The sequence below is a fragment of the Lissotriton vulgaris genome, chromosome 6 (assembly GCF_964263255.1).
Source record: "Lissotriton vulgaris chromosome 6, aLisVul1.2, whole genome shotgun sequence".
Classification (NCBI taxonomy): Eukaryota; Metazoa; Chordata; class Amphibia; order Caudata; family Salamandridae; genus Lissotriton; species Lissotriton vulgaris.
The window spans coordinates 1,765,944,693-1,766,088,871 of NC_141694.1; the positions used below are offsets into that span (position 1 = coordinate 1,765,944,693).

General features: G+C 48.2%; 1 protein-coding gene across 1 annotated transcript; it reads left to right on the forward strand.

Annotated features, from left to right (window-relative positions):
• Positions 1-14,956: 14,956 nt before the first annotated feature.
• On the forward strand, positions 14,957-106,599 carry LOC147709437 (serine/threonine-protein kinase pdik1l-like). The gene is made up of 4 exons (XM_086925480.1): positions 14,957-15,854; positions 57,420-57,636; positions 103,339-103,569; positions 106,400-106,599. The coding sequence occupies exons 1-3, from the start codon at positions 15,243-15,245 to the stop codon at positions 103,560-103,562; spliced, it is 1,053 nt and encodes a 350-aa protein (XP_086781606.1). The 5' UTR covers positions 14,957-15,242; the 3' UTR covers positions 103,563-103,569; positions 106,400-106,599.
• Positions 106,600-144,179: the final 37,580 nt, after the last annotated feature.

Here is a 144,179-nt window from a genome sequence, read left to right on the forward strand (position 1 = left end):
AGGGTTATACCCAATGCAGTCAAAAGGGACCTGGGTAGCAAATGGAAAGAAGGGAAGGGGTCCCGAGACACAAAAGAAATTACAATTCTAAAGCATTTATATACATGAAATCAAAAAACAACGTTAGTATTGCAAAAAAATTTTACTTCAAGATTGCATATATCCTAATTTATAGGTACAGTGTTCATTATGCATTTGCTTTATATACAGTGTACGTGCCCACATTCACAGTGAGGGGTTTACTAACAAAGGAACAGTGTTCCTCATCAGGAAAAGCCTTCATCTCCTTCATCGGGTGATACTCCTCCATTGTTCTTTTCTAATTCTTGACCAGGGAATCAGGAGTATTCCCCGTCCAGCATCCACGGACGCAACTCCTTACTCTCTTTGTGTTCTAGATCATTTTATTGGATGCCATAAATATTGAGTACCTTTTCAGGGCACTGATCTATCAGGTCCATTGATTCAGGTAAGTTTAATTACAGTTCATTTAATTTTGAGGTATTTTAAGTAACTGTCTAGGGCTAATTTTATTTAAATTAAACAAGAGCTAGGCTAACTTATTATGGTAAACTATTTAAATTACTTTAATAGTATTTGAACCCTGTTCAGGGGGCCACGTGGCAAACAGAGGCTTAATGGGCTCAGCCGTAGAGGCTCAACACTTTTACACTTGATGTCGCAGGGCCCGGCCTACTATGGTTTCTGAGCAACTTGACTCTCTGTAGGAGCATGGGTCAAGCAGGCATAGGGCCCGATTAAGAGTTTGGCAGTGTGGGAGCGGGTTACCACACCACCGTCCCACTCCCACAACGCCAAATAGGACCGATGGGTGCCCACGAGATTACGAGTTTCCTCGTAGTCTGGCGAGCCTCCCCTTTAGCGTTCCCACGGCGGTGCCTTTCAAAAAGGCACTACAATCGGAATGTCAAAGTCCGCTCCTGCACATCATGGACTGTGAAATCGATGCCATGCAGGAGCAGGGGGTGCATGGACACAGGGGGCACAACATGTGCACCACTGCATGCATCCCCAGGCCTTGGGGCAACAGAGGGCCCTGTAGGGCCACCTTTATTTCCTCACTGCCAGAATTTTCATGGCAGGCTTACTGCCATGAAACTGCTAGTGGTGAGGAAACTCACAATATAAGCATATGGAGGCCTCAAGACCGCAGCGCAACCGCTGAGGATCGCAGCTTTTGACCGCAATACTCATAATACTGCGGTTGGACCACAGGTGTGGCGGTCCTCGTCTACCTCTGCACCGCCTGGTTCGGTGATCCCATTGGCCGCCTAACTCATAATTAGGCCCCAAGGCTTTTCCTGGGGAAGGTAGATACAAGGGGGTCAACACAGGCTCACAACTCAACTGAAGCAATAAATGACTGTCCAGTCAAGTACTTACTTTTATGGAAATAAATAAGTATTTATTTTACAGCTACTACCACAAAGGAAAATATAACATTCATAAATAATTTCCACAGGCCCCTGAGGTCAGGCTCTGATGTATTTATGCGGTTCACTGATCCCACTCCCTCCTAGTTCTAGCAGCAGTAGTTATTACCCATTCACACAGCCATATTCAGGTGAAGCCCCACTAGTCCGAGGCTCAGGAGTCCCATTCTGGCTCTGTATCAAAGTCAAATATGTTCCAGTGTCGAAGCGCAATCTGGCAAGCAAGTTCCCAATGTATCCGACCAGGTCACACTTCTCTCTTGGTCCCGGTGGCCCACTCTAGCATATGGGGCACCGTCTCTCCACAGCACACGGGCTCGGACCAGATCATCACAGCAGATTTATTCACAGCTGCACCTCCTGGCATACAGGGTTGGTGTCTCACCAACAAACATGTGCTACGGCCCACTCAGTACTGCAGTCACTTCACAGTGGCCGCTCCTGGCCTATGTGGTTGCCGGGTTTTCACTGCACACAGGCTACAGCCCACTCGTTACAGCAACCTCCTGGCATACAGGATAACCGATTCTTCATTGCAAATGGAGGATGACGCAATCAACACAGCAAAGCTTGAGGCTCACTTCACAGCATCCCTCCTCTGGCATATCAGGGATAACCCGATAGGTGCAGCAGCTGTCTCTTCGTACCTTGCTAGCGGAACCAACTCCCAGGATTCCCCACTGGTCCACGCTCCCTCCAAAGCTCTCTTCTTCCTCACAATTTACACTGTTCTTGGCAAGCAGGCATGCACTGGTGATCCAAACTCCGTGACAGGAGGGCTCAGATCACCCATCTGGGAGATTAGCAGACCTTGGTCCCCAGTCCTGGTCAGAGACAGAAGTCTTGCAGAGTTTCTCCTCCACACACAGCCCAACTGGATACTTGACAGTTGATCATTTTTGGGGTCTCAAACTCCCCTTCTTATTGTCCATTTCCAGACACCAAATGAGATTTAGAGTCTGAGTCTTTGAAGTTTATATTGGAGCTTTGCTTTCTTTTGAGATGCCCACTCCTCTGCCCTCACTTTCTCAAGAAAGCAGTCTGTCACTGCAAGAGCAACTTCATAGCTAGTATCCTCACATGGAGTCAAGGGAGTGACCAGGCATTCACACCTGGATCTCAGCCACAGTGATATGTGTATCAAAAGGTTAGCCCCATGCCTCAGCCCTACTTCTCAATATTATCTTACCAGCCCGGTCTCCTTCCTGAGATGTGCCCAGGTTCTCTCCTTGTGACCTCCCTCTGAATTAAAGAGCACCCTTTGAAGTGTACAGGGGGAGCCTAGCTCTCCCTGTGTCCCTCCCAGCTTACAGGAATGCATCATTCCAAAAATCTGTCTTGGGGATTCATCTACCTCCTCGCCTCATGTTTCACCATGCAGCCCTCGGCCTCCAAAAATGGAACCCCAAGTCAGCCCTGTATTATACCGTTCACAGGCACACATACATCCAGCACATGTACACCACATACACGCGCTGCGCGGCACTGCATCCGTCATATAATGTATGATTCACATTCAAACGTTCATTACATATGCACTGCGCAGCACTACACACACAAAAAATTGTAGGCCAAGCATGAGTTAAGCACAAAGCAGCAGAATTGTAAATGATTGAGGATGTAGGCCTTACTCCAGTGACACAGGTAACAAGCACTGGCAAAGCCAATAGGTCTTGCCTATGTGAGAGCTATTGTCTTTGACAATGTGTTTTACCCCTGTTGTACACCATGGCGGCTTCTGTTAAGCATGGTTAAACTTTAGCACTGTAGCATGGAGGGGAGTGGAGTGGCGTACAATTTTATAGAGTGGAGTGTTGTAGAGTGGAGCAGAGTGCTGTGGAAAGGACAGGCATAGAGTGGAGTAGCGTAGAGTGGAGTAAAGTGTCGTAGTGTAGAGTGTCGTGGAGTGGTGTGTTGTAGGAGTACGTAGAGTGGTATGGCATGGCGTTGCGTACAGTCGAGTGGCGTAGAGTGTATGCTCAGAGACAATTAAATTATGTAGTGTGCATAAATAAACTACAAAATTATGCAACCATCCTAATACAGAGATGCCCGACCACCAAAATGCATTATTCCAACGGGATCCAGAATTTGTTTTAAAGGGAAGGAAAATGGCAGTTCTGCTGAGAAGTTATAACTGGAATGATGATGAACCTTTGGGAATAAACTGCCAACTTTAACTATGCAAATGTCAAACCCGAAGAAAGCAACAATTCTGGTGATGCAGCATCATTAATTACAGCTTCTCTGTACCCAAGAAAGTATAGTTTTATGGATAACAGCAAAATACAAATATTTCACCATTTTGTGAAGAGTGTTTCAATTAAGGTATTTTAAAACTTGTTTTCTTTACAAGTTTCTGGATACTGTGCTGTTGTTACAGCCAGAGATACCAAGATGCCCTACGTCAGTTGTGAGTAGTTTATGTCCATTGTATTTGGAACTTCCACTTTTGCTTTTCCCATTATAGATGAAGGACTAGCTTCCCAGAGAGATGAAAATGGGAAGAGATGGGAATCTTGATCTACACATGGGACATCTTGAGTGACCAAAGTCAGAAGCAGGTTTTATTACAGTATTCAGGTTCAGCGTTTCCTATCCTAAAAATCAGGACTACAAGCAACAAAATGCAATGAAACTTGGCCTGGTCTGGTTGAGTTACTCATAAGTCTCACAGGCAACGCAGAAACTTTTGAAATGAATGTTATGTGACTGACACGAGACTGGTGGGTGGTAGTGAAAAAAAGAAACAAGAAGCAACCACTCTTAGTGGAAGTTTCATTTCACCAGTAGCAAATGAGGTCTCCTGCCTATAGCACGTAACAACAAGGCAGCAATGGATTAAACTGGGGCTTTCTCCTTAACAGTGGAGGTCATAAAATGTCCTTTTTTTTAAAGACAAGAACATATTGTAGCCAGAAAGGTGGCAAGGGGACCCACAAAAGAGCACATTGTATTGTATTGTATTGTAATTGCATTTATATAGTGCTTACTACCCCTGACGAGGCGTCAAAGCGCTTTTTCCGCGAGTAGCAAGCTACTCCGCGACCCATAGAGGATTAGTGTTGAATTAGTATAGTGAAACATGCAAGTACATTTTAAGTGGTGGATAGGTTAGTCAGTTATTTGGATTTGGAATGATAGCAGAAGGATAGAGGAGGACAAAGGTTTGTATTTATATAGTGTTTGTTGACGCACTCTATTCAGGAAGCCTACAAAGGATTAGTGGTGAATTAATATGGTGAAATATGAAGTAATTTCAGTGGTGGATATTAGTCAGTTATTTGGAGTGAGAAGGATAGCGGAGGGATAAAAGGGGAAGAAAGATTTGCATTCATATAGCACTTGTTACCCTGATGGGTGTTAAATCGCTTTTCTGGCAAGTAGCACGCGACTCCGGAACCACACCCACTGACAAGAGCAGTTAGTGCATTCACAATATTATAGACCAGGTACTCTGCAAGCAATATATGCCCTTCTGATCCTTGGCGCAGGACATGCACAACAGCATTGCAGGATTTGTGCGCTTCAATTGCAACAAAGTAACACCACAACAAAAAAAGATTGAAAGTTTTAGAAGTTGTTCCCGAAAGAAAATTGTACCCGCTGCGCAGGAAGTTTGATACAGAAGGCTGCTAGCTGCCAGGAACACACGGATGCACAAAGATTCAAAACGTCAGTCGTGCTGGGGTAGCATGTGCGATCACACGTGCAGTGAACTGGCAACACGTTTCAGGCAGGGAGTAGAGGAGTTCTGTACTTACAATGGGGTTCTGCACCTGACAGGCACGAGAGAGAGTGAGAGAGATTTAGAAAGTGTGACTTAGTGAATGAGAGAGGAAACATGTGTTCAAGTGAAGTGCTCTTTTACTTAAAGTGACCTCTAAACCTTACTGTGGGAGGGAAGTCCTAGACGTAAGAGCCAAGTTCGAGGGTGCTCACGGGGGAACAGCCTTTACGACGCGGCTGTTACACCGCCGTGCCGTTACAATGCGGTCTTTTCAACGCAAGTCGTTACCACGACTTGCGCTGGAGGGCGCTGCAGGACAAGGAATTTTTTTATTTACAATCCAACACCTTCCCTACTGTACGTAGGCTGTGTTGGAATAGTAAATTAAAAAATTCCTACGTCCGCACCCCCTCCAACGCAAGCCGTGGTAACGACTTGCTTTGAAAAAAACACGTTGTAACGGCACGCGTTGTAAAAGTACACGTCATAAAGCTGTACATCCGTGCTCACGAGGTATTTGGGCAGGTGGGTTAAGTCCTTCAACTTAAAGAAACCTGCAAGAAGGAGGGGGAAGGCACACAGGCCTGCCATTAAACATTTTGATACACTGGCGTGCCCCGTGTCTGCAGGATGTGGAGCATTTCTGTGCACACTTGGAGTCGAATTTTCAGTATACAACCATTCAGAACATAAAAATGCAAATGGCACACTTCGGGGAGGGGCACACTACTATGCCAAGATGAGACTGAAGTGTTACAGCAAACAAATGATGGACGGAATGCTGATAATGCAAATATTCTCCCCCAGTCAAAAGATCTGGGTTAAATCCATTGTTCTTTTGCTCACCATGCCACCCTAGTTTAGACCCAGCCATATACAAATCAGTCTCGACCCTGTGCCTCATGGGAAAAGTCCAGACCGAACTGCCAAGCCAGGTCCTTCCTGGACTGGAAAAAAGCATCCTGGGACCGGTTTCAGGGTATGTCACCCTTTTTAAGCCAGGCTAGCTTGAATCCAGTGGCACAGTGAGCAAGGGACCCATGTCCTGGCATACCCATCCCACTTAGGGCGAAAAAGTGTTACAGCAAACAAATGATGGACGCAATGCTGACAATGCATACATTCTCCCCCAGTCAAAAGATCAGGGTTATATCCATTGTTCTTTTGCTCACCATGCCACCCCAGTTTAGACCCAGCCATATGCAAATGAGTCTTGACCCTGTGCCTCATGGGAACAATCCAGACCGAACTGCCAAGCCAGGTCCTCCCTGGAACGTAAACAAGCATTCTGGAACCGGTGTCAGGGTATGTCACCCTTCTTCAGCCAGGCTAGCTTGAATCCAGTGGCACAGTGATCAAGGGACCCACGTCTGGGCATACCCATCCCACATAGGGCGAAAAGTGTTACAGCAATCAAATGACGGACGGAATGCTGACAATGCAAACATTCTGCCCCAGTCAAAAGATCTGGGTTAAATCCATTGTTCTTTTGCTCACCATGCCACCCCAGTTTAGACCCAGCCATATGCAAATCAGTCTTAACCCTCTGCCTCATGGGAACAGTCCAGACCGAACTGCCAAGACAGGTCCTAGGATGCTTGTTTATGGGCCAGGGTGGTCCTGGCTTAGCAGTGCGGGCTGGACTGTTCCCATGAGGCACAGGGTCAAGACTGATTTGGATATGGCCAGGTCTAATCTGGAGTGGCATGGTGAGCAAAAGAATGATGGATTTCACCCAGATCTCTTGACTGGGGTGAATGTTTTGATTTGTTCTGCATTCCGTCCATCCATTGTGTGTCTTTTGCTTCCTCGCTCTAAGTGCGCCGGGTATACCCAGACACGGGTCCCAGGCTCACTGTGCCACTGGATTCAAGCTATCCGGGCTGAAGAGGGGTGAAATCCCAAAACCAGTCCTAGCATGCTTTTTTCCGGTCAAGGGATGACCTGGCTTAGCAGTTCGGGCTGGACTGTTCCCATGAGGCACAGGGTCAAGACTAATTTGCATATGGCCAATCCTAAACTGGGGTGGCATGGTGAGCAAAAGAATGATGGATTTAACCCAGATCTCTTGACTGGGAGTGAATATTTTGATTTGTTCTGCATTCCGTCCATCAATTGTGTGTCCTTTGCTTCCCCGCCCTAAGTGTGCCGGGTATACCCAGATGTGGGTCCGGGCTCACTGTTCCACTGGATTCAAGCTATCCTGGCTGAAGAGGGGTGAAACCCCAAAACCGGTCCTAGGATGCTTGTTTCTGGTCCGTGGAAGACCTGGCTTAGCAGTTCGGGCTGGACTGGTCCCATGAGGCGCAAGGCTAAGACTGATTTGCATATGGCTGGGTCTAAACTGGGGTGGTATGGTGAGCAAAAGAATGATGGATTTAACCCAGATCTCTTGACTGGGGGTGAATGTTTTGATTTGCATTCTGTCCATCAATTGTGTGTCTTTTGCAGATGAGACTTGGGGGCATATTCACAAGGAGCCATCGCCGAATTAAAGGCACTTTATCGCAGCCAAAGTTGTGATAAATTGACCTCCCAATTTACAAGCTGGTACTAACAGCCCACAGCTCCAGATTTTTCGCGATAGCAGCTGCAAAAAACATCGCCACAGAGGACCCCCGCAACTATCGCTGAAGAGATGCAGAGTAGGCGTACCCGTGCAAAAAGCAGCGACAAAACGACACCTCAACATTCACAACAACCAGCCAGATCGGCGATAAGAACACAAAACATGCGATAAGGTGCGCTAGCAGCAGGAAATTAACACCTGCTCTGACCTGGTGTAAAGTCGGACAGCAGCCTGCACCACAAAAGGGAGCCCAGGGCAACATCAGAAGGGCAACAGATGCCATGGAGCCACTCATCATGCAGCCCAGATACCCAAGAGGGTCACAACACCCACCCAGCACCCCCTCCCAACCCCCGGACCACCACAGAGGCAGCGCAGACAAAGACAGCGGCCCCCCCAGGAAACTCACCTGCCTCACAGGCCCACCATCTGACAATGTAACTGTCCACTACAGGCTGAAAGGGACAACCATCCTACGCATCCTAGCTATCTTCGCCTAACAGGCCAACGGCACTAACACAGCAGACAACCAACATCCCACCCCACACCAAGCTGCTGGCTGTGCTGCACCTGTTGGCCCCAGGCACACCCCAACCAACACCCGCCTTAGTCAGTGGAGTCTCACAGCCAGCCAAATCCAAGTCCCCCACACCTTTCCTGGACATCACCATCAGCCTGGAACCCCAGTCCCCATACGTCCAACACAATGCGCAGGAACAGCTGGAGACCAAGCAAGGACCATACCCATAGCCGGATGCACGTACTTGTTGGGGTCAATCCACTGCACACATGTCCCACAGCTGGAGACCAAGCAAGGACCATACCCATAGCCGGATGCACGTACTTGTTGGGGTCAATCCACTGCACACATGTCCCACCTGTGCCCCCTGGTGACACAGCACACAATCAGCGCAACAGAAAGCACACGTCACACATCAATGTGCAGGCAACATCAGAACACCGAATATCAGCCAGTGTGCATGATCCCTTCATCCTCCGACAGTCCATCAGCAACCAGCGTTCCCAGGATTGCCCCAAAAATGCACAGCCCCTTGGCAAGTTCAAAATTAACACCTCACTTACCTCAACTCCACAACCATGCAATCCACGACTCTGGCAATGCACATGTCACAAATTCACAACTGACATGCACAACAACATGCCTACCCACCAGACACGATAGAACAACTTACAATGGTAACCTGGGCAAGCTGTGAACTAACCAATCAACGGCATGGCACCTCAGCCACACAATAGCCGAATGTGGGGAGAGGTGGCAACCAGGCAAGTGTGAAGGATGCAGTAGAACCATGATTGGGAAAGTACACAATGCCAAGAGTGACGGCGATGTGCTGGACAGACCGCAGTATGCAGAACACACCCAAATCCATGCAGACATACACCTCTGGTGTATGGAGTGTAGTGGACAGTGGACGCAACCATGTCACCCCAGCCAGTGGTGGTCCTCGTGGAAATGTTGCCTGTTATGCTCTTGTGAGTGTCAGCAGAGTGGGATGGCCCGGTGTACGCCAGGCCATCGTAGGGGTGTGAATAAAAAGCATGTAGCCCTGGGCGTGGTCCTCTTCCGGAAAGCCCGTCTATGCCATGGCGGCACCTCCCACCCTGCTACGAGGCCAACGCCATCCTCGTTAGCGGAGTTGCCTGCGATCCTGTGCACCTGCCGTACCCCGGCCCACTGGACCACGAATCTATCAGGCCCAACCCTGCACAGCCAGGCCACACTCATCACCAGCCGACACCGGCGTGTGTCAAGGAGGGCCCACCACGAGCCTGTGTAAGCTCCAAGCCCAAGGCCTGTGACCCTGCCAGCCTCTCAGACCATCGCTGGCCCCCGACGCTGGCCCACATTACTCTTTCCTCATTGACATATTCCACTGGCGTCCTTTGCCGCCCAGTGGGTCCCATATGTGAAACTGTGTCCTGGATACTGATTGGCAGTGACCCCAAATCCGGGTCAGTGGCCACAGCACCAGACCCATCCGATCAGCGAGGCAGGCATAGTTTCATATGGGCCTCTTGCGACACTTGGTGCCACTAACCCTGTTCAACGCCAGTCGGCGACATGTGCTGCCACAAACCCTGCTCAACGCCAGCCGGCGACACGTGCTGCCACAAACCCTGTTCAGCGCCAGCCCGCGACACGTGGATGAGGGGCCAGGACTACCCTGCGGACCAGTAGGTCTCACATCCAGCACCTAGTCGCAACTCACGAATGGCAGAGTCCACACTAGTGGTCACAGAGAGGAGTAAGAGGAAGATGTGGCTCAGTCCGGCTGAGCCGGGTCACAGTCACGGAGGTGACCAAACACGTGGTCTCACTGAACCTGAACTACGCAGGCAGCTGGGGCCACTAACCTATGCCGGCAATACTCAGTGAATGGCCCGTGCTGACCGCTGCCTCCGGCCTACACTGCTCTCGGCCTAGGCTGCACTCGAATAGGTCACAGATTTGGAACTGAAAATCGAGTATGCAAAGGCAGATTACTTATCTTTGCACACAAGGAGAGGCGTAAGAGGATGGCGCCTTGCATCTTGACAGAGAGAAAAGGATCATTGTTACGGAGGTGTTCGTACACTACCGACAACTGCGCTGGTGTCACTAGTGCTGCGCATCGCGAGCCAACGACACGTGGCTGTGGGTCACTGCTGACCGCGGTCCAGTAGGTCACAGAGTCTTGATTCAGCAAAGGCGGAGTTCATATCAGTGTACCGGCATCATGGCAGACTGCATCTCCTCTCACCCCCGGTGCCACTAAGTCTGTTTCCCGACATTCATGGACACTCACTGTTTGTACATTGGTGGCGTCTGAGTCGATGGACATGGGGCTAGTTTTCATCCTCATGTAGCTGACACCGAATTGGTGGTGAAAACGAGGCTTGCGCTTTCATCCCCACAATTTGATGCTTCCGGATAAAATCAAAACTTTCGGCATCATGCCCTGGAAGACACCTTCCACTGTCCCCCGCAAACCCTCTGCAACATACACCTCGCACATTGATGGTGTCCCGCTCAGGTCGCATGACCCATCTGACTGCACCGCAAGTCACTGTCCCATGGCTCGGTGCCTGTGCCGGCCGCAGTGCATCCGGGGCCACTAACTCTGTGCTGGTCTGGTCCAGGATCCCTTCTCCGGAGACATTGGATGGACCCTGAGGCGTAGGCCTTGGGGTCATCAACGCCATTTCTCTGCGGCCTTGTGCTGTATGCAGTCTCTGGGACCGAATGCGTCCCACCAGGGCTCACACACCAAAGCGAGTCCAGACCGGCCTGGACGTCGCATCACCACAGGAGCACCAGACATTCTGTGCGGAATGGCTTACACTCACCCCACACACATCCAGCACAGGCGTCACTGTACATGTGCCCTGCCAATAAAGGGGCTGGGCGCATGTGCCCGTAGCCAGTTCAACAGGATATCTGTGTGAGTCCCTGTGGTATAGTTGTATGCATGAGGGCCCTGGGCCCTATGACATTACATTGTGCTGCGTACATCGGATGCAGACGTGTCACCGCAGGCAGCGGGTCGGAGCTTGGTCATGTAGCTTTGTCGTCACCCACTCAATTCGTATGGGGAGTGGCCAGGACCGTCATACGCAGAACCAACATGGGTGTGTGACTGCTATTTGAGCGCCCTGGTTCTCTACTGTGAATGTGCATCTGCATGTGTCACTATGGCAGTGTGGGTCTCCTTAGTGGGGTGTTGGTGGGCACTGAAGGGTGATAGACACCTACATATGTGTCCTAGTTCGCATTCCAAGGGTTCGGCCCCCACCAACACCTGTTGGGCCACCTCCTTTTTGCGTGCTGACACATGGCATTGGTGTGCCATGTGTGGGTGGGTGAAGTGTTGTGAGCCAGCTGTGGTTGTGGGTGCTTCCTGCTGTGTGGTCTGTTGCAGGCTCTGTGTTCTCCTCTGAGTAGCTTGGCTGGCCGGATCCTGGTGGGGGGTTGCGTGGGATATCCATGTGCTGTTGCAGGGCCTCTGTGTCGATGGTGTGGTGGTCCTCTCTGGCATCACTGATGTGTTGTATTCTGTGCTCTGCTGAAGGTGTTGTGTGCCCCTCTGCGATGTGAAGAGTTGTTGCGTGTTTACTTTGTGTTGATATATATGTTGGCGCATCTTGCTGGTTTGCATGCAGACTGTATGGCAATGTACATTGTGACTTTTTGGGGGGTCCTGGATTCTTCTGCGGGACAGTGTACATTTGGACTACATGATGAATGTGAGGTTGTACGCGTACATTTCCATTTCACAGTTTCCGGCTCCGTCAGATGTAGTAGGCATGTTTATGTGCATAGCCAGTTGTGTCCTCTGTTCTGCAGTGTCGGCTATGCGCATTGTTCCATGTTGTGGTCAATGTGGGTGTGCTGTTCGCGCTATGTGTGGGTGCTTCAGTGTGCCAAGAGGATCTGGGACATGATCCTGGGTGCTTGTGGGTGTGCAGTGTGCTGCACCTCGTTGTACATGTATACCATTGTGCCCATCTCCCCCGTCACTCCATTCCCTGTTCATTGCACTCCCTGTTGATGTTGTGTCAGGTCCTCTCAAGCTGTGTCCGTACTCCCTACTACTTGCACTGTCTCCCCACTGATGACTGTGGCCTGGGTTTCCTCCAGCTCCTCTGGTGGCGCTGGACTGCCACCTCCTGTCGCCATTGCTGCCTTCCTGTTAGCAGGGGGTGGTGCCTGGTATAGATAGTCACGTCATGCTGGCGCCTATTGGCCTCCTGGATTGGCCTCCTTGGCACTCTGACTGCAATCCAGGTGGTCAGCTAGTGGGTCAGTTGCTGGTAGTGCTCTGTCACCTCTGTGATGCTGGTCTTGTTTTCCTGCGGTCTGCACCCCGTCTTCCTCTCACTCTTCTCCTTGGCCTTCCCCGACCCTGTTGTTCCTTGCTGGTAGTCTGTGGGTATTGTGGGGTTCGAGTTGGCCTCTGTGTTGGGTCAGAGTGCATCCATGTTGCTACGTGCTTTGGCTTGGTTCTAGTGTATTTTTTCTGTGAGTTTTATGGTGCATTGTCCTGCCAGTCGCATGGGATTTGCAGGCCTGTGGCTAGTTTTCGCCACTTTTTGTACCGCAGTTGGCCACATCGCATTGTTTTTGCGTTCGTGTATCGCATGTTTGTGGCGTGGCATTGATTTTCACGCGGACATTTTACGCGTTATCTGGTGTCCATCGCATGCTACCATCGCGTTGTGAATTCCTCGTTGACACAAGGTTATTTTCCCGCAATAGGCTGCGATGTTGAAAGTTGCGTTACGCTACTCTTGCGATAGTTATCACACGTTCTTGTGAATATACCCCTGAATGTGTGATGTTAGAGCAAATTGGATTGCATGCACAAGAAAAAAAAGTGCGGCAACGCAGCCATCATTGAAGGCATCATAGTGCATTTACTCTTAAATCATGTACCACAGTAGAATCAGGGGGCAAGGGGAGTATGGGGAAATGAGGGAAGACAGGGAGGGAGCACCAGTTAGGGGAAGCGGGAGTGGAAGACGGAACAAAGAAAAAGTGCCTCAATCACAGCTCGAGTAGCGGAAGGGCACTTAGTTGAATGAATCTCTGTTTGGTCCATGCTCCACAGAAAGGAACAGAAGTGACACTTGGCCTACACTAGCCAATTAGGAGGCAGCAAACAAGAGTGACCCTGAAGCCAACAAATGGAAAGCAGTGAGCTGGTTCCAAGGCCATTATTGAATAGAAAAGTCTCACTAGTGAGTGTGCATGCGCTAGCGCATGCTCACGCAGGCTCAACCTAAAAAGGACCTCTTCCCTCCTATTGAACACTACAAGGTATGCTCCTACAACCGTGCTGCTTAACTTCTGTTAAAGGCAGCAGCCTTTCACCACTATGAGGCACTTTGGGCGCCCTTCCTGGTCGAACAAAACCTCAATCCATGAGAAGGGCCTATGTCATGGCACTCAAGCATGATCCGTGTTTGCCTATGACAACAAAAATCAACATTAAGGATCCAGACATTAGTACAGTTGGAGCACTTGGGGAAGGGATAAACGACTATTACAATGCGGAGGACTTTTCCGTCCCAACAAATGCAAATTAAGGATTAGGAAAAGCATTATAAAATGCTTCCTAGCATTATCAACCTACATCAATATCTGCATAGATGCCAAAAGAGCAGATTCAGGCGTCAGACTCACAATTTTTAAAGCCAGAACCGGCTTACGTCTAGTTGTTTCTCCCCTAAGACTGACCCTTATTCAATGTTAGTCAATGGGGGAAATACATTCCCACAATTCGTTTATTCACGCTTCCCTCCTTACTGATTCAAATTGCTGACATGTATGTATCCGCAACAGTAGCAACTTGCTCAGGAACAAAGGTCGCCTCCACCAATTACTCCTGCTGGTTCCAAGGAGTGTATAACACAGCCTGACACAACCCGTTCCCCTTCCCCATTGTGAATGAAAGTAAAAACATTTTTTAAGAGCAGGACCACTGCCTGCTCTTAAAAAATTCAAAGAAAACTTTTCTTTCTTTTTTTTTAAACGCATTAAGGAAAACGGACTGCTTTAAAAAAAAAAAGCTATCACAGACATGGTGGTCTGCTGACCCCAGCAGGCCCTATCCCTGTGATGTTTGCGATTCTTAGGGGGTTGCGACCTACCTCATTAATTTTCATGAGGTAGGTCATTTGCAAATTCTTAGGAATCGCTGACTTTCATGCATTCCATTTTGGGATTTCCTAATTGCGAATTGCAGAGATTCGCAATTAGGAAATAGCAAAACAGGGCCTTGATACATCTAGCCCCTAGCCCACAAAACAAAAATAATTTTAAGAAACGAGTACTCCTCTCAAAGTGCGTACAAACACTGACAACTTTAAACAGTTTCAATTAACCTCGAATTTAGTAAACAAAATTACGAACTTAAAAGAAAAATACGAAAATATAATTAAGGTTAGAAAGTGGCTATATGTCATCAGTGACACTATTTATCTGTGCTTTCTTCAGACAAACAAATTCATCCTAGGAGCTGTAGTCGTATGTCATTTTAAAGATAGAAGTGGACAAAAGCATTTCAGGGGGTTTAGTCTTGCGCGGAAAACCAGCTGCGAGTCTCACAACTTAAATCGTCCTGCAATTATTAGCCAGTATCAATGTATCACAACTCACCCTTAATTAACCTTAAAAAGCCTCATGTGAGAAACAAACATGCCCCTGGCCGGTGGTCTAAATCTCTCTAACACCAACCGACGCGGACCTCGAACGATTTTGAGGAAACTTCAAAGAACTGTGTCCACTTTCGATTCTCCACGTCACGGCCACCTGCACTCCCCCGTGGCCAAGTTGAAATACAGAAAATTAACCTATTTGCCCTCCTGAAGAAAAAAAAAGATTAAAGGGAGGAAACAATCAAGGAGGCCTACCCTGAGAAGTGAACATAGAGGCCCTCTTCGCACCGTCAGGCTTCTTGGTAACTTGTGGTGCGTCACAGCGCGGATCATGGCGGGCCCCGAGGCCCGCTACCGGCTGCTGCGGGAGGTGGGGCGCGGCAGCTACGGGGTAGTGTTCGAGGCCCGGGTGAGCAGCACCGGAGCCCCGGTGGCCGTCAAGAGAATGCCCTGCGCCGCCCCAGAAACGGCCGAGCTGGCCCTGCACGAGTTCCGGGCGCTGTGCAGCGTGCGGGGCCAGCACTGCAATTTGGTGCGGATGGAGGAGGCCGTGTTGCAGCGCACCAAGCCCAACCAGCCCGCCGCTCCCAGCGACTTCCACCCGCTGGCCGCCCGCGACTTCCACCCGCTGGCCGCCCGCGACCAGCAGCGGGAGCAGGAGGAGCACCACCTGAAGCTGGTGGAGAGCTGCCTGAAGGGCCGGCCGAGCTGCCCCGAGCCCGGCTGGACGTGCGCCGTCTGGTTCGTCATGGAGTACTGCGACGGCGGCTGCATGAACGACTACCTGCTGGGCCGCTGCGGGCCCGACCCGCGCCTGAACCGCACCTTCATGGGTCAGCTGGCCAGCGCCGCCGCCTTCCTGCACCGTAACCAGATCGTGCACCGGGACCTGAAGCCGGACAACGTGCTGGTGTCCTGCGGCCTGCATGGCCCTCAACTCAAGGTGAGGAGGCGGCCTTGGACACTTGGGTGATCCTGGTGAATCTGCCAGGCCGTGGTACTCGGGGCGTATACCAGAGGTCCACAAATATACCTTTTAATGTAGTGAAAATCAGATTGTCTTACCGCTTACATTGAGTTCCTTGAGCGGTAGCATTTCCAAACTTGTAGGAGAGTGTGTGCAGAGATTCCATTTTGTTGTTGTTGTATTTCTGAGAACACTCTGGGTCTTTTCTTCCAATTAAGTTCTGGTCGATAGACCTTTGTAGCAGCCTGGGTGCTTGTATAGCGCTGCTTGTCACATGTGAGGGTGTCCATGTGTTTGCTCTCGTCTCAAAAGCCAGGTCTTGAGTCCCTTCCTGAAAACGGTGAGTCAAGTTGGTGGTTGGAGGTGTAGTGGGCGACTATTCTAGGCTTTGGCTGTGAGATGGGTGAATGATCTTCCTTGGCTGAGGCAAATGCAGGGGGGATGCTGCGAGGGTGAGGTGTGCGGAGCCTAGGTTTCTGGGCGGTTGATGAAAATGGGGGCGGTGGTTAAGTTAAGCAGGTCTTTGGTTGTGGAGGGCTTTGTATGCATGGGTCAGGAGTTTGATGAGGCATCTCTACTGGACTGAGAGCCAATGTAGGTCCTTCAGGTGTTGGGTGATGGGGGCTGTTTTGAGCAGGTTGAGAATCGGTTTAGCTGCAGTGTTCTGTATTGGAGACTTTGTATGGGGTTGGCAGAGGTACCTGCATAGAGTGCGTTACCATAGTTTCGCCGGCTGGTGATAAGGGCATGTGTTACTGACTTCCTGGTGTTGATGGGTAGTCATTTGAAGATCTTGCAGAGTGTGCAAGCTGAGGCGACTGTGTTGATTTGGCACTTCATAGATGCCTCACTGTCTAAGATGATGCTGAGGTTGCAGGCGTGGGGTTGGGTCTGAGATGGGAAGGCCACGTGTAGTCATTCCAGAGGTTGGCGTGTTTGCGGAAGATTAAGACTTCAGTCTTGTCAGTATTGAGCTTTAGTTAGTTTTCACCTCATCCAGGTTGAGACACTTTCCATGCAGTTAAGGATGTGCCTTTTAGTCACTATGGGGTCTGCTGAGAGTGAAAGGAGGAGCTGGGTTTCATCGATGTAGGCGATAATGCTGATATTATGCCATCTGACTGTCTGCTAGTAGTGATATGCATATGTCGAAGAGTGTTGGGATGAGCCTTGGGTAGCGCCGCAAATGTTCTTGGGATGCAATCTGAATTGAGGTAGTCAAAACTTTCTGGGTGCGTCCTGTAAGAAAGGATGTCATCCAGCTGAGTGCGTCATCTGTGATACCGATCGGATGTAATCGGTCAATGAGTGTTTTTTGTGGGAGACAGTGTTGAAAGCTGCGGAGTGGTCAAGTTGGATCAGGGTGGCTGATTCTCTTCTGTCGAAGGGTGCAGAAGTACGGAGTGGCAATCTGAGCTGCCTCAATGCTGTGGTCAGCTCTCAAACCTGATTGAGAGGGTTCCAGTAGGCTGTTCTTCTCCAGTTGTTTGGTAAGTTGGAGGTTGATGGCCTTCTCCAGCACTTTGATGGGAACAGGAAGTAGTGAGATGGAGTGGTAGTTCTGGGTCTGCTGAAGGTCTTTTGAAGAGTGACTTAACTTCGGTGTGTTTTCAGGCATCTGGGTACGTTGCTGTGGTTATCGTGGCATTGAGGTTGAGTTGGTGTCTGATTTAGGTTTTTCCAAGGTTAAAAAGTCCAAGGGGCCAGGGGTGTATTGGTGCTCCAGAGTGGAGGTGTTCGGCGAGGTGAGTACTTTTCAGGCTGTGAGTGGGAGTCCGGTGGTGGTGGTGGTAGTAGTTAATCAGTGGTTGAGGAGGTTTGCTGCCTGGGGTTCGAAGTTTTTGTAGATGGTTACTTTTTTGTCGTGAAAGTAGTCGCTGAGTGCGTTGCAGAGTTCCTGGGAGGCAGGGTGGCCTTCAAACTTAAGGAAGAGAGCATGATAGGCCAGTCTGTCCTTGGGACTGCATCCCATACGGATGAGTGCTCATGGAAAGGCAGTATATGTCTAAAGGCTATAAATAGGAGATATTCTGCTACAGTAAGGAGTATGGTGCTGTGTGGTAGCAGGCTCAATAATTCCCTGAGAACAGTAATTAGATTTTGTCTCAGCAGGTATATGTAGACAGCAGTGACACAGACACATGATGGGAATCTTTGCTGACTAAGAGGAAGGTTGCCTTTGGGTTTGCAACTACAGTGTTAAGGTTAGGACGGTGGAAGAGTTTGACCCAAATGGGTGAAGTTACCACCATCAGCAGGGTCTGACAGATGTGGTGATGGAACAAGAAATTCAAAAGATGATCTGAGAAGAATGTGTGTGTATAATGCTGCCAACTATAAACATCTAAATGGCGAGATGCACCAATATCCACAGACTAGCCAGCACGAATGGCTTGGATCTTACATAATGTTGTAGGCAGAAAAGGGAGCATCATTCACAATTGGCAAAAGGGGCAGGCACAAGTCAGTTGAAGGGTAATGTCAGGGAAGACAGTAGTGGGATGGAGCGGCATGAAGAAACGAAATGGGAAAAGTTCCTTGAATTTGACTGTGAGTGGCACAGTGCACTTCAGTTGTCTGGAAGGAGGATGCGATATTTTGTGTACGAGACTGTACGTTAGGTTGAAGTGTGTAGATAGAATATGGGGTTGGTAAGTCCTCTCCAGTTATGCCTCCTGGGTTTGGACAAAATGCACCACGGTGTATTGTCGTAGAAGCAGAATGGCGTTAACAAGGTCCAGGCATGGTGGGTGAAAGTATCAATTGGTGGATAGATTAGTGAGTTTGTGGACAAATAATCACTTCTGCAGTTTATCATGCAGAAGCTCTGTCACTTACGTTTACACTCATGCATCCATTTTTACACCTATTGACTCATTTTTGCATTCACCCACTTGTCTATCCACTATATCTCACACATAAATAGCCGTATCAACAAATCCATGACAAGCCAATCTGAATTATAATCTATAGCTGATGGTTTTCCAGTGCTTTTTGCTAAGGAGGTTGTTTACAGCATTGTTCTGTCTTTTTAACCCCTTCGCTGCTAGGCCTTTTCCCCTCCTGTGCTAAGCCCTTTTTTGGCGATTTGGGGTAGTGCGCGCTTAGGCCCTTGTAACTTTTTGACCACATAAGGTATCCACGCCAAATTTGCGTCCTTTTCTTCCAACATCATGTGGATTCTAAAGGTGCCCAGGGTTTGTGGATTACCTTGGAGGGGTCCCAGAAATTAACCAAAATATAGTGATTTTTTTGTTTTTTTCAGAAAAATGGGAAAAACGGGCTGCAAATGAAAGCCTCTGGGTTTTTCCCTGAAAATGTTATCAAAAAAGGGTTTGTGGGGCTGAAATCTCCATTTTCTCAGCTTTTAGGAAATGACAGTCTTTTGTCAGAGAACCGAAATTTTTCACACAGTTTTGGCATTTTTCTGGGACATTAGCCTATTTTTGCTATTTTTAGAGCTTTCCACCTCCTTCCAGTTAATGGTAGAAATGAGTTTGAAAGCAATAATGGATCCTAGAAAGCTGTACATTTTCAAAAAGTAGACAAAATTCTGAATTCAGAAAGGGGTCATTTGTCTAAATCCATGAAGGTTTCTTTATAGAAACTAACAGTTAAATATTGGAATAATTGAAAATTTGTTGAAAAAAACAGCCTTTTGTCTCAACGTTTTCACCTATAACTTTTTCTAGTTTTTACAGCTCTTAGAAAGCAATATACCGTTACATCCGTTAGACCTTCCTGGTTGTGGGGATATATAGGACTTGTAGTTTCACCAAGAACCCGACGAACCCAGATCCAAAAACTGAGCAGCAACTTGCAATGGTATTTTTTCATTTACTGGGTATAGAGCACTTTGTCTTGGAAAATGTATACATGGAAAAATCTGTATGAAAGACACCTATGTATTTCTGAATTGGGTACAAAATATAGAGTTCAGAAACAGTATATTATTGCTAATTTTCAAAATTGGGAATACTCATACTAGCATGAGAATTATTGGTCATTTTTCAAAATTATTTTTTTTTTACACAATGTCTTTCATTGAAAGGGAGAAATGCGCAAAAGCTCAATTGGTAATAACAGTTGATTTACAAATCTGAATTACCCCAAGTCTCCCGATAAAAACGGTACCTCACTTGTGTGGGTCGCCCTTGTGCCTACGACAGGAAACGGCGCAAAATGCAAAGTGGTGACACCTAAATTTTGCAGTTACAAATTGACCCTTTTTTAGCAAAGTGCCTACCTGTAGTTTTTGCACCCTAGCTCAGCCGGCACCTAGGGAAACCTAGCAAACCTATACATTTTTGAAAAGTAGACACCCAGGGAAATTCAGGATGGGGTGACTTGACTGCCTACCACCAGGTCTTGTTACCCAGAATCCCTTGCAAACCTACGAATTTGACAAAAAAAACACATTTTCCTCACATTTCTGTGGAGGAAAGTTCTGGAATCTGCTTGGATCAACCAATTTCCACCCACCCAGTGTTCCCCCAGGTCTCCCGAAAACAATGGTACCTCACTTGCGTGGGTAGGCATAGTGGCTGCGACACGAAACAGCGCAAAACGCAACGTGGTCGCACCTCAATTTCCCAGTGAAATCTTGCGCTCTTTGGACAAAGAGACTACCTTTTGTTTTTGAGCCCTAGCTCTGCCAGCATCTAGGGAAACCTAGCAAACCTATACATTTGTGAAAAGTAGACACCCAGGGGAATTCAGGATGGGGTCACTCGACTGCCTACCCCCAGGTTCTCTTACCCAGAATCCCTTGCAAAGCTAAGAAATTGGAAAAAAAAACGCATTTTCCTCACATTTCTGTGGTGGAAAGTTCCGGAATCTGCGTGGATCAACACATTTCCACCCACCCAGCGTTCCCCCAGGTCTCCCGAAAAAAATGGTATCTCATTTGCCTGGTTAGGCATAGTGGCTGCGACAGGAAACAGTGCAAAACGCAACGTGGTCACAACTCAATTTTTCAGTGAAATTGTGCACGTTTTGGGCAAAGAGACTACCTTTTGTTTTTGAACCCTAGCTCTGCCGGCACCTAGGGAAACCTAGCAAACCTATACATTTTTAAAAAGTAGACACCCAGGGGAATTCAGGATGGGGTCACTCGACTGCCTACCCCCAGGTTCTCTTACCCAGAATCCCTTGCAAAGCTAAGAAATTGGAAAAAAATCGCATTTTCCTCACATTTCTGTGGTGGAAAGTTCCGGAATCTGCGTGGATCAACAAATTTCCACCCACCCAGCGTTCCCCCAGGTCTCCCGAGAAAAATGGTACCTCACTTGCCTGGGTAGGCATAGTGGCTGCGACAGGAAACAGTGCAAAACGCAACGTGGTCACAACTCAATTTTTCAGTGAAATTGTGCACGTTTTGGGCAAAGAGACTACCTTTTGTTTTTGAACCCTAGCTCTGCCGGCACCTAGGGAAACCTAGCAAACCTATACATTTTTGAAAAGTAGACACCCAGGGGAATTCAGGATGGGGTCACTCAACTGCCTACCCCCAGGTTCTCTTACCCAGAATCCCTTGCAAAGCTAAGAAATTGGAAAAAAAAACGCATTTTCCTCACATTTCTGTGGTGGAAAGTTCCGGAATCTGCGTGGATCAACAAATTTCCACCCACCCAGCGTTCCCCCAGGTCTCCCGAGAAAAATGGTACCTCACTTGCGTGGGTAGGCATAGTGGCTGCGACAGGAAACAGTGCAAAACGCAACGTGGTCACAAATCAATTTTTCAGTGAAATTGTGCACGTTTTGGGCAAAGAGACTACCTTTTTGTTTTTGAACCCTAGCTCTGCCGGCACCTAGGGAAACCTAGCAAACCTATACATTTTTGAAAAGTAGACACCCAGGGGAATTCAGGATGGGGTCACTCGACTGCCTACCCCCAGGTTCTCTTACCCAGAATCCCTTGCAAAGCTAAGAAATTGGAAAGAAAAAACGCATTTTCCTCACATTTCTGTGGTGGAAAGTTCCGGAATCTGCGTGGATCAACAAATTTCCACCCACCCAGCGTTCCCCCAGGTCTCCCGAGAAAAATGGTACCTCACTTGCCTGGGTAGGCATAGTGGCTGCGAAAGGAAATGGTTCAAATTGTACGGTGGTGAATTTACAATACCAAATTGCAAAACAACCTTGATTTTGGGGGGGGGGGGGGGCACCTGAGTTTTTGGCCCGGGGCTCGGTGGTATTCTTTGGAAAGTACAAAACCCAAACAGTTCTGAAAAGTAGACCCCCGGGGGAGTCCAGGGAGGTATGGCATGCGTGGGTCCCCGAACGTTTTCCTACCCAGAACACCTTGCAAACCTTAAAATTAGGTAAAATAATCACTTTTTCAAACTTTTTTGCGTGGAATCACCGTGCCGGCAAAAATGTCCTACCACCCAGCGCTCCCCTTGTTCTCCCGAGTAAAAGGATACCTCACTTGTGTGGGTGCCCCAAAGCAGAACAGGCCAAAAACGAATGTTGAAAAAAGTAGTATTTCAGTGTAGCAAATTAAGCCCCCCTGCCTTAGTCACAGGCCTTTGGCCCACCCACACAAGTGAGGTATCATTTTACTCGGGAGAACAAGGGGAACGCAGGGTGGTAGGACATTTGTGCCGACACGGCGATCCCACGCAAAAATGTATGGAAAACTGTTTTTTTAACCTAAATTTGTGGTTTGCAGGGATTTCTGGGTAGGAAAACATTGGGGGACCCACGCATGCCATACCTCCCTGGACTCCCCCGGGTGTCTAGTTTTCAGAACTGTTTGAGTTTGGTAGTTTCCAAAGATGCCCGCCGTGCCCCGGTCCAAAAACTCAGTCCCCCCCCCCCCAAAAAAAAGAAGGTAATGTTGCTATTGGTTATTGTAATTTCTCCACCATACGATTTGGACCGTTTCCTGTTGCAGCCACTATGCCTACCCACGCAAGTGAGGTACCATTTTTATCGGGAGACCTGGGGGAACGCTGGGTGGGAGGAAATTTGTGTGAGCCCAGTGACGCCACGCTTTCCCACGCATAAAAAGTGTGAAAAAACTGATTTTTCCAGCAAAAATTGAGCTTTGCAAGGGATTCTGGGTAAAGGAACGTTGGAGGATCCACGCAAGCCATACCTCATTGGAAGCCCCCGGGTGTCTACTTTTCAGAAATGTATGGGTTTGGTAGGTTTCCCTAGATGGCCGTCTAGCACGGGGCCAAAAACCCAGGTAACCCCTCTTGCAAAAGCAGGCGGTATTGACATTCAATACAACCAGCTTTTGCAAGAGGGGTTACCTGGGTTTTTGGCCCCGTGCTAGACGGCCATCTAGGGAAACCTACCAAACCCATACATTTCTGAAAAGTAGACACCCGGGGGCTTCCAAGGAGGCTTGCGTGGATCCTCCAACGTTCCTTTACCCAGAATCCCTTGCAAACCTCAATTTTAGCTAAAAAAAAAATCTTTTTTTCACACTTTTTTGCATGGGAAAGCGTGGCATCACTGGGCTCACACAAATTTCCTCCCACCCAGCGTTCCCCCAGGTCTCCCGATAAAAATGGTACCTCACTTGCGTGGGTAGGCATAGTGGCAGCAACAGGAAGCGGTCCAAATCGTACAGTGGAAAAATAAGTTTTCAATTTGAGAGCGTGTGATTCAAGGAAATTGTGACAGACAATTTCAAGTTTGCAGGAGATTCTGGATAAAAATCCACAATAGAATTCACCAGAAAGATATGACCATATACTTCCATGGTTTAACAATAATAACTAAATTTAGTAAGTTACTTATAGCTATAATGTTCACCGTAACAGAGTTACTCAAAAGTCAAACATTCAAGGCACGGCTAACTATTCCTGAAAGACACACACATACAGGTTGGATTTGGCACGAGGGCGAGTGATGGTTCAGTACATAAAATTTTATTAACAAGATATTTCAAAAAATGAAATGCACTGTCAATAAAAAAATGCATAAAAACCGAACCAGTGACTCGCAACTCGTGAGCTGTAAAGCCACGACAAGGCACCAACCATTTTACAGGCCATTCACGCGCCTTTCATACCTGATACAAACCAGACCATTGACACCATCCAGAAAGAACAGCAACACACTACAACAATCACAATAAGAGACAAGGTACACCCTACTTCAGAAAGAGATAAAAGACAAACATTACTGCACAGCCATCTAATCCGCAAGCACACACACATTCTGGTTGGATTTGGCACGAGGGTGAGTGATGATTCAGTACATACAATTGTATTCGCAAGTAATTTCAAAAAAATGAAATACACTGCGTATAATTGAAAGTATGATAAACTGAACCACTGACTCACAGCTCGTGAGCTGTAAAGCCACGTCAAGGCACCAACCTCTTTACAGGCCATTCATACACCTTTCGTACGTGTGACACATACAAAACATTCACACCGCCAGCCGCGGACCCATCACATTTCAACACTCACACCAGCAGACAGCGCCATTCAAGGGCCCATCACTTTCACACGCCCACATTTCTGACACTGCAACTACACAAAATGATGGACTGCGTGGAGTGTCACTCAACTAGCAGTGTGTGTAGTGACCAACAGAAAGTAACTACTCACACACTGCCAGCCAAGCGCCAGTCCACCCACACCACCATCCAAGCACCAGACCATGCACACCGCCAGCCAAACCCCACTCAGCACACAACGACAGCCAAGCACAACTCCGTGCACAGACCGCCAAGAACCACTCCACACACACCACCAGCCAAGTACCACTCCACACACACCACCAGCCAAGCGCCACTCCACACACACCACCAGCCAAGCACCACTCCACACACACCGCCAGCCAAGCACCACTCCATGAAAACAGCTAAGCACCACTCCACGCACACCATCCAGCCAAGTACCACTCCACACACACCACCAGCCATACACCAAACCACACACTCCACCAGCCAAACCCAACTCCATGCACAGACAGCCAAGCACCACTCCACGCACACCACCAGCCAAGCACCACTCCACACACACCACCAGCCAAACACCACTCCATGCACAGACAGCCAAGTACCACTCCACGAACACCACCAACCAAGAGCCACTCCACACACACCGCCAGCCAAGCACCACTCCGTGCACCAACAGCCAAGTACCACTCCATGCACACCACCAGCAAAGCGCAACTCCACACACACCGCCAGCCAAGCACCAGCCGGCACACACCACAAACACATTGAGAATTCTTTTTTTGAAAAAAACACTAAACAAATGGAAATACCTACAAAACAGCTAACACAAATTCTTAAACTAAACACTTTGCACTAATGCCAATCCTTGAAACAAACTAAAAATTTCTTACAGAATGCAGACCAGGCAATTCAATTTAGAGCTCATTAAAACTCCCAAAACTTCTTTTGCGTGTGGTACAATTTAAAACAAGCTGACAGACACAATGCAGGCTTAGAAGGACAGTCAGGACAGTATAAACGAGACTCCTTCCGCACGCCTCTTCGCCAACAGACTCTGCATCTTCTAGTCGGAAAGTCTCTTGTGGGAGTGGAAGGAATAGATTCAGGAAAGTGGTGATCTTTCAATCTAGCCACTTCCTCCACCACTCCAAATCTAGGAACACTTGCCTGCTCCAAAAGTACAAGCCTGCCTATTATAGACTCCTGAAACTTAACAAAAGGCATCTTATTCTGAGGACAAGACTTCTGATACACAACAAAAGCATTAAAAATTGCCAAGTGGAACAGATGGATAGCCAACTTCTTGTACCAAACGTAAGCCTTTCGAAGAACAGCATAAAGTTCCAACCTCTGATCTACTCTGTCAACACCTCCCATAAACTTATTGTAATCTAAAATGCACACAGGTTTGCGCACTTCAGCACCCTGAGCCCAAACAGGCACAGGTTCTGTTCTTTCATTGTGGATAGTAGTCAGCATGTACACATCTCTCTTGTCTGAAAACTTCACAGCTAGAAGCTCCCCACATCGCAAAGCCGTAGACTGTCCCCGCACAAGCCTTTTGCAAACAAGTTCCTTTGGGAAACCTTTACGGTTACTGCGCATTGTGCCACAAGCAACAGTGCCCACTTTGCCCAACTCCTTGAACAACCGCACACCAGTGTAGAAGTTATCTACATATAAATGATGGCCTTTGTAAAATAATCCTCTACCTAGTTCCCACACAATTTTCTCAGTCACTCCAAAAGTAGAAGGACAACCAGGAGGGTTAATGCTGGACTCCTTACCAGTGTACACCCTGAAATTGTAGACATATCCAGTCTCACTGTCACACAGCATATACAGTTTGATTCCATAGCGTGCCCTCTTACTAGGAATGTATTGCCTAAAAACCAAGCGGCCCTTGAACAACAGCAAAGACTCATCCACTGCAATTTCTTTACCAGGGACAAAGATCTCAGAAAAACGATCAACAAAGTGATCCAGGACAGGTCGAATTTTAAACAAACGGTCACAATCAGGGTGATCGCGTGACAACGCTAAACTATTATCAACAAAATGCAACATCCGAAGAAGAAGCGTATACCGATCACGACTTATGATTGCTGGAAATATAGCTGTTGCCATCAAGGGACTAGTGGACCTATATGAAGTAATTGATGGCTTCCTTAGCAAGCCCATCAAAAAAGTTAATCCCAAAAACTTTTTCAACTCTTCAACATTTGTGGGAGTCCACCGGATTGCTCTAGAATGGGGCTTAAGGCTGGCACTGTTGGCCCTCAAATATTGTTCGGCATACAAATTGGTTTGATCAACAATCTCTTGCAAAAACACATTGTCAAAAAACAACTCAAAAAAATTTATTGGCAGAAAATTCTCAGTATTCACTCTACACCCAGGAACACCAGTGAACTCTGGCAATGCCGGCTGCACCATGCCAGGGGGAACCCAGAGGCCATCCATATCAACGGGGGGAGCAGCCGCCCCAGCCTGCAGCACCGAAACATCTTGCTGCTGTTCACCAACGGGAGGCCTAACAGCCACAGATACTTCTGGCTGCACAACATCAACAGAAGACATAGCATCCCCAGAGGGCTCTTCCTGCACTACAACAACGGGAAGCCCAGCAGCCTGAGATGCTTCTTGCTGCACTACACCACCGGGAAACCAAGCAGACCCAGATGCCTCTTGCCCCTCTACACCAATGGGAAGCCTAACTGCCACAGATACTTCAGGCTGCACAACACCAACAGAAGACATAGCATCCCCAGAGGGCGCATCATTCACTACACCAACGGGAAGCCCAGCAGCCTGAGATGCTACTTGCTGCACTACACCACCGGGAAGCCTAACAGCCACAGATGCCTTTTGCTGCACTACACCAGCAGGAAGACGAAAAGCACCAGATGCCTCTTTGCGCACCACAGCAATGTGAAGCCTTTTGGGCGCAGGCTCCAGCCCACTTACCTCTTGCCGACGTAAAAAGAAAGGAAACCTTGCGGCCCTAGGCAGCAGCACAGATGCCTCTTGGCCCACTACCGGCATCATAATGTCCTCCTCTAAAATAGGCCCTTCATCAGCACTAGAAGAAGATTCATCTTCCGATGATGATACCATGCGAAGAGAAAACTCACTGCCTGAATCTTCTGCCCCCACCTGGGAGTCCAAATCGGAGTCAGACTCTGAACCATGGTCAGAGGAAGACTCAAAAAGCAAACCAAGAACCTGCTGAGCAGTAATCCTGCGACTAGCCATTATCCTTCAAAAGCAAGAAGACTGCACACACAAGTGAACAACAACCTACACTTTGCAAAGTAAGAAGTAAACAAGGTAAGGCTTTCACAAACAGATAAATACAATCCAAAACTATTTCACTCTAACCAAATATAGCTACACTCACCAGCACCTACTCTGTTGAGACACAGCAAAAAGAAATGATATCCCACTAGAAAGAAAAAAAGAAATGACAGATTAGAAAACAAAGTGCACATCAAGCACTAATACTGAAAACAAAAAAAAACAGAGCCACACAAACTGGTAGAAGTACAACCTTTTTCAATAAGACAAACATCAAGGGAAAGTAGTACAAAATACATTCACTTACCAAGCACAAGCAACTACACAAGCTGCAAACAGACACGCAACCTACAACAATCCAAACAGCAAAAGCCTGAAACAAGACAAAAATAGAGAAGAAAAAAAAATAACTACCACATTTCACAAACAATATAACAATTCAAAAAACAACACACAAACTTGCCCCCCAAATTTAAATTCAGCAAGATGGGCCACCAAATAGGGCTTAGACCAATTGGGATTAGATGAGGTTTAACATCAAGACACTGGTTAATTTTTTGAATTTTTTTTACTGCCAGACCCCTTTGGTGCCAGTCAGTCTTTTGCTCCTAACAGTACCCCCATCACACAGGGGCAGTAAGGACATTCATATACCTTTTGTACGTGTGACACATACAAAACATTTACACCGCCAGCGCCATTCAAGGGCCCATCACTTTCACACGCCCACATATCTGACACAGCAACTACAGAAAAAGATGGACTGCGTAGAGTGTCACTCAACTAGCAATGTGTGTAGTGACCAACAGAAAGTAACTACTCACACACCACCAGCCAAGCGCCACTCCACGCATACCGCCAGCCAAGCACCACTCAGTGCACAGACAGCAAAGTAGCACTCCACGCACACCACCAGCCAAGCGCCACTCCACACACACCGCCAGCCAAGCAGCACTCCGTGCACAGACAGCAAATGACCACTCCACACACACCACCAGCCAAGCGCCACTCCACACACACCGCCAGCCAAGCACCACTGCGTGCATAGATAGCCAAGTACCCCTCCACGCACACTGCCAGCCAAACACCACTCAGCGCACACCGACAGCCAAGTACCACTCCACACACACCGCCAGCCAAGCACCACAACACCGCTCCACGCACACATCCAGCCAAGTACCACTCCACACACACCACCAGCCAAGCACCACTCCGTGCACAGACAGCAAAGTATCACTCCACGCACACCACCAGCCAAGCGCCACTCCACACACACCGCCAGCCAAGCAGCACTCCATGAACAGACAGCAAATGACCACTCCACACACACCACCAGCCAAGCGCCACTCCACACACACCGCCAGCCAAGCACCACTCCGTGCATAGATAGCCAAGTACCACTCCACGCACACCGCCAGCCAAACACCACTCAGCGCACACCGACAGCCAAGTACCACTCCACACACACCGCCAGCCAAGCACCACTCCACGCACACCGCAAGCCAAGCGCCACTCACCACCGCCAGCCAAACACCACTCCACACACACCACCAGCCAAACACCACTCCGTGCACAGACAACCAAGTACCACTCCACACACACCACCAGCCAAGCGCCACTCCACACACACCGCCAGCCAAGCAGCACTCCATGCACAGACAGCAAATGACCACTCCACACACACCACCAGCCAAGCGCCACTCCACACACACCGCCAGCCAAGCACCACTCACCACCAGCCAAACACCGCTCCACGCACACATCCAGCCAAGTACCACTCCACACACACCACCAGCCAAACACCACTCCGTGCACAGACAACCAAGTACCACTCCACACACACCACCAGCCAAGCGCCACTCCACACACACCGCCAGCCAAGCAGCACTCCATGCACAGACAGCAAATGACCACTCCACACACACCACCAGCCAAGCGCCACTCCACACACACCGCCAGCCAAGCACCACTCACCACCAGCCAAACACCGCTCCACGCACACATCCAGCCAAGTACCACTCCACACACACCGCCAGCCAAACACCACTCCACACACACCACCAGCCAAACACCACTCCGTGCACAGACAGCCAAGTACCACTGCACGCACACCGCCAGCCAAGCACCACTTCACGCACACCGCAAGCCAAGCGCCACACACCACCAGCCAAACACCACTCCGTGCACAGACAGCCAAGTACCACTCCACACACACTGCCAGCCAAGCACCACTCTGTGCATAGATAGCCAAGTACCCCTCCACGCACACCGCCAGCCAAAAACCACTCAGCGCACACCGACAGCCAAGTACCACTCCACACACACCGCCAGCCAAGCACCACTCCACGCACACGGCAAGCCAAGCGCCACTCACCACCAGCCAAACACCGCTCCACGCACACATCCAGCCAAGTACCACTCCACACACACCACCAGCCAAACACCACTCCGTGCACAGACAGCCAAGTACCACTGCACGCACATCCAGCCAAACGCCACTCCACACGCACCGCCAGCCAAACACCACTCCACGCACACTGCAAGCCAAGCGCCACTCCGCACACACCGCCAGCCAAGCACTACTCCTTGCCCAAGGGGTCGCTACCTAAAAACAAAATTTTAATTCCCTGGTGCTAGTGGGCATTTTCTCCCCCCCCCCCCGGGTGCAAAACTGCCCCCAGGGTGGACAGAAAAACAAAAAAACCATCATGGCCACCTGGAAGTGACCCTTACCCAAGGGGTCTCTTCCCAAAACAAACACATTGCCCCAACAAAAAACCCTGGTGCTAGTGGGAAATTTCTGCCCCCCCCTGGGGGCAAAACGGCCGAAAAACAGGCCGATTTGCCCCCAGGGGGGGCAGAAAAACAAAAAGTTAAATATGAGGCCACCTGGAAGTGACCCTTGCCCAAGGGGTCGCTTCCTAAAAGCTAAAAACAAAATCCCTGGTGCTAGTGGGCATTTTCTGTCCCCCCTGGGGGCAAAACGGCAAAAAAAACGGGCCGATTTGCCCCCAGGGGGGGACAGAAAAATGTAAACAAAAGCCATTGCCGCCATCTTGGCTTAACAAAACAACCCTGGTGCTAGTGGGAAATTTCTGCCCCCCCTGGGGGCAAAACGGCCGAAAAAATGGGCCGATTTGCCCCCAGGGGGGGCAGAAAATTGAAAATTAATTGGCTGCCCACCTGAAAGCGACCCTTGCCCAAGGGGTCGCTTCCGAAAAGCTAAATACACAATCCCTGGTGCTAGTGGGGGCATTTCCGCCGTACAATCGCGACGCTGTGCGCGATCGTGAGGCAGAAATGCCCTGCAAAGAGACATCAGGGGAAAGGAAAATCTCTTTCCTCTCCCCTGATGCCTCTTCGCTGCCCCAAACCCCCGCCGGAGTTCAAAAATCCTACCTTGCTGCACGGCGCTAAGGAAGCAAATGGCTTCCCGAGCGCAGGGAATCCCTGATGATGTCAGCGCACGCTGTGCGCGCTGACGTCATCAGGGATTCCCACGGGGGGGGGGGCAGCGGAAGCTCTTCCGCTGCCGCCCCCAGCAGCACAACCAAGATCGCAGACCCTCGGGGGGAGCGCCAGCGCTTCCCCCGAGGGTGGGGCTGATGACGAGCTGGCCTTGTCATCCGCGCACGACAGGTAAGCGCCATGACGAGCCCAGCTCGTCATTAGCCTCGAAGGGGTTAAAAAGTGATTACTTTGTGATAAGTATTCTCTTACTCTCTTTATTAGGACGTTGACGACTTTGAAGTTTAAATTGACTTGTAGAGTATTTTTAACTTGTATTCTGGACTAGTATTTAAGTTAAGACAGGGGTTTTTATTAGTATAGTAGTATGCAGGCTAAGCATAGTTGATATCAGTAATTAATTTTAGGATGTACATTTCAGAAATTACACTTGCATTGGATGCAGGACAAGGGTGTTTGAAAAAATATCATATCATAAATGCAGGTATCTTTGTAACAGTGATTCCGCAGGGATGTTTGAAGCGCATCTTTTTCATTCCTTTCCATTTTTATGATCTGACTTGACAGAGCAGCTATTGCCAAACAATTATGTATTATCACTAGAGAGGGGCTTTGATTCTGCCCACAAATTGTTTGCTAGGATTACATGCTTTGAATAGGCAGAACTGTGGTGCTTCATTAAAAAAAAGCTTGACCTCCACGAAGCTATGATAGTTATTTTTTATTCAGCTTCCTGAGCTTGCCCTTCAGGGGCACACACATTACATTATAAAACTGTAAAAGTGTCTTGGATAATCAGGTACATTTGGGTGTTTCTTTCTTTGACAGCAGCATAGATGGGCTTAGGCTCCATCCACTTTTCCCCCGGGTACAGGAATTGATTGGGTTGAATTTGAGTGTATTCACTAAAAAGACTAATTGTCTTAGACTTTTTGGCTTGGGGTACAGCTTCTACTGCAGGACTGATTTGGTTATGATGGCAGTCCATTAATCCTGGCTATAGGCCTGAACGGTTTATGAATTATTATGATCAAGGCACCAGGGATATGTTAAAGTCAGGAGATTTAAATGTAAATTATTATAAATCTATTTTAAATTCTACCAATAGGTATTTTGTTACATGGAATCACGCAGGTTACTGTAGTGGGGGTTTGGCGTTGGTTAACTGGTTTGGGTATACAAGGTTTGCGGTTTGAAAATCCTTGTTGGACTCTCCTAGGAGAGGTAGTATTTTTCTTAGCCAACTTTAATTTTGTATTCCTTTCTAATTTTATGACTCTGTCTGATGGTTGCATTGCGGACACGTTTACACTCCAATCTGTAGGCTTGAGTTAGTTATGGTGACAATCTACAAGCCTGATTGGTGCATTCGGAAATGTATCTGATGCCACAGGTTAAGTCTCCTGATTAGGAAACGTTATGCCAGAGGTAGTTGGTCTGTTTTAATAATTGTGAAAAACACTTGTTAAAGCAAGTAACCATTTTAGTAGTTGGTTGTTGTCACCTTTTATGTTACAAGCTAGGGATAGGTTTTCTTTTGTTCCATGTAATCTCACAGATTACCGTATTGTGCAAGGGTTTCGGTGTTGGCACACCACTCTGACTAACCCTAGAATTATTTGTGTATGGAGTCTTGTTGGGCCCTGTTGAGAGGGTTGGTACATTGTTTTGCAAGCTGTATTTTTCTACATATTTGTAAATGTAGAATGGTATGCATGATGGTTAGAAGTTTGTGTCCTTGAATAGAACAACTTTGGGTAAGGTGTAAAGCCAATGGTAAAGGGTAAAAGCATCATCAGTTCATTGGGAATTATGCAAGATTTCTTAAGTTTGGTCTCTTTATTATAAAGTGGTATAACCAAGCCAGTAGGCCTGACCCACATATTGTGAAAATCATGTGATAGGCAATGGGCTAATAAGGTTAGATTGTTATTACTTCATGCTAAGGGCAGTAGGAATGTATTTTGTTACATAATAGTTAACCGATTGCCATACTAGACAAGGGTTGGGTGTTGGTGATTCTATGTCAGGACCGGAGGCTTCAGATTATGCTAATATCTTCCTTCGCTTTATTAACATAAAACTCCACAGCAGCTCAGGAAAATACTCAAACAGTGAAAGAAAATGCTTTAAGTCCCAAAGCATTTGAAGAAACGTTTTAACAGTCCAAAACCACAACTCCCAAGAGTCTCTTGTGCATTACTAGTCCACAGTCCTTCCACCATGTCTACCATAGCTAGATAGCCAGTCCTCTCTTCCTCTTCCCCCCCTTTCTTCGCTGCTCCCGCAGCTAGATAAGTGCTTTTAACGTTTTTTCCTTTTCGTGTGAGATTTGATGTGTATATCGTGCATACGATTTGTTGGGGACTCGTCGCATTGTTTGTGTTCTCTTCATTGTTCGTTCCTACGTGGCTTTCTTTCCCCGATTGCGTGCGGTGACTGACAAAGCCGCCAGGGGGCGCCCGCGCATCTCGCCGACTCCTCAGCGCGTCTCTACGGTTACGGGAGCCGCGCTGAGGAGCCTGCCTGCGCCGGAGCCTGCCCTCGCTTGCCCCTCTGACGCCCGGTTAACCGGGTCAGTATTCCTGCCTCCGACGCCCCGCTGGGGTCTGTATTGCGGCGTAGACCGCGTAAACACCTTCGGGCGCCTCTTTGTGCACCTAAGCTATTCGTGTGGCATAGCGCGCTTGAGGGGTAGCAGGACTCGGTCCTGGTGAGGAGGGTCCGCGCTGAGGGGTTGGTGCAGCCCTATCTGCCACAACTGTTGGCCCACAAAGTAATTGCAGTCAGCTTGTCTGCCCAAAAACGAATTGCCTTAAATATAACGCCCTCTTGGGTGCCTGTAGTGCCAGATTGTTCCTGGGTTTGGTTTTTTTTTTCCCTTTGCCTCTGTCTTGTGGGTTATTTCTTTATATTTCTTTATATTTTGTTATGGCCCAAGACGGGGATTATGAGGAGGAGCCCTACTCCTACCTCCAGGATGATGAGTTTTACCAAGCAGTGGATAGCTCCATATACCGCTGTGTGACCGAGGTGGTGGGGCCCATGGAGGACCGCCTCTCCGCACGCATTGTTGAGGAATGTGCAAAATTAGCGTCCGCACATTTGGGGGTGCCTACTGACCCCCCGGGAACATCGGGCGAAAGGCCGCCGGCACCAAAGAAACCCTGCAGGGGGGGAACCCCTTCAGGGACGCAGGGAGTGGACAGAGGCGCCTTTGAGCGTCTCCGTGACGCTTTCTTGGCTAAGGCGACTGCTGCGCCCCCTGCACCTCTGTCGAATCCTGAGTCAGCAGGGGACATAGGAACGGCTCCCGCATCGCCAGTGTATGATTCCCCTGACACGGATGATGACTGGGAGTCGGTGCGCTCTTGGCGCCCCTCGGGCTCAGCTGCAGAGCTTCCTCGGGATGAATCAGGCATGCTGGACCCGGACGAGATTGTCCATCCGCGGTCCGCAGCCTGGACACCGGGAGAGACTGTGGCAAAGTTCGTTGCGGGTCGCCTTCGCAAACCGCTGGAGAAAGAAGCCAGAGGTTGCTTGCGAGGTGAATGCCCGAGGCCGACTTTGGACGGCAAGGTGGCTATGACCCCCGAGTTGGATGCAAAGATGGCCACCTTCCTGGCCAAATTCATGAAAGATCCCCGCAAGGGCATTGACCGATCCTGGCGGTCCTGTCAGGATAAGTTGCTGGATGCAGTAGGGCCTGCCACAAAAATCCTCGACATGGCGGAGGAGGCGAAAGCGAATGGCATGGTCATTTCCCCGGAGGTGCTGTCAAACTGGGCACAACGCGTTATCGTGTTTCTGGGGAATGCCAATTGCGCCCTGTCAACCGAGCGCAGACGATCGTTGCTGATTAAGCTAGATCCTAAGCTGGGGGACCTGGCCTCTTCGGAGGCGGGCGCGGTGGCCCAGGGGGGCCTCTTTGGCGAGCCTTTTATCAGGGAGCTGGGCAAATTTGTGTCCACCTTTACATCGCTGGACAAAGCACAGTCCAGCATCAAACGCGTTTTTCATCAGCGTTTCTCTGGAGGGGCCGGTCGCGGCAGGGGCCGCGCGACCGGCCGTGGTCAACCATCCAATAATAGAGGGCAAGGCTCCGGCAGAGGCCAGTACCAGACCTCCGCGAACTTCAATAATTTCTACCCCACCAGAGGGCAGCGTTTTGGCGGCAGAGGTTACCGAAAGAACTCCGGACCCAGCAATACCACCAGTGAGTGTACTTTGTTTGGATCAGGTTCCAATAGGAGGGAGGTTGGCAGCCTTTTACGAGGAGTGGGAGTTGCTCACTGCCGACGCTTGGGTCTTACAAACCATCCGTGGTTTTCAGATAGAGTTCTTCGACCATCCCACTCAGGAGGTTTTTCCACGACCGATTGTGTTTTCAGAGTCCGACGCGCTTTTGATAGACGGAGAGGTCGCGGAGTTGCTTCGCAAGGGAGCCATCCGTCAATCAACGCGCCACCCCAATGGGTTTGTCAGCAATGTCTTCCTAGTGGACAGGACAGATGGGGGCAAGAGACCTGTGATCAACCTCAAGGAGTTCAACGGGTGGTTGATATACCGGCACTTCAAGATGGAGGGTATCCACCTCCTTCGAGACGTGCTCCTCCCGCGGGACTGGATGGTGAGGCTGGACCTCAAGGATGCTTATCTGGTGATTCCTATCCACCCGCCGCATCGTCGTTTCCTTCAGTTCTTGTGGAACGACAGGGTGTTCGAGTTCACGGCCCTTCCGTTCGGCCTTTCATCGGCCCCCTGGTGCTTCACTAAGGTGTTGCATCCAGTGGTGGAGTACCTCAGGGGCCAGGGGGTGCGGATGTTGGTCTACTTGGACGACATCCTCCTCATGGGGCAGTGTCCGGTGGTTTTGGCCGGGCAGCTGCAACAGGCCGTGCACCTCCTTCAGAGACTGGGGTTCGTCATCAACGGCTCCAAGTCGGTTTTGGTTCCCACTCAGAGGCTTACCTTCCTGGGATTTGTCGTGGACTCGGTGGAGGCTGTTCTAAGTCTCCCACCCAGGAAGATCGCGAAGATCAGACATTTGCTACGGCAGACGGTCACGAAGGACAGTACGTCCTTGCGACACGTCGCCAGGGTGGTGGGACTTCTGTCGTCCTCCATCCAAGCGATCTTTCCGGGGCCCCTCCAATACAGGGCGCTTCCACGCCTCAAAGCTCAACACCTCCGGAGGGGAATGAGCTACGATCAGTTGATTCCTCTCACGGAGGAGGTGAAGGAGGAAATGTCATGGTGGCTTTCTCACATGGAGGCGTGGAATGGTCGGGCGATCTTCGGGTCGGTCCCAGATCTCGTCATAGAATCCGATGCCAGCAGATCGGGTTGGGGCGCTCGGTGCGGGGATTTCTCCACCGGCGGCGCCTGGTCTTCAGACGAACAACGGTTGCATATCAACTGTTTGGAGCTCCTGGCGGGCTCCTTCGCGGTGCGTTGCTGGACCAAGGATTCAGTCAAGGCCTGTGTTTTACTCAAAATGGACAATGTTTCAGCGGTTCGTTATGTGAACCATCTAGGGGGTCCTCGCTCTCGCGCTCTGGCGAATTTGGCGAAGGACTTCTGGGACTACTGCCTGTCGCGTCACATTGCTGTGACAGCGGAGTACCTGCCAGGCCAGGCCAATCAGGTAGCGGATTGGCACTCCAGGTACCTCCGAGATGCCAGTCAGTGGAAACTGGATCCAGAGGTCTTCCAGTGGCTACAGAGCCTTTGGGGTCCCTTTTCGGTGGACCTGTTTGCGTCCCGTCTGGATCACCAACTTCCGCGGTTTTTCAGTTGGAGGCCGGACCCTCTTGCGGAGGCCACGGACTCCTTTCTACAGGATTGGAGTCGGGAGAAGCCGTTTGCGTTTCCTCCGTTCTCCATGGTGGTGCGGACGGCGGCCCAGGTACGCCGCCAAGGAGTGGAACTGGTGCTGATTACACCGCTTTGGAGGTCTCAAGTGTGGTTTCCGGTTCTTCTGGAACTTTCTTGGGATTTTCCAATCCTACTCCCCCTGTTTCGTTTCCTCTCCTCCTGAGGAATCCGGATCAGGAACCGCATCCTCTCATCTTGCGGAGCTCGCTCTGTCTCATGGCGTGGAGGCTCTCAGAAGACGTTGGACGCTCCCGGGCCTTTCGAGATCGGCTGAGGGCCTTCTCTCCAAAGCATGGGCCGATAGTACGACGAAGCGCTATAGATCCGCTTGGCTTAAGTGGATGCGTTGGTGTCTTCGAAGGGATTTGGATCCCTTGGTCGCGGGCCTCGTTCCCATTTTGAATTTCCTGGCTGAACTAGCCGACAACGGCCTTGCCTACAGAACGATTAATGCGATTCGGTCAGCGATTTCTGCGGGTCATAACAGGATCGATAATTCTCCGGTCGGAGAACATCCCTTTGTTTGTCGACTTCTGCGAGGTATTAGTCTTGCGTTGCCTCCAGAGCCTAGGTATTCCGTCCTTTGGGACGTCAATTTGGTCTTGAATTTATTCCTTTCATGGCCGGCCAACGCCTACTTGTCTCTAAAGGAGCTCTCCGCAAAGTTGGCCATGCTGTTGTGTTTGGTTTCTTGTAGGCGTGTGTCTGATGTACGCGCATTGGACATATCGGCGTGAATCTTCTCCCCGGATGGGGTCACTTTTACTGTGGGGCGCCGCACAAAATCGGCGTCACGATCTATCTCATATCCAGCTTTTCTGGACACCCCTAAGTTGTGTGTTGTGCAATGCCTAAAAGCATATGAGGATATAACCTTGGAAATACGCCCCCCGGGCGAACGTCAATTGTTGATTGCCTTGCGGAAGCCACACAAAGCTGTCTCCTCCCCCACTATTGCAAGGTGGGTGCTTTGGGTCATGCAAGAAGCAGGCATCGATACAAAGCTTTTTGGGGCACACTCTGCCAGAGGGGCCATGGCCTCTAAGGCGTTTGCTGTGGGTGCTCGCTTGGAGGATTTAATGCGAGCTGCGGATTGGTCCTCGGACTCCACGTTTAAGAGGTTTTATTTCAAACCAGTGGTGGATTTGGCGCAGTTGGTGGTGAGTAAGCTTTGAACTAGCATAATCTGAAGCCTCCGGTCCTGACATAGAATCGAAATTTGCCTAGCTTATGTAACGGTAAGTTTCAATTCTATTAAGGACACGGAGGCGAGGATTATCCCACCCAGAATGCACAGTGTTTCCTGCCCGCCCGTATGGCAGTAAGTAAAGTGTTTTCCTTTATGCAGTTATGTTATGTTGCTAAAATTTGATATTCCTCTGTCATATTGTTCCACTCCTGTGACTCCTCGCTTACGCTGTCCTTTTTTCTGACAGGCAACGAGGGTGCTAAACCGGATCAGTGAGACGAATGCGTAATCTGCGCGAAGAAAGAGGAGGAAGAGGAAGAGAGAACTGGCTATCAAGCTATGGTAGACATGGTGGAAGGACTGTGGACTAGTAATGCACAAGAGACTCTTGGGAGTTGTGGTTTTGGACTGTTAAAACGTTTCTTCAAATGCTTTGGGACTTAAAACATTTTCTTTCACTGTTTGAGTATTTTCCTGAGCTGCTGTGGAGTTTTATGTTAATAAAGCGAAGGAAGATATTAGCATAATCCTCGCCTCCGTGTCCTTAACAGAATTGAAACTTACCGTTACATAAGCTAGGCAAATTTCGATTCACCCTAACAAACCTGCAGGATAGAAGATATGTACTGCAATAATCATGGTTAGGCTCCCTTTGGAGATATAATATTTAGCTTTGCCAATTGTAATTGTTTGTATTTGTACTTTTGTGACTCTATTCCCGATGATTGTATTAGAAAGCTTACACTCAGTACAATATACCTAGTTGGTTATGGTGACATGCCAATGATAAAGGCCTGACTTTTTTTTAATCACAAGTTGCAATAAAGGCAACCTGACTGGCATATTGATCGTGAAAAGGATATGTTAGTCAATAGGCATTTAGTGGTGGATTGTTACGCTGAATTAAAGCTTACAGATTTTTTTATGTTACCCTGACTCTCACAGATTACCTTACTAGGCAAGGGTTTTAGAAACTTGCCCAGTGTAACCGTGTGATTTCAGTAGTAGTACAAGTATCAAGAGTCCAGTTCTCCCTAAGATCCTCGCTTGTGAGGATTCTCCCTCCACAGATACCTCCATCAGTGTATCTGGGTATGCGGTTCCACATGTGGGAAACTGTTCTGCATGATGGGGGACATAGGGAAGGGAAATGTTATAGAGCCCTTTCTCTGTGTCTCCTACTGCCAATCAGTATCAAAATCAAAAAGCTTTATTCGATTTTAGATATTAAAATCATAAAAGCATACAGACGAATATTAAAATACATTTATGAACATTTAAATCAATCTCCTAATAGCTTTTGGTTACACAGTTAATGCATCAAACATACTTTACGCATCCTTTAGGCTACGTTGTAGGGCACAGTAATCTACAAGAATTAATAATTATTACATAAAAAGCCATTGTAGAACGGTTTGAGATAATTAAAAGCCACTGGAAAACTGCTGCAATTACTTGGATGTGTTCCTCTACCCCCCAGGATGCTATCAATGCCCCGAGTACTTGGGGGAAAGCGTGTAGGACCTATAGGGGTAAAAGTCATGTAGATTCCAGGTAGAAATGAGTCCATCTCCATTTTGGGGTAGCCACGACTGCATGAATGGCACAATAAGTCTACTCCTAAAACGTATCAAGATCAAATCCCCCGATATGTCTTTTTTAAGAGGTCCAAGCCATCCCACCCTCCGGACACTTATTATTCGGCCATCAAGATGGTAGGGCAGAGGTCTGTTTTTTGATAGCCAGTATTTGACCTTGTTCATAAGATCGTGGTGTCTCTCAGCTTTGCCTTCTGTTAGTTCAGGAACTCCCGAAAGAACAATGACAAAAGGCGCTGCTTCTGGAGGTAAGTGTATGTGGGTGGTGCGCACAAGTTGAGGTGGAGCATGGCGTGGGTTTTTTAATTTCAGGGGGGCTTTGGGGTTGATAGGCAGAGAGGAGGTGGGGGTTGGCAATTGGATAGGCGCCGCTTCATACGGAGTAGTCAAGTTGGCTAAATTTGGATGGGCGGTTGTGGGCGGACAAAGCGTTGTTGCGTTGTGGACAGGGGGTTTCAAGAGGGATTCAATGGAGTTCTCCAGCCCTGTAAGCTTATTCCCCAGCGCAGTGATTTTGTCCATCAAGGGGTGTATAAAAGATTTGAGCAAATGCTCAACTATAGATAGGAGGGCCTGATGGGAAGGTGGTGATAAATCCTCCAAATTGACGCCAGGCGGCATGGTAAAAAGAGAATTAGTTAAAGATGGAATTGGACTTGGAGAAGGTTTATCAGATGTTTGAAATTTAATAGGGCTCCCATTGACTTTGTTCCCAGCAATCTTCTTTTTGTCGAGCGTATCCCTCGGGGGTATACGTTTTGTATCAGTAAGAGAATTATGCTCCCTTGGATGTGATGATGAGCTGCGGCGTTTTAGCGTGGGGGAGGGTGCTGCTGGAACATATTTGGCCTTGCACAGACTGTTAAGGTCATCCAGCCATGAGAAACTGGATGGGGAATGTGCAAATATATCATCCGGGATGTAATTGGACATATCCCCTGATTTGGGCTTAGACATGGAGACAGTAATGCGGGTCGGAAAATTACCTCACAACTTGCAAAGGGGGCGGCCTGTCCCCGTCCTCCTCTGTCCGAAGAGGGCCGTAGAGGGCCCGCCCTTTGCCCGGGCTTAGCCCGGCGCTCCCGCGACGCGGGACTGATGAGAGCTTTTGTAGCGCCTCCTGGCGCGGAAGTGGAGTCCCGCGGTTTCCTACCGCAAAGGTGGCTGGGGATTGTGGTCTCCCCCGCACGGCTGCCGCAGCGCGATGGCAGGGGCTGTGGCGGCGGTGGGAGACAGCTGACAGGATCCCGCACGGGAGAGAGGTGAGTGCGCCAAGCCACACGGGGCTTCGCTGGTCCGGTTTCTGCTGGCCGCCCCTACTGCCAATATTCTAGTAGTACTGATGTGACAGAGAAGGGTGGGGGCTGGTCTCTCGCCTTCCGAGGAAGCCACTGCATGCTGCGAAGGGGGATTTTTAATGTCTGTTCTATATGAATCCATTCCTTTTGGGAGCTTACTCTATTCCAATGCAGGGTGTATCCGGGCCTCTTGGGCATAGGTTTTAATATTGCAGAGGCCCAATTCTCCCTGGGCGACAGGCTTTAATAATGTGGGATGGTGGGAGTTTGGGGGTCAACGGTAGGCGCTGTAAAATTTATGAGCTACTGGGTAAGAAATTTGTTTTTATGCACGTCATTTTCCCAAGCCAGGAGCTTCTGACTATAAAGGTCCTTGAATAACGTCTGCAAAGCTGGGAGGATGATGGCTCCACATAGGGGATTCTATTTATGCGTTCGATGTATGCCTAGGTATTGGAGAGCATCGCAAAGCCATTATGCTCGATTGCTGCTTGGGCTTCCTAATGGTTCCCTGCTAAGCTGATTCCATTGGACTTTGTTAGGTGTATCGTAAACCCTGAAACAGCCAGAAAAGTGGCTTGCTCCACTTTGAGTGCAGGTAAGGCGGATCAGTTAAAAAGCAGAGACTATCGTCCGCGTTCAGGACCGTTTAAACTCTTGAGTGCTCACCTTTATCCCCTGTATGAGATGGGTACAGAATATCATCTGTGTCAATTTTTCTATTGCAAGAGCTAAGATTGATTACCCTCAATGGGGTTAATCACAAAATGAGTCGCCCCAAAAGTTTGATATATGTGTCCGTGCTTCCTCGGATACATAGGAGAAACCTCGAGGGAGGTCAGAACTAGAATCCTAGAATGTAAGTCGGCAATAAGGACAAACAAAACACTGCATCCCTTGTAGAACATTGGAAAAAAGAGAAACATACTTTAGATGACCTGAAATGGTGTGGCATTGAAATTATGAAAACCAGTTTCAGAGGAGGTAACCAATTGATTAAAAGGAAGAAGAGGGAGCAATACTGCATTGTCCCGCTTCAATACCTTTAGGAAAGGTTTAAACAGCAAAGAAGATTGGGAAAGGCTGATTTGAACACATCTGTCCTTGCACAGTCCCCTTTCCTTATCACTAAGGTCGCTATAATAACAACAGCAGTATACACATCAGCAGGTCCAGTGTAATAACAAATATAGCAACATTACGTATAGAGTTACCTAGGGTGAGGTTCAAACTGGAACATTTACAAATACCATTTACAAACTCGGGGGGGGGGGGGGGGGGGTTATATATCCCCACAGTATAACTTAAATGTAGGTTTTCCTTAACATATAAATGGGAGTCCTATGCAGTCAAGAGAATTCAGGGATTAACACCATGTCACTGGTCACAGGGATGTGGAATTCCTTTAACCCGACGCCCAGGTCATTTTGTTTGGGGTCAGGGTCAACACATTTCCATGTGTATTTTGTCCTTGGGACAAGTAGGCCCAAACCCCTAAATCACAAACCCTTTGACTGTCAGTTTACCGTACCACATTATGGATCAGGCAAAAGCATTTCCTGCAGTTAAGGTAATATTTGTGTCCATATGTTAACGCTGTTCAAACTTGAATTTATGGTTCATTAATGCAAAACCTTTATGATAAGGGTGAGCGATCTAAGTGCATGTTGTACGCTCAGACTCTACTACTGACAGTGGTTCCAGTATAAAAATGTGTACACACGTTTTCAATGTTTAGCAATATGAGGCTATGCACACTGCTCCCAGAATGCTCTCTGATTAGATGTAAATATATGCCGAAGCTTGAAAGCAAGATTAATTGTTCTTTGCATTCAAAATTAAATGTTCACAAAAAAATGCAAAAACATTTTGCTAAACTACTGTAACATTTTAGGTACCGTTTTCGTGCAGTATTATTTAGTAAATGTGTTGATGTATGCTAGTATTTCCCAAAAATATTAATAATGGGAGACCTAAAAATAAAAAAGCAATGATAAAGTCAATAGGTCTGAAATTATTGTTCAGCCTTTTTGTTTGGTCAATGCGTGACTTGTTTCGGCATGTTTTTTGTAAAACCTTATTGCTGTGGGAGCTGCGGGGCCCTCATCATTATAACAAACATTGGCAAAAGCAAAAATTGTTTTGGTCTCAAAAAGCACACATTACTACAGTAGTTCCTGGCACTGAACAAAACGACTGTGTGTCGATTTATGCTCCTTGTGAATCAGAATGCTGTCCCTCACAGTGAAGCTAGCCGACAGACAGTGAGAGAGAGAGAGACTTTTAATACACACAAAATGTCATGGTTAATGCCAAACCTAATTAAAGGCCCAATTATTAAAGTCTCAAAAGTGCACCCCTGTCCTTGCATTAGGTGCAGATTTAATTCACAAGGCTTTACAGAAGTAGGCCAAGAAATATTACTCCTAGAAAATATTTGTGAACTACATTTTAGCATGAGCAAATATGCAAGTGTAGATTTGCTCATGCGAAAATCTGAGTGTTTGCAAGTTCACTTTCTCTCTAACCACTTTTTTCCAACCCTGGAAACAGTTTTATGTCTGCCATTGTCAGTAGTAAATTTCCAGCTTTTCTCAGTATGGAAAAAGATTAGAGAAGAGTTGGTAAAAACCCTTAAAACTTGCAAGTTAGTAGGTTTGCACACACACACAAGGGCATTCCAACCCTTGAACTGATGCTTACCTTCAGCACCAGTATGTAGATCTGTGGAACCATGGCAACATAAGGGAATTGCTGGTATTCAAACCTTACTATGAAAGGAGCCCTGGAATAATCGGAGAGGCTATTTTGGCGCTCTATTATACTGATACTGCTGCCATAATTTGTCACCACATTACATGGCACAAAAGGGACAAGTGGATTTTGTTACAGGACAAGTAGATTTATGAAGCCTCCTGCCCCATGGACAAGTAGATATTTTATTAAATTCCACACCCCTCGTCACTGGTCATATGGTTCTAGCTTTAATTAAGCGCAACGAAAAGCCATGTATAATATGTTTCCCGTGAATTAGGGTTGCTCTAAATATTTTAAATTTAATGATGTAATAATAGATGGAGACTGGTCAAAATATAAAATAAATATGGCCGCCAGCTCAAGTTAATACGTAGTGAGGGGGTAGCCGCCCCGTTCCAAGGTGGCCGCCATCGCTATAGAATATTGAATTTAATGATAGCAATAAATTTACTAGCTTGAACAGGTAGCCACATCAAGTTATTTTGGCCGCTATCATAATTTAACATGTCGCCCGCTAACATTGTATACGGATATTGGTGACTAGATGTCGGAAAAAAGAGCCTAATTGTTCAAAGATGGCCGCCACAGTAATTCAACAATTATATTCATATGCTTTCCGAAGAAACGAGAAAAAAAACAATAGACTATCCCTGAAAGTTGTGGGGGATATCCGAGTGCAATATATCGATAAGAAAAACGTTGTTTTAGAAATCGGAAGCTTTCTAAAAAAAAAATGCGGTGAGTTGCAAAATTCAAACGCGATCGTTGACCTTTGACCCGCGCGATGAGGTATTTAACCATAAGCCTTAGCACCAACTAGTCACACCGAAATCCGGAAGTGACATCGTTGGACGCAGGGAGGCTGTATTTTACTTCTAAGGTAAGCGCCAATCTATGCGAGACGCTATGCCTGGTCCCCCAAACTAGATGGAGTTATTTTCTGCTGCATTGTTAAGCGAATAGGTGCTTCGCTTCAGTTACAATGCAATACGTTCGGTATGCCCGCACCCTCTAGATCCAGAACTTCGCATAGCTTAACAACATATGTTGCGCTTTAGGCATTTTGTTTCACGACCACCATTGGGTGGGGACTACGAATCTGCATCATTGACACATACTTTGTTGATGAAATAATACAGTCTTATCGACATTGCCCTTTGTCAGTATAAGGGATGTAACAACGCCATATAGCCCTACTATTTAAATACTAATTCTCCGGGGCAACAGTAAGGATGTTGCAAGTGGTCCGATATAGCCTTAGAGATCTAACTATATTTAGTCAGCTGCAGATCGGTCAATTGATAATGGCTCACATTGCAGGATATATTTGAGCTAAGGACGACTAGTAAATCTAATGTGAGTAATTATGCTACCACTCTGGGGACAAGCGAGGAATTAAACACTGCATGTACTGAGTTACTGTAAAGTGGAGAATAACACTGGGCTATGTAACGGTAGTTGAGTTGTATGACCTATTATCAGTTCCAATAATGAACTGATAGAATGATTTTATCTTTCCACTCTATGATTACAGGTCTGTCAGAAGAGATTCTTAACAAAAATCTGCACAGTGATCCACACAGATATTAATCTCGGGTAATTTACACCTTGTCTCCTTATAATATTCTGGAACTAGTAAATGAAGTTGGAGAACATTGATCATTAATTATACCTTACATGCTAAATTATGCCCATACAGTGCATAAATCCCATGGATGGTTTCATTTCAAGTTGGTATCCAGTTGCGACGTAAGAGTTGACCTCCTTGACAGGGTCTCCTGCACATTGAGTTTCAGTCTATATAGGCAAGTACCGCTCTACCCATTATATAGATATATTGTCTCAAAATTGGAGAATACAGCAAAGGCATAATAATTAGGTTGTGCTTTATTTTAGCCCAAATAACATATGTTTTTACTTTGACAAGACAGTGGCTCCAACGAATGTCGTATGATTCTGGGCATTGACTCTGTGGTATGTAACACAAACTAGTTTACTGATCCATTTTCCCTAGTATAATGAATTAGAGCACTAACCCTTCATTGGTGAAAGTAGTGCAGAGTAAAATTTTCCATAATTTTATATATTTTTTGATGTGATATAGGTTTTAATGTTTGGGAGATCACCAAAATTCCGTCCCTTCATGTCATTGGCGTAACCCTGATAAAGAGGAAACTCAGCCTTACTTGGATTAGAGGTATGGGAACCACAATTTGTTTCTACTAGATTTATTGTAAGGGATATAGAAAAATAGTTCAAATATACTGTAGATTATACATTTGTTTAAAAATGTTTTAAGAAGTAGGTGACAATAAAAGAACACAAGATGAATGAAGTAGCTCTCCAAATGTATAGATAATATTATGTATTTTTTTCTATTGATTGTGATATTTTAGAATTTTAAATGCAAATAGTTATTGTGTAGGTTTCGTCAGCAACACAAGCATGTATAAATAATCAATTGTTTCCATTATCTAGAAAACTGTCATGAAGAAAGTGAAAATCAGCTAACTCACCGAAACGCCGCGTCAGCTTGGTTTTCTAAAAATGTCATTATGAAATGTTTTTTTGTATTATGTTTTTAAAACCTCTGATTGTAATAAATATATGGAACTCCTTTTGTATACCATTTTTTGCTGCTGTTTTTATTAATTGTGTTGTGTTTTGCTGACGTACCTTGGATTGTGTGGATCATTAGCTGTCAATAGGCTATACAACAAAACTGGATGAAAAAAAGCCTAAGTGATTTTTGTGCCTGCTAGTTGGGACACTTTTTTGACTTAGAGCTGGCGGGCCAGTCCTTTTTAGGTTTCAATTTTCTCCTTTTATAGTTCCCCTTTCATGTATTTGCTAAGCTTCCTTTTATTTTAATATTTGTTAATACAATACTACAGCTCTTCAGGCAGTGCTAATGGGTCTCTTGGATGCCGCTCATTTCATATGCTGTGCACTGCTGTGGCAACTTCCTCTAAATCACAAGATCACGAAGGAATGCTGTTGTCCATAGTGTATCATTGTTTTACCAAGATAGCAAACCTGTTGGTCCTAAATGTGACAGCCATGCTGGAACTTTAAAACAGCAATAATCTATTTACAATTCCTCTGCAAAACAGACAACTATTTTTATGCTTAGCTTAGTTATTGCAAGCATATGCCCGCCATGCTTGGATGGCAGCAGTTTTTTTTTCTGTGTGTGTTCTTTGAATTTATTGTGCATGTATTCCTGAATTTGTGTGTTTTTCATGCAGTTGTCAGAGGGTGAATGCAAGATTGAGTCAGTAGATTAATAATTGCAGAAGTGCAAAGATGAGTGCGGATGTGCGTAGGCTGAAGCGCTGTGATTTTTTTAAAAAAAAACCTCCTCGCATTACTGCTATAACTGAAGAATCTTTCTTTTGAATTGCGCCGCACTTCACTTTGTCGTACCTGCCTTCCTCGAACCGCACTGCTCTCCGGTCCACCACAGGTTGTCCTGATTGCGTGGAGGGAGTATCCGGCAACATTTCCCAACCACTTCCAGGCAGGAGATCAGAGGGGGTGAAACCTCCCAACTATTTAGCCCACATGCCACAAGCTTCCAGCAGCAGGCGCGCCACCAACGTGCCGAAGGCAAGCCCGTCTGCGCCTGGCCGTGGCCAAGGGCCAGAACCCCTGTCCGTTCCCGACCCACATCAGATCCTATAGTCCACACACCCTACGTAACCTAAGAGTAATGACATATGACATCTGACAACTGTCGTCACTTGTGGAATGTAGCAGTTTGAACACACTGACTGTCCACAATGTGGGTTTAACTTTCGGCCTGTCATTAAGGCACAGAACCCCCCTGTAAATCGCGGCAGTATAAAGATGTTCCTGCTAAATTGCAGATCGTTCCCTAAGCATGCCACTGAAATTGCCCTACAGTTGGAGGAACTTAAACCTGATGCTCTCTTCTTGACGGAAACGTGGCTTAATAATGAGTCCGAGCCGGTCCTCGCTCAAAATCTCCCTCACGGCTACCTCCTACAATGAGAGAACCGTAAGGAAGGCAGAGCGGGGGGGGCTTAGTGATTGTTTTTAAAGACCACTTTAATTGCTGCATCTCTCCAGATCAGGTATGGACTGTGAGAGTTTCCTCTTCTCCTTTGACTTCTCCCCCACTATCACCTTCTCTGGGTTATTAATGTATCGCCCACCCGGACCCCTAGGTCAATTCCTCAATACCCTTCCAATAACCACTGCTATTTTAGCCTGCCCATCATCCAACTTCACAGTATTGGGGGAATCTTAATATCACCCAGACAACACCTCTGATCACATCAGTAATGAACTGACCATGAGCCTCTCTGCACTTCAGCTAAAGCAGTTAGTATTCAAACCCACCCACATTAAAGGCCACTTACTTCACGCCGTCTTTAGCAACTGCTCTGATCTTACATCAGGAGTGCCATCTCCGCTTCCCAGGTCTGACCACTTCCTGATTCCCTTGACCTGGGAAATCCCAGACTACACCCTTCCTTCCAATTCAACCTCACACCGGGAATACAACTGGTCCAAGCTTTCCAGAGAACCTTGGATCTCAGCCCTCCAAACCTCCAGACCTAACGTGACCCCAACCCTATCTTAGCCAACGAGAAATTTAATTGCTGAATCCAGAGCTCCTTAGATGACGTGCTCCCCATGAGGCACACACACAAAAAATGCAGAGCAAAGACGTCCCCTTGGTACTCCCTAAATTACGGGAGCTCAAACAACACTGCGAAAGGTTAAAGAGGAAATGGAGACAGGCCTATGCAGTCTCTAGCACATCCAAATATAGGGAGGCAATAAAAACCTATAATTGTGAAATTTAACTTGCTCAAGCTGCCTTCTACGAGGAAGAAAATCAAGGCAGCTTCTAACTCTCTCAAGGAAATCTTTCGGATTGCCAAAACCCTTTCAAAACTGCCCCAGAAGCAACCAACCTCCTGATGATGCTCTATCCTGGTGTAACAACCTGGTGAAGTTCTTCCACCAGAATGTACAAAATATATACTCCACCTTTACTCCTATCCAGTCCCAACCCTCAAACTGTACAGGACGCGGAACCCAAGCCACATTGAAGCTATTCCCCACCCTGGACCTCGCATTCTTAGACTCCATCATGCACTGCGTAAAGAAGTGCTCCCCCTTAGACCCAGCGCCCTGTGCCCTGTTAACAGTCATAGCAAACATCCTCCCAACCGTTCTCGACCTGCTGAATGCCTCCATCTCCGCTGGAGTGCTCCCCCGAGCATGGAAATGTGCCATGGTAAAGGCCATCTTAAAAAGACCAATCTTGACCAGAACAACCTGAGCAACTATCGCCCAATCTCCCTACTTCCTTGGCTGAGTAAAATTTTGGAAAATCACATCAACTCAGTGTTGGTAGAGTTTCTAGAAACCAACAACCTACTCCATCCTTCACAGACTGGCTTCTGTCCCCAACTCAACCAAAACTTTCCTCCTTGCTGTAACGGAGGAGACATGGAGACATGGAGGATCTTGGATCATGGTTCTGCGGCAATCATTCTTCTCGATCTCAGTGCCACATTTTACGATGTAAACCACGACACGCTGATTCTGAGACTTGGGGATCTGGGTGTGTCAGGCAATGCCATCACCTGGTTACAATCCTTCCTGGGTGAACTATCCTTCCAGGTCTTTGAAGGCGATGTTGTCTCCAAACGGATGCCCCTCAGCTGTGGTGTCCCTCAGGGTTCATCCCTTAGCCCCACACTATTCAATATTTACATGAGTCCCTTGGCAGAGATCGCCCGTCCATTTGGCATAAAAATCATCACCTACGCCGATGTCACTATGCTTCTTGTGGCATTAAACTACCCTGAAAAATCACCAAGTAATCTTGAAAGCTGTCTTTAGGAGGTGACCAAATGGATGGAACTCTCTTGCCTAAAGCTCAATGGGGACAAAACGGAGCTTATGCTTCTCGGGAACTTGCCCCTCTCTCAGCTCGCATCAACTTTGGCCGAAATGCCTTGGCCCCGCTCCAGTACCCAAAGATCAGATCAAAAGCCTTGGCATATGGCTGGACCGCTCTATCGGCTTTAATCACCAAGCGGCGACACTTTCGGCTGCCTGCTACTGCCTGCTGAGGATGCGACGTAAGATACTCCCCCCCCCCCCCCCGCTCCCATTTCAAGCAACAAAAAAAATCATTTTTTTTTGTTTTTAAATATATTTTTATTGCAGGAATTTGTTCAAGTTATATGCCAGTACCGGGACGTTTTAACAGCAGCAATGAAGGTTGCGAGATCTCATAAGTGAATATTCCAGTTACACAGCCATTCAGCCCACATCCCGGAGGCTGGGCGGCGCATGCAGTGGTCTCATACAGGATAACCTGTCAATCTCTCGGATACGGCCAGGATGAATGTGAGGCCTACATCTGCTTTTCTAAACAACCATAAAAACTTTTAACCCCACCCAACTAATCCCACCCCCCCAAAAGACCCAGAGCGGGAGAGTAATATGTTAATAACTGCAACCGTGGTAAAGATTACCTCTCTTTCCCTGTCTCTATTCACCACCCACCCCCCACCCCGCCATTGGTGTGCTGGTGCGTATATCAAGAGCTTGCGGTAGGAAGCCCATCTCCTCAGCAAGGAGAGGCATGGTGAAACAAAGTTATTGGTTTGGAAGTTGAACATCCTCATCCCTATCTGAGTCACTGGAAGTGTTGTAATCGCGCAGGGCCTGCACTAACGTCTCCCATTCCTGCGCCGCTTCTAACGCCTTCTCATTCTGTTGACGCCTCGCCAATTGATACCTCGGGGTGCTCTCCCCAGTAGCCCATTTCAGAAGTTCAGTGCGCCATTTCGCGCCCGTAGGACCAACTCGTGCTTTCCAATGCCTGGTTATCTCCCTCTTTGCTAATAAAAGCCCCAGGTCTATAAATTTGCTGGAAAGTTTGTTTTTGGGAGTGCGGGGGAACCAATGTAGGATCCCGACCGCAGCATCGAATACTAGGTCCCTTCCAGCACCTCCTTGAGTGTGTCCCCTATCATCGACCAATAGGAGAAGAGAGCCGGGCAAGACCACAACATGTGTAGGAGATTAGCTGCAGGCGCCCGACATCTGGGGCAAGCCGCCGAGTCCGAGGCAAAGTATTTCTGTATTTTCTCCGGGGTCAAATAGGCCCGATGCAGTATGTAAAAATGTACCAGTTGGAACCGGGCATGGCGAGTGCCCTTCCAGGCGCGGCGCAACAACTGGACCCATGTAGTCTCCGGTATGTCCTTCCCTATGTCAACCTCCCATCTGGTTCTGAGTACCTCCAGTGGGGGTAGCCCTTTAGTAATCAGCCTGGAATATAAGCATGTCACCACCTTGATCTTCCCTGACGACATCATTACATATTGGCACACCGCTGACGTCGGAGGTTCCTCTAGGCCGTTCCGCCAATACGCCTGAATCGCCCGCACCACCGCCGCGTGTAGGAGGAAATCACCACAGGGAATATCAAAGCGGTCCAAGAGCGCTTGGAACGGTAGCAGCACTCCGTCTTCATAGAGGTCGCCCATCAGTTGTAGCCCTGCCTCTTCCCAATACCCCAACCGAGACCAGTCAGCTCCATGGGGCAAGGCGGTGAGCATCCCCAATGGGATCTCCGGAGCATATGGGCGCTTCAGCTCCGCACGGTTGTGTATTCGGTTCCAGCACAATCTTATGGTGCGTTCCTCGTGTGTTAGGTCCCGCAGGTGCAACCGTTGTCGTAATGCAATGTAGGATATGTCATGCCTGGGCATACCATGCCCCCTCCCCTCCTCCGGGCCTCGAAATTCCCGCGCCACCTCCTGGGTGTAAGTCTACAGTTGGGCAGCTAGATAGTATTTCTCAAAATCCGGCACCGCTAGCCCCCCGTCCGATTTCGGTCTCATCAGGGTCTTGAGAGCCACCCTCCGGCGGCCCGATCCCCAGAGGAACTCCACCAACATGGAATTCAAGGTCCGGAAGGTGGTCGGAGGGATCCAAACCGGGAGCGTCCGAAAGTAGTACAACAACCGCGGGAGTGCCACCATCTTCAGCAGCGCAATGCGGCCAGCCACCGAAAGTGGCAGGGTGGCCCAAAAGCCCATAGTCCCCCTCAATGCTCGGATGCAGCGGGCAATGTTGCCATCCAGGATATCCGCCTGACCATGATACACGTACACTACTAGATATTTGAGGCAGCTGGGCTCCCATCTGATCTCTCTAATGATAGTAGGCTGGGGCTCTCCCCGCCGGACCGGGAACAGGCAGGTTTTCGCCCAGTTCACCTTTAGGCCCGAGAGCTCCCCAAAGAACGTGAGCGCTGCGTCGGCCCCAGTCAAGGCCTCTCCGGCATCCTCCAGAAATAATAGGTCATCGGCATAGAGGGAGATAAATTCCTGCCCTAACGATGTCCGCAACCCCTGGAAGTAGGCCCTAGTCTGAATTGCTAACGCCAACGGTTCCACCGCGAGTGCAAAGAGCAGGGGGGACAGAGAGCACCCCTGTCTAGTGCCCCGTTCCACTGGGTATTGTCGGGAGATTAAAGGGCCCGACCGCACCCTGGCAGCTGCTGAGACGTACAACACCGCCGTCCACCGTAGAAACCCCTCCCCAGGCCAAAATGCGCCAGGACCCTGTGAAGGTACGTCCACTCCAGGCTATCAAAAGCCTTTTCCAGGTCTATCGATAGAATCATGGGACAAGGGGCTTCAGTGTGGATCTCCCCTAATAGCCGAAGTAAGCGACGGATGTTCATTGTCGTGTTACGTTTGGGTATGAATCCCGCCTGATCAACATGGACCAGGGAGCTCATGTGGCCCAGCAGTCTCGAGGCTAGTATGCTACTCAGTATTTTGTAATCAACCGTAAGCATCGAAAGCGGTCGATAAGACTCCGGGTCGTTGCCCTCCTTGTCCGGCTTGAGAAGGGGAACCACCAAGGCCTCGCACATCGACCCGGGAAGGCACCCCAAGCGTTTCGCCTCTCTATATACCACCAGCAACCTAGGGGCCAGAATGTCCGCGTAGGTGGAGTAGAATTCCACCGGGAGGCCATCCAAGCCTGGAGTTTTATTTCTCGCCATCCTTTTTATGGCGCTAATGATTTCTCCCAGCTCTATTTCCCTCCCTAGCTCTTTCGCCTGTGCAGGCTCCAGAGTGGGGATCGGCAGTGACTGTAAATCTTCGTCCACCGGGGCAGTGTCCCGTGCCACCCTGCTACGGTATAATTCCTCATAGTAGTGTAAAAAACAATCAAGAATTTCGGGCTGGGTGCATACCTCGTCACCCGCCGCAGTGCGCATGGACATCGTGGGGGTGGTGTGTCTTATGGGATGGCCTGCCAGGGTAGGAGCGCTCCCGACCTGTCCCCCTCTACTAATGATCTCGTTAAGTAAGCCTTGTGGTCGAAACAACGGAGTCGTTCCACCTCCACGGCTACCGCTTCCCTTGCTGCCAGGGTCTGCCCCTGCAGTTCTGGTTTGCCGGGTCGAGCAAGCTCCATCTCTCGAAGTTTCCGATCAGCCTTATCCAGGTCATCCAGAATAACCCTGCGCATTCCCACCTTCTTTGTGATACAGTACCCCCGAATCACCACCTTAAATGCATCCCACTCCGTAGCTCTCGACCCAGCCGTACCCTCGTTTTCTACAAAGTACTCAGTGATTTTGCTCTCTAGTTCTGTCTTAAACACCAGGTCTTCCAAAATCTCGGGACCTAGCTTCCAAGTGGGCACACAGGGGGTGCCGGGGAACCACCGGAAGTCTGCCAATAGAGGATTGTGGTCGGAAATGGTCCTGGTCAGGTATTCAGTTCTCATTGCCGCGACCACAAGTTCCGCCGAACCTAGCAGCCCATCCAGTCGCACGTGTAGCTCGTGCATGCCGGAGAAGTGAGAATAATCTCGGGTACTCTGGTGTTGTGCTCGCCAAATGTCTGTCAGTCCCCATTGGGCCTGCCATTCCCGCCTGCCTTTGGCTACTCTACGAACTGGAGAATCCGGGAGGGAAGGGTGGGATCGGGCGAGATCGACGTCCAGCACCGAGTTAAAGTCGCCCCCCCCCCTCCCTAGTAAGATGGGTCCTGATATACAGTGGGCCAAGGAGCCCGACAACGCAGAGGGGAAAGAGAGCTGGTCCACGTTAGGCGCGTAAATGCAGCATATGTTCAAGGTTCTGCCCCCCAGACTGCCGGTAACTGCTACGAATCGCCCCTCTGGATCTATCACAGTTTTAGCTACCTGCAAGGGCACTCCAGCTCTCACCCAGATCAGCGCACCTCTCGCATAAGCTGAATATGACGTGTAGTACACTTGCCCTCTCCAACTACGCTGTAGCGCAAACCCCTCTGACTTAGTGAGATGCGTCTCTTGCAGCAGCGCTATTTGTACCCCCCTGCGCACTAGGTATGCATGGACCTTGTGTCGTCTGGACATGGTGTGCAGGCCCCGCACATTCCAAGTGATGCATTTTAAGTTAGATATATCAGCCATTGTCCCATAATGTCTTGTTCCGTTTCCCCTGATAGTGCTCAAGCATGATCAAGTTTTCAATGAAATCAACACCAATGGCAGTTGTCCCCCACAACATGAACAGAACTCCCCCCCCCAAGAACAGGTCCCAAATAGTACCATCCAGTTCCCATCCAAACCTTACCCTTCAAAATCCCTTCCCTCCCAACTAACCTGACGGTAGCCACCGCAGGCATGCCTTAAGGGCTGAGTGGGGGCTGAGCGTCAATAGGGGGGACCCCACGCCTCTGTGCTACCGAGACATAATCGAGCCCACCCTCGTTTTAGACCTGGGAAAAGGTGCAACCCCAATTCACTCCCTTCATCAATAACCGATTTCTCCCTCGACGGACCCCCCCGCACCCACCATCCCCACTCGCAACTGGAATCAGCTCACCCATGATCATTCCCGAGCATCCAGCAGGCCCTCCGCCGATTCCGGGGTTATCACAGGCAGAGTCACACTGTCAGTTTCTGAGTCCTCCGTGTCCGATAAAGGCCCACCACCACCTGTTTCCGAGTCCTCTACAGTCGGCCCACCTTGGGGGCCAGATATGTTGGAGACCAGTTCCAGCACCCCTCGCCTCTCCGTCGCCGTCTCCACTGTTGAGGGCCTGCCCGACCTGCCGCGGCGATTCCGGATCCTCTTCGATCTTCGTTGACGACCTGCTTCCGATGTAGATTGGAAAGATGACCCAAAGCCATCCTTGCCTGCCCGATACAGTTCAAGCCAGCTGCAGACATTATCCGGATTGTCAAAGAATTTGGTAGTGTCGTCCAGGATGATACGGAGTTTCGCCGGGAACAACAGAGAATATTGGATGCCCTCACTCCGCAATTCCCGCTTGACCGCCAGGAAGGAAGTGCGCTTCCGTTGTGTTTCATAAGTGTAGTCCGGGAACATGTTTACTTGGCTATTCTCCACCTGATATGGTCCGTTTTGCCGGGCGGCGTTTAGGAGATGGTCCCTGTCCCGAAAGTGTAGCAGTCGCGCCACCACCGGACGCGGGGAACGGCCCTGCTGCGGTGGCCTGGCCGGCACCCTGTGGGCTCGCTCCAAGGTGTAAAAGGGGAGAGCCCTTCAGGCGCCACCACAGTCCGGAGCCAATCCTCTAGGTAGGCCACCATGTCGCCCTTATCGATTTTCTCTGGGAGGCCCACCACGCGGATGTTGTTTCTCCTATTGCGCCCTTCCGCGTCCTCCGCCCGTCTCTCCAGGTCACCAATGCGGGTCAAGGCGTCTTTCATAGTGGCGGCCAAGGTCTTTTGCGCTGGTTCTAAGGCTCCAATCGAGCATTCCACGTCCTTAACCCTGTCTGAAAGCTTTCCGTGATCTGCTCGAAGAAGGCCCAGACTTGTCGCCACCTGAGCGATGTCTTGCTGGAGGGCTGATCGCGTGTCCGCAATTGCTTCTAGGATTCTATCGAATTGCTGTTGCAGTTGGGGACCCCCCTTCTTCTCCGGATCCATCTTGTCCTCTTTATCGGTGGCCTCCGTGTCCGAGGCCTGGGCACTACCTTTAGGGCCTCTTGGTTTCCCCATAGTCGCCGTGTCTGCCAGCTGGGGCCCAGGAGATGCCGAGCCGGGGAAGGGGAAGAGAGCCCCCCCCCCCGAGCCTCAGATAACGAGCTCGCTGCCAGCCGGGTCCGGGTGGGGCCGCACGGGGGGCCCAGGGGTTGCGACCGTCCAGCGGATGCCTCCTATCACTCCCGGAACCAACCAGCAGGAGGGGGAAGGTGAAGAGCAGTTGCCGTCGATGGGCAGCGTTCCCCTCCCGGTTAGCTAATTTCCCTAGACGGCGTTGGTTCCTGACAGTTCCTCTGGACCCGGCCGCCACCCGGGGGGCCGTCCGGGTTTGAAGTTGCTGCTCCCGGTGTCCCTTAAAGCCTTGGGAGGGGGCCCGCACGTTTCCGCGCTCAAGGGCTCCGGGTATGTCCTATTGCGGGTGCGGGCACCACCCACTGCCGCGTAACCCTTCTCTTAACTTCCTCCACCTCCCAGGGCCCTCGTGGTGAAGGCAGTGCGAGATCCGTCCTGGCGGGCGTCTCTACGCCGGTCTCGCAGCGTTCTCGGCCGATCTGGCCCACGGCCGCAGCTCCGCTTTCCCAGCGGGCGGAGTAGGGGGTTGGATTGGTCCGGAGTCGGCTGCCTCTTCGGGTCGCGATCCGACCCGGGACTACGGAGACGGAGCGGGCGCCATCTTGTGCTCCGCTCCGCTCTCCTCACGGACCCCCGTAACTCTAGCACCAGCTGTTCTTGGGGTCCGCCGATATCCGCTCCGGGTCGGGTGTGCCGGCCCCGCTGGCGCCCTCCGATTCAGGGAGGCTGGGGCGCCCGGAACCCTCCTTAATTAGGATAAAATCAGGCTCTGTCTCGGAGCCGAGCGTTTAGGCGACCGCCGCCATCGACGCTCAAGCCACGCCCCAAGCAATAAAAAAAATCATGGTACAAGGTTTTATCCTCTCCCGTCTGGTTTATGGGAACACCCTGTACCTAGGGCCCCCGCAATACACCATATGTAAGCTTCAAATAATTCAAAACTGTGCAGCCTCCATCGACGGTCCGCAGCCCCTGCGCTGAGGAGCCTCCACTGGTTACCGGTCAGGGAGAGAATCCGATTCAAAGCCATGTGCATTGCGCACAAGGCTTTTTGGAAGACCAGCTCTTTAATCAGCCAGCCCTTGATAACCCCCCACCAGCCCTACTGCCCAGAATAAAGAGAGCCAAATGCAGTGGACGTTTTTTCTCCTACAACTCCGCCAAGCTTTGGAATGCTCTCCCCCTTCGCATGCGGTCGGAGCCCAATCTCCTACCCTTCTGCAAACTTTTAAAAACCTTCCTTTTTAACAAATACCTCTAGCCTCTGATTCCTTTCTTCTGTCTGCATCAATCTACAGTGCTGGGATGCCTCAAGGTAGCTATCTCGCTATATAAATGTTTTTTTCATTTCAGTGACAAAATATGATGTATGATGACTTGAGTGCGTAAACCCATCGGTGACATAAAAAGCTTTCATTCATAAGCCAGACCTATTGACATTGTCAGTACTTCTTGATCATTGCGATAGCACAGCTAACTTTTATAGGTTAAGCTAGCTGAACTGATGTGACCTCTTATATTCTTCCTCAGGTGGCAGATTTCGGCCTGAGCAAAGTATGCCAAGGGATAATGAATGTCAATCGGCTCTGCTTCTCTTCTGCGTGTGGTTCAGATTTCTTTATGGCACCTGAAGTGTGGGTTGGACGCTACACTGCCAAAGCTGATATCTTCGCTCTAGGGATAATCTTCTGGGCCATGATTGAGAGAATTACCTTCAGGGATGCAGATTCACAGAAAGAGCTGCTTGGTAAGAGAATCAACAACAAAAAACGTAAACTTTCTCCTTTTACATTTAGGTTAACTACTTCTGTAAATTATGAGCTACATAAGCCTCAATTCCAAGTTTGGAGAAATGCCCTGTTCGGTTGGAGACTGTTACTTGTAAAAGGGAGGCACGTCTACTGCACCTATGACGTTTTCCCTACCCCTAAAAATTTTACTATCTAAAAAGCAGGTGAAATGTTCAATTGAGAAACTGCTGATACATGAATAATCACCATACAAATTTGGATGTAAAAACACAAAGGGTAGCAGTATTTCTTCACTTCTACGAGTAGCACTAAGAATACCCATAGTCCTCTTGACTGTGTTGCATTGGGACTCATAGGCTGTTGTCCCTTCTAATTCAGTAAAATCTATTGGTTCAACTTCTCAAGTGTATAGAACATTTATACTCTCTGTTAGATTATTTAAAGGTTCAGATACAATGCACTTACTATTGCAGGGAGAGTTTTAGATCTAAGCAGGTCTGTTCTATCTCTTGTGTCTAAATGTTGTCGGAATTTATCCACACTTTCTTGCCAAATGCTGATCTTTGTGTTTGTTGATTGAGTGAATTGATCTTGTGTGTTGTTGTTGTTCTTGATCATTTTAAGTAAATTGCGAACTACGAGAGAGTAAGCATGGACTAATAAATTTGAACAGAGTTGTATTAATATAGAAATTTGATTATTGGAAGTTTATATGCTCTTTTGTTTATTAGAAAGCAGTACCTCTTAAACTCCTTTTACTTTCATGCTGACTTGGCAAGCTCAAAAGCGTAATAAGAATATAATTTAGCTGTAGGCAGGGGTCTGTACATTTCTGATGACTGGGCAAGGGTTAAATGCCTGGAATGTAATCTAGTCCAAGCTGAGGTATTGCTACATGGCTTGCTATCTGCTGAGATCTTGCACTTTCTCATTTACCTACTTATTTCTTGTGGCAAATTTATCAGTGTCTTCTCTGGCAATGCCTTGCACATAAATATGCTTCATCACCAAGTTGTTGACCTTTGAGCTTAGGGAGCTTTTTTAGAAGTGTTTCCTAAGCAGCACACGTGTGCATGACCCTACCTCAGCATACCATAATAAACTCTAAAATGGATTACCCCAAATGGCATTTGCACTAGATCCATTCTTTACCTCTTGTGGCTTCTTGGTCTTCCCATGCCACAGGCGTCCTTTATTCTCCAAAGAAACTGGGTTTCTCTTTTGCTATATCTATGCTCCTCAACTCTGGTGTTGTGTTTCTGTGCAACAGACATGTCCCTAAGGTAATCCCCTGGTGCCCTGCTCGCCCATTTGCTGCCCCGCTCCCGCCTCCCAGCTGCTCCTCCCTCCCATTTCATCTTATATGGCGGCCGCTGCGCGATGGGAAGAGCGACCCTTGACCCTGTTTTCAGGTAGGCCGCTCCCCACACTGCACAGCGCCATCTGTGTCTGTGTCCTCTAGCCTGCTGCTGCTGCTGCTGCCGCTGCTGGCGCTGTAGGAAGTTCGAGGTCTGCCTCCACCCACAGGCTACCACCTGTGCCTCATCCCTGGTGGCCAGTGGTAGGCCGTAAGTTTGTTCTGACCCTTTTTCTTCTGTCAGCCTTATTGTAATTGTGCCTTTGATCCTGTATTGTGTTAGTCGTTTTTTGCCTTTATTTCTGTTTTTGCACTGTTATTTTGTTTTGTTCCCCTTTTGCCTTCTGTATCCCGCTCTACCGCCTTCCCGCCTCTGCGTCCCCGCCCCCCTGCTCGCCCATTCGCCGCCCCGCCCGCCAGCTGCTTCTCCCTCCCACAAGCCCGCCTGCGCCCATCCGCGCCGGGACCGCGCCCATCCCCAGAACCCCTGGTCCCCACAAACGCCACAACGCCCGTCTCTGCTACGATGCCAGCACCCTCTACGCACTCCACAATGGAGGATCACACACCTGCTTCCTGGCCGCCCCGAAGCGAACCCAAGGACCCTTCTCCTGCTGGAGCTGCAGCTTCACCAGCCTCTGAGCCACCAAACTACCCACCAAGAAAAGACGCAACCACTTCAGATGCATTCTACTCCACACCCGCTCCGCCAAGAAACACTCCATCGAACTCTGGGACCTACTCGACTCCACCTCCCCAGACGTCGCCTACCCGACGGAGACCTGTTTGAACACCGCCTCTGCACCCGACATCGCCATAGCCATCCCTGACGGCTACAAGATCACCCGCAGTGACCGCACCAAAAGATCAGGAGGAGGAATCGCCATCGTCCACAGGAACACCATCAAAGTCTTGACCAGCACCGACGACACCCTCAGCGCCACCGAACACCTGCACTTCCAGATCCACACTGATCCCAACACCACCGACAGAGACTGACTGACTGAAATATTTATAAAGTTCTCGAATGCCGCGGCGTCTTGGCGCTATGGTACAGAAAAAGCGGTGAGAGCAGGTTTAGGGCAGGGAGAAAAGCCAGGTTTTCAATGCCTTTCTAAAGCACATTTTAGATTTTTGCGAGCGCAACGCGGGGGGCAACGAGTTCCATGATCTGGAGGCTTGGTAAGAAAAAGATTTTCCACCCCATCGGGGTCTCCTTATTTTGCGCTGGCGGTGGAGCCACTCGCGCTGCACCTCCGATCGGGAGCCCATTATAATGGCTTGTGGACCCCTTCGGGCCCACACTACATTTCGCTGTATGCCGATGACCTGCTGCTCTTCCTTGAGGACCCGGTGGCTGCCCTGCATGGAGCTGCGACGGCGCTCACGACGTTTGGGGAGGTCTCGGGCCTCCGGGTGAACTGGGCTAAGACCTGTCTTTTCCCGGTTCGCAAAGGCACCCCTAGCCCTGCTCTCAGTAGAGAGATTAGATGGGAACCTGACTGCTTTAAGTACCTGGGGGTGTACGTCTACCATGAACCGTCTGACCTCCTGGATGGGAACATCGCACGCGGCACTCTAGCACTACGGGGCAGTATGGACTTCTGGGCTACACTACCGCTCTCGGTGGCAGGGCGGATCGCTTTGCTCAAAATGGTGGCGCTTCCCCGGTTGCTATATTATTTCCGGGCGTTACCGATCTGGGTCCCACCGGCCACGTTTAGACTGTTACGATCAATGATAGTCGGATTCCTCTGGGGCTCGGGCCGCCGAAGGGTGGCCCTCAGGACCCTGATGAGGCCGAAAGCCGAGGGTGGGCTTGCGGTGCCGGACTTTGAAAAGTACTACTTAGCGGCGCAGCTCCAGACCCTCACCCAGGAGATCGCCCGGGAATTCCGGGGCCCAGAAGACAGGAGAGGTACGGGTATGGCCAGGCATGTTCTCTCCTTCATAGCGCTGCGACAACGTTTGGCCTTACAGGACTTGTCGCTAGAGGAGAAGACCATTCGGCTGTGTTGGAACCGAGCTCACGCCCGGGGCCACCTGCGTATACCGTATGCGCCCGAGATGCCTTTGGGGATGCTGACGGCCTTGCCCCATGGCGGTGATTGGTCACGGTTGGCTAACTGGGAGGACGCAGGCTTACAATTGGTAGGAGACCTCTACGAGGACGGGGCGCTCTTGCCCTTTCAGGAGATCATTGATCGTTTCGAGGTTCCTCGAGGCGACTTTCTATTGCACTCGGCCCTGGTCCGAGCGATCCAGGCACACTGGAAATGCGGGCAGGAGGAACCCCCTATATCTCCGGTGTGCCAATACGTCATGATGTCTGCGGGTACGGTGAAGGCGGTCACTTGCCTCTACGGTAGACTGATCAATGAGGGGCTGGCCCCCCTCACTACTCTGAGAACCCGTTGGGAGGAGGACATAGGCAAGGAGATCCCGGAGACGACCTGGTCCCAACTGGTGCGGCGAGCCTGGAAGGGCACGCGCCACGCCCGCTTTCAATTGGTCCACTACTACGTACTCCATAGGGCATATCTGACCCCGGCGAAAATCCAACGGTATTTTGCTACGGGCTCGGCGGACTGCCCCAGATGCCCGGCGCCGGAGGCAGACCTTCTCCACATGTTGTGGTCCTGCCCGGGATTGTCCTCCTACTGGATGGAAGTGGGGAAGACCCTGGAGGAGGTGACAGGGAGATCCTTATCGATTGATGCGGCAGTGGGACTCCTACACTGGTTTCCGCATACCCCCAAAAACAAAATTACCAGTAAATTCATCGATTTGGGGCTTCTCCTTGCTAAACGAGAGGTGACCAGGAACTGGAAGGCACGGGCTGGTCCGACGGGGGGCCGGTGGCACAGCAAACTCTTGAAGTGGGCAGCGGGGGAAAGTACACTGAGATACCAGCTAGCCAGGAGACAGCATAACGAGAAGGCACAGGAGGCAGCGCTAGAATGGGAGACATTAGTGCAGGCCCTCGGGGATTATTGCGCCCCCAGCGACTCCGAAAGTGAGGTAGCAGCTCGCCCCGAGTCCTGATAGACGATTGCACTTAACAGCTTTGTTACTTTCCTCATGGGTCCTCTCACAGATACTACTGCGGTTGTTACTGTGCACTGATGGCGGGGTTGGGTAGGGATTAATTTGGTTCATAGTGTTTTGAGGGAGGGGTTTTCTTTTGGGTTTTGTAGGCTTGTTTGGAAAAGCAGATGACGGACTATGGATCATCCGGACCAGCTTCGCCTTCCTGCTGAGCCCCCATTGAATTTCGCCGCCCGACCATAGAGTTGTGGGCTGAATGACTGTGTAAGGGTACATACTGCTGGAGGACGGAGGGTTGCATTTCATTTGATTGTGTTTGATCTATAATGCTGGTCGAATATGTAACGATTTACTGATTCCTGCAATAAAAATATATTTAAAAAAAAAAAAAAAAAATCGGGGTCTCCTTATTCTTGGCTGACATACTAAGTCCTGGTTGGCTGATCTCAAAGTGCGTGATGGTGTATATTCAGGAAGGAGTTTGGTGAGGTCGTCGGGTCCCTTGCCATACAAGGACTTGTGGACAAGGCAAAAGGCTATAAACTGAATTCTGCGCCTAATTGGAAGCCAGTGAAGTTCACGTATGACTTTAGAGGTTGGGTGACGCTTTGGTAGATTTACCCTGGCTGTGGCATTTTGAATTGCCTGGAGCTTGGTCAGTTGTTTTTCTCCCGTGCCCAAGTAGAGTGAATTGCAATAGTCCACTCGGGACATTACCAGGGCACCCATCACCGTCTTTTTTTAATGTTGGCGGGATGTATGGTAAAACTTTTCTAAGGACCTTGATGGTATAGAAGCAAGCGGAGGTCACCTGGTTGATTTGCGCCTTACATGAGAGGTCTTTATCTAACATGAAACCAAGATTCCTAACCTTATCTGCTGGACTAGGGCAGGAACCCGAACCAGGAGGCCACCAAAAGTCGCTCCAAACGGAAGGTTTCTAGCTGAACTCAATTATTTTGGTCTTATCTGTGTTTAACTTAAAAGAATTACGACTCATCCAGCTTTTTACACCAAGGAGGCAGTTCCTGAAACGCTCTGCTGTGGCTTCAATTGACTGGGATACCGACACTACAATTTGTGTGTAGTCGGCGTACGACACTAATTGTAGGCCATGAGATTGAATTAGGGCGGCTAAAGGAGTGACATACAGGTTAAACAACGTAGGCGATAGTGCCGAGCCCTGGGGAACCCCACCCGGGAGGGAGAATTCGTCAAATTGAAGACCTTCCCAGTGCACTTGTTGAATTCGGGAATCCAGAAAACATGTTAAAAGGGTCAGAGCAGTGCTACCAAAGCCTAAGGTTCTTAGTCTGTTTAACAGGACCGAATGGTTAACGGTGTCGAATGCCGCTGTTAGATCTAATAAAATCAGGGCCGTTCTACCACCCTCATCCATTGTCCTTCGTATGTTTTCCGTTACCATGATCAAGGCAGACTCTCTTGAGTGAAAGGGTCGAAATCCATGTTGTGAAGGATCTAGTAGCTTATTATGGTCTACATATCTCATTATTTCTTGATTCATGGCTTTCACCAGAATCTTGGCTAGTAGGGGCAGGCAGGATATAGTCTGGTAGTGCTTGGGTTCAGTAGGATCCAGCGTATCCTTCTTAAGGAATGGCCGGATACAGGCTCTCTTCCAGCTACTGGGGAATTCACCTAAGAGGATAACCTTGTTTAACAGGGGTGTCAGGACAGCTGTCGCAGTCTCTGCAATCATATGCAGCACATGAGGTGGACAGGGGTCTAGCGGGGATCCTGATTTCATCTGTGTGAGTAAGTCCACCACCTGCGTCTCCTCTAGTAGAGGGAAGCAGGAGTAGCTGGGAGCAGTCAGAGTGATAGTCTCACTGTAGTCAGTAAGTGAATCTGGTGCTAAGGTCATCATAGACTGCCTGGACCTTCTGTTGAAAGAAGGTAGCAATGCTTGTCACAAAGTTCTGGTTGGGACTGAAGACTGTATCACGGGGGCTTTTTGTCAGATGGGTGACTGTTTTAAATAATTCTCTGGCAGTGTTGGAGGCTGCTTGAATTCTATTTGTGAAATGGGCTGATTTAGCCTGAACTATTGCTGACTTATATTCATGTAAGACTTTGGTGTATTCTAATTTGTTTTGATGACTGTAGTCTGAACGCCACAACCGCTCCAGTCGCCGGCATTTCAGTTTTATAAGTTTCACCTCTGCAGAATACCATTGTGCAGTGGCGGACCGTCTTATGTTTTTTTTTTATTTCCACTGGGGCCAACTCATCGACTGCATGGCTAATCCAGTTATAGAATTTAATCGCTCCATTTTCAGTGTTACCAAGCTCAAATACAGGGGGATCCTTAGCAAGTATGTTAGCTAAAAGAGTGGGTTCGAGCTTCCAAGAGCGTATTTTTTCAGGGAGTGTAAGACCTCTTCGATGATTTACAAGGTTATTTAATAGCAAATTGAAGTAAATAGTATTATGGTCGGACCAAGGAACCGGTTGGCTCGAAATAACTTTAATATGATCGTTGTTTGTGAAAATAACGTCAAGGTTATGTCCTGCAGTGTGAGTGGGATTCAAGATTAATTGATTCATGCCAAAGCTAAGAAAAGTATCAATTAATGTAGTCTAATCAGAATTATTTGCTTCTAAATAGAAGTTAAAATCACCCAAAATAGTGTAGGTGGTAGAGTCAGAGGTAGTTTCTAGGTAAGTATGTAATGCTCTAATAAAAGGGGCTCTTAGACCGGGGGTGGGGGGGCGATACACAAGCAGGCCCAAGAATATCAAGCAGTTATTGTCTTTTATTTTAAAGCTCATGGCTTCGGCCTCCAGGTCCTGTTTGGGGAGAGCGAATACTTTTAGGTAGGATTTGTAGATTATCCCAATTCCACCATCCACTGCTCCTAATCTATTTACATATTCTACAGAGTAGCCTTCAGGAACTGCAACATTCCAGTCCGGGCCTGAGGCATCAGATGTCCACGTTTCTGTTAGGAAAATTAGGTCAGCAGCGTGGTCCATAATCAGTGCTTCAATTTCATGTTTGTTTAGAAATTGATCTCTTGTTCAGCAAAATACATTTCAAGATTCTTTTCCCACTGGCCGGGCGCTCTGACCCAAACTTATAGTTGTTATCAGTCCGCTGATGATTATTTAAAGTAAGACACTCAGTCGTGGCCAGGTGCGGGTTAAGCAGTTTGTGTGATAAAGAGGGAAAATTAGTAAGCGTCTGAAAACCACAGGAGACGCAGCTAAAGGTAGTGGAGATATCTACAAGGTTTGCTCTTTCCAAATGTTTACAGGGATATTGGTCCATCCTGAGCAGCTCAGCTCTTGAGTAGTGTATTTTTTGAAAATGGGCATAGTTTCCCGCTCTAAGCGCGGGTCTGGCACGGACAAGCGCAGACGGGCTTGCCTTAGGCACGCCTTCGGCACGCTCCCGGGCACCCGCTGCGCCCGTCCGCTGCGCTCCCTAGATGAAGTAGCCATTTTATACCCCCAAGGGCATGAGGGGCCGAGCACTAGACCGCTCGCCTGCTCCTCGCCCAAGGTGGCAGCGTCTGAGGCAGTAACCCGGCAGCACCTAATCGGCTGCAGTGTGGCTGACTATAGAGCAAAGAGCTCAAGAAGGGCACACAGCGCTCATACAATCGAGCACAAAATAGTGGTACCGAAAATGAAAACGGTGAGGAATTTGAATTTGAATTTAAAAACATTTGTAGAGCGCGCTTTTACCTAGCGGTTTCTTGGCGCTAAGGACTTATTGAATCCAAATAACAGCTGTGGAAGAACTAGGCTGGCAATGCTTGCATGAAGAGGTAGCTTTTTAAGGCCTTACGGAAGTCAGAATAAAGTGGGATAGATCGGACATTGGGAGGGAGGGAGTTCCAAAAAGTAGGGCCAAGGACCGCAAACTTCACCCCCCCATCCTCCTCTTCCTGAAGCGAGGGACGGAGAGAAGGAACTGGGAAGAGGAGCGGAGCTCTCTAGCAGGTGTGTAGCTGGAGATTGCCGAATTTAAGAAGACTGGGGCAGTTCCAGCTCGGGCCTGGAACGCAGTGCAGCCCTGTTTGAAAAGAGCCCTCTCCCTAATGGGCAACCAGTGCAAGTTCTTTAGTACAGAGGTGGCATGGTGTAATTTAGGGAGGCCATAAATAAGGCATGCCGCCTGGTTCTGTACCAGCTGTAGGCGACGAAGAGCATAAGCTGGGACGCCGTTGTACAGGATGTTTCCGTAGTCCAGCCGTGATAAGACCATTGCCATCACAATGAGTTTAAGAGCGGGAAGAGAGAAGAATCTAGAGATTTTCCTGATAGTGCGAAGAGTGAAAAAGCAAGAGGACACCACCATACTGATCTGAGTGTGCAAAGTTAGATTCTGATTTAACGTGATCCCAAGTGTTTTAACAGAATAAGGTGAAGGGGAGGAAGCAAGTGAAGGGGGCCATAACGTAGAAGTCCAGGGACTGGATGCACCACCTGTCAAAACCAACTCGGTTTTGTCTGGATTGAGTTTAAGGTGGTTGAAGTTCATCCAGTCCCTGATGAAAATCATGATTGATTGGAAATTAGAGATAGATTCAGGAGGGTGTGAAAGGTTAAATATCAGCTGGAGGTCATCCGCATAGTTAAAGACGGTGACCTCCAGTTGTTGTAGAGCAACGAAAAGAGGGAAAATGTAGAGATTAAATTAGAGAGGAGAGAGGGAAGAACCTTGGGGAACACCACACTGCACCTTATGTGGGGGAGAAGAAAACCCTTCAAGATGGACGGCCTGGGTACGGTCCCTCAGGAAGCAGGTGAGCCAAGCCAGGGGAGGCCCCCTGATGCCCGCCGCCTTGACATGGGTGAGAAGGATGGAGTGGTCAACCGTGTCAAAGGCAGCGGACAAATCCAGGAGGACCAAGGCCTGAGGATGGCCCCCGTCCATTCCCTCCCTGAGGCTGTCCAGGACCGAAACCACGACCTTCTCGGTAGAATGGCGAGGGCGGAATCCAGCCTGACAGGATGCCAGGTAGCCGCTGTCCTCCACAAATGAGCTGAGGACAGCAGCGACGTGGCACTCCAAAGTTTTTCCCAGGTAAGGGAGGAGGGAGATGGGACGGTAATTGGTCAAGGATGCAGGGTCAGCTCCGGGTTTTTTCAGAAGGGGAATGATTCTGGCTGTTTTGTGAGACTTTGGGACTATACTGATCTCCAGAGAATCGTTCAGAAAAGTCAAGGGAGGAGAAGGGCAAGCCCGAAAGATTTCTCTCAAGATGGGCGCTGGACAAACATCTGAAGGGGAGCCATATTTGACTTTCACCGCTAGAGAAGATAGAGAGACTCCAGTCAGCTGAGGGATGTGGTCTAGATAGAACCTATTGGGAGGAGGTTCAGGGGCCGGAGGGATTGGGGAGGTGGGGCTATGTTGGCTTTAATGACTGCGATTTTCTCCACAAAGTAGTTGTTTAGGGAGTCACAGAGGGCTCGAGAGGGGGAAGGTTTAAGGGAGGTTCTGTCTGACAGGGCCAGCTCATGTACGGTGGAGAAAATTTCTCTGGACTAGTTTCCTGATGAAAGTATTTTGTCGGAAAAGTAGTCGGTCTTGGCTGAGAGAATTGCCTTTTTGTATGCATTGAGCAGGAGTGAATAGTGAGCTTTTAAAATTGGGCAGTAAGAGCGCCTCCATGCGCGTCCGCCTGGCGGGCAGCTAGCTTCTTTCCCTTGAGTTCATCAGTGAACCATTTGTTCACATTGTGGGCGCGTTTCACAGTAACGCGTTTCAGGGGAGCTACCTGATTACAGGACCTGGAAAGCCAGTCGTTAATAGTGGTGACCTGAGATGACTGGGAGAGTTCCTCCAAGGCCGGGTAAGAATTCTGAAGAGTGAGACAGAGGGCAGGAATATCGGCCTTGTTCCAGTTGCGGGCCCAGATGTTCCTGGGAAGGGCTGGGCGTTTGGGTCGGTGAAGGTCTAAGGTAAACGAGATCAAGAAGTGATCGGACCACAAACAAGGTGTAATGATGGGGGGGGAAACCGGAATATTCAAGGACCTGATTTGATCAAGAGCGTGGCCCTTTGAATGAGTGGGGGCGGATAGGTGAGAGATAAAATTTAGACTAAGGAGGGAGTCTGTAAAATTCCTAGATGCTGCATCTTCTGCGGGATCAGAGGCCAAAAGTTAAAGTCTCCAAGGACCAAAACAGAGGAGTTGTTAACTGTTAACGTGGCCAGTAGCTCCTCAAACTCAGTTAGAAAGTGAGGGGCGGGGCCAGGAGGACGGTAAACAAGGACGCAGGTAATGGGGGTTTGAAAAGACACTGAGCGCATCACCAAGTACTCAGTTCCCTTGATAACCGGACAGGAGAGGATTTGAAAATGAAAGTCCGACCGAACGATCAAAGCAACTCCTCCACCTGCTCTGCCCGGTGGTCGGTCGGCCCGTAAGGCATAGTAAGTGGAGGGAAGTGATGCCAGGATGTTAGGAAGGCAATCGGGACAGAACCAGGTTTCCGTTAAAAATAACAGATCCGGTTTGTGGCAATCCAGAAAGTCGAAGAGTTCTAGTTGATGTTTCACGGCAGATCTAGTGTTTAAGAGATAAGCCGAAATAGCGACTCCTGGACTTAAGGGCTGGTCAGGTTCTGATAAGGGATGGGGCAAGGGTAGGGTGGGAGGGCAGGTGGGGGCGGAGAGGGGGACAGACTGGGGCCGGGTGAGGCCGAGGTTGAAGATGGTGGACACTGCGGCAGCACTAAGAGAACCATAGTTTTGGTAAGCGTGGAGTTCGTCAGAGGAATAGGATAAAAATTGGGCATAGTAAGGTGCCCCTTACCCCGGCTGGCCGCAGACGGGCGCAGACGGGCTTGCCTTTGGCGCGCCGCCGGCGTGCCCGCTGTGCGCGTCCGCTGCGCATGGGGTGTCGCTTATGAGGCCTGGGAGCGTAGAAACTAGAGCGCTGCCCTAGGAACTGGTCTGCCACTCCAAGATGGCGGCTGCAACCCCGTCAGCCCTCCGGATCAAGCGGCACTCAGCCGTGCCGGACCGGGGCTAGGGGAGCGGTGATGGTGGTTAGGAAGCAGCAGCCAGGTAAGAGAATACCAAAAAGTAAGTTTTTAAAATTCGGCAAAAGTAAAATAATCAGCGAGCCCACGAGCACAGCAGCATCCGTGAACCAGCTGCCACCAGGTTCAATGCGTCCGCTGCGCGTGCGCATGGGGCGTCGCTTATGAGGCCTGGGAGCGTAGAAACTAGAGCGCTGCCCTAGGAACTGGTCTGCCCCTCCAAGATAGCGGCCGCAACCCCTTCAGCCCTCCGGATCAATCGTCACTCAGCAGGACCGGGGCTAGGGGAGCGGTGATGGTGGTTAGGAAGCAGCAGCCAGGTAAGAGAATACCAAAAAGTAACCGTTTTTAAAATTCGGCAAAAGTAAAATAATCAGCGAGCCCACGAGCACCGCAGCATCCGCGAATTAGCTGCCACCAGGTTCAATGCGTCCTACCTAATCTACAGTCGTCCCCCCCCCCCCCCCCCCCCCCCCCCCCCCCGTCCCCTCGGTCGACAGCCACAGTTCAGTGCCGTCATCGACGACTTCGTCAGTACGCACGCCCTCGCCTCCACAGACTACATCCTCCTCGGGGACCTTAACTTCTACCTCAAACAACGGCACCAACTCCACCACCTTGATTGACAACCTTGCCAACCTCCGACTCAGACAGCCCGTCACAACACCCATCCACTCAGCCGGCCACAAGCTTGACACCATCTTACCCGCAAGCTCCCACATCTCCTTCAGCCACACCACTGAACTCCACTCGACCCACCATCGCTGCATCCACTTCACCTTCCGGAAACCCACAATGCACCTCCGCACTTAAAAGATCCCTCGCCGATGCTGGAGCAAAGTCACCGAAGACCAGCTAAACGCCACCCTCGCCCGAAGTCGACCGCCGCCCGCAACCTTAGACAGTGGATCGACGACTGCGCCAACACCGTCGCCCAGCTCAAGAAACCCTTCAACAGACACACTAACAAGAAAGCCAGTTGGTTCACCACGGACCTCCAGGCATCCAAGTGAACCTGCTGAAAACTAGAGAAGACATGGCACTGCAAACAGACACCGGACAGCTACGCAGCCCACAAGAACACCATCCGCAGACACCATCAGCTCATCAGAGCCCCCAAATCGGCATCCTTCAAAGACCGCCTAGACAACAACGCACACAACAGCAAAGAGCCCCTAAACATCGTGAAGGAGCTCTCAAACACCAACTACATCTCACCTTCGCAAGACTTGTGCAATGCCCTTGCCACCTTCTTCCATCGCAAGATCAGACATCCACGACAGCTTCAACACCCTGACCGCCCAACAGTCACCGAGACCTCCGACCTCACAGCCACCATCCTCACCAATCCCCTGCTCACCTGGACCAGCATAAACGACGACACCATCAAAATCATGAAGCCCATCCACTCTGGCTCTCCGTCAGAGCCACGCCCACACAACATCTTCAACAAAGCCAGCTCCGCCATCGCACCCCGTCTCGGCAAGGCCATCAACCTCTTTCAAGACCGCAACCTTCCCAGAAAGCTGGAAGCACGCCGAGATCAATGCCTTACTAAAAAAAACCCAAGGCGGATCCAAAGGACCTCAAGAACTTCCGACCCATCTCCCTGCTCCTGTTCACAGCGAAGGTCATCGAGAAGACCTTCAACAGACAACTGACCCACTACCTCGAGGAGAACAACATCCTAGATCCTTCCCAGTCTGGGTTCCGCAGCAACCATTGCACCGATACTGCCAACATCGCTGCCACTGACATCCGGATCCTACTGGAAAACGGCGAAACCGCGGCCCTCCTCCTCCTGTACCTGGCAGCAGTCTTCAACACGGCCTGCCACCGCACCCTACGCACACACCTCCACAACGCTGGGATCTGAGACCAAGCACTGGACTGGACCACCTCCTTCCTCTCTGGCAGAACCCAGAGCGTTCCCCCCCCTCCCACCCCCCTTTCTGATTCGAAGCCACCAAGATCTGCGACATACCCCAAGGATCATCCCTCAGCCCGACATTGTTCAACATCTACATGGCACCACTCACTCACGTCGCCCGACTTCACAACCTCAACATCATCTCCTACGCCGACGACACCCAGCTAATCCTCTTCCTCACCAAGGACCCCCTCACTGCCAAAACCAACCTCCATGAAGGAATGAAAGTGGTCGCCGAGTGGATGAAGATAAGCAGCCTGAAGCTGAACTCGGACAAGACGGAAGTCCTCATCCTCTGCTCCATTCCCTCGACGTGGGACGACTCCTGGTTGCCAACCGCACTGGGAGCAGCACCAACACCCACCGACCACACACGCAACCTAGGGTTCATCCCCGACTCAACACTCTCCATGACCAAGCAAGTCAACGCCGTCTCGTCATCCTGCTTCAACACCCTCCGCATCCTCTGCAAGACCTACAGGTGGATCCCCAACGAAACAAGAACAGTCACCCAGGCCCTCGTCAGCAGCAGACTAGACTACAGTAACGGCCTCTACGCAGGAGCCTCGGCCACACTCCTGAAACGACTACAACGCATACAGAACACCTCCGCACGCTTGATCCTAAACATCCCTCGCCACAGCCACATCACACCCCTCCTAAAAGACCTGCACTGTGGATCACCTTCAAGCTCCTCACCCACGCACACCAAGCACTCAACACCGGACCGACATACCTCAACAGACGACACAACTTCTACAATCCGACACGCCAGCACCGCTGACCTCGCCCTCGTTCCCCACATCCGAAGAGCGACCACCGGCGGCAGATCGTTCTCCCACCTCGGCGCCAAAACCTGGAACACCCTTCCCATCGTCCTACGGCAGACCCCTTACCTACTTACCTTCAGGAAGCTCCTCAAGACCTGGCCATTCGAGCAGTATGCACCCCTCCCCCCAGCGCCTGAGACCCTCACAGGGGAGTAGTGCGCTATACAAATGTTGTTGTTATTGATTGATTGATCCCTTTTATTCTTTGATACCTACTTTCGGGCTCAAATTGTACTGCTGTTGTACATTAGGTTCAAGTTCCCAATGTGTCAGTACCCATTTGGCTCTGTTGCACATTCAAACATTTCATGCATGCTCACGGACAGGCCAAAGTATATACCCCCTCCCCTACATTTGCTGAAGATAGAACAAATTTCACAAACAAACACTTTCTCCAGTTTTTAGGGGACCACAGTTAGAATAGTAAATCCTCCTTTCCTCAATTGTTTGAAGGTTTTCTAATGCCATTCCTCAGACTAAAAATATAGGCACTCCAATAGACATGGACAGACAGTGCATGTATAGTTTTCTATGTTCTCTGCTCGATTTTTATTTAGTAAGGCGGATTTTATTTTTTGTATAAGGGTAAGCAGAATCAGAGAATGTTTGTTTTATAAAGTAGATACTTGAATGTGAATACAATCTTTGGTTCATATTATTCCAAAATCTTAGAATAGCAACACAGATCAAAAGAGAACCCAAAGTACAGTATATTTGGAATTAAGTTAATTGTCTAATTCTGAATACATTAATGCACAGGAACATGCCTCAAATAGAATGTAATAGCAGCTGAAAATATGTATGCCAGTATGGTTAAGCATATTTCTCCAGTATTAGGGGTGTCTTTCATAGATTCACATGCTTGAATAATTCCCTGTCGTCGAAGTGGGAGTCCCACGGTACATAACATAGTAGTAAGAATCATATATACATAAATATATATATATATATATATATATATATATATATATATATATATATATATATATATATATATATATATATATATATATATATATATATATATATATATATATATATATATATATATATATATATATGTCAGCTCTGTCTCTCTCTTTGTCTTTCAGAAAGAAAGAGAAGCGGCACTCGCAGGGAAAGTGTTCAATAAGTTTTAATCAGCACACTCGGCAGACAAACGCGTTTCGGTTTCTCGTCGTTTTATTCTAATAACATGCAAAGGTATTTTCATTATGCATCGGGCAAAAGGATTTAAACACGACATGGGAAAAATATTTTTTCCATGGTGTAGAGTTCCAGTTTTGAGGAGATATATATAAAAACAACAATGTATTGTCTAAGTGTAATTGACATACTATGTGGCATTTATGAAATTGCTGAAATAACGAGCATTTGAGTAAACACTGTATATAGCATTGCCCGCGCATATCAGGGAAATGTGCCACAATGCCCTCCTCTGTCATGTACATATGTTAATATTCTTTCATTAATTTTTATGACATGATTTACTTTACTCGATGTAACTACAACAATGTTGAATACCAATGCACTTGATGGTCTAAGCATGCATGTATAGCCCTACCAGATACCGTTACAAAATGGCGCCCACCATTTAGGGCTTGGTATATGACTTTATTTTTTAGTCCACCAACTATGTTTTGCTTTCTGGTTTTGGCGCGAATTACATTTGCACTTACTTTGTATATATTGTGGACCTCCATTTCACTCGCTCATCAGTGAGCAAGGACGTAAGTCCGAAACGCGTCTGATGACTGGCGCCACCTTTTACCATTTGATCGGTAAATAAATATCTTTTGAAATCGAAGCCTGGCTTGCGGAGATTATTGGAGTAGTCTGTGTACTTGTGTGTGCTGGCTGACGGCTGCCGCCGGCAACAGGTTGGATTCGATTTATTCGGGACGAGTTCGGTTCTCCGAAAACACAGACCCCTCCACCATTAAGTGAGCTGACTTGACACCGACTGTCTTGGAGTATTTGTTCCAGTGAGGAGCAACTTTGGTCAGCCCTCTGCACGAGACGATAACAACGATTGAAATCACTCGGCTGCCGCTGAGGGAGACGTCGGAGGACATCAACCGGAAGAGGTAACCGCAGTGAGTTAACATCGTGGAAAGTATTGTTGCAGATTGGGGAGGTACCGCGATAAGCCAGCATTTCAGGTGCTGAGATATAATAGCACTTGAATCTTCAAGAATAATCACAATTGGGTGGCGCCATGTCAGAGGAGCGGGAGAGAGAGAAGGCTTTCGAGGAGCTCTTTTTGAATTTGCCCAATGTTAAACAAAACATTAAGGGAGGACAGAATAAAACATCTGACAGTGACACTGAAGTAAAGAAACTAATGCGAGAACTTGAGAAGAATCGGAGGGGGGAGCTCACAAAGTGGTGGGAGATTCGCTCCCTAGAGAAATATCGTGAAGTTGGAAGGGTACCCCGTGGCCTTAGGATAATGCTGGTTCCCAGCTTTGAAAATCCGAATCCTGATTTATTAAAGGACTGGGCTGAGAGCAATCTGGAGGCATCGATGCGCTTGCTATGCTTACTTGTTAAATATGCCAAGGTGGATCGGCAGAAGAATCTAGATGAAATAACCAGAATAAATGAAGAACTGAAAAAAGACATTTTTGATACAGATAGAGCTTTCATCGAAAAAACCACCAATGAAATAACAGAACGTCTGAAAAAACAGGAAGCAACCATCAAAACACGGAAAGCGTACAAATTTGCCAGGGACGAGCAGGATTACGCCCTAGGGCAAATATACACCTTTGCAAGGAAATATGACCAGCTAAGAAAACAACAGAAAAAGAACACAGCAAACAAAGGGGCACTCCAGACCCAACATACGACAACAGCAACAATGAGTACCACCCTGTCAGGATCAGAATTGAGTCTAGTCCCTAGTAGTGATGGCTCTGATGATGGTGCATTAAATGCCCGAGACGACGAAGACATGGGCCAATTAACATTAGGGGAGGAGATGGAATATGTGAGGATTCAGAGAAAATTGACCCTACGAGCACGTACACCAAAGTTAACTCTACCCAAAGGCGCAACAGGAGACGCAAACAACGTCGCAGACGCGCCAAAGCAAAGAGGGAGGCCATCAAAAAAGAAACAGTGGCAGAACAAAAAACAATAAACGATAATACCATTGTCAACCTATCCGGAATTCAGTTGGATGAAGCCGAGAAACAATTGCTTTCGTTGGGCCTTTCATTTTGTCCCGAAAGCAATTTTAACTATGTTAACACCAGGGTGGATATCTTTAAATATATAAGAAAAATCAAGCTTAAAAAATACTATGCCATAAAGAACAGCACTAGCTCCAAACCAGGCCAGGAGAAAAAGAGAGGACCTATGCCTAGTGGGTTGGCAGCAAAAGATATCAATCTTATGAAAACCGTGCACCAACTGCAACTGGATACTGATGATCTTGTAAATACACAAGAAATGGCGGAAGATGAAGAAATGGATGTGACACAGTCAACTGGCACTCCCTTTAAACCCCCTTCCACTTTTGTTCCCAATATGCCCAGAGACGCTATTGACATTTATGCGGACAGACTGGTGGCGGAACTTAAAAAATTGCAAGTTAAAACAATGAAACAGCGCAAACAACAAGACCACAGGATGAGAGCATATCACACCCTTATGAACAAACTGCAAAAAGAAAACAAAGTTGTAATCAACCAATCGGATAAGGGGGGAAATATAGTCCTCTGGGCAAAAAAGGACTACATCCAGGAGGCATATCATCAACTTAACGACTCTGCTTGCTACAGCAGAATAGATATGAAAACGGTAAAAACCATAGAAGATGTTTATGCTAAAAAACTACAACAATGGAAGAGAGAGGGTCTAATTTCTAAAGATGAACTTAAATTTTTGCACAAAGTACACCCAGTGATCCCAAATATTTATTTCATCCCGAAAGTGCACAAGCAGACAACCCCAGTGCCTGGGAGGCCAATTGTTTCCGCCATAAATGGTATTTTTGAAAATTCCTCAAAATACATTGATTTTTATCTCCAAGACTTTGTTCTGAAATTACCAGCATATCTCAAGGACTCAACTGATTTTTTACATAAACTTAACCAGTGCACTTGGGCTGCGGACCATCTTCTAATCACCATGGACATTGCCTCGCTTTACACGAGTATTGAACACAAGGACGGCATCAGGGCGGCAAAATATTTTCTTGACCAAAGACCCATAGAATTCTATTGCCATAATATGATGCTTCTATCCATGATAGAAATATGTTTGAATAATAATGTATTTTTATTTAATAATGAAGTGTTCAAACAGCAGAGAGGGGTGGCGATGGGGGCATGTTTTTCCCCCACCTACGCGGGGCTCCACGTGGGGTGGTGGGAGGAACATGTCCTCAAAGTAACCCACAAACCATGGTGGGATTCGAATATCGTCAATTATTGGCGATATATAGATGACATATTCATCATATGGCGGGGCAACATGATGGAAGCTGAAACATTTGTCAAGGACATTAACGACAATCATTTGAATCTAAAGTTTTCAGCCGATATAAGTAGGGATGTGGCCACATTCCTAGATGTGCGTGTTAAGATCATTGAGGGTAAAATTACCACTGAGTTGTTCAGAAAAACCACCTCAGGGAACACCATCCTCCACGCACACAGTTTCCATCCAGGACACACTATAGCAGCCATCCCATATGGTGAATTTCTGAGAATTCATCGATCCTGCAGTACCATAGAAGCAAGAGATTACCATCAGGAGGAATGTAGACGGCGTCTATTAATGAGGGGTTATGATGATAAAAAACTGCTATCCAGCATGGTAAAAGCCAATAGAATGGATAGGCAGGTACTGTTAGACCCCCTTAGACCGAAAATCAATGTGACCCATTCTGAAACACAAAACAGCAATACCATACGTTTAATTACGGGGTACATCCGTCAAGCTAAAGCAATCACCAAACTCATTAAGCGTGAATGGCCTATTGTTTTGACCGACAATGTCCTTAGAGACATTTTACCAGAATCCCCCACTGTCACCTTTAAGAGGGCTTTTTCTATGCGCAACAACCTAGTCAAGAGCAGCCCGGAAACACCATCTGATAATTGGCTATCCCCGCGTAAAGGTTTCTTTCGCTGCATAAGCTGCAGGGCATGTAAATTTGGAGTGAATATGAAATCCTTTCCAACTCCATTCGACATTCAACCTATCATGCTCAAGTCCCATTACACCTGTCGTACTGAATTAGCAGTATATGTATTACAATGCAGCTGCAACCTGATATATGTGGGGAGCACCAAAGGGGCAGTATATCTACGCATCTTACAACATTTGCGGGCCATAGTTAATGCAGATCCCACCTATCCGGTGGCTAGGCATTTTCAACTGGTCCACAAACAGAATCTAAATCACCTAAAATATTTCGTGATAGATGCGATAATCCCCAATAAGAGAGGAGGTGATAGTGAAAAACGCCTACGCCAACTGGAGTCAAAATATATAGTTTTACTCAACAGTAAACACCCTGGGGGTTTGAATACAGGGGAAGATCTGCGCAATTTCTTGTAGGCCATTACTTATCTAAGGCACCTATATGACAATCAATTTAAGCAAAGTAGACATAGACTTTGAGCCACAATGGGTGGTGATTATATGCATGGCTGCATTAGAGTTTCGATCTGTGTGTTTATTGCGCATTGAATTTGTCTACGGACATTTGGATTTCTCCTAAAGGTCACATGTATCAGAAATGTCCAGTACTACCTTTTTGTATTTAATATGAAATTTTGAGCTAATGTACAGTAATAGTACCTAGGGGCATTCAGATCTTATTTGTTTTGCAAAGTTTGTTTCATACATTTACACTTCAGCACTTTATTAGTTCACATGCACATTTATACGGCTCTCATGATATTTATATGAGTAGTATCGTTTTTAAGCCTTCACTTTTTTGGAGTGTCCAACATTTAATGCAATGACCATCTCTGCATAATACAAGACGAGGTAAACTTATTTAGTTATGACCAACTCATTACAATGGTTAGCTATTGTTTGGACCATTGGCCACATATGTGGGATCTTCCAATGTAAGATACTCCAGTTTGGGATATTGGTGTATACATCTTTACATAGCGAGTACCAAGGGGTACGGTTTATATATGTAATTATATTGCAACTTGTATCTTTTTGTCTGAATTAGTTTTTAGACACTCATTGCCAAAGAAATTCATAGGCATATGAATATGCGGTCACACATTAGGTTTTTGAGTTTGTCATACGTATTTGTACGGACATTGTTTCTCGTCGTTTTATTCTAATAACATGCAAAGGTATTTTCATTATGCATCGGGCAAAAGGATTTAAACACGACATGGGAAAAATATTTTTTCCATGGTGTAGAGTTCCAGTTTTGAGGAGATATATATAAAAACAACAATGTATTGTCTAAGTGTAATTGACATACTATGTGGCATTTATGAAATTGCTGAAATAACGAGCATTTGAGTAAACACTGTATATAGCATTGCCCGCGCATATCAGGGAAATGTGCCACAATGCCCTCCTCTGTCATGTACATATGTTAATATTCTTTCATTAATTTTTATGACATGATTTACTTTACTCGATGTAACTACAACAATGTTGAATACCAATGCACTTGATGGTCTAAGCATGCATGTATAGCCCTACCAGATACCGTTACAAAATGGCGCCCACCATTTAGGGCTTGGTATATGACTTTATTTTTTAGTCCACCAACTATGTTTTGCTTTCTGGTTTTGGCGCGAATTACATTTGCACTTACTTTGTATATATTGTGGACCTCCATTTCACTCGCTCATCAGTGAGCAAGGACGTAAGTCCGAAACGCGTCTGATGACTGGCGCCACCTTTTACCATTTGATCGGTAAATAAATATCTTTTGAAATCGAAGCCTGGCTTGCGGAGATTATTGGAGTAGTCTGTGTACTTGTGTGTGCTGGCTGACGGCTGCCGCCGGCAACAGGTTGGATTCGATATATATATATATATATATATATATATATATATATGTCAGCTCTGTCTCTCTCTTTGTCTTTCAGAAAGAAAGAGAAGCGGCACTCGCAGGGAAAGTGTTCAATAAGTTTTAATCAGCACACTCGGCAGACAAACGCGTTTCGGTTCTCCTTCGTCAGTGTCTACCATTGACACGGAAGGAAGCAAGTTTTAAAGCTCTACAGCGTCTTATTGTATCTACATAGAAAGAGGACTGACGTTTACCACCGTGATAAACAGTTTCACTTAGTGCATTACTCTTAATTTTTACATTTCAAAGAAAAACACATTCACGAAAGGCATTGTAAAATACATTTCAACCTATCATTCCAAATGTTTGTCAATTTACATTTATGAAAATAATCACATTTAATGTGAACTAAATTCCTCTTTCGTGTGTGGTGTAAGTTATTCAGCCGTGGATCGGCATAGCTCACGGGGTGAACTCGTTACAGAATTTAGGCTTTTCCTAAATGGGAAGCTAATTCTTCATTCCTGTTCAATCCCAGGGGGGCCTTAGTCTGGAGGTCAATTATGTAGCGGGACTCAAGTCTTCTTAATTTCCGCAACCTGTCTCCACCCCTGGGGTCCACTGGTACATGATCAAGCGCAAAAAATTGCAGCAGTTCCCTGTTGCTATTGTGTCTTGATGCAAATGTTTTGCTACAGGATAGTTGAAATCCTTGTTCATAATGGCACGTTGGTGCTCTAATACGCGTAGCTTGACATTTTTTACTGTGCTGCCTATGTATTTCAAGCCACACGGGCACATTAGGCAGTAGACAACATGGGTGGTATTACAAGTGAGAAACTTTGATATTTTCTTACTCTGTCCTGACCCTGGTATTTCATATGTAGTTCTTTTCTTGCTTCTCTCACAGGCCTTGCATTTGCCGCAGGGGTAGAATCCTGGCATGTCTTTAATTCTGCCTGTTATTGTAATTCTGTCTGGCAGATGGCTATGTACGATTTTATCCCTGATGGACCTGCCTTTTCTAAAGGTGATTAATGGAAAAGCTGGAATCTCTTTTCCAATGACCTGGTCCGTTTTTAGGATATGCCAACTTCTCTTTAGAATATTTCTCAGATGATTAGAATCCTCTGAGAAAGTAGTTATCAATCTGAATTTCCCTTCATTCAAATTCAATTTTATGTTCTTCGTTTGTTCTTTTAGAAGTTGTTCCCTAGGGATTCTCTCTACTCTTTTTAGAGTTTTTTCCAGGAGTAGTTGATTGTATCCCCTGGCCTGAAATCTCGTTATGCTTTCTCTTGCGGCTTTTGCAAAGTCTGCCTCTCTTGAGCAGTTTCTCTTTATTCTAAGAAGTTCTCCATAAGGGATACTTCTGATTAGGGTCGGGGGATGACTGCTTCCGGCATGTAAAACTGAATTGCCGGCTGTTGTCTTTCTAAACAGTTCTGTCTCAATTCTTCCACCCATCAAGCTCACTTTCAGATCTAGATAATTCACAGTTGATAAGCTGATATCTGCGGTGAATTTCAGATTTAATTCATTCAAATTTAGGTATGCCACAAACTCTTCTGCTGAAGTCATTGACCCCTCCCATACTAGAAAAAGGTCATCAATGTACCTATACCAGACTTTAAGATTATCTCTCCATTTCTGGAATTCTGGGCTTAGGGCCACCTGCTCCTCCCACCAGCCTACGAATAAATTCGCGTAGCTGGGGGCGAAGCAGGTTCCCATCGCCGTCCCAGTGACCTGCCTGTACAGCTGTCCTTGAAATAAAAAAATGTTGTTAAACAAACAAAATTCAATGAATTCAAGCAACATTTGGCTATGTTTGGCGAATTTCATTGGTCTCTTGTCAAGGTAATATTTCATTGCCAATAGCCCCTGTTTGTGATCAATGCTTGTATACAAGCTGGTAATGTCCATAGTTATCAATATGCATGAAGTATTGCACTGTACCGTTTCAATTTTGTTCACAAAGTCTTTAGTGTCCCTAATATACGATTTTAATTGTGAGACACTCTGAAAAAGAAAGTGGTCAATGTAAATAGACATATTCTCAGAGACACTTCCTATTGAGGGGACTATTGGTCTGCCAGGTGGGTTACTGCTGTCTTTATGTATTTTAGGCAACTGGTAGAAGGTGGGCACAGTTGGATTATTATTTTTCAAAAAGAAATACTCGTCAGTGTCCAGCATGTCGTTATTGTGCCATTTATTCACAAGTGTTTGAAATTTTATGACACTTTCATCATACATCTTTTTGGTTGTCTTCTCGTATGACATTGGATCCTCTAATTGTCTCAGTGCTTCTTGGCAGTATTGTGTTCTTGACATTACAACGATATTGCCACCTTTATCTGATGGCTTACAGATAATATCCGGATCGTTGTCTAAAGTTTTGAGGATTTCTCTTTGCTCAATTGACATGTTGGGTCTCTTTCTGGTCAAAGTTCTTTGTTGTGATCTGAATTTCACCAAATCCTTTATCACTGCCTCCGAGAAGGCATCAATCGCATCATATGGCATTATTGGTACGAATGTTGAGGGAGGTTTGAAGCTTGTTGTCGGTGCTTCCTGTTCCACACCAATTCTTCTAGTTCTTTGGGTGATGGAGTCTGTGTTTTCTCCATCGCCACTTTCTTCAGTTCTTAATTCTTCTAGAAGCTCCCAGGTTGCAATATCGTTTGTTGTTAAGATATCGGTTTCCAATGTTCTTAGTTGTCTTGTTTTTTTCATTGTTGGTTTTAATTTGAAATATTTATGGAGTTTCATTTTTCGCACAAAGGTAAACAAATCGATTCTTGTTTGAGTGAATTCGAGTCTCTCATTAGGGCAGAATGATAGTCCCAATTTCAACGTTTTTTCTTCCAATGGTGACAGGACTTTATCCGTCAAATTTACAATTGTCAGACTGTCTACCATTTCGCTCCCCTCTTGCTTCTGGTAATTCTCGGAGTGAAGTTGCCTGGGTTTCTGCCTCTGCCTCTGCCTCGGCCCCTTCCAGCCCCCTCTTCGGGTTCGTCTGTGGCCTCCGGGGGTCTGCTTTTGCCTCCCCTTAGCCATGTTGACCGGTATAGGTCGTACTCCATGTGAAAAGGGGTCTTCTCTTGTGAGGTACTCGCCAGTTCGTCTCCGGACTGCTCATTTTCCGTTACTTCTGATTCGGAAGTTTCTACTCTTGGCAGGGCTGCACGGGCGGCTCTTTTCTTCATCTCTCTTCGCGGAGCATCGAATTTCTTGGCAAACGTCAATATTCTGCCTAGGGAATAATCCCTTTCATCTCGCTCGAATTTTTCTTGTTTTCTTTGGCGTATCTTTAATTCGTATTTCTCTAGTCTTTTTCTCATTTCCGATCTTAACTCGTCTTTCCTTTGAGTATTCGAGTCCTTATTTATTTCGTCCTCCAATGCTTTAATTTCCTCGATGGCTTTTTCTCTGTCACTCCATGCAAAACGTATCAGCAATTTCAACATCCCTTGACTGGATAGGGCTGTATGTTCTGCCCATAATTCCAACAGTCGGGGATCTGGGTTCTCGTATGCCGGGACAGTATATATCCTAAGTCCTCTCGGCACTCTATCCACATCTACATAGCTTTGTAGGGAGGTGGCTTCCCACCATTTTCTAGTTTCCCTTTCGCGCAATCTCTCAAGTTTGGTAAAGAGATTAACCAGTGTGTCTTTACCATTTTGGTTTTTCTTCCCATCAGGTTTAGCACTTTCTGTCTCTTTTGGCCGTTTTTGAAATATGCCCGTGGCTGCTTCCTGCCGAGCCTTGTCACCAAACATTTCGTCTTCCATAGTTTGGTATTACAATTAACACTTCCCTTCGCCTTGCGTTCACGGATACAGTCAGCACACCTGCACGCATTCAATCTTACCCGGTTGCGAAGCCTCGCTGTGTCGGGTTTCTTGCGTGGTCTTCGGTGTTTCTTTTGTTCCTCCGTGAACGCGGTGCCCCGTATTAAATTCCAGCTCCGTTGCACCGAAGATCTGGGTCACTCGCAGGCGGGTGCCTCTCGTGGTGGTGCCCCACGTCAAAATGTCAGCTCTGTCTCTCTCTTTGTCTTTCAGAAAGAAAGAGAAGCGGCACTCGCAGGGAAAGTGTTCAATAAGTTTTAATCAGCACACTCGGCAGACAAACGCGTTTCGGTTCTCCTTCGTCAGTGTCTACCATTGACACGGAAGGAAGCAAGTTTTAAAGCTCTACAGCGTCTTATTGTATCTACATAGAAAGAGGACTGACGTTTACCACCGTGATAAACAGTTTCACTTAGTGCATTACTCTTAATTTTTACATTTCAAAGAAAAACACATTCACGAAAGGCATTGTAAAATACATTTCAACCTATCATTCCAAATGTTTGTCAATTTACATTTATGAAAATAATCACATTTAATGTGAACTAAATTCCTCTTTCGTGAGGAATTTAGTTCACATTAAATGTGATTATTTTCATAAATGTAAATTGACAAACATTTGGAATGATAGGTTGAAATGTATTTTACAATGCCTTTCGTGAATGTGTTTTTCTTTGAAATGTAAAAATTAAGAGTAATGCACTAAGTGAAACTGTTTATCACGGTGGTAAACGTCAGTCCTCTTTCTATGTAGATACAATAAGACGCTGTAGAGCTTTAAAACTTGCTTCCTTCCGTGTCAATGGTAGACACTGACGAAGGAGAACCGAAACGCGTTTGTCTGCCGAGTGTGCTGATTAAAACTTATTGAACACTTTCCCTGCGAGTGCCGCTTCTCTTTCTTTCTGAAAGACAAAGAGAGAGACAGAGCTGCCATTTTGACGTGGGGCACCACCACGAGAGGCACCCGCCTGCGAGTGACCCAGATCTTCGGTGCAACGGAGCTGGAATTTAATACGGGGCACCGCGTTCACGGAGGAACAAAAGAAACACCGAAGACCACGCAAGAAACCCGACACAGCGAGGCTTCGCAACCGGGTAAGATTGAATGCGTGCAGGTGTGCTGACTGTATCCGTGAACGCAAGGCGAAGGGAAGTGTTAATTGTAATACCAAACTATGGAAGACGAAATGTTTGGTGACAAGGCTCGGCAGGAAGCAGCCACGGGCATATTTCAAAAACGGCCAAAAGAGACAGAAAGTGCTAAACCTGATGGGAAGAAAAACCAAAATGGTAAAGACACACTGGTTAATCTCTTTACCAAACTTGAGAGATTGCGCGAAAGGGAAACTAGAAAATGGTGGGAAGCCACCTCCCTACAAAGCTATGTAGATGTGGATAGAGTGCCGAGAGGACTTAGGATATATACTGTCCCGGCATACGAGAACCCAGATCCCCGACTGTTGGAATTATGGGCAGAACATACAGCCCTATCCAGTCAAGGGATGTTGAAATTGCTGATACGTTTTGCATGGAGTGACAGAGAAAAAGCCATCGAGGAAATTAAAGCATTGGAGGACGAAATAAATAAGGACTCGAATACTCAAAGGAAAGACGAGTTAAGATCGGAAATGAGAAAAAAACTAGAGAAATACGAATTAAAGATACGCCAAAGAAAACAAGAAAAATTCGAGCGAGATGAAAGGGATTATTCCCTAGGCAGAATATTGACGTTTGCCAAGAAATTCGATGCTCCGCGAAGAGAGATGAAGAAAAGAGCCGCCCGTGCAGCCCTGCCAAGAGTAGAAACTTCCGAATCAGAAGTAACGGAAAATGAGCAGTCCGGAGACGAACTGGCGAGTACCTCACAAGAGAAGACCCCTTTTCACATGGAGTACGACCTATACCGGTCAACATGGCTAAGGGGAGGCAAAAGCAGACCCCCGGAGGCCACAGACGAACCCGAAGAGGGGGCTGGAAGGGGCCGAGGCAGAGGCAGAGGCAGAAACCCAGGCAACTTCACTCCGAGAATTACCAGAAGCAAGAGGGGAGCGAAATGGTAGACAGTCTGACAATTGTAAATTTGACGGATAAAGTCCTGTCACCATTGGAAGAAAAAACGTTGAAATTGGGACTATCATTCTGCCCTAATGAGAGACTCGAATTCACTCAAACAAGAATCGATTTGTTTACCTTTGTGCGAAAAATGAAACTCCATAAATATTTCAAATTAAAACCAACAATGAAAAAAACAAGACAACTAAGAACATTGGAAACCGATATCTTAACAACAAACGATATTGCAACCTGGGAGCTTCTAGAAGAATTAAGAACTGAAGAAAGTGGCGATGGAGAAAACACAGACTCCATCACCCAAAGAACTAGAAGAATTGGTGTGGAACAGGAAGCACCGACAACAAGCTTCAAACCTCCCTCAACATTCGTACCAATAATGCCATATGATGCGATTGATGCCTTCTCGGAGGCAGTGATAAAGGATTTGGTGAAATTCAGATCACAACAAAGAACTTTGACCAGAAAGAGACCCAACATGTCAATTGAGCAAAGAGAAATCCTCAAAACTTTAGACAACGATCCGGATATTATCTGTAAGCCATCAGATAAAGGTGGCAATATCGTTGTAATGTCAAGAACACAATACTGCCAAGAAGCACTGAGACAATTAGAGGATCCAATGTCATACGAGAAGACAACCAAAAAGATGTATGATGAAAGTGTCATAAAATTTCAAACACTTGTGAATAAATGGCACAATAACGACATGCTGGACACTGACGAGTATTTCTTTTTGAAAAATAATAATCCAACTGTGCCCACCTTCTACCAGTTGCCTAAAATACATAAAGACAGCAGTAACCCACCTGGCAGACCAATAGTCTCCTCAATAGGAAGTGTCTCTGAGAATATGTCTATTTACATTGACCACTTTCTTTTTCAGAGTGTCTCACAATTAAAATCGTATATTAGGGACACTAAAGACTTTGTGAACAAAATTGAAACGGTACAGTGCAATACTTCATGCATATTGATAACTATGGACATTACCAGCTTGTATACAAGCATTGATCACAAACAGGGGCTATTGGCAATGAAATATTACCTTGACAAGAGACCAATGAAATTCGCCAAACATAGCCAAATGTTGCTTGAATTCATTGAATTTTGTTTGTTTAACAACATTTTTTTATTTCAAGGACAGCTGTACAGGCAGGTCACTGGGACGGCGATGGGAACCTGCTTCGCCCCCAGCTACGCGAATTTATTCGTAGGCTGGTGGGAGGAGCAGGTGGCCCTAAGCCCAGAATTCCAGAAATGGAGAGATAATCTTAAAGTCTGGTATAGGTACATTGATGACCTTTTTCTAGTATGGGAGGGGTCAATGACTTCAGCAGAAGAGTTTGTGGCATACCTAAATTTGAATGAATTAAATCTGAAATTCACCGCAGATATCAGCTTATCAACTGTGAATTATCTAGATCTGAAAGTGAGCTTGATGGGTGGAAGAATTGAGACAGAACTGTTTAGAAAGACAACAGCCGGCAATTCAGTTTTACATGCCGGAAGCAGTCATCCCCCGACCCTAATCAGAAGTATCCCTTATGGAGAACTTCTTAGAATAAAGAGAAACTGCTCAAGAGAGGCAGACTTTGCAAAAGCCGCAAGAGAAAGCATAACGAGATTTCAGGCCAGGGGATACAATCAACTACTCCTGGAAAAAACTCTAAAAAGAGTAGAGAGAATCCCTAGGGAACAACTTCTAAAAGAACAAACGAAGAACATAAAATTGAATTTGAATGAAGGGAAATTCAGATTGATAACTACTTTCTCAGAGGATTCTAATCATCTGAGAAATATTCTAAAGAGAAGTTGGCATATCCTAAAAACGGACCAGGTCATTGGAAAAGAGATTCCAGCTTTTCCATTAATCACCTTTAGAAAAGGCAGGTCCATCAGGGATAAAATCGTACATAGCCATCTGCCAGACAGAATTACAATAACAGGCAGAATTAAAGACATGCCAGGATTCTACCCCTGCGGCAAATGCAAGGCCTGTGAGAGAAGCAAGAAAAGAACTACATATGAAATACCAGGGTCAGGACAGAGTAAGAAAATATCAAAGTTTCTCACTTGTAATACCACCCATGTTGTCTACTGCCTAATGTGCCCGTGTGGCTTGAAATACATAGGCAGCACAGTAAAAAATGTCAAGCTACGCGTATTAGAGCACCAACGTGCCATTATGAACAAGGATTTCAACTATCCTGTAGCAAAACATTTTGCATCAAGACACAATAGCAACAGGGAACTGCTGCAATTTTTTGCGCTTGATCATGTACCAGTGGACCCCAGGGGTGGAGACAGGTTGCGGAAATTAAGAAGACTTGAGTCCCGCTACATAATTGACCTCCAGACTAAGGCCCCCCTGGGATTGAACAGGAATGAAGAATTAGCTTCCCATTTAGGAAAAGCCTAAATTCTGTAACGAGTTCACCCCGTGAGCTATGCCGATCCACGGCTGAATAACTTACACCACACACGAAAGAGGAATTTAGTTCACATTAAATGTGATTATTTTCATAAATGTAAATTGACAAACATTTGGAATGATAGGTTGAAATGTATTTTACAATGCCTTTCGTGAATGTGTTTTTCTTTGAAATGTAAAAATTAAGAGTAATGCACTAAGTGAAACTGTTTATCACGGTGGTAAACGTCAGTCCTCTTTCTATGTAGATACAATAAGACGCTGTAGAGCTTTAAAACTTGCTTCCTTCCGTGTCAATGGTAGACACTGACGAAGGAGAACCGAAACGCGTTTGTCTGCCGAGTGTGCTGATTAAAACTTATTGAACACTTTCCCTGCGAGTGCCGCTTCTCTTTCTTTCTGAAAGACAAAGAGAGAGACAGAGCTGACATTTTGACGTGGGGCACCACCACGAGAGGCACCCGCCTGCGAGTGACCCAGATCTTCGGTGCAACGGAGCTGGAATATATATATATATATATATATATATATATATATATATATATATATATATATATATATATAAATTCCATAATATGTGTATTCCTTTCAAAAAATAAAGTCTTGAAGTACCATAGAACAAAATAGGCCCATAGAAAGCATAGAGGGAGAGCTCACTTTAGTAACATGTCCAAGTCATTATAATAGTCCACTTTCCAGCCAATCAGGCTGTAGCACCCTCTAGAACCTTCTCCTCAGCAGCTCAAGCCCTCAGATTTTCTACTGTTGTGTCGTCGTGTGAAGGGAGTCTACCTGAGCTCTGCTCAGTTTTTTTTTCTTTATCTTCAAACTTCAAGCTTTCAAATATGTCTACAACAAAGCAGTCTTTATTCAGACCCTGGTCATTATGTGGAAAACGTCGTCTTTTTCTCTGAGGATCCTCATAAAAAGTGCATTTATTGCTTGTACCCGGACCATGAGGTGACAAGTTGTAAATTTTGCAGGACCTTTTCAAATAAGACTTTAAAGGATAGAGAGGCCTGTCTCCTTCTGTGGCTACAGAAGTTGAAGACTTCCGACAACACTTTGTCTGATATAGAGAGGGTTTCGTCTCGCCAAACTGCAACCTCTCTGAAGCGTGGGCCTGAGTCTGACATTCCTTCGCCATTTCTTAAGAAAAAGAAGCTTGTGAACGCCTCTAAGTTGGTCTCCCCACAGGATCTGCCAGCCTCTAGGACTGCGGGACCTAGTTCTCTGGCATTACATATCCCCTCTTTGCCCTCGTCCTCTAAAATGAGAGCCAGCTCATCGACTAGCTCGTCGATGACGACGGGATCAGTCGATGTCATGACGACGACTACCTCGCTGTCGACGACAGGAGGTCAGGCCTATTTCTTTTATTATCAAGATCACGTCGCTGACAAAAAAAACAGTCTCGTCGACGGCCCAGTCCAAACGTCATTCGTCGACGAAGGCTTCGTCAAGGTGTCACTCGTCAGCGCCTGCCTCTTTGTCAATGACGGCCTCGTTGACGGCCACTACCCCGTCGACTACCTGCTCCTCGTTGACGGCAACTTCGTCGACGTTACAAACTTCGTCGACGACAGCAAAGTCAACGTCGACGAAAAAGTGCCCATCAACGGCAACAGTTCCTTCGTTGTGGGTAACCTTGCCGTCATCGTCGACGCCAAAAATGTCTTCAGCAAAACACTCGACGATGACGTTGTCGACGCCCTCGTCGACTGGACCGTCGACGGCTCAATTTTCACTGGCCACTGCAACCAGTTTCACAGTGGTTACGGCTACTATTGTCAAACGGCCGGCTCCTTTGGTTTTGAGCCCTTTGCGCCATCGCTCAAGTCCTCCGCCTCAACAGTTTGCCTCTAAGGAAGAGGGGGATTCAGATGGCTCCTATGTGGACGATAACTTTTGGGCTGCCAGTAGCCCGTCGGAGTTACACATTAAATATCAGGACTATGATGATGATGAAGAGCAAGAATTGCATGGCTCTGCTCCGAAACCTCGAATGCTGGTGAACATGATGTTCCTATGGATCAGTTGCCTGTGTCCTTGATCTCCAACCTGCAATACATGCTCGATGACTACAATCGTCATTTCCCACCATCCACGCCGGCTTCTCCGCTGCCTCCATCTACACAGCCATCTGTTTCACTTCCACAAGCTGGCTGACTTACTCCACAACATCCTGTTCATGTGGATACTGGCAATAATACGAATACTGACCCAGATGAGGACGCTGCAATGGCAGATTGGGACGCTTACAGGCACAAACTCCGTCTCCTCCTCCAACTTCTCCTTTGGCATCGCCTCCAGTTGACATTGGAGGTTTTCATCTCTTTTGATGTCGAGAGCTGCCAAACGCTTTCACTTGCCTATGGTTGTCAGGCAAGAAGACTGCTTTCTATATGATTTTAAAGATCAGCCTTTGAGGCAGGTGCATTCTATTCCGATTTATAGACTTCATATGGAAAGAAGGACTTCAACTTATCGAACGACCTAATTCTGTTCCTGCTGTGCTTCCAGGTATTGACAAGAAGTATAGGGCACCTGAGGATTCGCCTGCCTGCTTAGTCTCTCAGCCAAAACCAGACTCTTGTCATTACATAGGCTGCACAAAAGAGGTCACGTAATCAGTCTTCTGCTTTGACATGACCGCCGGATCAGGATGGCCGCCGACTGGACACCGGCAAAAAATGTTCCACGATGGCTGCAACCACTGTACGGGCTGCAAATTATTTAGCCATCCTCTGCCGTTATGACCGACAGATGTGGTCCGAAATCGCTGTCTTGGTCGACCTCATACCTGAATCGTCTAGAGCTGAAGCACAAAAGATCGTGCAAGAGGGGGACTGTTCTGTTGATATTTCCTCAACTGGATTCCGACAGATAGCTGGTGCTGCAGTTTTACGGAGACGAGGCTGGCTCAAGTCTACGTCCTTTCGGCCGGAGGTACAAGCTAAAATACTTGGTTTGCCCTTTAATGGTGAGTCCCTCTTCGGTAAACATGTGGACGACGCCTTGGAATCCATTAAAAAGGACACAGATACTGCTCGCGCCCTCGGTTCTCTGCAATACCGCAAGAGGCCTTTTCGTGGAGCACGTGGTCGAGGCCCATCCTCTAATTTTCGTGGCTCCTCCCAATACCGCTCCTACGGTGACAACAGGCAGCGTTATTCCAACCAATTGCAGTCTCGACAGACCGCCTCCAGGCCATACAGGCGAAAAGCCACTTGCAGAGGTGGTAACTCCTCTAATAAAAAAAATGACTTTCGCAACATCCAGTCTTTTCCCACTCTGCAAATTGGAGGTTGAATCTCCCAAAGATTTTTCAATTGGTCACAAATAACTTCGGATCGTTGGGTTTTGGAGGTCATCCAAAAAGGTCATGCTCTGGAATTCATCAAGTTCCCACCCAACCGCCCGCCATCTGGTCGTCCTCCAAAACATCTAAAGGAACTGTTTGCACAAGTTGCAGTTATGATTCAAAAAGGTGCAGTCGAAGTGGTTCCTTGAAAACAACAAGGGACGGGCTTTTATTCTCGCTTTTTTCTTATCAGGAGGAAGTCGGGAGAGTGGCGCCCGATTTTAGACCTCGGAGCCCTCAACAAGTTTGTCAAGTCCAAAACATTTCGAATGCTGACCTTGCTGGAAATCTTACAGTTCCTGAATCCAGAAGAGTTCCTCTCCACAATCGACCTCCAGGATGCATACTTTCATGTGCCAATCCATCAAAGACAAAGAAAGTACCTCAGTTTCAAAGTGGGATCAAAGCACTACCAATTCATGGTTCTCCCTTTTTGGCCTTCGTTCCGTGCTGAGGGTCTTCACAAAGATCATAGCTCCGGTTGCAAGGCATACAAATCTATCCTTATTTGGACGACTGCTTAATAAAGGCACCAACCTTTCTCAGAGCAAATCACCACCCTCCGACTTGCCTTTCCCTCTTCCGCAAACTGGGTCTTTCCATCAACCACGAAAAGTCACATGTCCGTCCCTCACAACAGAGAGTCTTTCTGGGAGCGTTAATAGATACACGTCTCGCAAAGGTGTTTGTTTCGCAAGAGCGCCTAGATTGTATCATCAAACTGGTAGCTCTTCTACGCTCAAAGAGGTCCGTTTCTGTCCGGATGTTAAAATCCTTTCTGGGCATGACCTTGTCCTGCATACCTCTGATCCCCAATAGCAGGTTGCATATGCGAGTCCTTCAAGAAGAATTGGACAAGCAATGGAGGCAAGTCTCGGGGTCGTTCAACAACAAGGTCTTTCTGACTCCTCGCATTCAGGGCGCATTGGAATGGTGGGTTCACCTTCTAAACATCACAACAGGGCGTCTGTTTCAAGAGCCGGACACCACGCTTACCCTTACGACGGACGCTTCCTTAGAGGGTTGGGGTGCACACCTTGAGGAGATGTCAATAAAGGGCAAATGGACAGTCGACCAGCGCAAGTGGCACATCAATCGGCTGGAGCTTCTAGCTATCTTTCTCGCCCTGAAATTGTTTCGACTACAGGTGGACGGGGAGTCTCTGTTGGTGCGTACAGACAACACCACCAGTATGCACTACCTCAACAAGCAAGGGGGTACGAAATCTCTCCCACTCTCCCGACAGGCACAGCAGATCTGGAAGTGGGCAATAGAACATTGTGTTCAGTTGACTGCAGTTCATGTCCCGGGCATTTCCAACTCCCTTGCAGACTCTCAACAGATCGTCCACAGACAACCACAAGTGGGAACTCCATCAGTCAACTCTGGAGTATGTTTTTTGAACGTGGGGCCAACCGGATCTGGATCTGTTTGCGACTCCACTAAATCGCAAATGCCTACGCTACGCAAGTTGGCATCCCCACAAAGGATCGAGCGGGAATGCATTTTCCATCTCAACTGGTCGAACAAATTCATGTACGCTTTTCCGCCGATCCCTCTTGTACCTCCCCTTCTGTGCAGAATGAGGTTTCAACCGTGTCACATCCTGTTGATTGCGCCCAGGTGGCCACGTCGGCTGTGGTTCACGGATCTACTTCTTCTTTCTCAGTGCGATCCAATACTTCTTCATCCACTGCCTCACCACCTTACCATGACTCTGGGTCAGATATGCCATCCAGACCTGGCGTCTCACCAGCTTCATGCTTGGAACCTGAACACCATGAGTTTGTACATCTGAATCTTGATCCGGACTGCAGAGAGGTCCTTGCTCATGCACGTGCTCCTTCAACCATTAAAACCTATAAATTAAAATGGAAACGGTTTTGTGTTTGATGCTATTCGGAAAACGTTGATCCTATGCTCGCTACCCCATAGCAGATCTTGCCTTTCTTCCTCCTGATGGCAAAATCGGGACTTTCACATTCCTCCCTCAAAGTTTTCCTGGGGGTACTTTCCTGTTTTCGACATGATGGTTCCATGTCTCTGTACTCATCTCAGTTCATTCGACAGTTCTTTAGGGGTCTGTTCCGGATGTTTCCACCTATCCGGCGTCCTCCACCGGCTTGGCGTCTGAATCTGGTCTCCCCCCAACTTCTCAAACAACCTTTTTGAACCTATTCACTCAGCAGAATTGAAATTCCTTACTTGGAAGGTTTCCCTCCTCCTCGCACTTACGTTATCTAGGAGGGTGAGTGATTTCCACGCTTTTACCATACAGCCGCCTTTTCTCCAATTCTCAAAGGACGCTGTTGCACTTCGTACAAACCCTAAGTTTATTCCTAAGGTTCCATCGGACTTCCACCTTAATGAACCGATCATTCTCAGGACTTTCTTCCCTAATCCTCAGTCTCCCGCTGAGCGCACTCTTTATTCCCTTGACCTGAAACAATGCCGCAAATTCTACATCCAGCGCACTGCTGCATTTCGAAAGTCTGACCAACTCTTCGTGGCCTATGGACTGTGGCATAAGGGTCATCCGGTCACTAAGCAGACAATCACTCATTTGATTTCTTCTGCCATCAACGAGCTGGCAAGCCTCTTTCTGCTCCGGTGCAGGCACACTCTACGAGAGCAGTTGCTTCTTCTACTGCCCTGTTTGCAGGAGTGCCTCTGCATCAGATCTGCAGAGCTGCAACGTGGTCCAGCAGGCACACATTTACGAGGCACTACTGTCTGGAGACAGTCAATGCTTCGGACACTGCTGTGGGTCAGCGGTGCTTCGAAACCTCTTCAAATAAAGTGAGCCTCTTTTGCTTCCCGCCTCCTATCATAAAGGTTTCTTGTGTATATGCAATGTTGCCTGTATATATCTATGCAATGCAACTTTTTTCATTGCCTTTTATGATTATTATTGTGGTATACTGCTTTCTACTCTTATTCAAGCATGTGAATCTATGAAAGACACCCCTAATACTGGAGAAGAACAGAAGTTACTTACCTGGAAACTGTGGTTCTCCAGCATTGGTGTCTTTCATAGATTCACATGCGACCCACCCTTTCCTCCCCTCAGAGGCTCTCTTCTCCTCATGCACTTTTTTTAAAAAACATTTTTTATTGCAGAACCAAATGCACAGTACATCATTCAATTTGGGATCTGTTTGCGCAGATTCCTCGCCCCCTGATCTCTGCCCACCGGCATATACACAGCCTTCCAGCCCACATCCCGAAGGCCGGGCGGCGTCATTTGTTTCCGTGGTGCATCTTTACATTGTCTATCAGTTATGGTCACTGTATGAGGCAATCCGCTGTCTGCTTTTCAAGTTTTCCTCCCCTTCCCCCTCTACCACTGATCAATTTTCGTCTAGTTATATCAGGTAAACATTCCCTCCCTCTTCCCCCCCCCCCCCCCCCCAAGTGTCATCGCCTGCGCCTATCGCTGAGACATAATACCATGTGGTGGTGGTCTGAAGCATCTTACTATTTATTGGGTGTGTGTGTCTGGTGAGGGTACCAGCACCGTGGCAGCCCCAGTTAGGCCCTCTGGTTCCCCTGGCTCCTCCTCTTCCTCCCCCTCCACTGAGCTATCCCTTAGTGCCTGCACTAACATCTCCCAAGCCATCGCTGCCTCCTGGGCCCGCTCATCTGATCTGCGACGGGCCAGTTGATATCTGACCGTGCTCTCACCCGCCGCCCATTTTAGAAATTCGTTCAGCCATCTCCGATGTGTCGGGCCCGTTTTTGATTTCCATCCCATGGTCAGTTCCCTCTTAGCTAAGAGTAGGCCCATGTCAATAAATTTGCTCGATAGTTTAGTTTATTTTTGGGCGTGTGTGGGAACCAGTGTAGTATACTGACCGCCTTGTCGTACTGCAAGTCCCTATCCGCCACTTCATTTAATGTGTTGCCTATTTCTATCCAATAAGTCTGTAGGTGAGGGCAGTCCAGCAGCATATGCACTAGGTCCGCCCCTATCTTATTACATCTGGGGCACGCCGCGTCCTCAACTCCAAAGTATTTTGCAATTTTGATTGGGGTGAGGTAGGCCCTGTGAATAATGTAGAAGTGAATCAATTGGAAACGCGCATTTCAGGTACTCCTTCTTGCCCTCCGCACTAGTTGGGACCACGTGGTGTCTGGGATTTCCATCTGAAGGTCTGTTTCCCACTTGGCCTTCAGTGTCGTCAGAGGCTGTAGAGTCCCACTCAGCATCCTTGAGTAGAGGCACGTTACTGCCTTAAAGGTGCCCGCCGCCATCATAGTATACTGGCAAGCCAGTGTTGTCGTCGGTTCGATCAGTCCCTCTCCCCAATGTGCCTCAATGGCCCTCACCACCGGCGCGTGCAGTAAGTAATCCCCCCTCGGGAGGTCGTAGCGCTCCTGCAGGGTCTGATACGGGGTCATTGCGCCGTCATCGTATAGATCCCCCCACCAACTGCAATCCTGCGTCCTCCCATAACTGTAGTCTCGACCAATCTCCGCCATATGGGAGTGCTGTCACCATGCCCAGTGGGATTTCGGGCGCATACGGGTGCCTGACTCCCGCTCCTATTTTGCGAGCGGTTTCGGCATAATCGGAACGTCCGTTCCTCTTGGGACAGATCCCGGAGCACTAATTTTTGCTGCAGGGCAATGTAAGCCAGCACATGACGAGGGGTGCCGTTGTTCCTCTCCTGATCTCCTCATGCACTCTTGGTCACTCCTGTGCTACGAAAATCTGAGGGCTTGAGCTTCTGAGGAGAAGGTTCTAGTGGGTGCTACAGCCTGATAGGCTGGAAAGTGGACTATTATAATGACTTGGATATGTTACTAAAGTGAGCTCTCCCTCTATGCTTTCTATGGGCCTATTTTGTTCTATGGTACTTCAAGACTTTATTTTTTTAAAGGAATATACGTATTATGGAATCTTATTTTATGTGTATATATATATGTATATATTATGTATATATTTATGTATATATGATTCTCACTACTATGTTATGTACCGTGGGACTCCCACTTCGACGACGGGGAATTATTCAAGCATGTGAATCTATGAAAGACACCAATACTGGAGAACCACAGTTTACAGGTAAGTAACTTCTGTTCTTATTTGGCAACCTTTAATCAAATCACTGCATTTGTTTTGCAGATTTGTTTCATGCAACTAAATAACTGCCTGACAAATGCTTTGCTACTGATCTGCTGGCGAGCCTTCATATTTAAATATTGCACTTTTTTGCCCCTTTGTATGAAAAGGATAACCTCCGACAGTCAAGTACACTGGCCAACACATGGGATATGGACAGCATATCAAAGTGTTGCATGAGTATACATCTACATCTAGATCATTTTATAATATAACATTTCCTAGCTGTTGCAAAGGAAAGTTTCAATTCTATTAAGGACATGGAGGCAAAGCTTATGCTCATCTTTTTTCCAATAGTCAGCTCAGTAGCCTAACATAGATTTAGAAAAAAACGCATTGAAGCAAAGTACAACATCCATGAGTCCAACTTTAAAGCAAAGGTCCACTAATCGGATGGTTATGACGCCATCTAAGAACATTCCAAATGAACAGCACTTCTCTTTCTCTGTGCGTAAAACACAGATCTGATATCCACATCACTCGTAGTCTTGCTTCTGTTCAGCCCTTACAAAAACACAACCCATTCAGAAACCACTTGTTAAAATATCTGAGACAATACAAAGCAGCTGGATATAACAACTGGAATATAACACTTCATTAAATATATATTTAGCATAAGACAAACTCACAACTTAACAAAAAATAACCTTTTTTTAAGCATATGAGAAAACATACTGTTCGAGGCATGTGTGCTGTAGATAAATGCTTTGCATAAACCTGCCATCTAGTATAGTGTCTGGATGTTTGCGAGTTGTTTTTTTTTCGAAGAAGTCTTTCCCAGTCACAAGGTAGGTGGACTCCTTCTTTCAGTGGTAGTGTACATAGGCATCAACTCCATTGTTAGACTTTCTTTCCGCCTACGGGTTCAGACCTGTATTGCTGCGCTGCGGTTCGAAACAGTCCTTCGTGTACCTCTCGGTGCGCAATCCACTCTACCCTTGATGGTATTGTTATTGTAAGCGTTTGCTCTCCCTCCCGATATCCATTCCTTCGGAAAGTCTCATCTTTGGTCAAATACATCGTGGGCAGCCTACGGGCCTAGCCGCGTCGATCCTCCCCTCTGCCGATGGAACGAACTCCATTTCAATTCTGTCCTCCGTGCCGTTTGAAGTAACCGCGCTCCGATCTATATCAGGTCTGCAACTTATGCTGATCACCGGAGCACCAGGAAAAAGACTGCGAGGCCTGACACCCCTTCAAGTCGAAAAAGACTCTTCGAGATAGTCTGGCTCGACGACGAGAAATGCAGCACCAAAGCACTCAACAGACTCAAGACCTCTTCGGAGAAGAGTCTTAACAAGAAGAAGAATCAGCATCCGCAGAAGAAGAGGAGGCGTTCTTGGTGGAAGAATCCGATTCTGACCTCGAGATAGAGTTGGAGTCAGAAGACATTCCAGTGGTACAGGGTGTCGTGAGTACCAAAGGCCCCCCCTCCTCCATCCCCCCCCCCCCCCCCCCCCCCCAATGTACCCCAGAAGCTATCTTTAACCAAACATAAGGCTTCAGCACCACCTCTTCATTCAGGCCTTGGTCGGCACTGAGACACGTTTCTGATGCCCCGCCTTTGGGCCCGGCACCGAAATAAGTAGTCAAGCCTTCCGGCCTCGCATTAGGTTGAGACAAATTGTCCTCGGGCCTGAAACATTCCGCTCCGAAAGACCAATCTGGTTCGGAGCCGAACTCCTCTGTCGCAAAAAAAGTCCTCTTCGTAGCCAAAACTTTCCGCTTCGAAACAAAAAGCAGCTTTGGAGTTAAAACATCCGCTTCCAAGGACAACCAGTTCAATGGTGACTCTGCGAACAAGTATACAACACTAATATGACCTGTTGTTCAGCACAGAGGTAATCACCACCATGAAGCACCGTTATTTTGGTGGTGATTATATAGTCACCATTTCAGCCGTTCCCTTACTTCTTTTATCTTTTGTTTTAGATTTATATCCCCTGATAAAGGGCCACATCAGCCCGAAATGCATTAGGATGAAAAATAAGATTTGATGCACTTCATTATTGCAATTGTGGATGTTATTCACATGAGACTTCCTATAATTTCTTTCTTGAATGATGAAATTCTGGAGTGAATAAACTTCAAGAAATAAATGACCCAACTAATTAACTTTACGTACGGGTTGTTGTCATACAATTTGAATAAACGGAAAAACATCTGGTATCCAGCTGTGCATCTAAGGGACGCTCCCCCTGGGGCAGGAGGAGCGCTTTTTTCTTTCATTTGGACATATAGATCACCCACCTCCACTCTGTGAACTCCACAGGGTTCCATAAGGTCTTGTCTGTCGCAGGGCGGCGAGCCCCCGGCCTCAAAAGGTGGTGTGCCTAGTGTGTGTGGTGGCCTGTTATCTTCACCATGCTCACTGAAGGGCCCCTCTCACGACAATTTACTTAGGCCCGGCTCACAATTCTCAGGCTGTTCTGTCATTTGCAGCGGATAGATGTGGTAAACAGCAGTCTGCACGGCTCGCCGTAGCAATGGCAAGAAGCATCTTACAGCTCTGCCATCTTAGCCACACCCTTACCATTCATATTTATTAGGTGAAATCCAGTCTAGAAAGCCTCAAGCAACTAATTAGACTTGGTGAACTCTTGGACTTGTCCATAACAACTCAGTCCAAATGTGTGTCAAGTAGTAGAGATGTCAGTGCAGATTTTATCCCGGACACTGATATATTTTTTTGAAAGTCGGTTTCACTGTTGTGACTTTCTGTTCCTCGGGGGTGCATCTCCCTTTCACTCAAAACTTGAATACTGTCAACAAATCATTCAACAGTGCTACCGCTGGCCAAGAGTTTGAAACCTCTAGCTGTGCTAACTTCCCTGGAAGTTATTTATAGGCTTGTTAGTTTGCATAAAGTCAGACAGAACTGACTCCAAAAGTAACTCCAACTCTGATGGAGTTTGCAGAATAGAACTATCTGCACTCTGGCAGAGGTCATTGGGTTTGATATCAGACTCCAGAGAAATGTGACCTATTTTATGTACTTTGGATATGAAGTATATTGTTTGACAATTCATTTGCTAATTTCCTCAAGTGGAAAATAGGCTTTCTAAGTGGCCTGGGTGCATTTTAGCCCAGGAACAAGCGGTTCTTTAGCAGTATAAGACACACAACTGATCTGATTGGAGTATTGCAGACCCAATTCAACCTTTGTAACTATTAGTTTTGAAGATTAGCTTTAGCACTTGGATGATGGGCTTATCGCCACAACCACTCAGCTAGATAAAGCTCTTTACTTTGATGGAGCACTAAGGCATTTTCACTGTGGTACTCCCTGTGACTTGTACAAAGCAAACTTGAGAAAAGCTAGTAAAAGATTATCAAATCGGGCATATTGCACACACTGTCACATGTAGGTTATTCCTCGAGTGCCAGTGAGACTTCAGTAGGATCAGTGTTTGGTGAAGAGATCTATCTGAATGACACCTGGAGGTTGCAAATGCCAGTGTTGCTAAGATAACTTTATCGACTAATGGCCTTGTGTATTTTTGTATGCATGTGTAACCCCTTAAAATTATACCTATTTTTATGTTAATTATTCAAAATAGTGTGAAACCAACTCAGAAGAGCTGCAAAGCCATAGAAAAGTACCATTTTTGTAGCAGTAGTTTCTGAAACTTTAGGTGCGGTACATTGGGCAGAATTCTGCAGGTGGTGTGTTTGAAACCAGATTATTAAAACAGATTCAGATTAGGAGAGATTTGTAGAGCGCGTAGCTGCCCAAAAGCTTCCCAGCGCTAGGATAAGACCAATACCGGACATAAAATAGAGGGGGATTAGTAATACTGATTAAACAGACTGTTTTTATCGCTTGCTGGAAGGTTGCTTCTGTTTCCAGAAGTCTAGATTCACGCGGTAGAGAATTCCACAGTTTAGGAGCCATAAGAGGCAAGCAAATGAGTGACAATAAAGCCAATCAAAGGTGAGCACGAGATGGCCTAGAGCAAGATGACAATTTGTCTTGCAGTAGACTGCACTCTAGCAGGTGAGACCGAAAACAGAATAGCTGCCAAACAAATGATTGCTGTTAATTTCCTTTGTTTATTACTGACCTGGACTGTGTGAGATGGAGGAGGAGGAGATAAAATTGTATCGGACGTTTCATGGAGATCTAGGTCCGTGATGTGAGAGCTGCAAATCCCCGTGGGAACCCAAATATTTATAGTGGTATGCCCGCCCTCACAGGGATTGTGGTCTGGTCTCCCTTGCAGGGCACCATGCCTGCATTTGCATGCAGTCGCAAAATTCCTCCTGCTTAATACATTTTATTGAGCTAGGAGGCTTTGCAACCTTATGAGAATGTACATGGGGGGAGGAGCTACGAAACCAACCAAGATGGCCGCATAGTCTCCCGCCTCCGCTGACCTCCGTCCTTTGCTCTGTCATCCTGTTGCTTATCCTGATTACCTGCACCGGATCTGTGTGTGTGATCCGACCCGCACTCCAGTGGTGCAATCCCGGAGTTTCTCCGCCGTTGTGGAGCGGAGCTACGTCGATGGTCGCATTGAGGCCTAACCCAGCAGAGAAGCCGGGGTCTCGAGTGCTGGCTCTGCCGGGTTCGAGTTGAATAACAACGGACTGCTGAAGGTGGTTGGGTCCGGTCTCTGGAACACTCGGACTTTTTTGATTGTTTTGCCACCATCAGCTGCCTGGTGCCCTACAGAAGGTGAGGTGACGAGTGACGCACGGTGCTGTGTTGCGGGGGTCCCTGACCGGGGGTCCGGCATTCATATCGCTGTTCCCCCGGGTCGGTGCCTCGCTGCGTACTACTGCTCGCTAACCGTCAGTCCCTCATGGCTTCCTCCTGCTCCGCCTAATTTTGCCCCGGAGAAGGCGCCTCTCCGTGGGGTCCACCATGTTGGAGGACGAAACGAATCTAGAAGAACAGGCTCGAAATGGCCCGTCACTGCGTACGGTGCTGGAGGCAATGGCACTTAAGGGAACTATTGAAGTCCAGACTTTTGTTGCAGTTTGTTGTCTGCGACGAACGGACTCACAGGCATGAGACCGGATCCTGACTCGACGCCCGCGACCCAGCAGCCAGCCCGCTTTTCAATGGATGTCTCGGAGGTGTATCTTGACCCGGCGATGGAAGCAGTGTTTGCCCCTATTGAAGTAGATATACCTGACTGTACTGTGCCTGGTCACGCCACGGAACCGTTGGAACCCCCGATTGTGTATCCCCCGGAACATTTACATATCTTCTCCATTTTGGATCCTTCCACTTTCTATCCTTTGCTGTTTCGGACCGTGTCGACTCCCCTCCCCTGTCGGTCTTTCAAGATGGCGGATGGGGTAAAACTTGGCTTCGGAGGCGGGGAGGGTCAACATTGGTACCAGCCAACTACATCGGGCCCTGCCGTTCTTTTCTCATCTGTGTACTCCTGTTCGGTAGACTTTGATAGTACTTTGTGGGAAGTGCTTTCCTTAATTGATGACTTCAGTGAATTTGATCGACGGGGCCAGGGTTGAGGTTCTTCTCAGAGTCTCTCATTGTGGCACTATGTTTAACGGGATTGTTTATTATTGACCTAACGGAGTCCGGGGCGGGGCTGGCTACGACGGGGGAAGGAGACCGGGAGCCCGTAGAACTATGCCCTCCTCCGATTTCCCTCATTGTGTGGGGTTCTTTGCCTTTTCCTTTCTTTCCCTTTCTACTATATTTCGGGTTCTGGTTACTGGGCGACAGGCACGCTGCGAGGGGGGGGTGGCCGTAGTCATCAGCAGGGGTGCAGGGTGGGGGGGTGTGGGGGTGGGTGTTTCGTTTTTATTTTTGTTCTATGGCCTCTTTTCTTCCTTCTCTTCCCTTGCCTTTTCTTCTTTTTCCTTTTCCGGGTTAGTGTAGTGGGTTCGGCTTTCCTTACATCCTTGTTTCTACATCTGTACCTTGAGTTTTCTGAGGTTCTGGTGCTGTGGGGCGGACAATAATGATGGCGTAGACGAATAATAGTGTGCTACTTATCCTGATGTCGTATGTCTTAACGCCGCTGACCTACATGATAGCGAACTTACTTTGGACACGTTGTTCTTTTGCTCGCCCCCTTTTGTGATCCGAGACACTGTACGACACCTGATCCTTTCAACTTTTTATATGTAAAATGAAAACCTCTTATCCTGTTTCCGAGTTGAACTGCTTTTGCAACCGATGTGCTTTGTGGATGGAGTTCCTATGCTCCCCAGGGAGGATGGGTCTGACGTTGGATTGTAATAACGTACTGAAATGCCTAGCGGCCAGCCCTGGAGGTTGTAGGCCAGTGTCTGTATTTGATTGCAAATGTTAAATAAAGGTTTTCAAAAAAAAAAAAGAGAATGTACATCCAAAATGAAGATCAGTTTGCACACCAATCAGTGTGTAGATTGCAATCATGGCTTGAACATCAGCCCCTATCCTCTGTGAATCTCAACCGGAAACTTTCAGTGCAAGAAAACAAGCATTTGCAATGCAATAGGTATCGCATTTACTGACGATGCCTATTTTTTGTTTTTTAAAACCTAAATAAAAGGCATTGTCATTTACAATTCCAATAGCTTAAACTTGCATAAATGCGAGCCCTATTGCATTTCAAATGCTTGTTTAATTTTAAAACTGAGCACGGTGCCGCTTCAAGAACACTGCGCTCGGTTTCTTTTTTTTTTTAAATATATATATAACTTTAACACTGAGCACAGTGTCCTTGAAGCAGCGTTGTGCTCAGTTTTGAAGTTAAACAAACATTTAAAATCAATAGGCATCGCATTTATGCAAGTTTAAGCTATTGGAAGAGCGCGGTGTCCCTCAAGTGGATGCGCGCTCAACATAATAAGTTACATTTAAATAAATAAACAGCCGGTGTCCCTAAAGCGGGCGCCGTGCTCAGGATACAAGTAAAATAGCATCCTCCATTGTCCCCATAATCAAAATAGTGCTGACCCCCTAGATAAAGCAGACCGTGTAACGAGCCAACAAAAGATCCAGTCGTCATGGGCGGGAACAAATGGCGGTAACAAGGCTGGACTAACAAGCCTCATAATGAATCGAAAGCCAGCATTTACCAAGGACAATAACATCAGCCAATGAAAAGTATGGGTAGGGAGAAGGCGAGACTTACACAGCATACTCCACTATCAATCTATTTGTGACTTGCATAGCACAGTTTGCAACGTGACCATTGAGAGCCTGTGTGCAAGTGGTGTTTGCAGAGCAGTACAAGCACAAGGATTTAGCGGAAACCAACATACAATGGTCGGGATTGAAAAGTAAGTAGGCAGGACAGTGTAGGGGTATTGCTTAGTACGACTAAAGGGGTGACTGAGTAAAAACCAAGTGGTAACACTCCGCTCGTGGTACGGTTACAAAACCAATTGCTTTATTCAATAAATATTGCCACAGTTTCACAAGACTGTGGTGCTATTTATTATGGTTTTTTTTTTTATTTAAACAAAAGCGTTAGAGTGCCAACCTGCCCATTTTGAAAGCTCCATATCCCAGGGACCGCTATCCAGAGTGCTAGAGAGCGTCCTCTCTGTTAAGTGGCTTCCTACACTCAACACTAGTATGAATAACAAAATGCATCTTTCTTAATAATGGACTTTCAATTAGATTTATTTGTTTTACCGTATTTCTTTCTACCTGTCTTTAATTTCTTAGGAATATATATTTGCCGTGGGCAGAATATTGTTCCGATTGGGGAGGCATTACTAGAAAACCCCAAAATGGAGCTGAACATCCCATTAAAAAATAAGAAGTTTCTTCCCGAAGATGTAGTTGACCTAATCCGTGATATGCTGGTTTACAACCCAAAGGACCGGCTAGATGCCTTCGAGCTCGAAATCCGTATTAATCAAATAACATATGGAGATGAAGGCGACTAAAATCAAGGTATGAAACAGTCCTATTTTTCTAGTTCTTATTACATTGCATTTTTATTTTGATTGAACTCGGGAATGACTTTACTCCCATTTTAAAAAAAAAAAATCCAAAAAAAACCGCTTTGCATTACTAATCTTTTTAATCTCTAAAAAGTGACTCATTTAAATTGTGCTGAGGTGTTTATTTTCACATCAACCCTAATCTTGAAATACATTGATAGTTATTCCATGATGATCACTCTTATATACAGGAGAGGAGCATTGTCAGAAAAGTTGTTGTTTTCTAAATAAACAACCCAGTATTATTGGATCTAGATCTCCTCTTCCTCCATAAATTATATAATGGACTTCTTAAAAGTAATATTTAAAGTAATTCTTTAAAGGCATGCGGTCTGGTCTGGTCTTGCAGCATTTAGCTGTTTTTATAAATAACTTGCAAGCCCAGTCATGGTTTAAAGGTACGTAAAGGTGTATTGGCATTTTGTAAATGTATTGGCATTTATATAGCGCACTACTTACCCGTAGGGTCCCAAGGCGCTTCGACCGCTGCGAAACCCTTCCTGGCTTCCCTGAGAGATGGTCCCTTAATGGGTATCTCCAGGGTGAGACCAGGCATCCCCAGCGGTCTGGTGGGGCCGTTAGTGAAGATGAGGCAAGCTAATGCCCAGAGTTGCCGAGTGTGATCGCTGATCAGAGTGGGCACCGAGGCGAGAGAATTATCGAGTCCGCTGACCCTGGTCCAGAAACCTGCCACGCCGGGAATCGAACCCTGGTCCCGGGCCGTCCTCTGCTCTCGGGTCTGCCGCCTCTAACCAGTGAGCCACACTACTACGTATAGTGCAATTAGTAGAAGACCCACCATCTTCCAAATGACATTTCATGCAGCTCGCTCTGTTTATATTTAACTTCTCTTTGGACCTATGCAAACTTTGCATAGCACTACAAAAATGTCAGTCCTAAGGAACTATTCTGCAACATAGGAACTTCATTCATAGTCCTAAACGCCTGAATATTCCCCCGCTGTGTGCACGAACCTAGAACCCTTTTTGTATAGTTTTCTTCTATGGAAAATTATCTTACAATGTCCGTATCCATGAGTTCATATACAAATCTGTAGAATGGAAGCCTCATGGATACCCTATTCTTTCATGAATGTTCAAAACAACTCTCCAGAGTGTCCTTCTAAAACTGCATTGCAGCCTTTAAAGGCAGAAAACATCTCTTGCAGCAGAGAAAATGAAGGCAAAATGCAGCCAGTTATGCTTACATTGAAGACGGAGAAAACAAGCATTGGAAATGCAATAGGTCTCGCATTTGCTGCAATTAGAGCTATTGGCGTTGTAAATGACTGTCTTTTACCATGTGTTTTGGAGTGTATGTGGTGTGTAGTGGAATTATGTGGGTTGGATTGGAATTGTTGGTTGTAGAATTGTGTTGTGTGGAATTGTGTGGTGTAGAGTGGATTTGTGTAGTGGAAATATGTGGCACAGTGGAATTATGGGCATAGCAATTGTATGGTATTCAGCGTACAGGACTTATATGGAGTGGCATTCTGTGTTAGGGAGGGTAATTATCTGGAATGGTATTTTGTGTCATGGAGTGGTATGTAATGGAGTTAAATTATGTGATGTGCTGGTAAATTTTGTGGCATGATGTGGAATTTTGCGATGTGGATTGAATGTATGGTGTGTTGTGTTGAATTATGTGGCTTGGTGCCGAACTATGGTGTGGATTGGAAATGTGTGGGGTTGAACTGTGTGGCGGGAAACTGTGTGGCTAGCTTTGCCTTTTTGATTATGAAAAAAAAACACATCTGTAGAAGCTAAGCTCCAGATCTGTGACTTAGGGTGTTAAGAAAAGAAAAAAGAGACAAGGTAATTTGAGTTAACTGTGCTAACCTTAACTTTGATGCTTTGATTTCATGTTCCTGCTTCAGTCTGATGTAGTTTTGCTATGTGGCACTAAAAAATAGCAACCATCACAGAAGGTCTCATTATTTTATCCTGTTTATTTGCATCTGTATTATTTCGACTTGCTGACTGCTAAATGTATATAAATATTCACTATTACACCTGTGAACCCCGCCGGATTACCACAAACCTACCCTGTGTTGTCTAATCTAATATCATGGTAATACAGTAACCAGTCTAATGAAGTTTCAGTGTTAGGGTGGATTGAATAATTTACTTTGCAGTGCTGGATGTGCATGCCCTTTCCTCTCCAGTCAAAGGGTCAAAAATTGCTTCTGAAATTATATGCAAGTTAAAAAATGACCACTTTGCCTCCTCATCATTCCACTTGTAAATGGTTTTCTGGATATTATGGCAAAGTCAAAATCCAAGTACTTTTGAATCATTTTGAAAATTACATTTGTTTGAATCTCTACGGTGTTGGTTTGTTACCTACTCCGCCACTACATGCTATCCTATCTTTTCATGAGCTGGCGATGGGGAGTACTAGACCATGGAGTAAGTATCTTACTTTCTTTGTTGACTGAGTATACATAATTCTCATCATCCCCCCCTCCCCCCCCCCCCCCCCTTTTAGCCAGATAATCCACACCCTTTGACCGGATGATCGATCTTACACCTACACTCTGCATATGAACAGACAGAAAAGTGACTGAGACGTGGAGCTGGTGGGTGCATGGGTGTAGAGTGGTAAAGATTTGAGTGTAGGTGGATTGCCACATTCACTTGGGGTTCAAGCTTGGTGATTAAAAAAATAGTGCTGTGCTCTAACCTATAGAGTTGGACATCCAGGGACACATGTCGAAGGGAAACTAACTAGTAGGAATGTGTCAATGGGTGAGTAATTTAATCTATTCTTTTCCTCCACAGGTGGATTACTGTGAAAATAACACCTATTTAGGATCAGTATTTAAAATCGAATCTCTGAGTGACATTTCCCAGAAATGGAAACAGATTATGTGGATCTGATCCCCAGCCTATCATACTTTATAAATCTACGATTTTGTAAAGTAAACCTTGTTAATATTTTTTCTATATTTATTGAGAGCCTAATAAAGTGTGTTTTGTAATTGTTTGTTATTTAAATATGCATATGTGTGGGATTATGATCTGGCTGGCATTCGTATGAAAAATTCACAAAGGGAAAAATATATATCTGAAACATTCTGTGGTTAGAATTTTTTTTATGAGTGATTCAAGAGATACTTTGTGAAAACAGCTGCACCTGGCTAATACATTAAACATATTTTTCTCTTTGATATAAAAAATAGCACAAGAAAAGGAAAATATGAAAAATTTCTCAATCTTCCCTTTGAATGGCCTTCTACATGGCATTCACTCAATTTCTTTTTGCATAATTTGCATAATTTAATGCTGATTTGAGTTTGAGATACTATTGTTTTACTTACATTTACGCAAGGTTTAGGAATATATGCTGAAATACACACAGGTAATGCAGTTATAAGAATACATACTATTGCCAATATTACCAAGCAAATTGATAATCCTTTCAACAACTAAACTAGGAACCAAATAATGACCTAAAATTGTCCTATAGTTCTTTCTGCCAAGCTATGAACTTCTGTTCCAATGTGATGTAAGTTCCCTATTGCCTTATAAACATTAGTGGCATTAGCAGGGATATACGTACAATACTGTCTATATAATTTTGCCAATGCCTACCTTTTACCAAGTCGAAGCAACCAATGGCACAGGAAGCCCTAGTCCCTACTTCCAATAGAAAGCCTAACCCTTCTCTTAGTCCCACACCTAGTCCAGCAACCAGTCACACCAGAAGCCCTAATCGCTACTTCCAATTAAAGGCCTAACCCTAGCCCTAGTCCCACCCTAGTCCCAATAACACAGGAAGCCCTAGTCCCTACTTCCAATAGAAATCCTAACCCTAGCCCTAGTCCCAGCCTTACATTGATTGAATCACAGAAACAGAAACCAATCAGAACCTTCAAATACCCAACCAATGAGGAAACTAACCCTAATCCAATAGAAACACCAGATACAACCACCAATCAGTGTACACATGTACCAAACAAAAGCAGACTATATAAAGTCCCAGCTACCTCAGACAAGGTTTGCTGAGCAGGGAGTTGGAAGCTACTGCTCTATTCAGAAATCTCCTAGGAGACCGACAGGCTCAATCCATAGTTTGGACTTGTGCTGGTAACGGGCTAACAAACTTGTGCCCTAACAATACTGTTTTAATATAAGTAGTAGCAACATGGGTGTACATTATGTCTTGAAAATGATTTGTGAGGGAATACTAATCATGTTTGTATCAATATCTGGGTTTTGGATTGCATGTCAGTGTGTTGTCAATGAGCTATGCGTACTAATATGTGTCTGCTTATGCCATCTATCAGTCATGTACAGAAATGTTACCTTCTGTGCAGTTTGATGTGTGACTTTGAGCATGCCAGGATATTAGCCAGTTTTTTTACTTTATGGATTGAAAATTAATGTAGGGTTGCTTATGTCATCCCAAGTGGATATTATACCCTCTTAGGTGTTAATATTGTGATAGAAGAGTTCTTTGACTCTGACACAGCCTTGTTTCTTTCCTTGTACAGTAAGATGTACCTGGACATCAAGCTATTAATTTAGTTCATTTTATTTGCCTTTTACTTATTTCCTTGTACAAGAGAGGTTGCTTGGTGTCGTAGCTTTCTTTTTAAAAATATTTAAATTTATTTTATTTGGCAGATCATTTTAGTTTGCCCACTGTTTTGTCCCAAGTCTGCCTGGTCGTCTGGCTAGGGATGGAGCCAATGCTTTTCCACTTCCACGGGAAAGCTATGAAATGGCACCAGCAATGTGGATGTCCCGCCGGCACACCTAAGGCAGCCTCTCAGCGCCCTATTCTGTCCGGCACCCTGTACCTCTGCTCTTTAAATTCAATGGCTATTTCCTAAAAAATTACTTCTTCTTGGGAGTTTTTTGATAATCAAGCCGATTGTTATACTTAAAAAATCCTAATTATTAGAGGAGAATGTTACCATCCTACCATGCAGTAAAACATGTTCGAATCTGATTTAAACCATGACTCCCACTATAAACCTTATTGTTCACCTCCAATAAGCAAGCCCCTAAATTCATTTAACCCTATTTTGGTAAACCATGTTTTTCTCTCCATTTTTTGTGTGTTTTGCTTGATCTGTTTATTAAAGTTTTATACATGAATGAAAAACAATATACATGTAGAGGTATTATCACACGGAGCCAGTGGATAGCATCTCAACGTCATGGATACATCATCACCATTAGTTACAACTGATAACGAAAAATAGCATACCCTATCGATCGCTAAGCCTCCTCCCTCCTCCCTCCTACAACATATCTGTTATCTCATACTGGTACATATAACTCTACTACTCATGTGCAATTCAATTACATATGTACGGCTCCTATGACTTCACTCCGCCATTTCACATCAAACTACTTATGCAATCAAACAGGCTTATTAATACCAACTAATGAAAAAAAAGACCCCTCATTGGGGAGGGTGGGTGGGGAAGCAGGAGCCTCATAAAGCTAGATAAACATGAATTTCCAAGGCTACAAGACAGAACCTTGTCAACGAACATGCAGGTGCATTTCATGACTGCTTAAAGAACAGGCATCACAATTGGGGGTATAAGGGATGCTCCCTTCAAACCAGTGTATAGTTGGGTTCATACGTCAATAATAAATAATACACTATCAATCAGGAATAGGAATATCTCTGGCAGGTCATCCTGCGCCAGCAAATCTTGAAGCGTACACAGCATTGCATTCCATGCCGTGGAAATGGGAATTTACGAAGGCCTACCGTATCCTCACATATTAAGGAGTTGGTGAACCACCTCATGTTGCAGGAAAAAGTCGACCTTCTGCATCTCTTTTAAACCCTCTGCAGGCGATGGTCTAGAATAGAAACTGTGTCGTAATTTCACCTTATCCTACTAAAAGTATAAATAAGTCTATCCAATCAGGCATGTTTCCTGGGCAACCTAAGCATGCTTTTTGTCTGCCCTTTATTAAAAAAAAGCTACTGTGAACCATTTGGTACTTCAGACAGATGGAAACGTTAGATACCTGTTCTAGTTCTGCATTATAGGTATCTTTATTGAACTCATACATGTTGATTAATTCGCTCTAGCCTGCGCGGACCCCGGAACACCTTCTCCCACATATTTAAATCTTGAGGAAAATGTAATTGAATGTACATCACTCAAATTACTTTTCCATAGTCCGTTTAGTCTGTCAGAGATGTATTTTCTTTCTGAGTGCTGTAGAAAAATAAATTGTTGAAGCTACTGAATAGCTTTTTAATGTACAACACTTTGTCAGGGAAAAAGGCTACCTTTATACCAAAAGCATGAGAGGAAAGTGCAGCCTGATAGGCTAACACTGACACCAGTTAAAAAGAAGCATGTTTCTTTAAAAACCTCAAAAGCACCCCTTCCCACAATACCTTGTATTGGCAGTTTGCCTGTGAGAGTCAGTTTTTTTTCCAGGGAAGATCTCTGACCACCTCCGTTGTTTTTTCACACCCTTTTAAACAATTCTTTTAATCTACAATGCTTTCTCAAAGCATTTTACTCGATTTATTAACATCCCTCCTATTGAGTAAAAAAAGTTTTCCTTGATTCAGATTCATTTTTGTAGGCAGAATGCCTTCACTATTTACGAACTGCCATTCATGTGAAAGGAAGAAGGCAAGGTCAGAGACTTACATGGTTTGTGTGGTTTGGCTTTCACCATCACAGCAGACAAAAGGATGTGACATTTGTAAGAAAATGTCAAAAAGAACACTTGATTACAGGGAGGACATCAGACTTCGAGGTCTGATGAAAGATATGAAGGCAGAAGAAGAGAAGGGGAATGGAAAGATCCTCATCTCATCCTGCTGAAAAATGTCAAAAATCTGGTAAGGACTCCTACAGAGGGAAATCTAGTGATAGATCTCCTACCAGACATCGTTATTAAAGTCATTCTCATCGATAATGATCAGGGACGTCTACACCACTGACGTCGCTGTCAAGAGTTTCATTGCCACTATGGTTGCCCTCGAAGAAAGGATTAACACACCATCTGCACAATTCAGCACCCAAAATCGACATCGAGACCACTGTTGACATTCAAGACTACGACGGCTCCAACTTCACCACCATCATATTCTCGTTCGACATCGAAATCACATCCTTTGGCATCAAAGACTCATTTAATGCCAAAAAGGCATCTTTCGCTGACAACCCCATTGCTGATGAAAAAGACTTGCATGACGTCGATCTCTTCTATTTCCATGTCGAGAATTTCTCAAAATTAGACTTTTCTCATCCCCTGAATTGTTTCTGTCTCCTGTTCATTTTTTTGCATCTTCATTACATTTTCCTCAACATTTAAATATTTGGAAGTAGGTGTTTTGTTGTTCATGCAGGCTGCGAGTAATTATTCAATGTTTACATCATTGCCAGTCCCATAGTTCATGAAGTAAAATGAGGTTGTGGACAAATGACCGAATCTCTTCTGTCAGACCACCATTGTCTAATTACTGGCAGTCCATTTGCTTCCGCCAAACTAAATGGGACTTCAAATCTTTGTTTCCCTACCTCAATATTGTTGCATTTGCTTATATGCTGTACCAAGTACCCCACCATGTGTTTGAAGTATGTTTCAGCATGTTTTCAGTGAGAAACTGTTTTCCACCTCTGGAGCCAATAAGTCTAGTGAAGAGTAACAGTAGTGATTAAGTAGGATGTTCATTGGTTTGTCATGAAGACATAAGCAGGCTACAGCCAGATTGTGGTCAATAGTGAAATAATATCATTGATTGATCACCAAATCTATTTCCAGGAAGTTGTAATGAGATTACGTCATATAGCTTAGATAACCATGTTCCACTTGAAAGAATCAGCAGGAGGGCGAAGGTAGAAGCCCCACTTTATTTACATACAGTGTGCAGTACGTCTTATGAAGAAGTCATAAAATCTAGATTGTGCTTTTGTTGTTTTCACCTTGATTTCGAAGGAAGGTCCCCGTGTGATTGGCCACAGATCCTTTTCTTATGTTCCTTTGGTGTTTCTCATCAGATTGAAGGATTGAATAATTCAGAACTGGTAGAGTCTAGCAAAAGCAACATTTTCAGGTTCATGCAATCACATAAAACATTGTTATGTGGGGTGAGACTGCTTGTCAACAAAGGACATATATCTATTGTCTCCTGGAATCTAGCTTCAGTTGGATTTGCCATAATTTGATAGAGGGACACTTGGAATTGTTAAGGTTATGTGATAAGGGCCATCTCTTCTGGTTTCCAAGCTAACTTTTGGAATCCTTAGATATTTGTGTAGTGATCCAAGAACCATTGTGGTGTTTGCTTTGTTAGCAAGGCAGTTTGATATGTATAGAAATTTGGAATGTTGACACCTCCAGTTGCAGCTTTGCAGTGGCTTTCCTAGATTTTGTGTAAAATGGGATTGGCCAGTGTTGTTTGCATTTGTGTTTGAATGGTATGTTTTGATGTAGCTTTCATGTGTTGTAGGTGAGTACGGACATGGTCTGGTTATAGTGGTTGAATTGTTGGACTGCTCTAGTGTTCGATTGTTGTGTAAGTTTTTCAGTACAAATGTACTGCAGGCTGTACTGTTCCTAAGAATACCCAACTTTTATTTTGGTGCTGTTTACAGAAGGCTTAGTCCTGGGTGCAGATTAAGTGCTTTTTACGGCCTACCAGTTGGTCTTGTTGGTTTAGCCAGCTAGTATGGCTGGGTGTGGGGCATGGATGGATTAGCAAATTGAGCAGTCTGACATTAGGCAGGTGTTTCAGTACCATCTGTGGGCTGTTTTGTCTTTCTCAGACCACAGAGGGACCTGGACAGGGAGAGTGAAGCAGCCTTCTTTGGGGGTCGGGGGGCAAGTGATGTCGTGACATTTAGGTCATCAGCAGCTGTTGCCGGTCCTTGACCCTTCCAGGCTATCACCCGAGGCAATGGTGAGCTGGGGAAGGCATGACCCAGTGTGAGATTCACCCTCCCCTGGGGCCAAGTGTTGCTCTGGCAGTTGAGGGTGGGGGGTAATGTGTGGCTGTTGAGCCATCTTAACCTTAGGCCCCACCCCGTGGATGGCCCAGCCCGGCAGCTGTGTCCTTATCTTAATCCTAAAACAAAAGCAAGGAGCACCAACAAAGAAGTTTTAGTGAGTCCAAAGAAGTTTTTTGCACATCCTGGTGCTTTTCACAAAATGTATCGCTTGCACAACACAATTCTAGACGGCAAACAAGCATATACTGCACAATACTCTTTCAGATTTACTTTTCATCAGTTTTATTAGCAATCTTCAAATAAGACAAGACGACATGTCTTGAGATGAACAGCCTACACGTTTCATCCCTGTTTTCCTGGGACTTTTTCAGGGCTGTTAAACACAAAAACATGCACACAAAACAATACATTAGAACAACCAAACACCTACAATGTGATTTTACAATTTCAATCAAGATCCTGAAAGCAGTCATGTTAAAAAATCAATTTCTTATAATTCATTGTGTATATAACAGATAAAACATTAAAGTTATTGCAAAAATACAAACACATATATGTGAAGTAATCGCAGAAAACTATCTTTCCAATAAAAGTTTTTTTTTTGTCTTCCAGTAAATCCCTATTTTATTTATGTTGTACATTTATCATTTTTGAAGCAAAGTCATATAGACATATACAATATGCACATTGTCTTTCACCTCCTCTTACCAAAGCTCTAAATCAGTAACAACCACCATTATTACCAATCAAACACCTCCCTTCAGTTTCTCAAACTGTACATGTTCTGGTTAAAAAGGCCTTAGTCCAACTTAATTTTAAATCTAAGTTTGCTGTCATATATCTTATTCGTCATGTTCTATCTTACATATCCTATGAGCGTCCCTTAATCTGCCCTTCATTCTTTTAACTAGGTAGTGCCACAATAGCTAAATCCAATATGTCCTCAATCTTATTTAATTCAAATCGAAGCTTACCAACATTTTATATTGTGGAAAGCCTTATCTTTTATGTATAAACTTTGTTTATTGCGCTGGCCATTCAATTTGACATACCAACACGCTTTACAAGCTGGCGCGGCGTCAACATTCAGCCCAGCCAGCGTCAATGCAGCTTTTAATGACAGTTCAAAACGGGGACAAGGGAGGGAAAATTGCATGGACATACGCGTGTGGCAGACCCCGGCAGGTAGTCGAAGTGCCAGTAGAGTGTTTTCAAAGCACCAGTGGTGGTGGCTCGGAGTAGTGGAGCGCCACAGCAAGGTGACGGCCCCTGCAATTGGGTCTGCATCAAGGCTACTTAGCAGTGTCCAGAGAAGGGGAAAAAGAACAATAACCAAACGAAATGTCCCCATTCCCACCACCCCCCAACCTACCAACCCCCCACCCCCATTCCAGGTCCAACACTTTCTACCTTTTTAACAGTGATCGCTCAAGCCTCAGGGTTTGCGGCAGCCGGCTGTGACAGCCGCAACAGGCGTAGGTATCTAGGGCAGGTCACTTCTCTAAATTCAGAAGCTAGAAGCGTCAAGAAGGGTCCCCATAGTTCTGGGTATTTGTCTCCCTCCCCTTTGGCAATCAGTGACAATTTCTCCATCCCCAAGACATGCCTGAGACGGTGCAACCAGCCCTGAAAAGTGGGGACATGTGTAGTGCGCGAATAAGTGAGAATATTTTGCGACGCCGAGCCCAAGGCTATAGCTATCAGCCTTCCTCTGTGGGAGCGCAGCGGGTCAGTGATGGGATTGGGAGAGCTCAGCAGCACATATGCGGGGAACCTCGGGATGGTAGTGTCTACTTCATCTAACACCTGTTTCCAATAATCCTGCAGGTGAGAACAGTCCCACAATACGTGTACCAGGGGACCCCTCTCCCCACATCCCCACCAGCAGAGTGTGTCTCGTGTGTGGTCCATCTCGTGTAGCTTTTCAGGGGTATAATACCAGTACGTGGCAATTTTAGTGAGAGTGTCCGTTAAGCCCATGTGATGAGCAGAATGACGGGCCCTATAACAAATGCCCTCCCACTCCTTATTACTCAGCGTGCGCCCCAAGTCCCTCTCCCACCTCGCTCTCCCTGCATTGTGAATATGTGTGTACCTGCCCAACAGCATGCGGTAAAGGTCCGATATCAAGTTGCGGTCAGATTTCCTTGAGCAGCCGGTACTCGTAGTCGCTGAGTCTGCGGTCAGCCCCGGCTCTAGTGGTGGGATGGAGTGCCCAGTGTCGCACCTGGAAGTAGCGAAGACGTTCCTCCTCAGACAAGCCAAATTCCCGGCGAAAGGCGTCAAAGGGGATGGCTCCCTCCTTAGCATAGATGTGGGACAACACCTTACAATCCGCTGGGCCCCATTTCGCGAAAACCACCACGTCCATGCCGGGACCAAAGTCCGGGTTGGACACCAGAGGCATCAGTGGGGATGGGAAGGACGTTAGCTCGTGCGGTATGCTCACCTGATCCCACACCTCCAGAGGCGTTCTCGTAATGAAGGAAGCATAGAGATACGGGGGTCGATGTTGCCGCCGCAGGAAAGGGACCTCCTGCAGAGTGCGACCCGCCACTGCCTGGTCTTGAAAGAGCCAGTGCTTCTCCGACTCCCATTTGCTCCACTCCACGAGCGTTCTTAACTGTGCCGCCTGGTAGTATAGTAACAGGTCCGGGAGGCCCAATCCTCCTTGTTCAGGAGGCAACATTGCCAGGCGCAGTTTCATGCGCGGGCGCCGTCCATTCCATATTAATTAGGCCAGTTCAGCTTGGGTTTGACGAATCCATCCCTCCGGTGGTCGCATAGGGACAGCTCTGAATAAATACAATATTTGCGGTAGAATCGTCATTTTGATCGCTGCCACCTTGCGGAGCCAAGACAACGGAAGGTGTTTCCACCTGCCCAACTCCGACCGAATCGTGTGTCTGAGTTTCGCGTAGTTAAGGCAGACCGTGACTTGCAGAGTAGGTGCCAGCTGAACACCCAAATATGGGACAGCCTCGGATGCCCATGGGAAGGGGAAGAGGCCCTGTAAGTATGCCCTTGTGGACGCCTCCAAGGAAAGGTCAAGCGCCACGGATTTGCTGAGGTTAACTTTAAAACCAGCCACCTCCGCGAAGGTGTCAAGTACCGCCACGCAGGCCGGAAGGGACTCACGGGGGGAGGAGAGGGACAGCAGGACATCGTCTGCGTATAAGCTGATGGTATGTTCAAAGGCCCCCATCTTGATGCCACGAATCCCCGGGGTAAGTCGTACTGCCTGTGCCAGGGGCTCCATATATAAGGCAAATAACAAGGGGGAGAGTAGACACCCCTGCCTTGTGCCACGTTCTATGGGGAAGCGGGGCGAAGAGCACCCATTGACCCGCACCGTCGCCGAGGGCCTTGAGTAGCAGTTGAGCACCCAGGCGCGGAAACGGTCACCCAGTCCGGCCCGTATCAGGACCTGCTCCAGGTACGGCCAATGGACGCGGTCGAAGGCCTTCTCCGCGTCGATGGACAATAGCATATATTCCCCCTCCGTGCGCGTGGCCTTTTCTATGAGGTGTAGTGCCCTTTTCCTGTTGTCAATGGTTTGGCGTTCGGAAATAAACCCCGTCTGGTCTGGATCAATCCGTCTCGGCATCAGCGGGCCGAGTCTCGTGGCAATATATAGTTTATAGGTATAGTATATAGTTTCAGGTCTATATTGAGAAGCGAGATGGGCCGATATGCTTTGCATCTCGAAGTGTCTTTCCCTGGTTTAGGGATCACGGAAATGGTGGCGTCTAGCAAGTCCTCCGTGATCGCTCCCGGTTCTGAGAGATGATTGAACAGAGTGGTAAGCAGCGGCACCACCTGCGCGCAAATTTTTTTATAAAAGAGGGCCGTGAAGCCGTCCGGCCCTGGGGCTTTCCCCAACTTGAGCCGGGAGATGGCCGATATGACCTCTTCCGGTCTTATGTCGCCCTCCAAGGCTGCTGCCTGATCCGTAGTGAGCACCGGGAGCTGGGCAGAGTCTAGAAAGGCGTCGCTCGCCGCCTGATCCAGCGTATCCCCGGAGTACAGCGATGTGTAAAAATCGCTGAAGGCGGTCGCGATCTCCCTATCCTCCGTAGCCAGGCTACCTCCGGGTGTTCTGATTTCCTGCACCGCTTGACGCTGGTGCTTCTCCCTGAGTGCCCGTCCCAAGAGGCGCCCGCATCTATCCCCACCTGTGTAGTACATGTGGCGCACCCTCAGTGCCGCAAATTCCGCCCCGTCCTGGTCCAACGCACTCAATTGTTTCCGAACCAGGGTCAGCTGCCTCCAGATTCTCGGAGCGCAAGTCCTTTGGTGCTTGCGTTCCAGTTCCCTGACTTTCTGTGTCAGCTCATCCCTTTTCTCCGCCCGCGCTTTGTTCTCTGCCGCAGCTAAGGCTATAAATTCACTCCTGAGGACTGCCTTTAATGCCGCCCACTGTGTCGTCGGGGAGGTGTCCGCAGTGGTGTTGTGTAGCAAGTAATCATGGATAGTGCCTATTATTTTCTCCGGGACCTCCTTGCGGTGCAGCAGTGTGTCCCTAAGGCGCCAGCACCGGGGAGGCCGCTGCACTGGAGGGAAAAGGAAAGTCTCCATTTTGGGGAGCATGGTCAGAAAGGGATGCCACTCCTATCTCTACTGTGGAGGTCAGTGCTTGTAAGGAGGTAGAGGCCAAGAAATAGTCCAGCCTGGCATAAGTGCGATGCGCGCTCTAAGTATGAGTAGGCCGTGGCGCCAGGATGGAAGCTGCGCCAGAGATCCACCATACCCAGCTCCCTTAGTCTCGCCAGTCCCCCCTCGGACAGAGACCCAGCCTGTGTAGAGCGCTGCGCTGACCTATCTAAGGTGGTGTCGAACACCAGGTTGAGATCACCCCCCAGTAGGACATGCCTGTCTGCAGAAGCCGCCAGCATGCTAAGCGCGTTATGAAAGAATTGTTCTTGTCCCTCGTTAGGGGCATAGGCCGAACAGACCGTGAAATCTGATCCCCCCCCAGTGAGAAGTGGTATGATAAGAGTCTCCCCTTTATCTCTGTCCCTGTCTCAGAACCCGCCCTCGGAACTTCCTCGCGACTAATATGGCAACCCCAGCTTTCTTGTGTGGTGCGGACGAAAAGAACTGGTGTGGAAAGTTGTGTGCCTTCATTCTTATGCAATCTTTCTGTAATAAGTGTGTCTCTTGGAGGAGACAGATGTCTGCTCGTGTGTGTTCGAGGCACGACAATACCGCCCTCCATTTCATAGGGTTGTTGAGGACTCGCACGTTCAGCGAGAGGATGCGCACTTCAGTGGAAGCCATAAGTCATCCTCCGTCTCTCCCTCCCTGAGCTCCCATGTCGACCCTCAGTGCACACTACCCCGGACTCACCGGGCTCCCGCATCGTGCCGAGCCGCATCCGGCTGTGACCTGCCACCTGCAACCCAGAATGCCCAATATCCTGTCTCTTCGGTACCCCCTGGACCTGGAACCCCTCCCTCGCCAACCCACAACCAGAGCTACCCTTACCTTACCCCCATTCAAACCCCCCCCGCTCCCTCCACCCCCCTCCCCATCTCCACCCCCATACTGAGAACCATAAGGCAAAGTGCCAGAAAAGTACATCATTGTCCATCATCTCTCACAGATGAATGGAGAAAGCAGGGGAATGTGTCCGGATCCATCGTGGTCCCTCCCGCCGCCGACCGCTGATGCAGTCATGCCCAGTCTTGAAGGGCCCCCTGACCCCGAGGCCCGCCTGTCAGCCGTTGTCCGTTGGTGCCATTTCCAGCGCCGCTGTTTCAACCGCTGCTCTCTGACCCTCCTGGATCTCCTCCGGGGGCGGGTGACGCGGCCTGCGCTGTCGTTTCTGCTGCCGCCATCTGTTGGTGGAGCCGTGCTCCGGGCCAGTCCCAGGGTGCGAGCCTCCCTCCGACTCTGGTTCTTCAAAGCCCAGCAGCCGGCATGCGTCTCTGAGGGACCGTAGCTGGTGCACTTTGTTGTCCCATTTAAACACCAGGCGGAATTGGTGCCCCCAGCTGTATGTGATACCAAGGCGCCTCAGCTCGGTAGTGACTGGCTTGAAAGACCTGCGTTTCTCCAGAGCAATGGCGGCTAGGTCCTGAAAGAGCGTTGGTGAATGATCGCCATAGGTGATGGGTCCCAACTGCCGTGCCTTATTGAGGACCTCTTCTTTGGTGCGAAAGTCCTGGACGCACACTAAGATGTCTACTGGCAGGGCATTGGAGGCCCTGGGCGGCTCGTCCGATGCGCCCTGTCCAGACATATAACTGAGTCTGCCGGCCTGCCCAGAATGTGATTGAAAAGGCCTTGGGTGAACTGGAAGAGGTCTGCGGTGTCTGGGGTGAGCTTCACCCCTCGAATCCGGATATTATGCCTTCGGGATCGGTTCTCCAGGTCCTCAACATGTGATTGCAAGTCAACCTGTTGGTCATGAATGCGGATGATTTCTTGCTGGAGCGCTTCCATCTCGACATCCCGACCGTCGCTCTTCGTCTCGAGGTCCGCCACTCTCTCCCCAATGGCGTCAGTGTCCCGACGCAGTTCCCGAAGCTCATCCTTCAGCTCTGTCTTAATGAGTTGGAGATCCTCCCTCAGGCCGCTAAACAGGGACTCCAAGAAGGACCTAGTGATAGGTTCATCCGTACTCCGTGGGCTCGCGAGCCGGCCGCCGTTTTGGCGGACGTTGCCTGTTGTCCAGTGACGTGGAGATCGGTCTTCTTCCCCATTGCGTCAGGGGCGAGCAAGTCCTTAATGGTTCTGTCTTTGCGCCCTCTTCCTGCAGCCATGCCCCCCCAGGCCCGCCAGCTGAGCCGGCCGGGGCAAGGTAGATCAGGGCGTCAGCACGTCACGGCCGATATATCCAGGTGTGGTATGGCCGGGATAGCGATGCCAGCCCTAGAGGGCTGGCTCCACTTGCTCCCACTCCCAAGGGCAGCGGCACCGGTCCCACTTGGTGGCCACCCCCCGTCAGGCCAATGGCTCCGCCAGCGTGGAAACGGGTCCTTACACCGTGCCCAAAATGGTGCTTGGCGTCAGGGACTAGGCCGCAGGGACGCCACCAGTCTGTACGGCCCACGTGGGAAAGCAAAGGTCGGGGTCGGGCCAGTCCGGTGGGGCAGGCCGCGGAGCTTAGGAAGCCACGAGGCGGCTGACCACTGCCAAGGTCCAGGAGAGTTCTAGGCGCGCTGCAGTCTACAAGGGTCACAGCTCCGTCACGGGGCCCCCACACTGCCTCCACTGTTCAACTACTGTCCGCTATGCACCAGGGGGCCCCCGTTTCGCACCGCTACTCACCAGGGCCGGGGTGTGTATGAGACCCTACGCCCCTCCCAGTCTAATACTCTGTGGCAGAAACAGGGCCGCTGGGGTGGTCCGCTACTCCAGGCGGCCTGAGGGGGAAAGCAAAGGGCTAGGTGCTGCCAGATCTTCCAGCGGGCCGCGGCCGCACGCTCCACAAAATGGCGGCCCTCGGGGACCGTCGACCCTGGCCGGGAGCGGGGACAGCTCCAGGCGTGTTGTGCTGTGCTAGGGCTGTCGACGCTGTCACAGGACACCCCACGCTGCCACCACTCCACAGCTGCTCACCTTTGCGGTGCAGGGGGGTCGCCAGGTCCCCCAACGCTCCTCTCCTTAGGTTTCCTTCCAGCCGCAGGCACCGCTGCCCCTCTCCCCGCCGCCGCTCACCGGCAGCCCCGGCTCCGCAGCCCCCGCTGATCCTCCGACACCGCAGGTCCGCAGAAGCCCCCGCTGAGGAGTCGCGGGAGGTCTCGCGCACAGCCGCACGGGCCGGACCTGCCGCAGCCCATCGAGGATACCGCAGTGCCGGCTGCGTAGCTCCGCCCACCGTGGCCTCACTCTCGCCGCTCCAAGGCCCACAGGCCCCGGCAGGCCGCGTCCAGTCCGAGGAGACCCGGCAGCACCCAGGCACCGCCGATATGCGGAACCGACCCTCCGGGTCACCGCTACACCAGCGTCGGGTCTGGGCACCCCGAGAATGCGCCCAGGGCCAGGAGGGATGCGGTGAAATGCGTTAAATCGGCGGCCAGCGGCGGGAGCTCAGCGAGGCACGTCTGCTCACACCGCCATCTTGGCCACGCCCCCGAGCCTTATCTTTTAAACAGCCACGGGATCATTCAAAACGTGCGACCTAATAGCCGAGTTCTTTGCTAACAAAGTGGACAAAATTTACGCTAGCTTCCCAGACCAGGCCAGAGCAGGCCAGGAACAAGTAGACAACCACCTACATATACAGGAGGATAAATGTGTCTCAGCATTTATAGTTCCGCCCAGAGAAACCCTATGCTGTATAGCTAACAGTATCAAATCTGGATCACCGAGTGATCCAGCAACCCCCAAAAGACTCCATGGCAGCATTACCATTCTGGAACCCCATATTAGCCACCTCCTGGCTCTCTCGTTCAGTACAGGACAAGTCCCCACCACATGGAAAAAAGCGACGGTCCTGCCTCTGAGGAAAAAACCCAATATCAGCATGGACAAGTTGGACAACCTCAGACCCATCTCCCTCTTCCCTACTTCGCTAAAATCGCTGAGAAAGCTGTGAATACACAGCTTTCAGCATTTGCTGAAGCTAGGGAACTTGTCCATCCCTCTCAGTCGGGTTTCCGAGCCCTTCACTCGACCGAGTCAGCCCTGCTGTCCTCAACAGAAGCCCTACGAGGATATGCTGACAAGGGCCAAACAGCGGCACTAATTCTCCTTGACCTTAGTGCCGCCTTCGACACTGTAGCCCACCACACACTGCTACAGTGTCTGAAAAAGGGAGGAGTGAGAGGGAAAGCCTGGGAATGGATGCAATCCTTCCTAACCGACCGAACCTTCCAGGTCGCCCAGGGCCAATTTAAGTCTAAGGAAATAAAACTCAATCAGGGAGTGCCACAGGGCTCCAGTCTCAGCCCCACTCTCTTCAATCTATATGTGGCCCCCGTAGGAGGAATTACAGATACGTTTGGGGTTGAGATAGTATCGTATACGGACGATACGCAATTGACTGTAACCCTAACGCAACCCGAGAAGCAAAGCGCCACCAACTTTGCAGCTTGTATGCAGAAAGTGGCACTCTGGATGGCAGACAATTTCCTCTGCTTGAATGGCAACAAAACGGAGGTATTGATCATAGGCAAAGCTCCATCAGTATGGACTACAGCGTGGTGGCCGGAAGAGCTGGGTGATCTGCCCACACCTAGCCATTTAGTGAAGAACCTAGGGGTCTGGCTAGACAAAAACCTCACGCTCGACCACAAGACCAAACTGGTAGCAGGAACCTGTTTCGGGATACTACGGGTCCTCAGGAAAACGCTTGACCTTATGCCTGTACCCGTGCGCCAGACCATAGTCCACAGCCTGATAACATCTAGACTGGACTATGGGAACGTTCTGTATCTTGGAGCCAACGAAAAGAGCCTTTCCAGACTCCAACGAATACAGAACGCAGCGGCCCGTCTGATCCTACAACTACCCAGGAGAGCTTCATCTAAAATAGCCCTGAAAACTCTCCACTGGCTCCCGATCAGGGAACGGGTGACTTTTAAGGCCCTATGTACAGGCCATCGCATTCTGCATGACAAAGGTCCAAGATACCTACGTGGTCTTTTGAAATGGTATGAACCCACCTGACAACTGAGATCATGGGGGACGGGACAGGTACATGTCCCGAGGGTCCAGACAGCCAAAATGGGTGGAAAATCCTTCAGAGTCAAAGCGGCCAAGATTTGGAATCAACTGCCAGTGCAACTGCGCACCGAACCTTCAGAAACAAAATTCAGGAAAGACCTGAAAACAATACTCTTCCCCAATAACTAAAGTCGTAAGATGCGCCAGCAACGGACAAGTACTATTAGCATTTACAGCGCGGGGACACACTTGCTAGTGTAACCAGGCGCTTTACAAAATAAATAAATAAATCGCCTGCGAAATTCTTCTCATCCACTAGTTAAGACCTAGTAGTTGGGGCCATAAAGAATACGCAAATTAGAGAGTTCAAAGTAGTTTTTCTATCATAAAACAAGTGCTAGACGGGGGGGGCGTGGCCAAGATGGCGGCTTAGGTGGACGTGTTATCCGGAGGCTCCCCGTCCTGAGCCCCCAGGCCCTACCTAAGCCGCTCGTTACCCTGAAGCCGGACCCAGAGCGTTGACACCGGGAGTAGGGGACAGCACACGGACGGCATCTCGGCCGCCGACCGACGGTGGAGAGCCTCGGAAGACCAGGCAAGCGGCGTCGGCCCGGGAGGGACAGAGGGCGGCCAGATTCCCGCGCAGCAAGCGGGACCGGGAGGTCGGCGGCAGCCCCACAGCTCCAGCGGAGGGCGTCTGAGCTGCCTTGGGCGCCCTGGGGGGCCCACCATGAAAGGGCACCTGAGCTGAGCCCGAGGATTGAAGGAGCGGCCCGCACAAGCGGGCGCCGGGCTACCCGGCCCGGGGCGGCTAGGAAAGGCTGCGGCCCTGCGACTGGAGGGGAAAGCGACACGCCCCCGTCCGTCAGTGCGGCCTGGAGGGACGGCGGCGCTCCTACTGCCTGAGGAGTGCTAGCGGAGAGCGCAGGCACTGAAGGGGGCCGGCCCGGCTCCGAGACCCAAGGAGAGCTGAGGGCAGAAAGAGGCACTGCGGGACCCGGCGAGAGCCGCCAGGAAAGGCCCCGGCTGCGGCCTAACCGCTGAGAGATCACAAGCCCGGGACTGCAGAGAGTGGGACACGTGGCCGGGTGGCCGGCGGAGAGGCCGTCCAGGACAGAGGGAGCGAGTGAGCTGCACCCCCGGGGGCCTCCAGTGAGTGAGAGGGAGGCTGGGCCCCGCTGTTATCCCTTGTGGGGACCCTTCGCCCCTAAGGAGAGACGCTGAAAGGGCTGGAAGGGGACATTGCTGGCATTGCGACAGGAGAGGGCCCCCCTCGACAACATCGGGCACCCTACCGCTGTTGCATCACGGAGCTGGGCGGCGGAACTCTGGGTGAACACCCCTGTGGCATCGTGTGAAGACGGAGGGCTTGGATCACTCCCCAGTACCCGCGACGAGACCGGGGCCCCAAAGATCGGGGAGAGGGGGCCTGCAGCGGAATCGCGGAACAGAGGCAACCTCAAGTCAACGACAGACCCTGCTCCGCACTTTGAGGAGAGTCCTCCAGCCCTCAGGAGAGCGGCGGCGGCAGGGGGGACGCAGCGGGCCAGGAGCTACTGAGGGGGCCACAGGGGAGGGCGCTGGATTGGGAGCCGTGACCCACAGAGGGCTCGCTGGGCTCCTGGCACGTCATTAGCCCCAGGCGGATCATCTGCACTCCCGACGAGCCGGCAGAGACCCGGGCAGTGGTGGCTGGAGAGCGGGAAGATGGCGGCCAACAGCCGCAAGGGGAACCGCACCATCACGGACCTGTTGTCGAAAGGGAATCCCAAACCCGAAAAGAGCCCGGACAAGCAGACTCGAGGGCCACCAGCTAAGGGCGCAGAAGCCCCGGCGACCAAGGCTTTCATGGAGGCGCTCTTCAACTCTCTCAAGGAGGACATTCAATCCCTCCGACAGGACATGGCGGGGGAGTACAGGGAGCTGCGCGGGCGATGTGGATGACCTAGGGGAACGAGTGGCAGCTAATGAGCTTTCTGGACAAGCTAGGAGCGAAGAAGTGGAATTCCACTGACAGGAAATTGTCCGGCTTAATGATCAGCAGACCGACCTCCAGTCCCATACGGAGGACCTAGAGAACCGTTCCAGGCGGAACAACATCAGGGTTCGGAACGTGCCCTCCTCGGCGGAGGGGGGAGATGTTGCAAGCTATCTCCAGGGTCTGTTCCGGGCAGTCCTCGAGGTGGGTGACGACTTCGAGATCCGCATTGATAGGGCACATCGGGTGGGCCCGGCCCGTAGATCACAGGGGCCTCCCCCTGCCATCCTGTCTTTTCTGCCCGACTACGCCTTAAAAGAATGCATCTTAAAGGCGGCACGCCTCAAACAGCCCATTCAATACCAGGGCCACGCTCTGGAGCTCTTTCAAGACCTCTCAGTGATCACTCTGCAAAAGAGAAGAGCCTTTAAACCTGCAACCACGTTCCTGCGCAACGAAGGGGTCCAGTATTCCTGGGGTCACCCCTTTAGACTGATCTTCTGCTGGAATGGGACCCTCCACCAATTGCGTTCCTTGAAAGACACTTGCTCAGTGCTGGGGATCTTGTACGAGGAGCCTCAACTCGGCATGGAGGGGACTGGAGTCGCTGCGGGGTCTCCGGCCACATCCTCTCAAGCAATGAGCGACGGCTGGCAGAGGGTACGGCGCGGCTGCTCATCAAGGAAACAGCTCAAGCCTGACCTAAAGACTGTGGAGCAGGAGAAAGTAGCGGCGATTCAAGAAGTCTCCAGAGACACGGGTGCCGGTACATGAGGTCCGGTAAGGAAGGAGGGAGGGGTGGGGGGTGGGGGTGGGGGGGGCGGGGAAGTGGGGGGTGTGGGGGGAGGGGGTGGTGGGGGGTGGGGGGTGGGGGGTGGGGGGAGGTGGAGGTGGTGGTGGTGGTGGTGGTGGGGGTGTGGGGGGTGTTATACATAGAAACCTGCTGCGTGAGGGATGGGGAGTATGGCGTGGAGTCTCGAACCGTCGAGCCGCCACTGCCCCAAAATGGGGTCGGTAGTTCTGGCCCGGACTTTGGACCTCCAGTTAGGGTTAGTCGTTCTGTTCCTTTGTTGGGGGAAGGGTGGGGGGGGGGGGATTGTGTGGTGAGGTGCTGCTGCATTGTGGTTCTCGGGGGCTTCTAATATCTGTGGAGTGGGGGACGGACAGGGGCCCATGCCGGTGCGGAACTGAAAGAGTGACCCTGGAGGGCTTTCCCGGCGCCTCCGCCGGCCATTGTGAGTTGTGGGGATAGGACGCGAGGATTGTGGAGGTGCCCTGGTTGGGGGGGGGCGGGGCTGGGGAGGGCACCCATAGAGGATCGGTCCGGATCTATTCCTAAATGCCTATAACGATCGGGACATGGAATGTTAAGGGCCTAAACTCCCCGCAGAAGCGCCAGAAAGTGTGGAAATATGTGCTAGACCAACACTTAGATATTGTTGTCTTGCAAGAAACACATCTCCTGAAGTCGGAAGACCATCGCCTCAAACACAAGAAATACCCCCTTATATATAAAGCCTCCGTGACCACTAAGCAGAAAGGGGGTAGCGCTGCTGTTTGGTCCGGCCGCACAGTTTGAACCTATGTGCACTCAGAGTGACAAAGAAGGGAGATGGATCATGGTCCAGGGCCGTTTGAAGGGTAAAGTGTGCACTCTGGTGTCAGTTTACGCCCCCAACACTGGCCCAAAAAGTTTCTTGCTTACACTTTTGGGTAAAGTGACAGACTTTGCAGAGGGGCCTGTTCTACTTTTGGGGGACTTCAACCTAGTTTGGCACCCAACACTAGATAGTACACACACTAGAAGAGCTGACATGGGCATATTCCCGGACTCTACTCAGGCGCTGATGGAGGACATGGGACTCCTAGATAGCTGGCGTGTGGCGCACCCGAACACACGAAACTTTTCGTTCTACTCCCATGTACACCAAACCTACTCCCGCCTAGACTACATCTTCTTCAGCCAGTCCCTCCGGGGTTTCTTACAAGACGCGAAGATCCTCCCCATCTCTGTCTCGGACCATGGGATGTACACTATCTGTTTGACCTGGCTGGGTTGCGCCCCAAAACCAGCGCGGTGGTACTTCCCGGAAGCGCTAGTGAGAGACAAGGAATCGTGCACGCAACTGAGGGAGGCCATCGGGGAGTTCTTCTCCTTCAATAACCCGGAGGAGACCTCTGAATTTAACACGTGGGACACGTTCAAGACGGTTATTAGGGGTAAATGCATTGCGCTTAACTCGGCCCTTAATAAACAGCGCGCTAAAGAGAGGGAAGGCCTGGAACAGGAGCTATCGAAGGCCGAACAGACACACAAGCAGACCCCCACCAGGCAGACGCAGAGAGCACGCACGGCCCTTAGAGGTAAATTACGAGCCATATACAACAATAGGGCGGAGTTCACCCTCCTCAAATTGCGCAGCCTAGCCTACACACAGGGGGACAAGGTGGGGAAACATCTGGCCAGACAGTTAAAGGATAAGAGAGAGAGGGAATATATTGGGGGCCTACGTGATAGTACTGGGGACCTACAGCACAGGGATGAGGACAAGGCTGATCTCTTTGGGGAATTCTATGTGTCCCTGTATACAGCGGACACCGCAGACGCGGACTGTCAGGGCGCCTTCTTGAGGAACCTGCCCGTCCCTCAAGTGTCCCCGGAGTGGAACGACCTCCTCGTAGCCCCTATCACCCTAGAGGAAGTCCTAGCGGCGATCAAAGCCCTTAAGGCTCATAAAGCACCGGGTACGGATGGGTACACGGCAGTCTTCTATAAGGCCTTCACCACCGAGATTGTGCCCCACCTGGTCCGCCTGTTCAATTGCATGGCCACGGAGGGCAATTCAGCAGCCTCCATGTGCGAGGCGGTGATCTCGGTCATCCCCAAGCCAGGCAAGGATCCCTCCCACTGCGCCTCATATAGGCCAATTGCCCTCCTTAACGTGGACACCAAACTTTACTCCTCTATCCTGGCCACGAGACTGGGCGACCTTATTCCCCTTATCATCCACCCGACCAGTCTGGCTTCATCAAAGGGAGGCAAACCCACGACAACACTAGGCGCATCATCCATTTAATAGAGAAGGCCAATAGATTCAAAATCCCCGCAGTGTTGATAGGTCTGGATGCAGAAAAAGCATTCAACCAAGTGGATTGGAACTTCCTGTGGTCCACCTTGCAGCGGTTTGGATTCTCCCCTCACTTTATTACCATGCTCCAGGCCAACTATAGACACCCGCGCTCTAGGGTCTCGATCAATGGGGTGCAATCGCCCCCTTTTGGCCACTCCAGGGGGACGAGGCAGGGTTGCCCCTTGTCCCCCTTGCTCTTCGCCCTTAGCATAGAACCCCTGGCTATAGCGATCCGGGAACACCAGGGAATAGAGGGTCTACCCTTCATTGGTGAGGCCCACAAAATCTCGCTCTTCGCGGATGATGTCCTCCTTTCTCTGTCCAATCCGCTGGGCTCCCTCCCGCATTTACAGGAGGTGCTCGTCTCCTTTGAGGGAGTAGCAGGCTTTAGGGTCAATCTGACCAAGTCCTCCATTCTCAACCTGTCTCTTTCCCCACCTGAGGCCTCGCAGCTTAGAGCGTTATCTCCACTCAACTGGGCGCCCTCCTCGCTACAGTATCTAGGGGTCCAATTGACTCCCAAGCTCAATCAATTATATTCGACCAACTACCCTGGGCTCATCACCCGACTCCAACGAGAACTCTCCCGTTGGAAGCCACTCTTCCTCTCCTGGCTGGGACGCATACACGCCGTCAAAATGACCCTCCTACCTAAGCTACTCTATTTGTTCCAAGCACTCCCTATAGAGCTGGAGGAGGACTTCTTCAAGCGTCTCAAGACCATGCTCCTGAAGTTTGTATGGCAGGGGGGAAGGGCACGTTTCTCCTTTTACATGCTACGGCGTCCGCAGCGTGAGGGGGGGGCAGGGCTCCCAGACCTTCGTCTCTACTATAAGGCAGCTCAATTGCGCATCCTGGTCGAGTGGGCACAGATGGAGTCGGAAAAACACTGGCTCCATATGGACCGCAGCGTAGCAGGCAGAACAATCTGGGATCTTATATGGCGCGCTAAGAAAGACAGGCCCCTCAATGCGTACATTAGCACCCCAACACGCACTACCCTAAAAGTGTGGGACACTGTGGCTGAGAGGGAGGGATGGACGTCCTTCCCATCGCCGCTCACCCCGATCCATTTCACCTCTTCCTTTCCTCCGGCACTCCGAGAGGGGCCTTTCGATGCCTGGAGGACAGGGGGCGGTCTCGCACTCACGCACCTGTTCCACAACTATGACCCACTCACTTTTGACAATTGCAAGAGGGATTATGGGGTGGGGGATAGGGAGCGGTATCACCACGCACAACTCCTTCACTGGGCCCTGAGTCCGCAGGTTAGGGAGGGTGCCACCAGACTTCTTACCTCACTTGAGCTATTCCTGCTCAGGGCCAAGACCATGAAGGGGGCAATCTCGGCATTGTATAAGCTACTACTCTCTACCGAGACTGCACCACGGCCGCGCTATATGTCGTGGTGGGAGGGTTTGGCGCAGCGGGACATTGGGGAGGAGGATTAGAAGCACCTATGGGCAGATATCTTTCGCTTTAATCGCTCCACGAAACTGAGGTAGGCACACATAAAGGTAATGGCAGACTGGTACCTGTACCCGACTAGACTGGCTAAGATCTACCCAGGGACATCCGATAGGTGTTGGAGGGGGTGCGGACTACTGGGCGACTTCCATCACATATGGTGGGACTGCCCCTCCATTAGGCCGTTCTGGGAGGAAATCCTTGCTCAGGTAAAATCCATTTTAGGGTATCCGATCCCGACCACGATGGCAGAAGCACTTCTGGGCCTTCGGGACCCCCAGTTAGAGCACCAAACCAGGGCAGATAAAAGGATTATGTGGTTGTGCTTGGGGGCAGCTAAGCTGGCCATTGCAAAAGCTTGGAAACAGAAGGAGGCGCCAGCGCTATCACTATGGCACTCCCGCCTGTGGCAACTGCTCAGCCAGGAACGCATGTCCGACATTTCCCGTGAGGACTTCAAGAACTTCGAGTATCGCTGGGGCCCACTGGTTGCGTTCCTCTCTAAGGGCCTCCCATCTGCGGTATGTCCCTCTACAGTCAGGGCCTTACACTTGTTCCAGTTTTAGATACAGTACACAGGCCACGAGGGATGACACGACACTGTAGGGCACTTTCACCACTGGGGGGGTGGGAGAGGGCGTTTGGGGGAGGGGCGGAGGGTAGTTGAGGGTTCTGGGGTTCATGTGTTATGGATAAAATGTCCACCTTCAGCGGTCCTGGCGCTCTGGGAACGCGAGAAGGGCAAAGGCTCTCACTAATATGGCCGGAGCGTTGTGGTTGGGAGGGCCGGTTCTCCACAGGAGTATTGTGATGTGTCATGGCACTGGGGGACTCTTCCTTCTGGACTCTGCTGAGACTCGACCCTGGCAGCCCGAGCGCTGACTGTTATAGACTTACTGTGCATGGTCTAGGGGTGTCTTGAGACGTGGTTAATTGTTGACCCCTTAACCTGGCTAAGCTTTGAATGCAATGCTCCTTGCTTTATGGGCCCCTGCGTGGGCATGTTGGCGGTTTGTGCCTTGCATTTTTTTTTTCGAATATGGACAACAATAAAATCTGTTTACAAAAAAAATAAGTGCTAGACTACTTAACAGCGCCATTATTCCTTCTCTTACCTCATGCAAATCCCTTCTAATTTGAGGAGCTGTTGTGCACATGGGTATTACCATCCGTGATGTCCTATTCCCTTCAACACTGTTGGGAAGATATAACCATATCAATAGCACGTACCTTATCCATAATAGCTAGTTATTATGGATAAGGTACGTGCTATTGATGTGGTTACATCTTCCCAACAGTGTTGAAGGGAATGGGACATCGCGGATGGAATGGATGGTATTACCCATGTGCACAACAGCTCCTCAAATTAGAAGGGATTAGCATGAGGAGTATTCCTTAAAGCCCCACTACTAGGTCTTAACTAGTGGATGAGAAGAATTTTGCAGGAGATTGGTTGTTTTAAAGATCAGGCTTTCCACGATATAGAATGTTGGTAAGCTTTGATTTGAATTCAATAAGATTGAGGACATATTGGATTTAGCTATTGTGGCACTACCTAGTGAAAACGATTAAGGGACGCTCCTAGGATATGTAAGATAGAACATGACTAATAAGATATGACAGCAAACTTAGATTTAAAATTAAGTTGCACTGAGGCATTTTTAACCAGGACTGGTACAGTTTGAGAAACTGAAGGGAGGTGTTTGATTGGTAATAACAGTGGTTGTTGCCAATTTAGAGAAGTGGTAAGAGGAAGTTAAAGAGAATGTGCATATTGTATATGCCCATATGACTTTGCTTCAAAAATGATAAATGTACAACATAAATGAAATAGAGATTTTCTTGAAGACCAAAAACAAAAAAAACCTTTTATTGGGAATACCATTTTCTGCGATTACTTCACATTTATGTTTGTATTTTTGCAATCACTTTTTAATGTTTTATCTGTTATATAAACAATGAATTATAAGAAATGGATTTGTAACATGGCTCCTTTCAGGATCTTGATTTGAAATTGTAAAATCACGTTGTAGGTGTTTGGTTGTTCTAATGTATTGTTTTGTGTGTATGTTTTTATGTTTAACAGCCCTGAAGAAATCCCCGGAAAACAGGGACGAAACACGTAGGCTGTTCATCTCAGGACATGTCGTCTTGTCTTATTTGAACATTGCTAATAAAACTGATGAAAAGCACATTTGAAAGAGTATTGTGCAGTATATGCTTGTTTGCTGTTTAGAATTGTGTTGTGCAAGCGATACATTTCGTTAAAAGCACCAGGATGTGCAAAAAATTTCTTTGGACTCACTAAAAATTCTTTGTTGGTGTTCCTCGCTTTTGTTTTAGCTCTTGTAGAGGTTTGGATCTTCACGGTTGATCCAAAAGAGTGAGCACATTTGAAATTATTTAGGATAAACGGTATGCAGGCGGAGGTATACCTTAACCGTTGTATTATTTCCTTATCTTAATACCTTCCCTTGCCAGGCCATTGCCCTGAGGCAATGGAGGGCTGGGGAGAGCGTAAGTAATAGAATGGGCCTCACTGGGGCAAGGTATTGTTTGGGCTGTTGGGCCATTGTCACCTTGGCCCCAGTGTCTTTCCCAGGGTCATTCGCCTCCTATGTTCAGGCCTTGATGCAGAGTGTGTGGGCATAGGCCACATAGAAAGTGGAATGAAGGTCAGAGCTGCTGAGATGGGGAATCAGAATGGAGTCCCGGTGTCTACTCAACATCCTGTGATTCTGGGAAAATCGCTTCACCTCCCACTCCCTTAAATAAATATGAATCTGATTGTGTGCAATGTAATTGGTGCTCACGAATATCGCTCCAATAGCCTTGGGCTGAGTTCACACTATATAAAACTGCCAAAAGAACAACAATAAAAAAAACATCTGTTCATGTTTTATGATTCTGCAAAATCTGAGCATGATAGTGAAAGAAGACTCTTTTTATATACACATGCCTATTTTTAACATAGCTTTTCTGCCTTTGTTTGGCTGATCTATCAGTCACGGATCATTTAGTCAGCGTCAGAACGCATTTTAAAGTACTTTCCCTTCTGTTTACTGTCCCAAAGAACATATTGAAAAAATACCTGATTTGGGTGGTTTTCGTACCGGCCAGGACATGAAAATATCAGCCATGCCTGTAACAAACCACCCATGTGGCAAACCTAGCCAGATCAGGTGTGGCCATTTCACCTCGCGAGCCTGGCCAAAATGCAATAAATGTCACACATTTTTCAGAGAGGGATGAATTAAATGTTCCAATGAACACTGATGCAAAAGTCCAATTTAATTCCCATTAGTGCCTCACTGTCTGGGTTTTCTTATGTTATGGAGGCTGCCCTCTGACAACTAAGTCATTCTGTACCTCTTGTTGGATTCACCATTCTACTTCTGTGTTCCTTGCATGCTTTTTATTATTCAGGGAGGGACTAGACTTTTGCTAGGATAACAACATTTTGTTGTGTTTATATTTTCTAGTGCCCCCCTCCTGCGCCTGCAATGGGTATCTTGTTGGGAGATGTTTGTGGCTTTCATTTCCATCCCAAGTAGAAATGGCCATTCAAATTTCCTAGCTTACCTCCATGTGGCCACACCCCTCTCTCACTCTGCTGCCTGCATGAGTGGGAAAACAGCAGGCCTATGAGTTTCTGCCTCGCTATTCTGACCACAGCCCCTTTCTCAGTTTGCCAGGAAGACACACTTTCTGAATTGAAGTGGTGGTGAGAATTCATGGATTACCTTCCCGCCTCCTGATTACCACGCCCACGTTAGCCAGAAGAGGGACATGAAAGCTGTTTGCATCAGACAACTTCAAGTTGGACTCTACAGCACCCACCACCAGGAGGATCTTGTCCAAAAATTGCATTAGGAGATTAAAGTGAAGACCTGCCCAAACTAGCCCTTAGACACTCACAAGACCTGCTTTAACAGGCTGCTGCTTCAGCCTACTTCATCGCTTTAGGCCCCAACCTTTACTTCCCTTCATAGGAGTAAGGGATCCATGTTACACCTTCAGTAGCCAAGTCGAACTCCGGAGACTTCAGCAGAAGGCAGGCTGACTCTCCCATACAGAACTGCAGAGTTTTCACCCAACCATTTCTTTTCAGTTCTTCTCCTATGCCAGAAGCACAACAGGACCAATCTCCAGGGCAATCTAATCCCCTTTGCACCCCACTCTGCACAGCACTGACCAAAGCAGGATGAGTAAAGCGGTACTCCAGTCCACATCTAGTGCTCTACGATCGCACTACCACCACATCTTTAAATCCTGCACTAGGCTCAGTGCACTAGGTCTGCCCCAAAGATTTACTGACTTACCACATCCAGCACCCCGGAATTGGAGATGCAATGTGTCGGTAGCCAATCAATCCCTTCTTATGAAGCAAGAAGGAACAGATGGGAACCATTTTTATGCATTGTTTACAGATGCATTGCACAATTAAACTGAGTCATTTGCGTGCCAATCCAATTCTAGCTCCATTTTAAAGGCATCATCCAAAATGCAGACAAAGGGCTTATTTCTCTATGTTCCAGGAATAATATTCATTAACTTTTCGTTAGTTTGTAGGCGATTCCGAGTAGACTTCGATTTTAGGTCCTAGTCCTGAATGTGCCAAATTTTGTGTTGATCTCAGGAATATATTTATGCCTTTATGTAAATGTGCTTTTCAAAAGAGAACTGCATCAGCCTCCTTCTAAACTAGGCCCTGCTTGAGGCCCAAGCAAAATATGCATACACAACACTTCTTTCTCTGTGCAGCAGGATTGCCTCTTCTACCATGTTTAGGTTATATGTCCTTTTTGTTGATTTTGTACGTTTTTCATGGTTATTGCCACCCATTTAGGAGCTTTTCTGCAAGATAATTGCCTTGGTCTGTTTAAGGGCTTAGGCCCTGATGTGGCCAAACATGTGGCTCTATTCTATTCTGCCTGCAAGAGGAGGGCCATTCAGTAAATGCACAACTTTTTACTGGTTGGTTGTTTTGTTATCATGCATGAAGCCTGCAGAACATGCTTCAGATGTGGTGTTGCAGCATTGTCTTGCACATGGAGGGGCATGTGAAGAACTGTGAGGGATTGTTACACAGATGGAATATATAAACCAATATTGATAGTTGTCTGCAGGTCACTTTGTGGAGAAGTGTGGCTCAATGGTTAGATGGGCAGACCCTGATGCAGAGGTCTAGCCCGGGACCAGGGTTCAATTCCCCGCCTCAGCAGGTCTTGGGCTCAAAATTCCACGGACCTGATAATTCTTGCCTCAGTGCCTATTCCAATCATGGAGTCCCACTCTGCAACTCTGGGCAATAGCTTGCTTAATCTCCACAACGGCCCCCACAACGCTAATGATGCCTGGCCTCCACCTTGGGGGTGCCCAGGAGTGGACGCCTCACAGGGAAAGCCAGGATGGGTTCCACAGCGGTATTCGTACAAGCGCCTTGAGACCCTTGCGGGTGAGTAGTGCGCTATACAAGTATCAATTTACATTTACATTTTACTTTACCCATGTTTCTGAGAACAGAAAGTGTTAATTGCTTTTTCTGAATTCTGTATGGCATTGTATCCATATTCTCTTTGCGAAAGTGAAAAAGGTACTCTTTGTAGGTTTGAAGTGTTTTCCTATTACCATAATGTAGAATTGTTATCTGTTATACTCTTTATCTACCTACCTCTTGCTCTTACTGCAGCTATGTTTCTTTTCTTCTGGCTACCTGATCTTTCCTTCATTGCCTTGTGTCTCTCCCTATCACACCTATCTCTACCTCATTTCTGGTTCTACTTCACCTCTCTCACTATACTGTCTCTTTACGTCCTGCTCACCTCCTGTTTTTTCCCCGAGCCCCCTAGTTGCTATTTCCCAAAAGAGCTGGGAGGTGACTAACCAGAGTAGTGCATGCAAAGAAAGAGGGGAAGACCGACAAGGCAGGGAAGGGAGATAAGGTGTATATTAGATTTCTCTCAATGGAATGGTGAAAATCCTCAGAACAGCTCTTTGATTTTCATTGTTGATGTAAAAATAACTAAAGCTACAATATCTGAAAGAGACTGTAGTTATACATTCCTTACCTTAGAATTAGCCCCAGGCGTCAGACTGGATCCGGAGACATTTTTTCGTAGCAATACCCTTGCACGTCGGTAGGTGGTGTTGGTCGACTCCGCGTCTGTCATCGGCGTTGTGGTCGCTGGGATGACGTTGAGGTGTCTACGTTGATACCCTTGCGCGCTGATAACGGTTCTTTTTCCGCGCTAGCCGGCGCAGATACGGAGAGAGCTTGCCCATTAGTCATTGTTTGACTGAACTTTTTTTTCAACTTTTGTCAACATCTTTTTCGAGCCTTCAAATCCTAGTGCACAAGGGATGTCCCATTGCCGGACCGGATTCAAACCCTGTTATTCCTGTCACAAGCTCATTTCGGTCACTGATCCGCATGACCACGATCCGAAATCGTGCACAAACTTCTGGGCTATGAACCCGAAGTCGTTGTGGGAGTAGTCCTCAAAGTCTTTGGAGGCCCAGGAGTCTGCTCGAGGTCCCGGTTGAGAGGAAGGTCGCGGGACCGGTTGCAGAGTCACCACCACTCGTCCTCGTAGTGTTTGCAATCCTCTGGTAAGTCGAACACAAGAAGAAGGCGAAGAAGCATTGTCGCTCTTCGCCTTCTCTTCAGCTGACACGACACGGGACCCGGAGTGTTGCCGCTTTCTTGCTCTTAGGAGCCCACTGGGATGGCTCCGCTCTTCCCCCCCCCCCATTTCCGGAGCTGGAGTGTCCCGTGCCCAGCTTCGTGCATTTTATGAAGAGCTCCATAGCAATTTTGGGCAGCCCGACTCCAAAGGCGCGCCTTCAGCCCCACAGACTCGGCTGGGGGCCCTGGGCCTTCGATACCTTCGGCCCTGGCTTCTGCACCGGAGGGCCCCTATCGATCCAGGCCAGGATCTGGATCGCCGCTGGTCGACCTCACAGTACCTTCCCCGGCGTCGATTCCAGTGACGATGCCACCAACCAGCGTCAACCCCATCCTCACCCCCAACTTGGGCCTGGCGCCGGACCAACGTCGTTCAACGTCGGTATCAGTGCTGTAGGGAACTTTTGTACCACTGTTCATCCCTGGCATTCCCTATTGTCCTGAGTGGCAGCCAGAGGAGGACTGGGAGAGATCTATTGACCCTCTAGCTGACCAGCTTGAATGCCTCCTCAGACCTTGGCGTGCCCCCCTACCGTGGCTATGGAAGAGGGAGCTTCCTACGTTGTGGTGTTGCATAGGGCAGCTGAGGCCTTAGGCCTCGAGCTTCCTACAGTGGCAGTCAGGACTAAGCTCCTGACAGAGGTGCTTCAGCTAGCAGCTGCCTCTTCGGAGCCCCTGTTGCCTTTTAATGATTTAATGAAGCCCTCACCGACATCCCTTCCAGGCACTTGGTCCAAATCCAGCACAGGGGCTCCTGTTGACAGGATGATATCCTGACGCTACCTCCTGGCCCCGTGTGACCCACTTTTCCTCTCCCAACACCGCAGCCCTAGAGTTTGGTGGTCCAAGCCTCGTCCTCGAAAGGTGCATTCTCTACTGCTCCCCCACATAGGGAATCCAAGAAGCTGGACCACCTTGGGAAGAAGATGTTTTTTTCCGCCAGCTTAGGGCTGTGGTCGGTGAACACTGCATGCCTCTTGGGCCGTTACACCCATTTAGCGTGGGATAAGGTTGTGCAAGTGCTGCCACAGGGCCCGGAGGAGGCCTGGGCTGTGCTCACCCACGCAGTGGCTGAGGGTAGAGAAGCAGCGAAGTTCACCATCCAATGTGGGCTGGTTACCGCCAACTCTCTGGGCAGAACAGTTTCCACGTCGGTAGCCTTGAGGCGCTACGACTGGTTGAGTATGTCTTGTTTATCAGGGGCTGTCCAATACAGCCTTCTAGACATGCCCTTTGATGGCTGTCGCCTTTTTGGTGACAAATTCAGTGCTCGAGCTCTTCAAGGATTCTAGGGCTACCGCGAGATCCTTGGGCCTCGCGGCAACCTCTCGCCCCACGCAGTATGCCTTTTGCCCCTTTCGTGGCTACAGAAGGGGTGCCCCACCACGTTACACCCGAGCGAGCCACAGGGCCTCGCAAGCCACCCAGTCATAGCGTGGCCACGGACGTGGGACCCAGCGAAGTTGGTCTGGGGGCTAGTGGGTGGGCCAGTCCACCCACACTCCCCTGCAGCTTCCTCCAAACCTTTCTAGTCCGACCTTCAAGAGTAACCGGAGGCCTGTGGGCGGCAGGATTTGCCATCAACTCCCCACTAGCAAAACATCACGCCAGACAGACAGGTTTTGAGGATAGTCCAAAGGGGCTACTCCCTCCCCTCTGTAGCTTGGCACGAGCAGCCAGGCTCATCTTCAAGGCAAGTGTGTAAAGTATTTGCAGTCACGCTCTCAGTAACCCAATGATGACGCGACAAATGGACTCCACACGAGTTTCATAAAAGCAAGTATATATTTATATAAAAAGATATACGATGAGACCACACAATATAAATCCAACATATGCGTATTTGTAGTGTTCCTTCTGGCCGTTTTTTAGGCCAGCCAGCCCCTGTAAGTTCTGGCGATATTAATGAGCAATTCCAACTGATCCACTGCAGTCCTAATACAATGCTATGCAGTTCATAATGCAAGAATCAGGCACTTTGCAATGTAAAAATAATGCAGTTCGGTATGCAACAATCAAGCAGTTCGTAATGCAAACTAACGCAATGCGTAATGCAACAATCAGGTAGTTTGTTATGCTAAAATAGTGCAATGTGTAATGCAACAATCAGGCAGTTCGTAATGCAGAAATATTGCAATGCTTAATGCAACAATCAGGTAGTTCGTTATGCAAACTAACGCAATGCGTAATGCAACAATCAGGTAGTTTGTTATGCAAAAATAGTGCAATGCGTAATGCAACAATCAGGCAGTTCGTAATGCAGAAATATTGCAATGCTTAATGCAACAATCAGGAAGTCCGTAATGCAGAAATAATGCAATGCGTAATACACTAATCAGGTAGTTCGTAATGTAGAAATATTGTAATGCATGATACACTTCAAGTAGTTCGTAATGCAGAAATAATGCAATGCGTATTACAACAATCCGGTAGTTCGTAATACAGAAATAATGCAATGCGTAATACACTCCTGTACCGATCACGGTCCCTTGGGCGGTCTCTCCGCCACTTGTACTGACTCGCGGTCAGCTTCCGTCAACAGATGCCCCCAACACAGGAATGATGTAAACCAAAGTGCAGCTCCGCACTCCGGCCCCAGCACTGTCACTCCTTGGCAAGTACGGGCCGTGATACAAGCCGAAGCAGAGGCTCGCACTGCAGGAATGGGAGGGGCCGAGAGCGTCTCCCTCCGAGCCTGCACCCAGCCCCAGGCGGTGACACATGTTACCTGGGGGGGGTGCGACCTCGCTCTCTTCTCTTCTACCAGCAACTTGGGCCTCCGATGCAACTTTGTGGATTCCGGGCAGTGGAACTCGATGCCCTCCGTCGACGAGGTTTGTTCGAGGTCCCGCTCTGGCAACGGCAGGCTCGTGCCAGCTGCTCAGCTCCTCTGGGGCTGCAGGTCCGGGCCGCTGGTGCTACGAAGATCTCAGGCTGTAACAGGGCACACGCACACAGCGTCGCTGAGACTCACTTGAGCTTCGGTCACAGGGCACTCCTCAGGAAGGTCTCAATATGCATGAAGCACATCCACACAGCGTCACTGAGACTCACTTGGACTCCGGGTGTGCACGATAACTGGGCAATTCGCACAAAGGTCTAAGGCTGCACAAAACACACACACACAACGTCGCTAAGACTGGCTTGGACTCCAGGTGCTCACGAGCACAGGGCAATTCTTACGAGAGTCTCAGGCTGCAAAAAGCACACGCACACAGCGTCGCTGAGACTCTCCTGGGAACTTTGGTGTTCCTGTGTTTCCGCAACAGGGAGCCAGCTCACCTTGGTCCCTTAGAGATAAGTTACTTCCGGACACAGCACACAGCAAAGTACTTTCAAGCAGGGGAACACAGCACACAGCAAAGTCCCTTTAGCCTCTCCTTGGTTAAAGCAGCAAACTGCAGGCCAGCCCCAGAACACACAGCAAGTGTCAGCCCTTTCCCTCAGTCTATTCAGCTGTTTCTTCTTTGGCAGAGGTTCCTCTTGACCACAAAGTAGGTTCTATCCTTTTCAGTGTTGATCAATCCATTTCTCCAAAGTTCAGGGGCTTCAGCTATCATAGTTATAACCCCAAATGTCTTTGAAGTCTTTGTGTTCAGGGGGGCACGGACCCCTGTTCAAGCCAGTTCTGGGTGCCTCCCTACCAGTGACACCTTCTTCCTTTGATTAGTGGGGGTCTGGATTCTCAATCACTCAGCAGGAAATGGAACCATTGTTTTATGAAAGCAACCCAGGCCTCTTCACCTCTAGGGCTACTCCTCCCCCCTACACTCCAGATGCAGGTCAGCCTGTTGCTATCTCACCTCCTCCCCTGGGTCAAGACATTCCCCAGATCCTATCACTTTCAAATCCAGACAGTCAATCCATAGCCAGGCAGAGACGCACAGAAATGTTAGAGCACAAAAACCCAGCCACTTCTTAAAAAGTGGTTTCTAAACACACAATGCAAAAACCACCTTCATAAAAAGATGTGTTATTACATTGTGAGTTCAGGCATACTAAACTTCACCTCTCCATCTTAAGCCTATGGAAAGACAGGCTGGAAACATATTACACAGCCTCCCCATTCTGTCCTATGGGCAAGATGACCTTTCAACAGTGAAAAACGAAATGGATAGTATTTCGCTGTTAGGACATGGTACACATCTCAGTACATGTCCTACCTTTCACATGCACTGCACGTTGCCCAGGTGGTACCTTGGACCTACCGTAAGGGTTTCTGATGTGTATAGAAATTAAAGGGTAAGGTCTGGCAAGTGGGTGCACTTGTCAGGAAACCATGGCAGTTTAACAAACTGCGTGCAGGCACTGCAGTGGCAGGCCTGAGTTCTCTCTTTAAGGCTACTTGTGTGGGTGGCACAATTAGTGCTGCAGGCCAACTAGTAGCATTTGCATTACCAGGCCTGGCACACACAGTGCACTTTACTAGGGACTTTACTAGTAAGGCAAACATACCAATCATGGACAACCAATTACCATTACACTTTACACAGGGAGCACTTGCACTTTAGCACTGATCAGCAGTGGCAAAGTGCCCAAATCATCTAAGTTGGCATTACTATGTCAGAAAAAAGGTCTAGGGTGAAAGCAAAAAGTTTAGAGAAACTTTAGCCAAAAAGAGCCAAGTCCAACAGACCCAGAGTATCCATCCCCTGCAGGGCCACCATACCTCAGATTTCTTACTGCTCGTCTTGTGTTAGGGAGCCTCCGTGAGCTCTTCTCAGTCACAGTGTTTCTACTTTACGCTTTTCAGCTTTTAGCTCAGAGTTCTTTTTCTTCAACCTCTTCAGCTGAGGTACTGTTGTAAGGGAGTGAACTTTTTCTGTTTTTTATTCAGAATGTCTGGATCTAAAAAAGGGCTGTTTAGGCCCTGCAAGACTTGTGGAAAGTCCAGGCTTTTCTCTGAGGATCCACATAAGGAATGCCTGTATTGCTTCTATCTGGTACATAAGCCCAGAGACTATAACCACTGTCGAACTTTCTCTTCAAAAACTGTCAAGGATCGTGAGGGAAGACTGCTTCTCTGGCTACAAAAGAGAAAGTCTGTGAGGGGTTCGAACTCTGAGAGGGAGGAGAAGCCTCATACCTCCTCCAAGGAGAGGAAGGAATAAGATTCTTCTGTCCAAAGAGATCCAAAAAGATCCAGATCTCAAAGTAAAGAAAAATCTGTGGAGAAAAAGGATAAGAAAAAAACAGTCTGGCCCCTCTCATGTTCAGCAAAGATCTGGCTCTGCGCCACATACTCCTTTCAAGGATGCTCCCTCAGGAGAAGTCCGCCTGTCGGCAGCCTTGTCGACAAGACACTCCCCGTCTACGGTCTACATCTCCACTGGTTCTGGTACGCCGTCGACAATTTTTGAAAACAGAATACCTAGTAATGCCATACTTTTACATCCTACCCAAAGTGCACAAGCCCCAGAGACCTCCTCCTGGGAGACCTATTATTTCAGGTCTAAGTTCGGTTCTCGAACCTTTGTCTACATTCGTGGACTACTTTCTGAGGCCCATCGTGCAGAGGATGCCCACATATCTACAGGACACCAAGGATGTGCTGAGAGTCTTACAAGAGATTGAATTTGATTCCGAAAGAGACTTTTTAGTCTCTTTTGACATAGAGTCCCTGTATACTTCCATCCCCCAGGATGAGACCCTAGAAGTCGTGACCTCCATCCTGGGGAGGCTACTTTGGATACTATAACAGTGGTACCCTTTATAATGGCTCTTGCAAAGTTAGCTATGAAAGATAACTTATTTTGTTTTGAAGAGACAATCTATCTCCAAGTATCAGGGATGAGCATGGGCAGCGTTTTTGCGCCAAGCCTAGCGAATCTCTATGTACACCAATTTGAACAGCAACATGTTCTCACATTTACCAATCCCTTTCACGCGTCAATAAGATGGTGGAAAAGATACATCGATGATGTGCTGGTAGTGTAAAGGGGCATCCTGAATCGATTTTGGAATTTCATCAATGACTCAACACCAGAAATTAATTTTTGAAATTCACTGTAGAGATTCACAAAGCAAGATTGGCATTTCTGGATCTTTCAATCTATGTCACGCCTGCAGGCTTGCAGAGTGAACTCTATCGAAAACCAATGGCGAGAAATTCATTACTTCAGTACGACAGCCAACATCCAAAAGCCTTACGAGTAAGTATGGGCGAAATTTGCGAATTCGCAGTCCGCAAATTCGCGCGAAAGCGAATTCGCAATATCTGCGAATTCGTGCGAATTTGGGTTTTTCGCGTGTTTGCAAGGGTTTTTGCCAGTTCGCGAGGGTTTTTTACAGGTTTGGGAAGGCGAACTTACTTGTGTGGTCGCAGCTGTCGTGACCATGTTGTTTCTACAAGTCCAGCCTGTGTGCGACCCTGTGGTTCATCGCGGCCACCCTCTGGTTCACCACTGCCACCCTCTGGTTCACCACTGCCACCCTCTGGTTCGCCACTGCCACCCTCTGGTTCGCCACTGCCACCCTCTGGATCGCCACTGCCACCCTCTGGATCGCCACTGCCACCCTCTGGATCGCCACTGCCACCCTCTGGTTCACCCCTGCCACCCTCTGGTTCAGCACTCACCACTGCCACTCTCTGGTTCATCACAGCACCCTCTGGTTCACCACGGTCACCCTCTGGTTCACCCCTGTTACCCTCTGGTTCATCACAGACACAGCACACTCTGGTTCGCCACTGCCACACTCTGGTTCAAGACTGCCACCCTCTGGTTCATCACAGTCACAGCACCCTCTGGTTCAAGACTGCCACCCTCTGGTTCAAGACTGCCACCCTCTGATTCAAGACTGCCACCCTCTGATTCAAGACTGCCACCCTCTGGTTCAAGACTGCCACCCTCTGGTTCAAGACTGCCACCCTCTGGTTCAAGACTGCCACCCTCTGGTTCAAGACTGCCGCCCTCTGGTTCAAGACTGCCGCCCTCTGGTTCAAGACTGCCGCCCTCTGGTTCAAGACTGCCGCCCTCTGGTTCAAGACTGCCGCCCTCTGGTTCAAGACTGCCGCCCTCTGGTTCAAGACTGCCGCCCTCTGGTTCAAGACTGCCGCCCTCGGGTTCAAGACTGCCGCCCTCGGGTTCAAGACTGCCGCCCTCGGGTTCAAGACTGCCGCCCTCGGGTTCAAGACTGCCGCCCTCGGGTTCAAGACTGCCGCCCTCGGGTTCAAGACTGCCGCCCTCGGGTTCAAGACTGCCGCCCTCTGGTTCAAGACTGCCGCCCTCTGGTTCAAGACTGCCGCCCTCTGGTTCAAGACTGCCGCCCTCTGGTTCAAGACTGCCGCCCTCTGGTTCAAGACTGCCGCCCTCTGGTTCAAGACTGCCGCCCTCTGGTTCAAGACTGCCGCCCTCTGGTTCAAGACTGCCGCCCTCTGGTTCAAGACTGCCGCCCTCTGGTTCAAGACTGCCGCCCTCTGGTTCAAGACTGCCGCCCTCTGGTTCAAGACTGCCACCCTCTGGTTCATCACTGCTATCCTCTGGTTCTTCACCCTCTGGTTCATCACTGCCACCCTCTGGCTCATCACTGCCACCCTCTGGCTCACCCCTGCTATCCTCTGGTTCTTCACCCTCTGGTTCATCACTGCCACCCTCTGGCTCACCCCTGCCACCCTCTGGCTCACCCCTGCCACCCTCTGGTTCACCCCTGCCACCCTCTGGTTCACCCCTGCCACCCTCTGGTTCACCCCTGCCACCCTCTGGTTCACCCCTGCCACCCTCTGGTTCATCACAGTCACAGCACACTCTGGTTCGCCACTGCCACACTCTGGTTCATCACTGCTATCCTCTGGTTCATTACTGCCACCCTCTGGTTCATTACTGCCACCCTCTGGTTCATTACTGCCACCCTCTGGTTCATTACTGCCACCCTCTGGTTCATCACTGCCACCCTCTGGATCATCACTGCCACCCTCTGGATCATCACTGCCACCCTCTGGATCATCACTGCCACCCTCTGGTTTGCCACTGCCACCCTCTGGTTTGCCACTGCCACCCTCTGGTTTGCCACTGCCACCCTCTGGTTCACCCCCGTCACCCTCTGGTTCATCACAGTCACAGCACCCTCTGGTTCAAGACTGCCACCCTCTGGTTCAAGACTGCCGCCCTCTGGTTCAAGACTGCCGCCCTCTGGTTCAAGTTTGCCGCCCTCTGGTTCAAGACTGCCGCCCTCTGGTTCAAGACTGCCGCCCTCTGGTTCAAGACTGCCGCCCTCTGGTTCAAGACTGCCGCCCTCTGGTTCAAGACTGCCGCCCTCTGGTTCAAGACTGCCGCCCTCTGGTTCAAGACTGCCGCCCTCTGGTTCAAGACTGCCGCGCTCTGGTTCAAGACTGCCGCCCTCTGGTTCAAGACTGCCGCCCTCTGGTTCAAGACTGCCGCCCTCTGGTTCAAGACTGCCGCCCTCTGGTTCATCACTGCTATCCTCTGGTTCATCACCCTCTGGTTCACCCCTGCCACCCTCTGGTTCACCCCTGCCACCCTCTGGTTCACCCCTGCCACCCTCTGGTTCACCCCTGCCACCCTCTGGTTCAAGACTGCCACCCTCTGGGGGGCGTGGCCAGCACCATGACTGGCTAAGACGTGACTCTCCAGTGCTCCGGCTAGCTGCTTCATTAGCCGACGTTCAACTTACCCCAAACTGCACCAAATTCATACCGGAGGTGCCCCTGGCTGGCCCGACCCTGGGGAGCACGCTATTTCGTTCAATTGTTCTCGGACGACGACGCGGCGCCGAC

Bases quoted from the DNA above. Each gene is read 5' to 3' on its own strand.
- LOC147709437 (XM_086925480.1), top strand. From the start codon at position 15,243: ATGGCGGGCCCCGAGGCCCGCTACCGGCTGCTGCGGGAGGTGGGGCGC. The intron at 15,855-57,419 runs GTGAGGAGGCGG...ATTCTTCCTCAG, and splicing joins TGCATGGCCCTCAACTCAAG to GTGGCAGATTTCGGCCTGAG. The intron at 57,637-103,338 runs GTAAGAGAATCA...TTAATTTCTTAG, and splicing joins TTCACAGAAAGAGCTGCTTG to GAATATATATTTGCCGTGGG.